A 144,179-nucleotide genomic window follows, 5' to 3' on the forward strand; every position below is an offset into this window, starting at 1 on the left:
AAAACAAGTGCAAGTGTCTCAAGGATCCAGAGTCTTGGTAAGTATTTTCATATGTATTCTTTAGAATATGTCTCGCTTCTATGTCTCCTTTTGAAAGGAATTGTGGGTGGTCACTCAACAGGAAAGTGTGGTTGTTGGAAAAGGGAAACAAAAAAGCAAGCAAACACCTAGTGTTGATCAAGAAAGGCTAAGTGGAGATCGATCCTTGTCACCAATTAACTTGGTTTCTCCAATCCCCAGAGGTTTGATATATTATAGTTGGTAGTCATCGCTTCTCATGTACTATAATGAAAATATGTTGCTAACCATAGCTTGTGACTATAATTCTGTAGGCCCTATGACTAAGATCATGGGAGAATAGACCATAATTCCACCAATGCAAGAGAGTAGTAGATGTATGCATGCTATTTTAAATTGAAAATTTACCATATTTTGGATATTCATCCTTATAGTGTAAAAGATTCTTGATGTTCCCTATTAAGACTTGTTTTGTCTTTTATTGGTACTGGAAATAACAAGTGATACCAATCGTATCCTTGGTATAGATAGAAGGATGGAGGAAGTTCTCCCAACTCTTGAATTGGAGATGATTACCTTCCATACTGTTGTATTAAGAGGTGAAATAGCGGTGGGGGAATGCATACGAGAGTGCTGAGAACACAAAGATTACACCCCACTCAAATGCAAAATCTAAAGTACCTAGTTAGTAAGGTTGAATTTGTCATAACTAGTTATGTGAGAGCTTTCAAGCCTTCTTTTTTTTTATAAATAAAATCATCAACAACAATGTTTTGACATATGTAGAAGAGGGAAGAATTCAAGAGTGTGAACCTACAATGCTAGAGGAGGTAGTACTTACACATACATGTAAAAAAACATGACTCGTGAATTTTATGTGTGGCAATATACATAAAGGGAACATATATAGCTAACTATCAACTTTATTTATAGAGGGCCTTAGTAGCATGTGGAAGCACCCTTGCAAGACATTGTCTCCCACAATTTCATGATGACAAAAGTAAAGTGGTTCACCGAAACAAAAAATACTATAAGAAGTTATCATCCAAGTGAGAGGTTCTCCCAATTGGTGGAGACATTGGAGATCACAAAATGGTTGAGGTTGATGAAGAAAACACAAATACTACATGTGACATAGTGGTGGTTTGCCTTCCTAGATAGTGTCATTCATGGATTGGGGGATTGAATTCCGTCTCGGAACTCCCACAGTAAGGTGAAGTCAATTGGCATCATGCATCTAGTCGATTGCTTGCTCAAAGACACGTGAATATTAATTTTCATTGCCACAACACCTCCACAGCACACTCCATGGTGGAGCTCATTGAGTAGGTCGTGCAGGATGGGCACCAACATGGAATTGAGTCAGGGTAGAGATGTTGGGCCTTATGCATGACACAAGTTGTTCATAGCAAGATGGTTACTTGTGATGTTGGAGGCAGAGAGGTAACTGGTATTAAGGTATAATATGGTCATACCACTTTCTTTAATAGTATCAAACTTGGTTGCTTCTTTTATGGACTGCAATAGCTAATATTAATATTTGTGTTTGAAATGCAGCTACACGTGATACATATTTTAGCATACATGCACAATAACGGAGCAATTATCCCTTTAGAATTCACAACAAATACTATAACTATGGATGAGTGGGTGTGAGATACAACATCATAGCCCCAATGAGAGGTTGGCATGAGATCCATTGTTGTTAAACTAATGGAGGGCTATTTTTTAAAATTTTAGTATATTCTTAATACCTTGGCATGAATATCGGATGTTGTAGGTGGCATGCAGCATTGTATGGCTCTTTGGAGGTCATGTTGCACACATAGATGGGAGAAGGGGACACTATCTTAGATTACAATGCAATGTATGGTGACCTCGCATCAATAGCATTGGATTCTCAAAGACAGCTAGTATGCTTGTATCACTTTACTGAAGATGGGAGATTTTTAAGAGCAAAGGTAACATATTTAGTTAAACCTCTATAGCATCAAATCCTAATAGAGCTCTCTTTTTCTTGTAGCAATACACATGCATGCTCACATCCCCTAATGTTCATCTATGGCTATCCCCAACAATTAAAAAGCTTATTATATTCAATATAAATGGGGTGCTTCTATATAGGCATTTGAGGCAAAAGGGGTCATTACCAATCAAGTTGTTGGAGGTAGGCACATATTGGGTAATTTTGTGGCCATGCATTGTCAACTTTTTATAGAGGGAATGCATGCGTCGTTTGACATTGCCATATGGAGCTCAATGAAGGAGGATAATTTGAATGAGACTATGGAAAATTGATCATAGATCTTTAGAAGCTTCACACATTCTCCTTATTTGAATTTGGAGTTATCATTTGCAAATAGCCGAGTACAAATTTGAGAGCCACTAAGAAGGGGAGACCATGGATATTACATTTTTTCAAGTTCCACTTAATCATCTTGAGAAATGGGCTATAACTATTGGAAACAATAAGGGAGCCAAATGAAAAACTTGCCTCACATGTCCATTAAGTTGGAAGGGGTAGGAGATGAAACCATTTAAACCCACATTAGTAGTTGCATTAGAGAAATGGGTCTTGATCATCATGTAGAATTGACTTCTAAAGCCTAGTTTGAAAATGACATCAATCAAAAGATCTCATCTAATTTTGTCAATTAGTCTTTTCTAAGACCATGTTCAATAGGACAAAACAGCCTTTCCTTTCAACAACATATTCTCCAAAATTCATCAAGCTTAAAATAGCATCATGTGTATAATGTAGAAACCCATATTGAGCGACATGCAATATTTTAGGCAATAAAATTTTTATTCTCAAGGCTAGAGTCTTGCAATGATTTTTCACAAAACATTCAACATAGTCAATGGTCTCCACAAACCTAGCTTGCTTATTTTAGTCATTTTAGGGAGTAATTTGATGATTCCTTCATCTGTAAAGGAAGGGAGAGTTGCCTATTTCATAGAAGCATTAGCAATTGCACACAAACCTTTGCCACAAATTGTTAAAAGCATGGATCTAGAGCATGGCAGGAGCTATGGTGGATGGAAGATTAAGGCTAGATTCATCTTGACATAGACAATGAGTAGACAACTGTTACACAAATGAATTAGGTTCCAAGGTGGAAGCTTGGACTCATAAACACAATCTTGTGTAATGGACTAACAATGACAATGACACTAACTGAAAGAGGAAAGAATCGTGATATATTGTATTACTGATTGTGAAAGTACAATGCTTTGTAGTAGTTGGGTTGTTCCACTCTCCTCACTGTGCATATGGGATTCAGGACATCTCTTCCTAGAGCATACCTCATTTGTCATTTCTCAACACAAATGTCCCACAAAGCTTCAGTAACTTTGTGCGGATGCCATCTATCAGCCAAGGAGACTTTCCCTTCTTCATTTCCTTGACCACCACAAAGCCTAAATTATCCATAGAGATGACCTTGCAAATAGAAGAGCAATATCTTTAGGTTGCCTATTCAACTAGGGCATGAAAATTATCAATTAGTTGTATTGATTTGGGTCACCGATAGGTGCTTCACCCACAATAACCAAAAGATATTTTGTAAAAATTACATGGTGTAGCCTACAAAATTAGAGCAAGGAATAGTGAGTATATAGAAAATAAGAGAAGAACAAAAACTTCTTTAATTCCAAATCAACTTATACAAAGATGGCTCTTTCCACTTGTACGCTTCCACTATGAAACTTAGAATTCAATCTAGACAGATGATAGGTGAAGAGCTTAAGGCTAGTTGGAAGAACTCTAAGTGGGTAAAAAATAGATGGTGATGGCTCTAGAGGGCTCTTCCTTTTAGAGCCCATGAAGGTGGTCAAGTTGGCCTAATCGACCTACCATAGTATGAATTTTTGCTACTTGATTAGCAATCTTTCTAGGAATATTCTTGTGCATCATACTCTAAAATCCATCTACCTTTTATTTTCACTCTCATGTAATTAATTCTACATCGTCCTTTGTTGTGATGTCCTCTTCAATTTCCCAAAGGAACCAAACAATAATATTTTCATTAGGACAAAAGGCAATAGCACAACCAAAGAACTTATTGAACACCTAAATGCCATTTGTGGTCTTCTTTTGCATGTAGCCTTATGTTTGTCATACTTATTTGTAGTTAAAGCAATACCCTCAATACATCCTTTGATTCAAATGATTTGGTCAGTTTGGGCCTAACTTGAGGAAATCTAATACCTCTTCCAATAAGTCATAAATTTCATGTCACTTAAAGAGGCAATATTGAATATAAATCACATCACACCATAATTCATCCACATGGGAAAAGTCATTTTTAAAAATGTACAAGCATCCTTGAAGCCATGGAGAGGCCCTAATCAATGCCATCTTTAGTGAAAAAAAGGCCTCAATGCCATACTTAGTGAAAAAGGTGCAAGCTACCCATGTTCCATTCCTCAATGCAAAAGCATGAAACATGTATGATGGGTGCCTCCACGATACTTAGAACCTAGGAAGATATTTATGGTGATTTAATCCAAAAATGAATTTAGATGAGATAAAGAATAAGAAGTTGAAATTATACTTCTCTATCCTTGTAAATATGATGTGGATCCCAAGAATGAGGTCCAAATGATCTCATGATATTACGAAAACTACAGGTAATTCAAACATTCCTTTGTGTTATAGATTGCTCTCTACATTTAGGAGATTTGTGCCTTGCGGCATCACCTCATGGCCATCCGTGTGTGTGTGTGTGTGTGTGTGTGTGTGTGTGTGTGTGTGTGTGTGTGTGTGTGTGTGTGTGTGTGTGTGTGTGTGTGTGTGTGTGTGTGTGTGTGTGTGTGTGTGTGTGTGTGTGTGTGTGTGTGTGTGTGTGTGTGTGTGTGTGTGTGTGTGTGTGTGTGTGTGTGTGTGTGTGTGTGACCTTAATTGGTCTTACTTCAAATAAGGCAAATGTGTTAATTACTTATCACAGAGGAAAAGGCTTCTAAAGCCGAGTTGGAAGACTAAAGTGTGTTAGAATATAAATTTTCAGATCATGATTGATTCTAAGAGAGCTCAATGTGTTAATTGAGGTACTACTCATCCCCAAGGTGCTATTGTCATGTTTTTAATTTATTACATATGGTTGGAAGATATCCTTTATATTGTAACTATTTAGTGAGATTTGGGTTCACTCATATGCAATTTAATACTTGCAACTAATGGAAAGGTAGTGGGAATGTCTATTCCTTTTTACATAAATTGTGTCCATTTCCATGTCCATGAAATCCAATGTACATGCTAAAGGTAAAAGGACTAGTCCACAAGCCCAGTGGAAGAAGGATAAATAGTGTCTAACTTAAGTGGAAAATCCTAACCTTAACCCTATGCATATATAGTGTAAAATTGAATAGAGAGCTTAATTTTTGCATGCCAACTTTGAGTCTCTACTCTTCTACCTTCTTGTCTATCTTCTTCTTGTTTCGCATTGCTTGAGAATGAGAGAAAGTGAGAGTGTGAGCTTGAGTGAGAAATTGGTGAGAGTGAAGCCATATTTACCACCTCTTGGTTCTCATCTATTTTTGCCCTCTTGCTTCCATAGCTCGAAGGATAATAATTGAGTGAGAAGTAGTGGGAGAGAGAATGTGTGTGTTTGAGGGACCATTAGGAGATCTTTTCCATTCTTTCCTCCTCCTTGTTGAAGTAAGGGGAGGGGGGGATTCTCGTTGGTGGGGCAGACCATCTTGGTTATGGTTGGGGTTCAAGCCTTCATATATGATTGATATGCAATCATATGGTTATGTGCTTTATGAGCTCAAATATATAGTGAGTTGTTGAAGCAAAAAGGAGGGGGGCATTTTTCCCTTTTTTATGCAAAAAGAACCCACAATCCAAGAGCTCCATGCTAGGCATGAGAGAGAGAGAGAGAGAGAGAGAGAGAGAGAGAGAGAGAGAGAGAGAGAGAGAGAGAGAGAGAGAGAGAGAGAGAGAGAGAGAGAGAGAGAGAGAGAGAGAGAGAGAGAGAGAGAGAGAGAGAGAGAGAGAGAGAGAGAGAGAGAGAGAGAGAGAATTCCCACAAAGGATGTGCTTTGTGGTTGCAAGATCTCCCATGGTAGATGTATCTTCTAGATTACATGTGATGAAACCCCTACTCATGTTTTCATCTCTTACCTAGTTGTTTGCTAGATAGATTTGGGCCGTCACGAGTATGGACCTCTCCGACATATCAAAGAATGTTGATCCAATCTTAGATTTTGTGCAAGATGCAATCCATGGTCACATTATAGTCCCATCATCATTGTATCTTTCATTTCATGAAGCAAACTAGTTTGGTAGACTTTAATATTTGATTTAGCCTCGAGCATCCATGGTCATGTAGGTCATGTGCAAGGATTTCTTTTATGGCAAATTCCTTCCATAGTTTCAATTGACTTGATACTATTTAGGTAAAGGCCAATGTCCTATGGCTAGATGGGCACCTTGGGTATAAGTACACACTACACAATCATATATAAGTGAACATAACAAAGAATAAGGGTACCATTCATTTCGCACCCATATAACTCTCGTGTTTTTCTCTCTCTCAACCTCTTGCACTTCATAGCTTCCACCTCATATCCCACTATTTTTCCCTCTTAGTTGTGTAGAAAAACTGCATTTATTATCCATGGGAGCTCATGCTTGGAGTGAGGAGTGTGAGGAGTGAAGCTTCATTGAAGGTGGAGGATTCGAGCTTCTTTTTTGACATTGATGGTTGCTACTCTGCACCTTGATAGAGGTATTATTCTCATCATGGGGATCTAAATCTAAGACAAGGAGATGCTTAAGCCATTGAAGCTTGATTTGGGGCTATAATAGCCCATTTTGGCATTGATTTGGATAGCCATGGTTTCTATACATCTAGACATTGCATATGTAATGGGAGTTGTTAGTAGGTATATGGAAAACCCTAGCAAGAATAATTGGGGGCAATTAAGAGTATCATAAGATACTTGAATGGTACCAAATCTATGTTCATATGCTTTAGAAGGAAGGATGCATTTATTCTTGGATTTGCAAATGTTGATTTTGTAGCGAGTATAGACTCTAGGAGGTCTACAAGTTTTGTCTTCACTTTCACAAGTGGTTTTGTCTCTTGGGTCTCTTGATTGTAGCCATTTGTGCTTTCATCCACCATTGAGGTAGAGTATGTTGCATCCATCAAGGTTTGCAAGGAAACTATATGGCTTACTTGTCTAGTGGGAGAGTTGGGTATTATGAGAGGTGACTACATTGCACTTTGATAGTCAAAGTGCTATTCAATTTGCATAGAACCCTGTATTTGATGCAAAGAAAAAATGCATTGATGTGAAATATCACATCATCAAAGAGGTGCTTGAGAACAAGCGCATTGAACTTGTTAAGATTCATATAGATGATAACCCTGTAGATCTTATCACAGAGAGTTTACCTTTTGAGCACTTTGCACACTATAGAGTGCTAATGGGCATTGGATAGTATCTTCACTTTCTTTCTATATTTCCATAATTAAAGGCACATTGGCCTTTTGAGTGGGAGGTTATTGGGGTAAAGACCAATGGCCTATAGTTAGGTGGGTATCAAAGCAAGAGTGAGTTTGGAGTGTGGAGCTTGAGAGTCAAGTTGAACAATGAGATCAATTTCAATTTGTCCAAAATTATGTATGAGGTACAAATCAAACATTGATCTATTTTATTAAGTCAAACATGTTACTAGATTGAGTGAGCTATTGAGGCTAAACTATGAAGCAATTTGGAGTGAAATCGGTCAAAACATCCTACCACACATTGGCTAAAAGAGCTTTTGTCAACTAATAGATTTATCATGAAATTAGAGGTGGAAATTGGAAATATAGGGGTAACTTGATAGTGAGAAGCACATGGGTAGTGTATGCAAACATGACTATATTTTTGAGGAAAATCTATATAGATAAGTATTAGAGCTTGGCTATTCTTTTTACATAAGCTTTGGATATCTACAATTGATTAGCAAGGGTAAAAGGATTTGTTGAAGTTGAACAACATTATTTGGGGACATAATGAGAGGAGTCAAAGATCAATGGTGATGCTAAAACTGCATTGCCTAAATAATGTAGTATCTATTTAAAGATTTGTAAGCTCCTTATATGGTTTCAAAAAAAAAAAAAAAACTTTATCAACTTTTCTACTTTCACACTTGACATGGTCCAGAGACTAGGGAAACTAGTTCACATACCTTTGCTCACAATGCATGGGTTTGAATTGGATATGCTCAAACTAGTTCATAGAGATCTTTTTTGTTTTCGTTGCAATACAACCACTTATTGTGCATAGCTGATTCTTGTACGGCTTGTGTGTTCACATTGGTAGTCATCTAATTGGTTATTTTGCAAGTAAGAAAATTTGCACATACATTTGCAGTGCTTGTAGATGGCTTTCACTCATGCAAACTGATCACCATTTTTGGACAAATTTAGTAAGTTTTGAGGAGTTTTTGGGCATCTTTTTTGTGGCAAAACTGCATGTTTTGGAGGTATTCTAGGCTTGTATTTTTTGGCAACGTTTGAGCATGCATTTTGGACCTTTGAGCATTGGTTTGGATTATGCATTCATTGATATTGATGGGTTTTGGACATACTATTTTGGCTATGTATCGGGCTCAATTTTTGGCATAAATTTGGATGCTTTGTGATGCATATGAACTAGATGTTTTGATGGATTTATGATTTTTTGATTAAACATAAATATGTGTATTTTGATACTCATTGCCTTTGCATTTGAGGCATCATCTATTTGTTTTTTATTACTAATTTGGGCAAAAATCATGTTTCAAACAATATAGGCTATATATTAATGGGAGAAAGCTGACTAATGATCATCATGTTGTATGGTCTTACACGATGGAGAACTTTTTGATGGGTAAAGGTGTATGAGACCTTATTATAGATGAAGAGGTATGTCCAAAGGTGGTAAAGGTTAATCTAATGAAGAATACACAAAAGCATACAAGTTTTAGATGTATCTCACATTTGATCCCTCACATTTAGAAAGCTAGCACATGCAAAGGATCTTGGGATAATAGAGAAGATGTATGATACATGCATTGAAACAAGGAAGATACAAAATTAGTAGTATTTGCATGGTGCTTGGGGAGGAAATAGAAGTATCAATGATTATGTGGTTGAGACTAAATAGCAAAGAACTTGACATCCATTAATGAACATGTTATTGTTGACAATGATGATAATCTTATATTAGTAGCCCTGAATGTTTTTGGATGGCGATAAAAGTCTTGGATACTTCTATTTCAATTTAAGAAAGTTCTATGATTGCCTTTGAAAATATAATATCCTTATCATTTATAAAGGAGATAAAGCTTGGTCTAAATACTTGCAGATGTAGACAATCTATTGGCACAACGTTCTATCACTAGTGTGGACCTCTCGTGTGGACCACTAGAGGTAGAGATTCACATACTTATGGTAGAAGAGATTCATATGATCATGATCATGGTGTTGCAAGCCATGGATATCGTATACTTAAAGGGGGGCTGATTTGGATGAGATATGTAAGTTCACTAGTATCTTGTTGTTGTCCGAGCATGTTTATTTCAATGTTATTGAGACAGAAGGTGGTGCTTATGATTTATGACAAAAGATATGTGAGCTTAACAAGCAAAGACTTGCATCTCAGTTGTATTGGTTAAAGAAGCTTGTGGATCTTCATAGAAGGAGGATACTCCTATGTCCACATTTGAATGAGATGCACTGTATTATCAATCAGCTTATCTCATAGGGTATTAAGTTTGAGGATAACACAAAGTCTCTATTTTTTCTTGTTACACTATCTAAGTATTGGGGTACATTCCACATTGCTATGAGTGCAAATCCCCCTGAAGATAGGTTTAAATGCTCCAATGTAGAGGTAGCTTTCCTTATAGAAGAAGTGAACAGAAAATACATCAATGTAGCCCGTACTTCTCATGCACTTACAGTTAGCTGCATACATGATTAGAAAGGTAATAATTGTGGTATTGAACAATAGGGCCAATCTATGTCAAAAGTCACTTGATGCTACCCAATTGCTTGATTTTCAGTCTCTTTACTCTAAGTGTTAGCTTCTTGACTTGGGGGTTTCATTCCATGTCACCCCATCGCAATGTTACATGTTCAGTTAGACTAGGCAATGTCATGTATGTGACGTTGTTGACATAAGTGATGTGAGACTACAGCTTGGTATTGGTGCTCCATTTGTGTTGCATGATGTACATTATATCCTAGCTTTGACTCAAAGCCTTATCTGAGTTGGATAGTTGGATGATGATATGCATTATGTATATTTTGGTGTTTTGCTTGGAAGATTACATGTGCAACCTCATTTTTGCTAGAGGTGCCAATGTTGTTGGCATGTATCCCTTGCTTGTCTTTCGATTTGTTGATCATGTTTTGGCCATAATTGATCTTCCACATGTATCGCTTAGGCATTGATATCTTGGGCATATGTCCCTTAAAGGAACAAAAATCCTCACTCATTTGCACTATTTGCCATCTCTTAAGTAATGTTTTGACTCATGTGATTATTGATTCTATAGTAGGTAGACTCATAACTTGCATAAAAATTCTAGTTCTATGCACATGGATGAGCTATTGGCCCTTGCATTCAAATGTTTGCGGTCCCATGCCTTGTGAGTCTTATCAGGTGGTCCAAAGTATTTTGTTATGTTTATTGATGATTCTTTGCATAAGATATGGGTCTGTCCTATTAAGCAAAAGTTAAAGGTGTTACACATTTTTCAATGCTTTCTTACTATGGTTGAGAACCAGTCTAGGCATAGGCTGAAATGCCTCAATTTGACAAGGGGGATAAATATGTTTCTAAGGCATTTGAGCAGTTTTGTGATAAGAGGGGTATCAAGCATCAGTTGACTGCCCCTTACACCCCACCCTAGAATGGTGTGCATAGTGCATGAATATAACTATCTAGGAAAGAGAGTGCAATATGCTTAGTCCGGCAAGCTTACCACAATGCTTTTGGGCTAAGGTAGTTACTACTACAATTCATCTAATTAATAGATCTCCACATGTACTGATCTTGGTGGTAGAGTTGTAGAGAAGGTATGGTTTGGTGAACCTCCATCATACGCACACTTGCAAGTCTTTGGATGTGAGGCTTTTTGCCATATTCCCAAAGATAAACACAACAAGTTGGATTCAAAGGCTATCAAACGCATCTTTCTTGGATGTGGTGATGTAGGCTAGATGGGCTATTGCCTTTAGGATCTACAAGCTTGGAAGATTATCCATAGCCATGTTGGTGAGTTCCATGAGAGATAAAGATGCATATGAGATCAAAGTAGGTAGTTGAGGTACACAATGTGGTCTTTCAAGAGAAGCCTCCTATTCTAGTATAGTCAGCCCCAGTTAGAGAGCCTATAACAATGTTGTTGATGATGTAGTGGCCCAAGATCCACCTACTATGCACGATCATGATGCCCAATAGAGAGGACATGCAACACATACCCCATGGCAAGCTTTGAGATGCTCTTCTAGAGCCTCACATGCTCTTGATCATTTTGAGCCCTCTTATGCATTATGTCATGGTGACAGATTCCAATGAGCCCTTCACTTATGAGGAAGTAATGCATATAAGTGATAGTCACTCTTGTGAGAGGGCCATGCAGTGTGACTTACTCTAGAATAATCATACATGGGATTTGGTTTCCTTGCCAAATGGTAAACATGCATTGACATGCAAGTGAGAGTATAATTTGAAGAGCACCCCTAGTCACCCTAAGCCAACATTCAATGCATGTTTGGTTGCTAAGGGTTTTAAATAGAAAAAGGGAGTGCTCTCTCTTGCTTGAACTTCCATGGCTATTACTTCTCTCTTGCTTTCCATTGTGCTTCCAATCTTGCTCCTCCTTTCAAAGAGTCCCATGTTACAGATGTTAAGCAATAATGGAAGAGCAATGAATATGAATGATTAGGAAAAATATGATAGTTATGTTGATGCATATAAAGGAAATGACAAATTGATGGATGTTGGTACATATTCAACTTAGAAATCTAATGTTACAAATGTTGAGGCCTTGTAAGGACCAAATGATTGAGTAGAAACTAATAGTAGCATCAATATATGGTTAAAAATTTTGAAGGATGAATAGAGAATAGGTCTTAAAATCGCTAGTAGTAAGAATCCTATGATACAAAGTTTAGTAAATGTAAGATCCGTAGTATAAGGCAAAAGACAATGGTTATGTTGATGCATAACAGAAAAGACATCAATGTAGCTCATACTTATCATGCACTTACAGTTAGATGCATACATAATTGGAAAGGTAATAATTGTGGTATTTACCAACAGGGTGAAGTCTAAGTCTTGTGGGTGATCACAAAGTCACTTCATGCTACCCACTTGCTTGATGTTCAGTTTCCTTGCTCTTAGTGTTAGCTTCTTGACTTGGGGGTTTCCTTCCATGTCACCCCATCACACTATTACATGTTCAGTTAGACTAGGTGATGATCATGTATGTGACATTGTTGACATAAGTGATGTGAGACTAGAGTTTGGTATTAGTGCTCCATTTGTGTTGCATGATGTACATTATGTCCTAGCTTTGACTCAAAGCCTTATCTCAGTTGGATAGTTGGATGATGATATGCATTATGTATATTTTGGTGTTTTTCCTAGAAGATTACATGTGCAACCTCATTTTTGCTAGAGGTGCCAAGGTTGTTAGCCTATATCCGTTGCTTGTCTTTCAATTTGTTGATCATGTTTTGGCCATATTTGATCTTCCACATGTATCTCTTAGCCATTGCTATCTTGGGCATATGTCCCTTAAAGGAGTGAAATTCCTTACTCATTTGCAATATTTACTATCTCTTAACTAATGTTTTGACTCACGTGATCATTGATTATATAGCAAGCAGACTCATAACTTGCATAAAAAGTCTAGTTCTATGCACATGGATGAGCTATTGGCCCTTGCATTTAAATATTTGCGGTCCCATGCCTTGTGAGTCTCATTAGGTGGTGCAAAGTATTTTGTTATGTTTATTGATGATTCTTTGCATAAGATATGGGTCTATCCTATTAAGCAAAAGTTAAAGGTGTTACACATTTTTCAATGCTTTCTTATTATGGTTGAGAACCAGTCTAGGCATAGATTGAAATGCCTCAATTTGACAAGGGGGATGAATATGTTTCTAAGGCATTTGAGCAGTTTTGTGATGAGAGGGGTATCAAGCATCGGTTGACTGCCTCTTACACCCCACCCTAGAATGGTGTGCATAGTGCATGAATATAACTATTCATGAAAGAGTGTGCAATATGCTTAGTCCGGCAAGCTTACCACAATGCTTTTGGGCTAAGGTAGTTACTACTACAATTCATCTAATTAATAGATCTCCACATGTACTGATCTTGGTGGTAGAGTTGTAGAGAAGGTATGGTTTGGTGAACCTCCATCATACGCACACTTGAGAGTCTTTGGATGTGAGGCTTTTTGCCATATTCCCAAAGATAAACACAAGAAGTTGGATTCAAAGTCTATCAAATGCATCTTTCTTGGATGCGGTGATGTAGGTCACATGGGCTATTAATAGCCTTTAGGATCTACAAGCTTGGAAGATTATCCATAGCCATGTCGGTGTGTTCCATGAGAGGTCAAGATGCATATGAGACCAAAGCAAGTAGTTGAGGTACACAATGTGGTCTTTTGGGAGAAACCTTGTTAACCCTCAGAAGAACAAAGCAGAAAATCCAAAAAATATAAAGCAGAAGACAAGGCCAAGGCAAAAGTAAAACAGAAGACAAAGGTGTATCAAGAAAAATATGGAAACACAACAACTGCAGAAGAGTCCTAAATCAAGGAGAGAGGTGGACAAGAAAAAGCACAAGTCAAAACTTTTGTAAAAGAGCGCAAGGCATACCATGATTTATTTTGTAAAAGAGTGTTGTAGGTTCTCACCCGTGTAAATTGTAAAGGTAGATGGGCAGTAGGAAGGAGGCTATGAAGATAGAATGACAATGGGAAAAAGGGCCAGTCATGTAAAAAAAAAGGGGATGACTGCCCAAAAGGGATTTAGGGTTTTGTATATAAAGTGAAAAAGTGAATGAGAAGCTCATTCTTGTGTGTGACCAAAACTTCTTCTTCTTCTTCTTCTTGCTTGCTTGAGCTTGTGCTTGAGAAAGGGAGTGTGAGAGTGTGAGGGAGAGAGTGTGAAGGGTGAGGGACCATGGTGAGATGGAGAAGCTCTCTATCTTCTCCTCTCTTATTCTCTTCTCTTCTATTCTCTTGTCTTGCTCACAACAATGGATCTTGGAGAATGGCGCTTGAGAATTGAGCTCGCTTTAAGCTCGCACTTGGATCGTGGAGCTATCCAAGTGCTCAAGAGAGGAGGCAACACAAAGCTCATAGGCCAAACCTTGACTTGGGATGAGCAACAATATGCTTGCTCCCTCTATGTAGCTATTGTTGCTGAGGAAGTCATAAAGGACATCCCAAAGGCCACAACTAGAGAATTGCGCTTGATACCCTCAGTCTATACTACTCAATGTGTGACAAATAAGGAAAAGCTCGAAGCGATCAAACAAAAAGGGAAAGGACAAGGTGACTTTGTGCAGAAATGATACTCCCAATCAATGTTTGGCAGCCAAAATTGGCCATCGACTAATGACATGGCAATCGCTGAGCAAAGGAAAGCCCTTTGGACATCAATACATGATCTCACGTATGTTGCCCCACCAACCACATTACGAGTGTTGGCAATGGTCCATGAGGTCTAGCTTTCTTCCCCATTGTCCAAAAACATCCCTTGTACGATAAACTACTTCTAGAAGAAGATCTACATGTGGCTAGCATGCTAGGAGTAGGGAGTATGGTACTTGATGTTAGTGCATATGCCTTTTGTCTCACTCAAGACAGTGCAATCCTAGATCTCTATGCTTCCCATCAATACAACCCTAACTTCTTTAGCTGGTTCCGTCCAAGCCTACATGACAAGAACCCTAAACCGTCTCTTGATTCTACACTAGAGTCACCCAAACCTCCATAGCAAGAGAAAAAAACCTCTAAACACAACACCCGCTTTGATAAGAAGCAATGGAGGCATGTTTCAATGGGTAAGGACAAGAGCCTAGAGCAAACACCCCCTGACCAGGAGCAACTGCTAATGCAATTAGATGAGGGGCTAAACGAGAGAGAATTGGCTAAACAGCTAGACTCTCCGCAAAGAGAGGTAGTTGTACCCTCACAAAGAGCTAGACTCTCCACAAAGAGAGGTAGTTTTACCCTCACAACGTAGCGAGGCTGTTCATCAACAGGCTGCAGTTATATCCCATTGAGACACATTAGAGAAAGAGAATGTTGAGGCCCAACCACGCACATCAACGCGACTGACCTAGTTCAGGGTCTTAAATCTTTAAAGGACACACCTTAATTGCCTAAGAAAAAGAGGAGAAAACAACGAAAACAATGAGAGTTGCAAGTGGTTATAGACACAAAGAAGATTGAGACTAAAAGCATTGAAGAGTTGAGGAATAAAGCATCAAGTCCATCCACCAATGAACCCATTGCCATCTCTCCTAATGGCGGTGAAACCTCAGACACATCCGTGTGTTCTGATAAGTTAAAGCAACCATTGCCATCAACGATTGCTTGCAACACTCAATCCATCAACAACAGAACTTACATTGACCAATCAAGAGTGGATACAACACTACCACAATAGGTTGACAAAACTATACTAGTCACATCTGAGGAAAACCATGACACAATAGCAACAAAGCCTCAGGAGAAACACGGATATCCTGAGGACACGAGCAATCCTAGTAGTGACCAATCTTGCTCATCTAGGCATGAGCCCCCAGCTATGCTAAAGCCTAGGTAAACTCTCAGAACCTTGCATTATGAGATAGCAACTGAGCAAGCCGTCATAGAACACAGAAGTGTCACAGAGTGCTTGACCGAGTTGGAGGCTAAACTCAAATTATTCGCACATGCTTATGTCCTTGCGGACATGGGCACATTCCCTAGGGAGAAGCTTGAGGAATATTTGTCATATCCGATATTCTGGGAAGAGCAAGAATATCTTAATGAACACTATGACAAGCTCCTATACGAACCCATGCAACTCATCTCTAACGAGGAAGTCGATGAACTACGCTTAATTGTGACATTCAACGAAGTACTTTGCCAACCAAACCTCATTGAGATAGAGCAATTAAAGCAATAATCAGAGGGTCGAAGTCAATTTGAAAAAAGTTGGTTTGAAAACCATACTACAATGGCCGAACTTGGAGCCTAGATTATGACAGTCTCAGAGGAGAGATTTGCCAAATGGTGGTCTCAAAGAGACCCAACCTATGTGGTGCCAAATTCCTTTCTAGTAGTGGATGTCGTTCAAGGTATGGGCTTAGCTGGGACTAGCCAAGACAACTATCCGATTGATAAAATTCTCACTGAGAGGAGGAGCTACATGTTGCCAGTAGACTCGGACAAGGTACCATGCTACTCGATGTTGCAAAATATATGTTGTTATTGAGTAGGTTGCTACGAGTACTAGATGCCTGTGCCACATTCCAGTACAATCTTGAGTTCTACAATTGGTTTTTATCCTCATGAAGTGACATGGATTTATAAACGTGTATATAAATAAACAATGTGTTTTGTGACTATGTATAGATAATACAAAAAAAAACAAAGCCAGCACACACACAAGCAATGATAATCAAGCACACGTGATATGCATCGAAGTCAACACCATGGGATTCGGATAAGTGATCTCTCTTTGAGCTACACCTATTCATTATGGTTGAAGCATAGGACTTGCATGTACTCTCACGAGTTTCCAAGTGAATGTAGGATGACACAGGTCTTTATACAAAATTGTTCAATGTCAGACCACCAACCCCACAAAGAACCATTATGGAGAAAGTGACAGAAATACCAAGAACAAAGAGCCATGACAGAATCCCCATGGGAAGAGAAAATCACCCATGTAGAAAGCACACATTGCAGTTGAGCATGGCCCACAACATAGTCATCGGCTACTCTCTCTTTCTTGGCCAAACTATACATTGGGGTAGAAGCCATGCGCTCAATAATGACAAACATTTCTTCATCAACCATGATTCAATTTGCCAAATGCTCTGTTCCTTGTCCATGCACAACTCACTCCGGTTGCTACCTCAACTGTACAGATGTCTCACATGTTACAAAGAGGTTTGCAAAACCTCAAGTGTATCTCTCCATCTCAACAATTGTTTCTCTAGCATCGAGGCTAGTGACACAATCATCTTTGTAATATCCATTTTTCACAACCTTTGGATCTCGACATTTCTGAATCCAAATGAAAGTTGGGAGAGGGCTATGCAGTCTAAACTTGACTCATTGCATAAGAATCGGACTTGGGATTCGGTTTCCTTGCCTCAGGGTAAGAAGGATTTGCCATGCAAGTGGATGTACAAGTTGAAAAGTACCCCTGGACATCCCAAGCCGGCATACACCACCCTACGCTTAGTCTTGGCCTTGGTTGCATAGCTTGACTTGGATTTGTACCAGATGGATGTCAAGACGACGTTTCTACATGGGGACTTGCATAATGAGATTTACATGGAGCAGCCTAAGGACTTTGCAAACCCTGGTAGGGAACACCTAGTGTGCAAGCTAAAGAAGAGTCTATATGTCTTGAAGCAAGCACCTAAGGAATGGTACCATAAGTTTGATGCATTCATGCAGTCACAGGGCTATAGCCGCAGTGCTATGGATCCCTGCTTGTACACAAAGAAAGCCCGTGACGGTTCTTTACTGATTTTGATACTCTATGTGGATGACATGCTTTTAGCAGGGACAGCTCATGAGGAGCTAGATGCTCTTAAGGCTCAGGTCAAGAAGAGCTCTGAGATGAAAGATTTGGGACATGCGTCTCATATACTTGGTATGGGCATTACACGGGATAGATATCAGGGACTACTCTTTCTATCACAGAGGGAGTACATTCATAAAGTCCTTGAGCACTTCCGCATGCAGGATGTTAAGCCTATTGGCTGTCCATTACCTTCTCATGTGAAGGTTTCATAGGCCGATTGTTCGTAGATAGATGAGTAGAGTGCCGAGATGGCCAAGATTCCCTATGCATCAGCCATGGGCAGTCTTATGTATGCCATGATAGCCACCCGTCCAGATATTGCGTTTGCAGTTGGGATTTGAAGGGTATCATGAGGTACGTGAAGGGCACAACATGTATGTGTCTTTGTTATGGTAGCCAGGATATAGGAGTCGTGGGGTACACTCTTGATTATGCAGGACATGCAGATAGTAGGAAGTCCACTTCTGGCTATGTGTTCACTTATGGTGGAGGGGCTATCTCTTGGATGTCATGGGCACAGAAGTGTACGGCCCTTTTGGGCCTGCCCGTGTGAGATAGTGCAATAAGGCTCTCATATATCATTCTTGATAGCACCTACATTGTGTGTGCTCTTCTCTCTCGCATCTTCCTCTTCTCCTTCTCCACTGCCATTGCCTCCCCTTCAACTAGTATGAGATCTTCCCGAACTTTCCCACATGAGGTATGAGATCTTCACTTCAGCCATTTTCATGAACAACAGTGTTTTGAAGAGGGCAGCCATTGTTGAGCTTGCTCGTGAAGCTTGAAGTGTCCCCTCCACCTTTGGCTTGATTAGTGGTCTTCCTTGGCCTCTTAGGAACCCCCCCTACCACATTCGTAGCAGCCCCCTAGCCCCATATCTATAGCTAGTGCAATCATACCATGTTGACAGTTTTTTTTCCAGCATGACAGATATCTATAGTAGCTCCTTACCCACGTGGCACTTGTTTATGGTCTATTGAGACCCCCTAGCAGTTGAAATTGAGCTTGGGCACTTACACATGATTTGGGGCTTTGATCTTGAGCTCCTCTTGGCTATATAAACAGTAATAGCCCTGATTTCATCCTGTCCCAGACATTTACAGCATAGCCCCTAGCTCATTTTCTTTATCTAGCACTTGGTTATGGCTTGTTGAAGCCTCATGACACTTGGCTTTGGGTTTGGGCACTGATATTTATGGTTGGCATTGAGCTTGGAGCTGATTTAGCTCAGCCATGGACTATTTGAACAGTCCCATGATTGTCATAAATAGGGCAACACACTGCCATTGATCTTTATAGGTACATGTGATGGTCATTTGATGCTCGATTATCCCCGGATGATGCCTATATGTGAGGGAATGTATGCCTATGATGTGAGATGCTTTTGGGGCTGAATTTTCTCAACCATTGACTATTGTACATAGTCCACAGGCAGCCCAAAACAGGGCAACCCCTTATCATTACATTTTATGCTTATGCTACATGGTCATTTGATGCCCAATTATGCCCGGTTGGTGCCTATACATATGGGAAAGTATGCCTATGGTTTTGAGCTTGGATTGAGCCACTATATTGCTCAGTTTTGGACATTTATTTATTACTGGAAACTTTAGGTTTAAAGCTATTTATGTTACAGTTGGGTTATGCCTATTGGTCTCATAGGGCGCTCTTGGCTATTTGGGGTTATGTACTAATGTATTTGGATGATGCCACATGGTTCTTTTTGCTCTTGGAATGCTTTTGAGCAAAAAGTAGAGCTTAATTTTATGCTTCACTATCATTTTTTATTTGCAACTGGCATTCCACTTGTGATTGCTTATGCCTAGGCTACCCATGTGGGTTTATGTCTAATGTGGATACTTTTGGGTTCGGTTGCAATATGGAAAATGTTTGGGCTTGACAAGACTTGAATTTGAGAACTTTTGTGGAGCATTTAGACATTGATTTGGCTTTTTCCATTACGACCTTGGATGCTACTTGGCCTTATGCTCCGATGTTATGGATCCCTGGATGTTTGGTTGATGCAGACATGTATTGAGTAGAGTTGCTTCATTGTCTTGGAAGAGTTTTATTGAGCTTTGTATGCTCATTAGTGCTTGGATTTATTGTGAGTTATTTGGTCGATTAGCAGAATTTACAGTGCTTGGTTGTAATTATGGTTTTCTTGCTCCTATGTTGTCTAGCTTCTATACTAGTTGGAGGCTATTGTTGCCCGTCCATGTTAGATAGTAGATGCTATGTATGCTTACCCGTCTATGCACATGGTCTACTGTTGTATACCTTATAGAGCCACTTATTTGGATGTTTTTGTATAGATGTTTGGGCTTCTCCTGGAGCTTGACTCTTGCAGGATGCTTTACCACTTGTCCGGTCTTTACTTGACTTGGATGTTCCTAGGTGGCATGATGTATTGCAGAGCCATGCGTATGTATATGCTTATGGGTTGATTTCATGGTTGAATACCGTATGCTCTTATGATAGATGTCTTATGCTTTACCGTACTATGGTTGATTATGTCTCGTAGTTGGCTACGACTCTTCTTCATGTGGGAGCTTTTGCATGCTTGGTTGATGCCTTTATGTCCTCCCGTTCGTTGAGGTTTCATGAGCCTTTGCAGCATGCTTCTACCACTGATGTACTTGTAGATGATTGTCTTTATGAGTAGGTTTCCTCGATTGGGACAACTCTCAACTCCTTGAGCTCTGTGGATGCCATGGATAGCCTTATTCATGATGACTTGGATTCCTCGTCGTCTTCTACAAGTTCTTTAGTTACAGATGTTGTATGCTTCCATTGTGCAAAGCTTGGGCATGTTAAAAGAAAATGCTTTAGATAGATTAGAGAGCAGTAGGGACAAAGACAGACTCGATATAATAGAGAGTCAGTGATGCAACACGTGTTCCCACTCTTTCTAGTGGTGAGGTACATGCAGTTACCCATGATGATGTAGTTGAGCATGTCCTCCTGCCATCTGGTTTCCCTAAAGCTTGCTTGCTCAATGATCATGCCTATGTCTTTGATTGGCTGTTGGATTCTTCAGCCTCTTGTCATGTTACCCCTTGTAGAGCATGGTTCTCTTCTTATAGGGAGGTTGACAAATGCATTGATTTGGGCCTTGAGTAGACTTATGCTATTGTTGGTACAGGAGGGGACATACATCTAGTTTTGCCTAATGGGACTTCTCTTGTCCTCCATGATGTATTACATGTTCCTATGCTTAGTAAGAGCTTGATGTCTATTTGTCAGTTGCATGATGCAGGTTACTTTATTTCTCTTTAGGATAGGTTATGGAAGATCTGCCAGGGTTGCTTGGTTTTGGTCAGAGGTTCTAGAGTTGGTTCTCATTACCCAGTGCATGTTTCTCAAGTGGGGGATTCTATGGTTGTAGTTATCCAGATACCACATGCACTGTTATGGCATTATTGCCTAGGCCATATGCACCATAGAGAGATGGAGATCTTGTCTCGTTCAGTCTCCTTGCTGCCTCCTTTGTCACATGCAGATCTTGATGCTTGCCCTGATTGTACTTATGGTCCTTACAGAGCCCCTTTGGCTCATGGTGGCGATTGTGAGAGGCATGATTCTCTAGATTTTGTCCATTGTGCAATGTATGGACCTATGCCTTCCCAGTCACTTGGTGGAGCGTCGTACTTTATGACCTTAGTGGATCATGCTACCCACTATGTTTGGGCTTTTCCCTTGGTACAGATTGAGGATGCTGCAGTTATGCTTGACAGGTTTATGGATTCTGCTGGTTGCACGCCTAGGTGCTTGCAGATGGATTATGAAAGTCATGCTATCTCTCCCAACTTTCAATCCTATTGTCAGCAGTCTGGCATTGATTTCCTATGCCCATGGTATTACGGGATTGCTCATGGCATGTGCCTAACTCTACAGGCAAATGCCACTTTATGCTTACCACAGCTGGGTTATCTTATAGCTTTTGGGCTGAGGCCCTTATGACAACAGTCTACTTGCTTAATAGGACATCATGTGTATTACACCGCACGAGGCATGGAGTGGCATGAGACCCTCCTATGATTACTTGAGGATGTTTGGCTGCCATGCATTTGTATGCATGCCAGATATGCCTATGTCACGTAGATGTATCCTCCTTGGTTATGGAGATAGTGACTTTTAGGCTTACAAGTTATGGGATTTGGATGCCCAATAGGTTATATGCAGCCATCATGCTGCCTTTTATGAGACAGACATCTCTCAAGCCTCTTGATGCGTGTTTAGTGCGCTTTATGGTTGATGCTACAACCGTATGCCAATCTTCCACTTTGCTGAGGCCACATACTATCTTCAGACCCCCGTGGCCCTTCTTCTATGATTGACTTTGAAGAGTCTATGTGCTCTCAACTGTCTCCTATGTGCCATGTTGATGTTGTTCGCTACTTTGATGCTTATGCATTATGGCCTTGCACTCATGAGTTGTGCTTGCTTCATGAGAAGCATTCTTGGACTGCTCCACTGTATGGAGCTATGGGATCGCTTGTCTCCTGGATGTCTTGGAATTGGGGATGCTTGACTCTTCGTTTGTAGAGGCTCCCGCTTATTGCACAACTCGCTTTCTGATTGGGCATTGGGTGAGATGTCATGATTCCTCACCTTGTCTATTTTCTATTTTCTTTCTTTTTTCACTCCCTGGCCCATTGGCCTTTTAGTGGGAGGTTGTTGGGGTATAAGGCCCTTGGGCCTGCCTGTGTATAGTAACCACCCATATTCTTTATTCATATATATAAGATAGTGCAATAAGACTATCATATATCATTCTTGATAGCACCTACATTGTGTGTGCTCTTATCTCCCACATCTTCCACTTCTCCTTCTCCACTGCCATTGCATCCCCTTCAAGAAGCTGATAGATTTGAGTAGCACTTCCATGTAGGTGTGGAGAGAGATAGAGAGATTCGACTGATTGCAGTAGCAAAGCTTCGTTGCATCAACAAGCAATAGACTTTTGCATGGGTTGTTGTTGTGTCTGACGTGACACTCTACCCCTATTTATATAGTATTGGGGAGGTTCAGGGTTAACTTTTACTTAAGCTTCAACATCGTGTTGAGTTCCCTCAATAGTAGCAGCCACTTTCTCATGTTGGGAAGCTCTCTGAGCGTGACCTTGCTCAGCATCTCGACATCTCTTGGGAGCCATGGAAGAAGCTGATGGATTCGAGCAGCACTTCCGTGTAGGCGTGGACAGAGATAGAGATATTTGGCTTATTGCAGCAGAGCTTCGTCACGTCAACAGGTAGAGAGACTTCTACACGGGTCATTGTTGTGTCTGATGTGATGCTCTACTAGTGTTTATATAGTAATGGGGAGGTTTGGGGGTTAACTTTTCACTTGTGCTTCAGCATCATGTAAAGTTTCCTCAACAGCGGCTACTTTCTTGTGTTGGGAAGCTCTCTGAGCGTGACCTTGCTCAACATATCGACGTCTCTTAGAAGCCATGGAAGAAGATGATGGATTCGAGTCTCTGAGCGTGTTCTCGCTCAGCGTCTTGACATCTCTTGGGAACCATGGAAGAAGCTGATGGATTCAAGCAGTGCTTCCATGTAGATGTGGAGAGAGATATCTCGCACTGGGAAGCTCTCTGAGCATGATCTCACTTAGCATCTCGACGTCTCTTGGGAGCCATGGAAGAAACTGATGGATTTGAGCAGATCTTCTGATTAGATGTGGAGAGAGATAGAGAGATTCAGTTGATTGCAGAAGAGCTTTGTCGCCTCAATAGACAGAGAGACTTTTGCACGGGTCGTTGTTGTGTCTAATGTGATGTTCTACCCTTGTTTATATAGTAATGGGGAGGCTCAGGGTTAACTTTCGGTTATGCTTCAGCATCATGTTGAGTTTCCTCAGTAGCGGCCACTTCCTTGCATTGGGAAGTTCTCTAAGTGGGACCTCGCTTAGCATCTTGACGTCTCTTGGGAGCCATGGAAGAAGTTGATGGATTCAAGCAGTGCTTCCATGTAGGTGTGGAGAGAGATAGAGAGATTCGACTAATTGTTGAAAGGGAAGTGGAACCCAGGAGGAAGAAGCTTGGCGGTGAGAGCTATGGCGGATGGAGAGCAAGATCAAAGAGAGTGAGAGACTCAAAAGTGGGAATTCCAACAACCACAATTTGTGGCAAGGCCTTCCTTTATTCAAACTGTCACTAAAAGAATAAAAAATAAGTGATTGTGACGGGTGTCCACCACCTACAGTGTGCAGTGGCGGGTACTATAAGTGTAGTAATATACGGGAGGCTAAACGGAGGCGCCTTTACCCCCAACAACCTCCCACTTAAAGGCGAATCTTTCCCAATGAGAGAGAAAAAAGAAAAGATAGTACAACATGTACACATATACAACAGGATGAGGAAAAACACATCATCTCATATAATGCCCATCAATCTCCTGAGGAAGGCAAAGTGCTCGGTAGTGAGGCTCTTCGTAAGCAAGTCTGCAGGATTCTGCTCAGTCGAAATCTTAACAAGGTCAATAGACCCGTCCTCAACGACCTCGCGAATGAAGTGATACCTCACCTCAATATATTTCATCTTCGCATGGAAGACTGGATTCTTGGCCAATTGAATGGCACTCATGGAATTCGAATGCAGTGTAGGCATAACATCTGTCATACCAAGGTCTACAATCAAATGGCCTAACTAGATAGCCTCCTCGCAAGCCTCTATGGTTGCAATATACTCGGCCTCTGTAGTTAAAAGGGCCGTATACTTCTGTGCCCTGGACATCCAAGAGATAGTCCCTCCAGCATAAGTGAACACATAGCTAGAAGTGGACTTCCCACTATTTGCATGTCCTGCATAATTAGAGTCAATGTACCCCATGACTCCTGTATCCTGGCTGCCATAACAAAGACACATACCTATTGTGCCCTTCAGGTACCTCATGATACCCTTCACGGCATCCCAATGTTTCTTGCCAGGTGTAGCCATATAACGTGCGAGAATCCCAACTGCAAAAGCAATATCTGGACGCGTGGCTATCATTGCATACATAAGACTGCCCACGGCTGATGCATAGGGAATCTTGGCCATCTCGACCCTCTGCTCATCTGTCTACGGACAATTGACCTGTGAAACCTTCACATGAGAAGGTAATGGACAACCAATAGGCTTAACATCCTGCATGCAGAAGTGCTCAATGACTTGATGAATGCACTCCCTTTGTGATAGATAGAGTAGTCCTTGAGATCTATCGCGTGTAATGTGCATACCAAGTATATGAGAGGCATGTCCTAGATCTTTCATCGCAAAGCTCTTCTTGAGCTGAGCCTTAAGAGCATCTAGCTCCTCATGAGCTGTCCCTGCTAAAAGCATGTCATCCACATAGAGTACCAAAATTAGTAAAGAACTGTGACACGCTTTCTTCCTGTACAAGCACGGATCCATAGCACTGCGGCTGTAGCCTTGTGACTGCATGAATGCATCAAACTTATGGTACCATTCCCTAGGTGCCTGCTTCAAGCCATATAGACTCTTCTTTGGCTTGCACACTAGGTATTCCCTGCCAGGGTCTGCAAAGCCCTTAGACTGCTCCATGTAAATCTCATCATGCAAGTCTCCATGTAAAAAAGCCATCTTGACATCCATCTAGTACAAGTCCAAGTCAAGCTGTGCAACCAAGGCCAAGACTAAGCGTAGGGTGGTCATCTTGACTACAGGAGAAAAGACTTCATCAAAGTCAATACCATGCTCCTGCTCAAAACCCTTAGCAACCAATCGAGCCTTGTATGCCGGCTTGGGGTGTCAAGGGGTACTTTTCAGCTTGTACATCCACTTGCATGGCAAAGCCTTCTTACCTTGAGGCAAGGAAACTAAATCCCAAGTCTGATTCTTATGCAATGAGTCAAGCTTAGACTGCATATTCCTCTCCTAAGAGTGACAATCACCCCTATGCATAGCCTCATCATAAGTGAGAGACTCTCTTGCATCTGTAACCAGTACATAATCCATAGAGGGCGCAAAACGGTCAGGAGGTCATCTATCTCTAGTAGAAAACCTCAACCCAGGCTCTGTTGCCTGACTGACATCCTGTCTAACATCAACATGTCTAATATATGGGCTATGAGCATCAGGTGATGCTGCACGCTGTCTAGCTGGTTCTGGAGCGAGCTGAACTGGAGCAGGTGGCTCCTCCTGAAAGATAACTCTGCATACCTCAACCACTTTCTCAGGCTGCATATGCATTTTGTCCTCATGAAAGATGACATCATGACTGCAAATCACTTTTCGCGCTCTGCGGATCCCATAGATGGTAGCCTATCTCTCCTGCATCTCCATAGCCAATGAAAATGCATTTGACACTTTTAGGATTCAGCTTATAGCATTTATCCTTAGGCACATGGCAGAATGCCTCACATCCAAAGACACGCAAATGATCATAAGAGGGGGGCTTGCCTGCCCATACCTCCTCTGCAACCTGAAAGTCAATGCCACTACTAGGCAACCTGTTAATGAGATGCACTGTAGTAGTAACTGCCTCAGCCCAAAAGTACTGCAGTAAGCCAGCCTGGCTAAGTATGCTACGGATCCTTTCTTGCATGGTCCGATTCATGCATTTAGCCATACCATTCTGCGAAGGGGTGTAAGGGGCGGTCAACTGACGCTTAATACCCTGCTCATCACAAAACTACTCAAAAGCACATGATACATACGCCATTATCTGACCTTAGGCATTTGAGCCTTTTCCCAGGCTGGTTCTTTGCCAATGCAAGCCAACGCTGAAATGTGTCTAAGACATAAATTTTTCTCTTTATGGAATAAGCCCAAACCTTACGTGAGTAATCATATATGAAAGTAACAAAGTACTTTTCCCCACCAAGTGACTGACAAGGCATGGGCCCACATACATCTAAGTGCACAAGAGCCAAGGGCTCACCCATGCGTTTCTTACCAAACTTTTTATGTGTATTTCTAGTCTACCTGCCATACAAACAATGATCACAAGAATCAAAATGCGAAGAGTCAAAAGGCGGAAGATACTGCAAAGCACGAAGCATTTTCATTCCTTTAAGAGACATATGTCCCAAATGAGAATGCCAAAGGGATACATGGGGAATAGAACCCACAGACAAGACATGATCTAATGTAGCTCCAGATACAAGTAAGGGATAGAGGCTGCCAGACTTGGCACCTCTTACAAGCACAAGCTTGCCACAAATAATCTTCCATGCAGAGTCTCCAAAAGACACAAAATACCTTGCATCATCAAGCTGTCCAGCTGACATAAGGCTGTGAGTCAACGCAGGTACATGGAGTACATCATGCAAAATAAAAGAATTGTCAAAAGGAAACTGTAGCCTAACATCTCCAATGCCCACAATGTCAAGAGACCTGTCATCACCAAGACGCACAGAACTAGACATGGTATGATAGGTATGAAACCAATCTCTACAGGGTGTCACATGAAAGAATGTACCCGAATCCAAAAGCCAGCACTGTGCATACATAGAATGTATCTCAGAAGCCTGTAAGACATCACACGAAGAAGCTGCAAGTATGTCATCATCATCTAAATCAGTGGCTTGCATGACATTAACCTCTTCTATCTTCACATTGGACTTTGCAGGTACAATACTGCACTCAAAAGACTTTTCATGCACTTTTTCTTTTTCCTTTTCCTTGCGCTTATCATCGTGCATTTTATGGTGATGTGGCCTAATATGTCCTGCTTTCCCACAATAATGACACGTAAGACCAGACTTCTATCCACGGGACTTACTGCGACCACGTGACTTGGACCTGGACTTCTGAGAGTCCCTACCCTTATGATCATTATCATGCCTGCTATGTTTGCTACATCTAATGGTCAATGCATGTGAAGAGCGGGAAGCATCATTGTTTCTCCTGTTGATTTCCTCAATCAATAAAGCACTCTCAACATCTTTGATTTTCAGCCCATCAAGCTTGTTCGTGTATATGGCAGTATAGAAGACATCCCATGATTCAGGCAAGGTGCCAAGCAGAAACAACGGGTGCAAGTTGTCTTTGAACTCAATACCCTGTGACAACAAACTCTTCATGATAGCATGAAACTTACCGAAATGAGATGAAAGGGAGGTCCCCTCCTTCGTACGAAGGTCCATTAACTGCTTCAGCTAATACATCTGTGACATAAGACTCACTGTGCATAGAGCTCCTGAATCTTCTTCCATAAATCCCATGCACTCTGATTTTCATCTTCAACAACATTATGATGGACCTATTCTAAGAGTGACAAAATAATGGTAGGTTTGCATAGCTCATCAACTTCCATCCAAACATCATCATCCATATCCTCAAGTTTGACACCCTTGAAACGCAAGGGTTTAATCTGCAACTTCTACACCAAAACTTGTCGTATTTGGGACTTTCAATACCCATAGTTGGTACCATCTAACTTGGCAATGTTAAAAGAGAGCTGTGTCTTTCAGATGACCAGCCATACTGTCCCAAATCAAAGCAAAAAAGTAAAATTGCAAGTTGTTGTAATTAGCAAAAAATGCACTAAAACTACTGCTAAAACTGGTTGAAAGGGTGGATATCACCAAGAGAAGTACCTGTCCAACAAATATGACTAAGATAACATCAAATAGTAAGCATTACTCTCATAGAAGTGCTCAAAATTTGTAGATTTCAGCTTGCTATAATAAATGACAGCAGTATGTAAAACTGTCCCAAAATGAAGCAATCACTGATACATATGTCACTGCAACTGCTAGATAGCAAGATACATCCAACAGTGGGTGTCCAGGGGCAAGAAGGTACCAAGAACTGCCAAACCAATCACTTGTCAAGCAAGAGACATCTCATAGGTCTAGAAGTCATGCATGTAATGGGTCTCTGGGTAAGAGAAGAGACCAAGCACAAGCACAACTAATAGAGCAAGAAGCTCAATACATAACCATCCAAGATGCATACAAAACTGATAAACTTGTAACAGAGATAGGTGCCGGCCCCAATAGGTGTATCAAATCAGTCCACTACAGACTAACTGTAGACATAAAGCTCTCAAGAGAGCAAATGCATGTAACTATCCCACAAGCTCAAGCTCAAGTGTAAATAAGACTCTGTGTACATCCAAATATACCAAGAGGCTCCCACTAGAAGTGAAGTCAAATGCAAAGAGAGCAAGCAACACTCTAATACATCGGATAAATAGCATCAGACATGCCAAATCCCAATAGGATACATCCGGAGCATAAATCCCAAGCTATCTCAAACCCATAAAGCATAAGCCTGAAAGCGTTCAAAGAGCATGTAATTGACAACCAAATGTAATGCCCAATAAATCCAAAATCCTCAAATACATCTGAAGACAAAGCTCTAAGTAATTGTCAAGCATGGGTAAACCAAGTGGCATCCATATCTGACCAAAGTATAAATGCAAGAAGCCTAAATGTAAAGCAGTGACAATAGGCATAGACCGGTCCAAAGTATGCCAATTGAAATTAAATGCCAATGAAGAACGACCAAGTCGGAGCCTAATCCAAGCTCAAAAGCATTCCAGAACCAAGAAGAAGCATTTGAAAACCTCCAAATACATCGGTATGATCATTCAAACCTCTAGTAAGCACCCTGTATCCATGAACCACTGCATACACCAAGTAAATGAGCTTCAGTCCACTGTATTAGAAGAAGCAATTTACTATTAAACAAAGCTCAAATGGTGCTCAAATATGCTCCAAATCAGTCCCAAAGCATAGACATAGCATCCCATAATATCTAGGTATCATCGGGCATCAATAGGCATCAAGCGGGCAATGCCAAGAAGCATCAAATAGTAAATGTCAAGTGCTGCCCTGTTTTGACAATCCTTGGACTGTGTATATAGCAAAGGGTTGAAGGGAGAAGCACTTGAATCGATCACCGGGAGTCAAGTACTAATGTCGGGGAGTCAAGCAATGCTTGAAAAGGTTGCCAAGAGTGCCGGGAAGTCAAGGAAAAGTAGGGCAATGCCGGGAGCAGTCAGCCTAGCCCCCTAAAAATGCATAAAAAATTGCAATGGCTGTTCATGGAGGCTAGGGGGTCTTCAACAGCCCTCGGGGGCACTTGGCAATGTCAAGGGGGCTCCAATGCAGCCTGAGAAGAAGCCGATGAAGGTCCGAAAGCTCGACGAGAAGGTGGGAGATCAAAACATACCTGCAAATGAAGGTGTCATGGCTGCCATTGAAGCTCGGGTTGAAGCTCTTCAAATCCGAGCTAAAGAGAATGTCGGGAAAGCTCCAATGCCTTTGCTCTGATACCAGTTGAAAGGGAAGTGGAACCCAGGAGGAAGAAGCTTGGCGATGAGAGCTATGGCGGATGGAGAGCAAGAGCCAAGAGAGTGAGAGACTCAAAAGTGGGAACTCCAACAACCACAATGTGTGGCTGGGCCTTCCTTTATTCAAACTGTCACTAAAAGAATAAAGAATAAGTGACTGTGATGGGCACCCGTCACCTGCAGTGTGCAGTGGCAGGTATTGTGAGTATAGTAATACACGGGCAGCTAGGCGGAGGCGCCTTTACCCCCAACAATTGCAATAGAGCTTCGTCGCGTCAATAGCAGGCAGAGAGACTTTGTGCACAGGTCATTGTTGTGTCTGTCGTCCAGCACGCACTACCCCAAGGCGTATGTCTAAGGTAGCAACCAAGGCATAGACTTTGGCATCTTGGCCTTGGTATACTTGGCAACCGGATATGAAGGCTTTGTTGGCGCTGTTGGCTGCGCCGCATGAGAAGCTCCCACTAGCTTGTAGGAAAATTTCATGGGAGGTCACCCATGCCGGCAAAGTGTCGTCACCCAAATGCACTTAATTGGCAAGTAACTATCCACTAGGCTAGTTCTTTTTGTTGTTCTATACTACAAACATAGTTTTAATAAACTTGTCTTGGGAGGGTTTCCCAAGTCTTTCTTCCATGAATCGGCATATAATACCTCATTAATAATAACAATTATCTTCATAATTAGAGCTAGTTGTACAATTTTGTTTTCCACATAAATAAATTTTTAGAATGTATATGCACATTGTCTATTAAAATAACTAAGTAATGGGGACATTACAGGAGGAACGTTTCTACTTCAAAGGGGCCATTGGAATGGGGCATTGGTACGTGCCACAAACATTGATTGTCGGGATAGAACATGTGCATAAGACAAGCATGAAAAGCATTATGAACACATATTCTTTCTAGCAAGTTGAGCTTGTAGGTGACTTCGTTCAACACTTGAGTGATGTGGTAGGGTCCATAATAGTGGCAATTGAACTTGGGTCTCATACTTTTTGGGAGTGACATATTCTTAGAGTTGAGTAGGACCATATCACATTTAGTGAAAAGTACGGCCTTTCTCTTTTTGTTGGCTTGCTCTGTCATGGTGATTTTGCTTTGTTCTAGGCTCTGCTTGGCCGTTGCATTCCGATCTCTCCATTTCTTCAAGAATTCCTCTGCATCTTGATCTTCAACTTTGGCCACTCCAGATGCTAAGGCAAGGGGGGTGATGACTTCTTTTCCTATGGCCAATTCAAAGGGTGTGTAACTTTGGCGGAGTGGATGGAGCTGTTATAGTAGAATTCCCTACATATTGAGATACAAGGCCCAATCCTTTTGGTCCACTCCGGCATAAATCCTGAGATAATCTTCAATGCCTTGGTTGACTCGTTCGGTTTGCTCATCTGTCTCAGGGTGGAAGGATGATGAGAATCGCAATTGTGTTTCCAGGGTTTTGAAGAGTTCCTTCCACATGTCACTCATGAATCTTCCATCTTTATCTGACACTATGGCTAAGGGTAGGCCATGTAGCTTAAACACATGTGTAAAGAAGAGGCGGGCTACCTCTTTGGCATTCAATGGTAGTTTGGCAGGGATGAAGTGGGCTTGCTCGGAGAAATAGTCCACCAGTACAAAGATGATGGTGTATCCATGGGATTCGAGGAGCTCCACAATGAAATCCATGCTGATTACATCCCATAGGCGGCTAGGTACATGCATAGGTTGAAGTAAGTCTATTGGCTTAGAGCGTGGTGCCTTCACAAGTTGGCAAGTAGGACATGTCTTGATGTAGTTAATGACTTCTTCTTTCATGTTGGGCCAAAAGAACTGCTTCCTAAGGGCCTCCATTATTTTGCTATGTCCTTTGTGTCCTCCTAGTTTTCCATCATGTATTTCATGTAAGATGAGTTTCTTCAACTCCACATTGTTGGGGATATATAATCTCTTTCCTACAAATAGGATTCCCTCCTTGAGGATATACATTCCATGCAGTGTTTTGTCTCCAAGTCAAATTTAGCTAGTAAGTCTAGCTAGCTAGCTTGTTTGGCCGATAGCTCGGGTTGGGATTGGAAGTATTTGAGGGAGATGTTGTCAGTAAAGACTATTGTGTGTTTGTCTTGAACATAATGCTTCCATTTTCTAAGGCAATAGATAACTATGAGCATTTCCTTCTCATGTATGCTATGCTCCACCTAGTTTCAGTAACTGTGAACTTCTTGGATTCATAAGCTATGGGGTGGCCTTCTTGCACCAGTATGCCCCCAACACCATAATTAAATGCTGGAATGAGTTAGATTTTGTGATCCACATCCCTTTCTTGGGGTCCACTTTCTCCGTGATTCATATGATAAGGGGCTTTGGCTAGTGGGGCAAATCCTTGAATGAGTTAGATTTTGTGATCCACATCCCTTTTGGGTGGAAGGCCCTTGGGTACCTTTGCTGGCATTACATCTTTGAACTCGTGAAGTATTTCTGCCACTTCTATGCTGTTGGTTTGGGGTTTGGGATTCTTGGTGACCTTCTGCTCGATGGGTCGAATCATACATAGGTAAACCATGTCTCCTTACTTAACTGATTTCTCCACTTTCTTGGCATTACATGTCATGATGCGTAGCCTAATAGGATTCACTTGACACAGTGTTGCTTGGGTTGGCACTCCTAGTTGGTTTGGGCTTGACTTCACTGTTTGGTAAGAAACTCCATGCTTATTCTCCTTCATTTGCACTTTGATTGGTGTCTTGCTTGCCAACTGCATTCTTTTATGGGGTACTCTCACGCCTTCTCCTTGCATATCCACTATCATCTCATTAAGTCCCTTTCCAAACATTGTAATGACATATTTATAATAGAATCCCAAGCCTAGGATAACTTCAAAATCATCCATGGGGACTACTAAGAAGTTGAGTTTTGGTTTCCATTTCCCGACTTCTACTTGCACTGCAAAGACCTATTTCACTTCCTTGGCCTCTCCTTCTGTGAATGCTACTGTTAATCCTTCTTGGGCCTTAGACAATTTCAATCCATGTTTGGCTGCGCACTCTAGTGTGATAAAGTTGTGGGTGGCCCCTCTGTCCACCATAATAGATTGATTCCCTTCGCTCACTCTGCCTTTGATGTATAGGTGGTGGACTGTTGCTATCCAGGGGCCGCCATGCATTGGAGTTATGCACTGACTGTCCCTTGGGTGGTCCATGCTTTCATCACTTCTGCTTGGGATTTCTTGGATGTGCGGGGGTTACAGTTCCTCTTCTCCATACACACTAGTGGTGGTCACCCTCCACCCACTCAATGAAGCTGTGTCTTCCATGGGGCATTTGTTTTGATAGTGTCCCCCGCATTTGAAACATTTGATCCTCCTGGTTGGTCTTGGGGGTCTCCACCATGGTGTGTTTGATCCCCTGGGACCATATGACGCACTTAGAGTTGGCCTGTAGTGGTTGTTCCCCCATCTACCAACTACTCCTCTTCATACTACTGTTAATCCTTCTTGGGCCTTAGACAATTTCAATCCATGTTTGGCTGCGCACTCTAGTGTGATAAAGTTGTGGGTGGCCCCTCTGTCCACCATAATAGATTGATTCCCTTCGCTCACTCTGCCTTTGATGTATAGGTGGTGGACTGTTGCTATCCAGGGGCCGCCATGCATTGGGGTTGTGCACTGACTGTCCCTTGGGTGGTCCATGCTTTCATCACTTCTGCTTGGGATTCTTGGATGTGCGGGGGTTATAGTTCCTCTTCTCCATACACACTAGTGGTGGTCACCCTCCACCCACTCAATGAAGCTGTGTCTTCCATGGGGCATTTGTTTTGATAGTGTCCCCCGCATTTGAAACATTTGATCCTCCTGGTTGGTCTTGGGGGTCTCCACCATGGTGTGTTTGATCCCCTGGGACCATATGACGCACTTAGAGTTGGCCTGTAGTGGTTGTTTCCCCATCTACCAACTACTCCTCTTCATACTAATGTAGATTGTGACGCAACTAGTGTTATGTTGGAGGTCTCGCTCCGCATCTCCGTGATGAAAGGGATGCAGAGAAGAGCATACACAATGTAGGTGTTGTCAACAATGTTATGATAGCCTTATTGCACTTTTATGTATATATGAATAAAGAATATGGACAGTCACTGTACACGGGCAGGCCCAAGGGCCTTTTACCCCAACAACCTCCCACTAAAAGGCCACTGGGCTAGGGAGTGAAAAAACAAAAGAAAAGAAAAGAGACAAGGTGAGGAATCATGACATCTCACCCTATGCCCAATTGGAAAGCAAGCTGTGCAATAAGTATTGAGAATCTCCGAGTCCAAGACATCCAGGAGGCAAGTGATCTCGTAGCTCCATACAATGGAGCAATCTAGCACAATTCATGAGTGCAAGGTTATACATCATCATCATCAGATTAGCACATAGCATCAACGTGGCGTATACAAGACAATGGAGAGCATCCAAACTCTCTAGTGTCAATCACTGAAAGAGGGCCAGCATCCCGGATACAAGTCAAACGGGTCTCAAGACAGTATACGGCCTTAGCGAATTGGAAGACTGACATACACCTGTAGAATTAGCCATAAACCGCACTGAATGTGCATCAAGAGGCCTGAGAGGTGTCTGCGTCTCATAAAAGATAGCATGACGGCTACGTATGACCTACTAGGCATCCAAATCCCATAATTTGTAGGCCTTAAAGTCACCATCTCCATAACCAAGGAGGATACATCTACATGACATAGGCTCATGTGGCATACATACAGATGCCTGGCAGCCAAACATCCTCAAGTAATCATAGGAGGGCTGCATGCCACTCCATGCCTCATGCGGAGTAATAACATCCAAAGAGAAACATGAAGTCCGATTAACCAAGTAGATTGCCGTCATAAGGGCCTCAGCCCAAAAGCCATAAGACAACCTAGCTATGGTAAGCATAGAAGCAACCTTTGCTTGTAAAGTCAGGCACATGCCATGAGCGATCCCATAATACCGTGGGCATAAGAAATCAATGCCATATTGCTGACAAGAGATTCGTAAGCTGGGAGAGATAGCATGACTCTCATAATCCATCTACAAGCATCTAGGTCTGCTACTAGCAGAATCCATAAACCTGTCAAGCTTAGTAACAACATCCTCAATTTGTACCAAAGGGTAAGCCCAAACACAGTGGGTAGCATGATCCATGAAGGTCACAAAATGCGATGCTCCACCAAGTGACTAGGAAGGCATAGGTCTATATACTGCAATATGGACTAGATATAGAGGAGCATGCCTCACACGATCGCCATAAGCCAAAGAGGCTTTGCACGGACCATGAGTAGAATGAGGGCAAGTAGCATGGGGAAGAGTAGGCAATAAGCCCATATCACATAAAGCATCCATCTCAGTGTGTCGTACATGGCCTAGGCGACAATGCTATAACAATGCATGTGGTATCTACGTAATTGCAACCATAGAATCTCCCACATGAGAGACATGCACTACATAGTCACTGCCATATCTAGTACCTCTGGCCAATACCAAGTAACCATGACGGTGTTTCCATGAAGTATCCCCAAAAGAGACATAATATCGTGCACCATGCAACTGACTAATAGAGATCAGGCTCTTATTGAGTGTAGGTATATGCAAGACATCACGGAGCATAAGAGAAGACCCATTTGGCAAAGCCAAGTGTATATCCCTTGTACCAATAACATGACAATCCTTCTCAAGGCCCAAAGAAATACATCCGTCAACCTCCCTATAAGAAGAGAACCAAGCTTTATGTGGAGTAACATGACAAGATGCCATACTGTGTAAAAGCCAATCAAAGGTATAGGCCGTATCACTGAGCAAGTAATTTGCAGGGTGACACGATGCCAGGAGTCTAGGCTCAGCTGCATCATCATGGGTAATTACATACACCATACCACTATCAACAGTGGTCTCATCTACTGTATCACTGACTTTGCTCTCATGTCTAGTGCGGCGCAATCTTTTCTTCCCTCTAATCCACTTGAAGCATTTACGCTTCACATGCCGTGTCTTTCCACAATGAAAGCAAACAGAACCTGCAAAACCTGTAGAAGAGGATAACTGCTCTGTAATAGCATAAGTAGGATTGTCCAATACATCCAAGGAGCTCAAAGAATCAGGGAAACTCTCATCAGAGAGAACAAGCTCATCAAGAGGACCGTCTGCATGACTAGAAGAGAGTTGGAAGTCGTCATAGCATACTGCAAAGGGGACTCATCCAAACCAGAAGGGGAGAACACAAAGACATCAACCATAGATGCAAAAGCTCCCACACGGACAAGCCTAGTAGACAAAAGCATGACATATCCAACCACTGTAGCTTGCAGCCATAAAAGCATAAGCATGCCTCAGAGCCATAAATGCATAAGCATCCCTAAAACATAAGAGTATACATAACTTGCAGTGTCTCATACCATGTACTGATATACATGTCCAGCCAAGAACGACAGGTGGCAAATAAACCTGCAAGAATCAAGCTCCAATAAAAGCCCAAATATCTGAGTAAAAGCATCAAGGTAAGAGGCTCTGTAAAATACATAACAGCAGGCCATTTGCATACACGGGTGGCCATAAAGATCAACTGCTCCCTAACATACACGGGCAATAGTAGCCCAAATAGCACAAATGCCATACAACAGAGAAGCAAGACAACCATAATTGTAAATCCCAAGCACTATCCAAGTCCACTGATCAGTAAATATCTCGCATATCAAATGCAAACGAGCAATCATAGCTCAATAGGAAACTGCCAAAATAAGGGAGCAGTTCACTGCTCAATACTTGTAAGTGCATCCAAGTAATAGCCAAGATTCATAATCAGAGCATCAAATCCCATATAGCATCCAAGGTCGTAATAGAAAAAGCTAAGTCGTAACGAAAAATGCCAAGTCAATATCCAACTACTCAAGGGAATACTCAAATGAATGTCGAGACGAGCTCAAACAACTGCCATCCACGGCCAAAGCATAAAGCATTCACCAAGACATTATAACCCGTACTGGGTAGCCTAGGCATAAACCATGTCATGACAGTGAAATGCCTCTTGCAAGGAAGTGACAGTGAACCATAAAATCGAGCTCTACTCTCAGCTCAAAACAACTTCGGAGCATAGAAGACACGTGGCATAGTTCAAACACATCATGACATCATACCGAGTAGCCGGGAGCACCCCGTGAGACCAATAGGCATAACCCAACTATAGCATAAATAGCTTCAGTCCTAAAGTTTTCAGCAGTAAATAATAGCCCAAAACTGAGTAAAATAATGCTCAAACCAAGTTCAAATCAAGTGCCAACCATAGGCATACATTCCCGTATGTATAGGCACCAACCGGGCATAATCAGGCATCAAATGCCAAGACTTGTAAGCATAAAATTGAAGTAATAGGTGGCTGTCCTGTTTTGGATAGATCTGGGACTGTCCAAAGCAGTCAATGGTTGAGCTAAATCAGCTCCAAATGCGTCTCACACAAGAGGCATAACATCCACCATAAGTGATCCGATATCAATAGACATCAGTAGAAGCATCACATAAGCCATAGGCATACAAATATATGATGTCTCAAACCTGAAATCTGTTGCAGAATATTCTGTCATTAGTATTTGGTAAATCCGACATCACCATTGCGTCCGGAGCGTGCCAAAACCCCAACTTAGACTCTTACCTTGCCTAAATTGGGTTCCGAATGCTCAAGATATGACAAAAAGAGTGATTTTTAAGCCATTTTTGCAAACAGACGCAAATAAAACGTGAGTATATTGCTGTACTTGAGGGGCCAAATCAAGGTGGGTAGGGGATAAGCAAGAGTCCAATGAAGGCCTACAATAGGCCTACACAAGCTTAGGACAAGTCCAAGCAAGAGGTGAAGAGAACAAGCTTCAATGATGAAAGCTATGACTGCCTCTTCATGAAATCCTGTTGTTTATATCAAAGAATGGCTAAGAACTGAGTGAGAAGCAAGCTCTCATATCTCATGTAGATGTCGGGAAGAGCTCGTGAAGGAGTGGCTCTGATACCAGTTGAAAGGAATGCAGGAGACACGGGATAGAAGAGCACACACAGTGTAGGTGCTGTCAACAATATCATGACAACCTTATTGCACTTTCATATATATATGAATAAAGAATATGGGCGGTCATTGTATACGGGCAGGCCCAAGGGCCTTTTACCCCAACATGTGAATGGGCCTCTAGGAGCATTGGGTCTCAGAGTCCATGAATTGTTGTCGAGGTTGGTGTTGAATTTGTTCTGGTTCCCTTAGGTTGTCCTCCTGCCTTCCAGATCCACTAGTCTTTCATCCATTCTCATGGCCTCGGCTAAGCTGGTTGGCTCTTGCCTCTCTACGTCTCTTCTGGCCCATTCTTGCATTCCAAATAAGAATCCATGCAGTTTGGTGTTAGTGTTCATGTTGGGTAGTTTGCAGCATGAGTTCCCTGTATTTACTGACGTACTCTTTCATCTTCCCTTGCGTTTGCTTGAGGTTTCTCCATTCATCTATGACTTTGAATTTTTCCATCTTTGGAATGAAGTAATCTCCGAGTTCCTCTTGGAGTTCTTCCCATGAAAAGATGGTGTATTCCTGTCCCTATTCCAGCAGGTACCAACTAGCAGCGTCCTCCAAGTAGATGGCTGCCACCTTTTCCTTCCTATCTTCGGTGATCTTGGCATATTTCAAGTATCTGTCCACTTCTACAATCCACTTCTTCATAACCAACCTACCCCTCTCTCCTTTGTACTTGGCGGGCTGGGGCATCTTGAATTTGTCGTAGTCATCTTTTGAGCTACCACTATCCTCCTCTTCTCTATGGTTGTGTTTCTTGTCCTTCTTCTTACTTCTGCCAACTTCTACTACCTTCTCCTTATCTTTTCTTGTATCTTGTGCCCTCCTAGAAGTCTTCTCTCTCCCTAATCTATCCATCTCCTCTTCTTCTTGTTGTAACACCCATTCTCTATAGCCTTGGTCCACTTCTAATTTTCTTCTCCTTTCCTCTTCCTCTTCTTTCATCTGCATGTTCCTCCAAATTGACTCTAGCATGCCTGACATGCCCTCCAAATTGACTCTAGCATGCCTGACATGCCCTCCAACTGCCTGTCCAATCTGACTACCTTTTCCTCTTGGCTAGTCTCCATTCTTGCCCTCTACTCTTCTTTCTCTCTTCCATTGTTGGGATAGGTACATTTTCTCTGTCGTTCTCCATGTGGTCGAGGGGGGGGGGGGGGGGGGGGGGGGGGGAGGGGGAGGGTGCGTGGTAACCACGTTTTGCCTTTGGGTAGTGGTTGTGCCGCGAGGAAGCTGCGTCATGTCTTTAGATGGTGGATGGTGTAGGGGTTATTGTGCCGAGGTGTCACATCAGGGTTGACACGACGTGGGTCCTTTCGGCTCGTTCTCTTTGGGGCATTGGATCTTCTCTCCTGCTCCCGTGAGCACTCCTTCACTTTGAGCAAGAGTTGCTCTGATACCAAGTGTGATGTACATGCACTTGTTACTAACTCAACACAGCACAAAAAGGTAACATGATATGTGAGAGCAAGGTATACTCTTGTATTATTTAATCAAAGAAACAGTACAACATAGGCACATCCCAAGACTACATTCTCGTGACGCTGCATATAAGAGAGTTCACCATTGGGTATAGGGAATCACACGTAGAGTGGAAACCAAGCAGGGCTCAGAGTCACTACTACTCCCTATATAGGTGTTTCCAGTGATAATGCGATGGTATAGCTACAAAGCCCCTTATTCCCCCCCCCCCCCGAAAAAAAAAAGTCATTTAGAGAAAGGTACATTACAATAAAGATTCAAGCTTTTATCCTTATCAAAAGGTGGACTAATTTAATATGCATAAAAGGTGTATCAAGAAAACGTGATATTAACCCACTCAATTAGTTTCGTGTTTGAGGCAAAAAACATATACCATGCAAATGAAAAATATACAAAACCTTGTTTAAATAAAAGAACAAAAAGCAAGTACCTTCAATGGCGAGAGTGATGAGGACACTTAGCTTAAACACAAAAAGAATGAATTAAGGACAACACAATTGATTGGCTAAAATGAAATAGAAGGTTATAGATCATTGTTCTTCCTCCATCATATGATAGGTTCTTGCTAAATATCAACCTCTTGACAATGACACGTTCTAGTTAAGCTTGCATGCAATAGCTAAGGCTCTTTTTCATACGCTCGCAATTGTCTCAAATGGGACATCTTACATTAGTGGAATAGATTGCTTTTTGTATATCAAGAAGCAAGATGAGATCTATCTCAATGCTTATAAACATAACGAATAGACTCCAAATGATAATGTTCGATATGAAGAGACAAAAAGAGGTCAACCTAGACTACAACATGATTATTTGTTTTAGAGGGTCAAGCTAGAAGAATGTTATGTGGTTTATCAAACCATGCATGCATAAAATTAGTTGGGCAACAATATCTACTACACTTGCGTATTGTTCATTGTAAAATTGGACCATAAAAAAGTCACACATCCTTTGGAGCCTCCCACAACATGCACATGGATAATCATCTCTACTCTCAAACACTCCCTTTGCAAAAAGTCAAGTTGCCTTGAGCAAAAGTAAGTCTACCCTCCCCTTATCACTATGACCATCTTAACTCCAAGCTCATTAACAATGTTACAATTTCCATAGTCAATACTTCAACCAACATCATGTCAATGCCATTATCTACACTTGGCTCAACAAACTACCATTTTCATTGCCGCATTAAACTCCTAGACAACTCCATGCCTCTATGATTACCCTTACAAATCAATCAAGCGTCCTCTATCATTGCCTCCACTTACAAGCACTTGCTGGTCAAAACGATGATAGAATAAGATAATTAGTGGTCTAATTGAGCAAGTCTTCTTGAAAGGTGAGAGAACTAGAGCATAGACGTCAAGTAATGAAGCTCTTTTGAAGCATAAGGTCTAAACTACTAGAAAAGCTCAAAACTAATGATGTGCCATTTACAACAATTTCTTGAAACCTCAATCAAAGAAGCCTTTTTATGGCCATGTTTGCACAACAAGAGTTTAATAACCAAGTAACTCACAGATGCATGGATTCCTCTTTCCTTCCATTTCTATCGTTGCCAATTTGGCAATTTAACAAGAAATATTCTATCTACTCCTCATCATCAGCCATCTATGGCATAGCCTCCAATGGGCCATAACTTGTGCCACTCAATTGAGCTGTTCAAGGTCAAGATCATTACAAACACATAGAACCAGTTGATCTTACAATCCTTGCATATCTCACCACATCAATGATTCCTAATGATGGCATAAGTGTGAGACACCATATCCTCCAATCCTTTTTCCACTTTTACACAACCTTTTAACCCTTTATGAGAATTGGTCTTGATGACATACCTTCTATATCTCCTCCCTGCTCTTGGCCCATCACAACACATTTATGGTTCAACTGTTTCCAAACATCTTGGGCCTCCTCCAGTTGCAAGCACTTCCCAATCTGACAAATTTTTGCTATTTGCGAAGATGCAAGTCTTTTAGAGTCCATGCTCTCCTTGGCTTAATTGACCATTTATAAATTGAATCCCTTCCCTTGCCTCAGAATCCCTCTCCTTCAAAACTGAATCATACAAATTCAAACAAGTCATGTATCATTCCTCCAAATGTTTACTTTTAATTGACCATTTATAACCTGCATTCAATTTAATCCAGGTTTTGATTTGCAGTCATCATTAACAAGAGCCTTCCAGCTGAACCGTTATTTAGAGACCCAGCTTTTGCACTCTCATTAGTTGTGTCTACACAAAAGGCAGACATAGCCTCATTGATCCATACTGCATCAGCAGACTTTCTTTCTTCCTCTTTTGTTGTTGCTTGTACATTCAGAGAATGTCTGTTCAATGCTTGAAGCATTTAATGAATATCTTTAACCAAGTGGCCAAGGACCAATGACAAATGAACCTTAAATACTTATTCATTCATTAAATCTGTTGGTTGGAAACTCTTACATCTATGAATGGATCATTGTGAAAAACTTTTTTTGATGTTTCTGTCCAGATGGGCCTTTACTAGAGCAACCTACTGCACATTTTATGGGACTTGTTATATTGTTGCTACGAGTATAGTGAATAACATGTGGGGATTACATAACCAGGACTCATAAACTTATTAGTTTACAATACTTTACAAGCCACCACAGCTTGATCCATGACCTTTTCTACTTTATAAACATTTCTATCCAAAGCCACCCATTCATAGACCTTGGGTGTCGCTTGGAGAAGTTCAAAGAATTTGTGAAAGTACAAATGCATCTGCAATCAAATATTTCAAAGTAGAAACTACACGATCAGAACACCATTGTAGTAAGAGGCATCCTTTAGAAGTCCAAAATCTTTACAGATATTACGTTCAAGTTCGGAAACTTTCAATGCCCTCACAAAGATTCCCATCAGACATCAATATGGATGATTTTTTATGACATAGTAAAAAACTAGCTGCTTCACAATGAGCTGCTCTGTTCTTACTGATTGAGTCCAAACACATGAAGCCTCTTTTCCTGAAATTGGGTGAATGCCTGACAACTCCAGGTTTTTATCCATTAACTTGCCATTCTCAAATCCACAATAGCTACTATTGCCAAAGAACATGTGATGGGAAGATGGCTGTCATCAGCATCTCTGTGCACCATATGTACGACCATCAAGGTCATCTTGAGTTTCAGTCAACTTAGAGATCAGCTTGTTTTGGCCCTGCAACTGCACTTTGAACTCTAATTGCTAAATAGGGACTTTCTTTCTCAAACTTCACCCTCCCCACTCAAATCATGGCTTGCCAATTTAAGAGTGAGACGAGTCATCTGAAAAAGAATTTCCATATTTCTCGAACATTGGAAGATCCATCCGCATATTCAGCTACAAGATGAGCCCCCAAATAACCTGCATTACATGAGCATAATCTCTCTGAAAATGAATAAAGATATTACAGACAGAAGTATAATCTCTCTTTTTTTTTTTTTTTTTTTTCGTAAAAGGTAATTGTATTAATTACGAAAAAAAGTACAAGATAACTTGATTACAAGATACATGACGCCAATCCAGGCCATCATGTAAAGATGGGCTAAGTGCTACATGTTACAAAGTTATGGCAAGGGGGCAGATGAAATAGCCATAAGCCAGGGACGGAAGTCCTCCCTAGAGAGCAAATCAGAATGCCGGAGAAGATCTAACTGCCAATACAAAAGGCCCTTAAGCCTCGCAATATGTCGCTGAACATTATAGGCGGAGTCAAAAAGAAAAGCATTCCTAATTGTCCAGTTATGCCAACAACCCCAATATCGAAGAAAATGATACATGAGCTTCATATGTGGCTGTGCAGGAGTGGTGTATTTGGGCTGCCCGAAAACCCAATCAAAGGGGCGCAGCGTGACTCCAACCGCTCCTTGCCAAACAGCCGACAAAAAGAACCAGATTTTTTTTGCGACAGGGCAAGAAATAAATCTGTGGCGGGCTGATTCCACCGCAGTGGTGCAAAAGAAACAGTTGCCATTGGAAATTCGTCGCTTGGAAAGAGCCGACGCAAGCGGAAGACCACCAATCATCACTCTCCAAAGAAATACTTTACATTTGAAGGGGGTCTTGTTCAACCAGCCCTCCATCACAGTTGCCCTCCACCAGGACCGGGATTTTCGTAGGCCCCATAAAGCATTGGCTTTGGTAAGTAACCATTGTTGATCTTTGATCAGAATATGATAAACTTGATTAGCAGAAGCTTTGCTTAAAGGCAGCCGGCCTTGTAGGTCCCAATCCTGCCAGGGATGATCTGAAGCAAGGGCAGGAAAGGGTTGTCTGCTCTGGAGCATACGCAAAAGCTGTTCCCATAAAGGCCTATATCCCCGCGGAATCCTGTAAAGCCTCCTGGCTGTACGAAATGAGATAAGCACATTGCGACTAGCAAGGGTGGCATCCGCGACCGAAGACAAGCCCAAACGAGCCATCCGGTTGAATTGTGGTCTAAGCTCATTTTTGCCTTCCCATGCAAGTAAACGCGAGACTGCCAATAATTCCAATTGAAAAGAATTCGTAGTAAAGCGATCCTCCGCTGGATGCCACTGAGCCTTTAGAAGGACCCGTTTCCAGGAAAATACCAAATGATTGAGCAGCGACGAAGAGGAACTGGAGAACCTCGAATCAGCATTAAGAACATGCCACCAAGAAGTCCGGATTTGGGTATTGCCATGTAGAAGCCCATGGCTCTCAAGGAGATAACGGGCTATATCGACCCATGGATGATGATCCGAACACATGGCGCGGAAGAGAGACCAACGGAGTGCCTGCATGTGAATTTGGGCATCTAAAATAGCTCCGCCACCCATGCGTTTAGGGGTGCAGGCATGCGACCACGAAATCCAGGAGATACCTGCATGCAATGAGTCCTTCTTCCATAGCATGAAGCGAATAGACTGAGTAAGAGCATTGAGAGTGGTAGTAGTCCATGGCAATAATGGCAAAAAATATGTCAGCATTGGCAGCATAATTGTCTGGGCCACTTTGAGACGAATATGGAAGGGCCAGGCTTGAGATTTCCAATACATAAACTTGGCCACCATTTTCTGAGAAATCCACTGCAGAAGCTGCTTTGGTGGAACGTCGACACCCAAAGGATACCCAAGGTGCCTGACAATGGAGCCACGAGGAACAACCAGACCCTGCCAGTCTAAGGACTGTAAATCCGACTCCGTGCAGCTGAGAATGGCTGATTTGAGCGCATTGATGCGAAGGCCGGAGGCTTGTCCAAAGATGCCCCAAACATCCAATGCGCGCTTGAGGTTGTCCTTGTCCGCCCGCAAAATCATAAAAGTATCATCCGCCAGGGATTGGCTAATGAAGTGGTGGCCTGAAGGAAGCGACAGACCGGCCAACCGAGAAGAGGCTACCATATGGGATAACATGGAAAGAACTGGATGTGTCGTGAGGGCAAAGAATAGCGGGCTCAAAGGGCATCCTTGTCTGACGGAGCGGGCAAGTACAAATGGCTCAGTAACACCTCCGTTCAGCATGACTCGCGAAGATGCCGCAGCGCTAACAGTATAGATTAGACAAGACATCCGGGGACCAAAGCCCATAGCCGACATAAGTTCAGCGACGAAAGACCAATCCAGATAGTCGAAAGCCTTTTCCAGGTCCAATTGAATCAGTACCACCTCCTGGTTAGAATGCCTTGCATAATCAATAGCTAGTTGAGCATTCAATACGTTGTGCAGAATATTTCGGCCCTTAATGAAACCATACTGTAGAGGATGCACAATGGCCGGGAGATGCTTATGAAGCCAATTCGCCATTATTTTGGAAAAGATTTTGTACATTGAACCCATCAAAGAAATGGGGCGCCACTGTGTCAACGTAGATGGCGAAGGAACTTTTGGAAGCAGTTTAATAAGGCCTTCTTTCCATGAGGAAGGCATGATCCCGGTTTGCCACACCTGCTGAAACAAGGCCTGCAATGGTTTCGCCAGTTGGGTAGCAAAAGCTTCGAAGAACTCATTGGTGAGACCATCCCAACCCGGGCTTTTATCCTTGGGCAAATGTAACAAGACGTCCATAACCTCTGCCTCACCAATATCCGACTCCATAATAGCTTGCATGTCCTGCGGTATCTGATTGCGGACCAGGTCATAAAAATCCGAACGGGCCCGAGTGATTTGATCTGAGGGTGGAGAAGTGGTGCCGAGAAGGTCACGGAAATAATTCGTGCACATCTGCACAATAGTCTGCGGATCCATGATAAGGTGACCTTCTGCATCCTCAAGTCTGGTCATATTTTCTCTAGCAGGAGAGGCGTGAAGAGCTCGAAAGAACTTATGGGTTTGACATGCATTATCTTGCAACGTCTCTGTCAGATGTTGCAGTTTGGCCTGCTGATATGATTTCAATTGGAATTCTTTAATAAGATCCGCCAGTCGCATGGCCAGTGTGAGCAGAAAGGCATCATCCGGAGTGTCCCCCAGCAAAGAACGAACCAAAGCCAGCATGTCCTCAGCTGCCTTGCGACGCTGCCGACAAAGAGAGGCATGGTGGATCCCATACTGCCGCGCAACCCGCTGCACATTAGCGAGCAATCGGTCAAAGGACGCAGTGCCTTGAGAAGCGAAGTCCAAGAGAAATCTGTCGATCAATTGCTGCATATAGCCCTGAAAGAGGGCATGCTTCAGGTAAGACGAATTGAAACGCAAAGGGAGTCTCTCTAGAAATTGCTTGAACGGGGCAATGGGTTGTGCAAGTAGCTCAAGCTGCAGAGGGAAATGGTCCGACAGGGCATATTGCTGCAATACTTTTATTTCGAGCAGCTCAGGAAGAAAATCATCATTCTGCATGATATATATACGATCCAATCTCGACCATGTTGTTGCATACTGGGCAGAGTGGAAAGTAAACCCTGTAGAGGACGGGTGTAACCAGGACCAGAGATCTTGCTTGAGGACGTCAAGAGCCAACGCCTGCCACATACGACTTTCCGGCGTATCCATCACCGAATGCTCCGATGTGGACTGGGAGGAATCCACACACATATTGAAATCCCCCATGAAGAAGCCCCGTCTACCAAGCGCCAAGGAGGCCTGCAAAGTTTGCCAAAGCGCCCGACGAGATATGGAATCATTCGGAGCATAGAGGCCAAGTAGCCATAAGATTTCGCCTTCGAATATAATTTCAATCACCAAAAAACGGCCATGAACATCATTTTTAATCAGAACAGGCTGATATTTGTCATGGACAATCATGAGCACACCCGAATAATGCATGGCCTGTGACCCAGCATAAAACAGTCTAAAGCCCTGGCAATCTACCACTTTTCCGGCTTCATCGTGACTCTTGTGCTCAACAGCGCACAGGACATCCCACTGATTTTCATGCAACACAGTCCACATAGCATGTTGCTTGTGGCGAGAACAAATTCCACGCACATTCCACGTGGCGATTTTCATGTATACTCCAAGCAAAATCAGGTGTGAGGCACTGCTTGCCTCGATTGGACTTTGTCAGCGAGCATGTCCAGGACTCCCTCGTCCAAGAAATCTGCCAACACTGCAAAAGAGTTCTGTGGACCAGATTTGGAAGTAGACGGCATATCTGCTGGCTTTGGGATGGACCGGGGATAACGACGGTCCCACGGGGTAATGACATTACCTCTGGTATCAAATGCGAGCTTCGCAGAGGGACCCTTAGAACGATCCGAAGACATTTTCCTGGCGGACTGATAACGGGGGCCAGAGGAAACCATAGCAGGAGCCGAGCGCTCAGCCGACTGCATTTCCTTCCTTCGCATGTATGTACGCATGGAATCTTGAGATGTAGTAGGCACATTGTTCTGCATGGCCGCAACAACCCTGTTGCCTTTTTTTGCACCTACTTCCACCCAATTATTGGCGCTAGAATCCAGACCCACAACCTGTTGTTTACCTTTGGCCAAAGCTTGGGGCTGATGAGTAGCATCCAGTGATGGAGCATCACACACCATCTCCTCCATGGGCGGCACAGCATGGCCATTATGGGAAGTGGGTTGCTGTTCCGGGCACTCGGCCATAAAGTGCCCCAATTGTCCACAGGAGAAGCAATGCCCTGCAAAATTGCCCCATTTCAATCGAAAGTGTAAAGGGTGCATGCCAGGGCAATTGAGGCGTAACCAGGCAGGCCTTTTTCTTGCAGTGTCCCAAAGCATACACAAGCGGTTGCGATTCACAGCTCGGAGACTGGGAGGGACCAGAACAGTGCCCACAGCGGCCATAGCATCCTTCAATAGCGGCCAATAAACAGCCGGACAGTTTTCCACCTCGACCCAGACCGGGCATTCACGTTGCAGCAGACGCTGAAAGTCTGCCATTGGACGCCATGGAACCACATGAACCAATCGGCGTTCAAAAAACAAAGGCAGTTTCGACAGGAGAGCAGCACGGTGCGTCTCTGATTTCAACAGGACCTCAAAAAAACCCCGGGAGCCAATAAAAATCTCTTCAACACAGTCCCCTTGCAGCAGATGTTGCAACCACTGGCGAATACGGGAAAGCAACGGGATTCGACCAGTGAAGAAAAGTATCACAGCGCGATCATAGAATACCGAAAAGGAGCGTAGGACCGTTTTTGGGTCCACGGTGGCATCCAGCACATCGTCAGGTGCAGAGTCGGAAAAGGCTTCCTGATTATGTTGAACATAATCGCCCAGCAAAGTGTTTGCAAATTCCAGCAAGTGTTCCCAGTCCACTTCCTGAGAGTCCACCGAATCCGAAGCAACCTGGGCATAGGACCGATCCTGAGAAACGCCTATCTCTTCCGAAGCATGCTTGGTACGTTTCCCCGCAGGCTGGATGTCAGGACCAGGGGGCATCTCTTCATTGCATGGAACCATATCCTCGGGTTCCTCCGCATCAGAATCCGGGCCCAGTGCTGCCACTGTTTGATCTATGAAGTCCAGATCCAAACCAGCCATCGTAGATGATGATTTGCTCTCGAATGAGGACTGACCCTCTGTTTTGCCGTCTCTCTCGCTTTCCCTTTTTCCTGTACCGAGGCGCTGTCCAAGGGTGCACTCAGCAAGAAGAGCTAATGAAAACCGAGGTTTACCTGTCTCCGTGCAGGGGCAGACAGGCGAAACACAGGCCGGGCGGTCTCCACAGCAGGACGGGACAGGCTGGGATGTCGGTTAGGGGTCCGTCGGCAGCGTCCGGGAACAGGGCGTCAGGAGGATGCTATCCTGAATAGGGCAACAGCGAGAGGGCAGCTGGGCGTTGACAGGGCGGCCAGAACAGAGGATGCGAGCTCAAGGGGCAGGGCGACTGCTCCTGCCGGCTCCAGGAGCAGGACTGCCTGACGACGGCACCAGGGATGACGCCCGCAGCACAGGGCGCAGGCGTGGCTGGTCGAACGAGGCAGAGACGCAGGCCGCGATGGTGGTGACGAACTCGAACGCCTGGCGAACAGGGGCGACGACGCGCGTGAGGCAAACGCGGGGTGGCGACAGGTAGGGTTTTGCAGGCGGCGGCGGCGCAGGAAAACGCGCCCGCAGGTCGCGCCAGACCTAGCGAGGGCAGGGCGGCACGGCGCGGGAGCAGCAGCCCGTCATCTCTCTCTCTCTCTCTCTCTCTACCCCTCCCTCTCTCTCCAAGTATAATCTCTCTCTCTCTCTCTCTCTCTCTCTCTCTCTCTCTCTCTCTCTCTCTCAACATGGATGCATTAGACAGTTTTTTCCACTTTCAGTTGTGTAGCTTGTGACTCTAAACTTTCAACATATAACAGTCAATGATCTATGACAATGAGAATGGAAACACATTGTTGCTTCAATTACACTTACAATGCACGATGATGATTGACTAGACCAAACTGTTTTACCAGTGAGATCTAAATATCATCGTCAATAATAATAATATATGCCAAATGTCATAACTAACCAATCTACAACATGGCAAGAAAAGAGATAAAGCCTAGAGCCTAGAGCATTCTCACACTGAGTTTAGAACTCCTAATGTCTTTTTTTCATTTTTTCTGGAGTGGGGTTTTCTTTTTTGGTTTGGGGTATGGTTAGGGTCACAAGAGGATTTCAAACCCTGATTGCTTAAAAATGCATTTTGTATTTCTAGAAACACCATGTCCTGGCCTAGAAAACAATGTTTGCTGCAACAATGCTGAGGATTGAAGAGCATAAGACATAGATACTCCGAGGATTGCGTGATGCCATGCTTGGAGGCCGTGAGCTCTTGTTGATGTTACTTTGATTAATAAAACCCACAACAGACTCCTGCATTACTGGCTGCAACTAATCTGATGGTATGCAAGCATACTAGGCCACTTTGTCTTTATTTCAGTTGACTCTCAGTTATGTTTATAGATTTTGCAGTGTTATAAACACGCAATGGCAGTAATCAAGCTGTGAAATCAGCAATAGATACACTTGGTCTTGTCATAGCAGTATCAAACCTGTGTTTCTCTTTTGCAAGGAGCAATCCAAGGCATTGGTGAATTCATAAGGCTTCTGACACATCCACTCGAAATCTAGCAGAGACTAATGAGAAGAAAATGGAAGATGCATACATCCATCCATCCATCCAACAACACATACATCTATATAACCCTTGCATGCACACATACAATACAAACGCACTTAAATGCATACTGTGTCTAGGCACATGCATGCATGTAATCAAGTTCATGAGAGACTAGAAATCAAACAACCATACCATCATCTTCAACAAGTGCTTTGAAAGGCCGTGTCCCACCACCAACACCAAAGTAATGCTTTTTACCAGCAAGATACACCACCCCATACGGTGGCCGGAGACACTACAAAGTCAGCCAGAAAAAACACAATTAGACACAGAGTTTTACTGGCGACAAACTAGCATAGTGATAAGCTGATGTCGTTTGGTCATACCTTCTTAATTAGAGCATACAGCTTGGGTAGGGATGCCATCGAATACACTGTTTCTGACATTAAAATGATGTCATAACCTCCTTCTGAAACATCAGCCTCAATGCCCCTTTCACAGGCACGACTACCCGACAATTTCCTGGAGTGCCTTATTGTTCCTGCATTGGATTTGAAGCTACCTTGTTTCTCTGAAAAATCTTGCATCAAGCTTTCTTCCAAGTTCTCACCATCATGAAAGCCAGCACCAACCTCCTTGCCATCATCTTCATCTGGCAATCCAAATGGTTCTGTCTCAACAACAGATAGCAAATGGTCCATATCATTCCAGTCTCCAGCGTAGTAGTGTACATCAGGAGAGAGTTGTTTTACTTTTGTTGGTTTCTGTCCAGAGTCACTAAGAGACTGCCGTGACCAGGCCATGTCAAGGTTGGCAGACACATTTGGAATTGTAAGACTCCTGAGCACTTCCACATTGAAATCTTGAAAATGCACAGTTGAAGCCCCCTGCCATTATCAGATGATATCTTGACAGAGATTCAAATGAAACACCCCTATGAAGGAATAAGAGCTGAGCTTATGAAGCAAATCAAGGTAAAGTAATCAAGAACCTTAAGGCAAGCATAGATGCCTGGCAGGCCGTGTCCACACCCCAACTGTATACACAGATTGAAGAGACATCAAGACCTTAACAAATAACACTGATGCTACTTTAGATGCCATCATAAACTATCAGCCAAGTAAAACATTTTGAAACTTTAAGGCTTTTATACTTGTATACTTTTAAAGAGAACAATACATTCAGACAAGTCTAATACAGGATCTATTTGTACAGCCTGTCCATAAAGGTGAGCAATGGTGTCAAGATTGACCATGTGGAGAACTTCTACTTAAGCTAACATACTCTTTTGTGCCATAGGAAAACACACCAGGAAGGACAGAGAAAAGACAGACCTCTAGCACACGTTTTCCTCTAAATGTTAACCGGCCATCCTTGACTTCTCCTTGTAGGATGTTCACAAGGTCAACCGTACATTCCCAGAGTTTGAAGCCTCCTGCTCAGAGATCGAAACTTAAAGTTATCTCTTATTACTAACCAGCATGTACAGATTGCGGAGCACCACCTGTCAGAGAATCCAGCACTCAAGCTACTTGTTCAACACCTTCACTTATGGTTAAAGAGCACAACAGATTGCAGACATGCTATTCAATACCTTCATACTTTCCAGCAACAAGGTCAGTATTTCCCATACCCAGGATATCTGTGGAGTTGACTCGCCCCTGCCAGAAAAAAGAAAAGAGAAAAGTGACTCTAAATGTTTGAAGTGATTAACTAACAGGAATAGGCATTGATAAAGGCAACAAATAAAAAACGCCCAGGCCAACCTGGCAACTAGGTGAGCAGTGGATTGGCATTGATTAAATTCTATAATCTTTAGCAGTTGTCAATCAACAGAATCATTAAAGCCCGAATAAAACTTGATCGTCTGTTTACCAACTGTAGCTCAGCCCATGTGCCATAGGCCACACAGGTGAAGTTTGCACAGAAAGCAGAAGAGGGACTCAAAGAGAATGAAAGAATTAAGTACCTGACTACAAGCCCAAACTTGCAAGGTCATAATTGAATTCACATGATGCACATAGGCAAAAAGGTGGCAGGTCCAATACCTAATTTGTAGTTGGTAGGCCTCTAGTGTCTATGATTGTCTTGTTGGCTTGATGTTAGTTACTCTTATATTGACTCAAACTTCAACATTGTAATTCGTGCATTAAGCACTTCAGTTCTCTGCACATATCATTTTGTTTGGAAATCGGCACATGTTATCTATTACGATTTATCTACAAGTTGTTTTGAAGATGCTTATAAGTTTAGTATTTTTCTCATAATTTGTTGAGCTACATTTAAAAAAACATATGCTTCAGGCTCAAGGTTCAAGTCATACTCAAACTATATTTTCAAACATGTTTGTGTTTGATGTCTTATTCCCCTTTGGAAAAAGTATGTGCATGGTAGGATGAATGCCCAATTTTTCCCTATAAAAGGGGTTGGTCATTGTCATCATTCGCCTTTCTCATTCAGTCTTCATCAAATCACTCACTCCTCAGCACTCTCCACTGCTGTTTGATACGGAGGACATCTCAGTTCATGGAGGCTCCCCATCTGCCAGTCTAGGTTGTCAACCATCATTGAGGGCCTTGCATTCAGTCCATCAGTGAGTACAAAACATGTAAATAAAAGGCTAGCAAGACCTTGGTAGCCACTTACTGCTATATACTAAGTCCTAAAGACTAAAGTACACAGTCTAACAAAGTCAACACAACAAAATAGCATATCATAAATGCCAAGGCCTAGATACTTGGAGCAAATACACTTCAAAATGGGCTATTATCCATACCAAAGATGCAAGCATCACTAGGAATCTTGAAATCGTGCATCACAAGGATCACTCTGATCCTCCTCATCTTGATGATGTTGTTGCTATTCCTCTTGCTACTCTTACCACTCCAGAAAGGGATCTATGTTGGCAATGACACATTTGCTAAGCTTGTGTAAGTTGACACTTACAAAGACCGAATCATCTGCATTTTGAGTACCGAGGCGATTTCTTTCTTTTTAATGCTATATGGCTACAAGAGTTCTAGAGCAACTCAAACAATATGAACTAAATGTATGACAAAATAATGAATGGCTAATTGGTGTAGCTCAAGTCCATCAGCATGAACATCCTCCCACCACAATGTTCCCCTAACCTTAGAATACTTGTAGGCCATCTCATGGGCTACACATTGATGCCCTTTGATCCATGATCCATGCTCTGTGGGCATTTAAACTGTCACTAAATGCAATTGTTACCCCTAGTGTATTAAGCACTAAGTGACACTAGGGTTACGATTTTTTAAGGGTTTCCTATGACAGTCAAACTGTTAGGATTTTCTTTTATTATAAAAAGACACTTTGTGCCTCATTAGACATAAGGGTGGCATCATTCATTTTGATCACCTATGGTATTGTATTCTCCCCCACTGATTAATGCATCGGCTTTCTTTTTGTGATTGAGTTATTGTGCATCCATTAATTCATTCTCTATCTTTCAATTAATTGCACAATTACTTCATGCTTCGGCCAACAGCAACGTCAAAGCAAGGTTAATTCATCACACTCGCTATCACTTACGATCATTTTCCACACAGCCATTGCCATTGAGCACCACACCTTGGCCGACTATTCCCCAAAGCCATTGCTTTTGGCATTTACTCAAATTTCCATCAACTCCAACAGGTGGTGATTGACAGTCGTACATCATGGTTTCGGCCATTGTCGATGCCATTTGGCCCCTTATATCACTCGCCCATGGAAGTAGCTCAGAGTAGTTGTGTCTCAGCCTAGCCAACGTGCAGCCAAGAGCATCATCACATCTACAGTTAGCCAAAATGGACCTATGACCACCTTCTGAATAATCACCACCCTGACTTGTAGTCATCTGCCCAACACCAATGTTCTACCAACCAAATTGCTGCTTGATTGCACTTGGTACGCCGTCATCGTTGCTTTTGTCAATTGGCCACGTACACTTAGTATTTAGCAATTAAGTAACTATTTGGTTTCACTAATTTTATAAAGATGTTTTTTACTTAATGATTGTGAATGATGACTTGTGACATGAGCATGACACATGTAATTAAGTAACTATTTGGTCTCACTAATTTTATAAAGATGTTTTTTACTTAATGATTGTGAATGATGACTTGTGACATGAGCATGACACATGTAATTAAGTAACTATTTGGTCTCACTAATTTTATAAAGATGTTTTTTACTTAATGATTGTGAATGATGACTTGTGACATGAGCATGACACATGTACTTCTTATTGTCTATAGCTTAGTTGAACTTTCTTATCAAAACTTAATTATTCAGCTTGTCCTTCGGCTATTTACATCATGTTATTAATAAGAATTAGTATCAAGGGACAGTTATATCATTTGCTTCACATTCAATGTTATATGATAGCTTTATGCATTATTATTTGTTATTAAGATACTTTGATGATGCAAATTCTGAATTTCAAAGCTCAATGTTAAAATTTTGTTAGATTTTTAATGTAACTTTTGTACTTTTACTGCCATCCTAGTCCCTTGCCTCTCATCTCCTTTTTTGGTTGCCCTTGTTATGCCCTCATCCCCACATCACTTGTGATTATGTCCATCTCAATTTATATCATTCATTGTTTGTTGCAACATGGTTAGCTTTTATCAATCTTGTTAGAATTTGCCAATTTTATGGGCAATACCCAATGTTTTAATCTTTAGTTCTTTTTCAGTTCTTAGTGTGAACATAACTAAAGTTATAAGTTGTGTCACCACTCTTAGAGTTGGAGTTAGAGTCAATTAACCTCTAGTTGAGTTAGAGCTAGGTCTATCTTAGACCTATCTTGTACCTTTCATTCTCATTCTTTCAATTCAGCAAGTACACTCTACTCTTTTGCTTCAGCACACTCTCATTGTCTCTCTTTTCTCTTCTCCATAGTTGGCTATCATTTCCCAACATTTGGTATCAAAGCAAGTTCTACGTGTGGATTCAGTTCAGCCACCGTCAGCCAGTGCCGCCCACCTAAGGTCCTCTTGTTGTCAACTAGCTCTCTGCCCAAGGAAGAGAAGGACGAGCTACTGCTATTTTCAGCCTGCGAACAGCCCTACATGCAGTCCCATATGCAGCCCGAGGAGCTATTGTTTACTGTTTTGGAGGAGCTGCTGCTATTTCCAGCTCTACCCCTTATTTTCTCACCTCTGCCAACCATATTCTTGGCCCTGCGTGTGATTTTCTGCAAACCCTAAAAAGTGCAAAAACCCTAATTTTCAAATTTAGAGGTTTTCTTAAATTTCTGCAATTTCCCATCCATTTTGACTATCTCTTTCCGAATCTCAGCTCATGCCACCCAAAATTTGGGCCTTTTGTCAAATTTCACTCCCGTAGTTCAAATTAACGATCAATTCGAAGAAGTTTCACAATTTCTTTGACATTCCCGGCACAAATTTTGGGGCTTTTGCCCGATTTCCAATCCTACGTGCGAATCTTCATTGAAAACGCTGACATTGCACAATTTCATCGACATTTGTGAAAGAAATTTAGGCCTTTTTGTCCTAGAGGCTCTAGCATGCATTATGAGGCAAATCCCAGCTATTGTTCGCTATTGGCATACACCCCGAGGTGACATTACTGCAGAAAACCAAGCTGTAAGGTATAAATATCTTCAATTTCTTTGAAATTTTAGGAAGAAATTTGGCGCTTTTGCCCAACACACATTTCAAGGCAGCAAACAAGTAATACAACAACATTTAATTGTTGTTACACTCAAATTGAGCAAAAAATCTTGGGAAAATTCAATAAATTTTGGTAAGAATCCACATTATGTTGCTGTAATTTGTGATTTTGAGGATACGCATTTCGAGCCAGGTGTGGTACAGCAGTGCATTCTTGTTATTTCTTGGTTGAGTGCTGATTTGGGTCAAATTGGGCACACTTTGGCATTTCTGTGACAATTTGGTACTTGTTACATAATCCCCAAGGGATTTTTGGTACTCTGAGTAATAACTATATTTCAGCAAAGAAGTATTTGACTGCAGATTTTTGTCCATTACTAACAGCATGGCACATCAAGGGACTAATGATCAAAGCCACATCCTTGGAGTTCTCACTTAGGAGGACAAACTTGATAGATCAAACTATCGATTGTGTAGTTTCATAGTCTGCAACCTTCTTGTAGCGAAGGACTTGTGGGACTATGTTATAGGTGATTTGTAGCGACCAAGAGGTCTTGCACCTCAAACACCTCAGTGTAACGCTAGAGGACAGGCTGCTAGTGTTGTTGCCCCTCCTACCGAGGATCAAAGGAGATGGGACTCAAAAGATGCACAAGCACTTTCTTTGACTGCCTTGTCACTGAAAAGATCAATCATTCCACACATCTGGTCTTGAAAGACCTCAAAATCAGCATGGGATGTACTTGAGCATATGTTTGCAGTACATAATGAGGCCAGAATATCTTATCTCCATAGAGAGTTGACCAATGTGAACATAGATAAGGGTGATAGCATGACAAATCACCTTACTCACATACAAGATTTGCACGAGCAACTGTTCAATGTGAATGAAATCATTCAAGGTGCTAAACTGGTAAACATCACATTGAACTCTCTTCTAGAGTCCTATATTAGTTTCCACACCTCTTTGAAATTGTCTCTGGGGGGGGAGGGGGAAGATAGCAGCCCCTTACATTTGTGGAGTTGAAAGGTCTCTTGTTGCAAGAGGAACAGACTTGAAGAATGTTGCATTGCATTCAAGAGATGTGGCTATGCTTTCCAAGTTCAAAGGCAAAGGAAAAGTCCAGCAAAATGCAAAAAAACAGCAAAAGGGTGATGCTGAACAACCATCAAATAAGGTTGTCCAAGATATAGAAAAGTCTAAAAAGAAGGGGAAATGTCATTATTGCAAGAAGCCACGTCACGATATTGATGAATGCTATGAGAGATTAGCCAAAGAGAAGAAAAAGCACTCCGATTCGGCTGTCCAAGAGACATCAACCAACAAATCTACTGATGGTGATGCTTCAGCCAACTTTGTGGAGGAGGACTATGCATTTCTGACTTATAGATATGATTCTTCAATGGTTGATTCAACATTTAATGCACAACAAACATGGTATTTTGACAATGGAGTTTCAAAGCACATAACTTCTAGGAAATATTTGTTTTTCTCTTTGCATTCAGCCCTTGCTGGGAAGCATGCTACACACACATGTGCGAACAGCAATGGTTATGATTTTGTGGCATTGGGATAGTCAGTATTACTGTTGGAGATGGTTCTGACTTCATGCTTCTAGATGTCTTGTTTGTGCCTAGCATTACAAAGAACTTGTTGTCTATCTCTGCTTTTAACAAGTATGGCTTTTAGGTCATCTTTAAAGATAACAGATACATTGTTAGAGACAAGGAGATGGAACATGTACTCAGGCTATCTAGGACCCTCTATAAGGGTTTGTTTTTATTGGATACCTATGGTGTGCAGTCTCATGATGCTTTGGCAGTCACTACTCTATCATTTGCAATGCAAAATGCAAAGCTATGGTCTACCCGCTATGGACATATGAGTGTTAGGAGTTTGATGACCCGTCAGAGGTGTCATATGGTAGATGCATTGCCTAGTGTGGAGACTCCTCCTCATGCATGCGAGGGATATATTTTGGGCAAGATGTACAAATTTTCCTTCAAAAAGAATGGTGTTGTGCGTGCTGTCCGGAAATTGCCTCTTTGAAATTGTCAAGGGGGGGGGCGGAGGATAGCAGCCCCTTACATTTGTGGAGTTGAAAGGTCTCTTGTTGCAAGAGGAACAGGCTTGAAAAATGTTGCATTGCATTCAAGAGATGTGGCTATGCTTTCCAAGTTCAAAGGCAAAGAAAAAGTCCAGCAAAATGCAAAAAAACAGCAAAAGGGTGATGCTGAACAACCATCAAATAAGGCTGTCCAAGACATAGAAAAGTCTAAAAAGAAGGGGAAATGTCATTATTGCAAGAAGCCACGTCACGATATTAATGAATGCTATGAGAGATTAGCCAAAGAGAAGAAAAAGCACTCCGGTTCGGCTGTCCAAGAGACATCAACCAACAAATCTATCGATGCTGATGCTTCAGCCAACTTTGTGGAGGAGGACTATGCATTTCTGACTTATAGATATGATTCTTCAATGGTTGATTCAACATTTAATGCACAACAAACATGGTATTTTGACAATGGAGTTTCAAAGACATAACTTCTAGGAAGTATTTGTTTTCCTCTTTGCATTCAGCCCTTGCTGGGAAGCATGCTACACACACATGTGCGAACAGCAGTGGTTATGATTTTGTGGCATTGGGATAGTCAGTATTACTGTTGGAGATGGTTCTAACTTCATGCTTCTAGATGTCTTGTTTGTGCCTAGCATTACAAAGAACTTGTTGTCTATCTCTGCTTTTAACAAGTATGGCTTTTAGGTCATCTTTAAAGATAACAAATACATTGTTAGAGACAAGGAGATGGAACATGCACTCAAGCTATCTAGGGCCCTGTATAAGGGTTTGTTTTTATTAGATACCTATGGTGTGCAGTCTCATGATGCTTTGGCAGTCACTACTCTATCATTTGCAATGCAAAATGCAAAGCTATGGCATGCCCGCTATGGACATATGAGTATTGGGAGTTTGATGACCCGTCAGAGGTGTCAAATAGTAGATGCATTGCCTCCAGTGGAGACTCCACCTCCTCATGCATGCGAGTGATATATTTTGGGCAAGATGCACAAATTTTCCTTAAAAAAGAATGGTGTTGTGCATGCTGTCCGGAAATTGCAGCTTATTCACTCTGACGTTTGTGGTCCCATGAGGACATGTGCACTTGGAGGTCATTTACTTTTTTACATTTATTGATGAATACTCGTATACATGGGTGTATGGGTTGAAAGCAAAATCTGATGTGTTTGTGCATTTTAAACATCTTGTTGCAAAGCTTGAGGCTAAATTTGGCTTGAAAGCGCAGACACTTCGCACAGATAGAGGGGCAGAGTACATGTCTCGTGCTTTTGAGACATATTTGCTTGATCATGGCATTACGCATTAAGCCACTATTAGAATGACTCTTCAACGGAATGGTGTTGCTGAAAGGAAAAATCCCACTCTTAAGACGATGACTCATTGTACGTCCAAAAGCAAGGGGTTGCCTCATAAATTTTGGTTAGAAGGCCTTCAACGTGCAAATCATGTGTTGAATCGTGCACCCACTAAAGCACTAAAGACAATCACCTCCTTTGAAGCTTGGCATGGCAAGAAACCCAAGGTTGACTACTTTTGAGTATTTGGTTGCGTAGCCTTTGCATATGTTCCAAAAGAGCTTCATGGAAAGCTTGATAACAAGGCTATAAAATGCATATTTATCGGCTACAATTCGGAAATCAAGGGCTATTCTTGTATGATGTATGCATAAAGAAAGTTTTGGCCAGTTTGGATGTCATATTTGCTGCAAATGTTGCATTTTCACATTATCAATTTCGAATGCCAACCATCCATGACATTGGCAATGTCTTTTGAAGGTCTCTTGCCACTTTCTTTGGAGTCCATGCCTGCTGTAAATGGCTGGACAGACATAATACAACAAATTGTTGTTGCAGCATATGTGCTTGAACAGCGGGGTATTGATGATGGTTTGCTACATGCAGTGGAAGATACAATACAGCATGAAAGGGTTGCTGTAAATGCAGCAAAAACAATCTCGAGATTGATGTTACAAACTCTCTAGGAGAGTACTAATTTTATGGAAGTAGATGATTGTGATAAGCATGTATTTATAAGCTCACTGTTGGATGATGATAAGCCTACTTCCTTGGACGAAGCTCAACAAGATGTACATTGGATGCAAGCCATGCAAGATGAGTTAGACTCTATTGCCACTAACTCTACATGGGATCTTGTGGATTTACCACTTGGCAAGAAGGCCATTGACACAAAATGGGTTTTTAAGCTCAAACGCAAGGCTAATGGTACCATTGACAGGTGCAAAGCACAATTGGTAGCAAAAGGCCATGCACAAAAGAAAAGCATAGATTATGAAGAAACTTTTGCTCCTACATCCCATATGAGTACAGTGAGATGTTCAATTGCTATGGCTGCAAATTATGGTTGGAAGGTACATCAATTGGACTGCATACTACTGGACACTATTTACAGTGATTCAGATTGGGTTGGTGATGCAAACATTAGGCAATCTACTATTGGACATTGTTTCTTTCTGGATTGTTCATGCATTTCATGGCTAAGCAAGAAACAGCCTACAACGAATACCTCATTCTATGAGGCTGAGTACGAGGTAGCCTTCATGGCAACATTAGAATGTGTATAGTTGCGCAAATTGTTGGCTAATCTACATTTACCATTAGCAGGTCCTACACCCATTCTTTCTGACGGTCAAAGTGCTCTTGAAGTGTAATGAAATCCTGTGTTTCATGCTCGCACAAAACAGACTGAGGTGCATTACCATTATGTCAAAAAGAGATGCTATGCAAGCGAGATCAGCTTGATGTATGTTTCTACATAGGAAAATATTGCAAACATTTTCACTAAGGCACTACCTCGTGAGAAATTTGATGCTTTTCACAAGTCATTAAACTTACTACCCTTTGGTGATTGATCATTCCTGTACTTTACACATTGGCACTATAAGGAGGTGTTAGAATTTACCAATTCTATGGGCAGTGCCCAATGTTTCAATCTTTAGTTCTTTTTCAGTTCTTAGTGTGAACACAACTAAAGTTATAAGTTGTGTCACCACTCTTAAAGTTAAGAGTTAGGGTCAGTTAACTCTAGTTGAGTTAAAGCTAGGTCTATCTTAGACCTATCTTGAACCTTTCATTCATCGAAGCTTGCACACGAGCTATGGCGGGAGAGCAAGAGCAAGAAAGAGAGAGACAAGAAATGGGAACTCCAACAGTCACAATGTGTGACCGGGCCTTCCTTTATTTACTAGTCACTAAAAAATGAATGTAAAGAATAAAGTGACGTGACGAGCGCCTGCCACCTGCAGTATGCAGTGGCGGGTACTGTCAGTGTAGTAATACACGGGGCGGCATGGCGGAGGCGCCTTTACCCCAACAACCTCCCACTTAAAGGCGAATCTGCCCCAGTGAGAGAGAAAAGAAAAGAAAACGACAGTACAACTGTACATAGGTACAAGGGATGAGGAAATGCATCATCTCATTCAACGCCCATCAATCTCCTGAGAAAGGCAAAGCACTCAGTAGTGAGGCTTTTCGTGAGCAGATCTGCAGGATTCTCGTCAGTGGAGATCTTGACAAGGTCAACAGACTTGTCCCCCACGACACCACGTATGAAGTGATACCTCACCTCAATGTGTTTCGTCTTCGCATGGAAGACCGGATTCTTGGCCAACTGAATGGCACTCATAAAATCTGAATGCAGTGTAGGTATAGCATCAATCCCAAGGTCAGCAACTAGACGGCCTAGCCATATGGCCTTCTTGCAAGCCTCAGTGGCTGCAACATACTCGGCCTCAGTGGTAGCCGTACACTTCTGAACCCTGGACATCCAAGAGACAGCACCTCCAGCATAGGTGAATACATAGCCAGAAGTGGACTTCCTACTATCTGCATGTCCTGCATAATCGGAGTCAGTGTACCCCACGACCCCTGTATCCTGGCTGCCATAGCAAATACATATATCTGTTGTGCCCTTCAGGTACCTCATGATACCCTTCACGGCATCCCAATGTTTCCTACCAGGTGTAGCCATATAGCATGCCACAACACCAACTACAAAGGCAATATTTGGATGAGTGGCTATCATGGCATACATCAAACTGCCCACGGCTGAAGCATAAGGGATCTGGGCCATCTCGGCCCTCTGCTCATCTGTCTGCGGACAATTGGCCTGTGATACCTTCACATAAGAAGGCAATGGACAGCCAATAGGCTTTACGTCTTGCATACGGAAGCGCTCAAGGACTTTATGAATATACTCCCTCTGTGACAAGTAGAGGAGTCCCTGATGCCTGTCGCGTCTAATGCGCATACCAAGTATGTGAGAGGCCTGTCCCAAATCCTTCATCTCAAAGCTCTTCTTTAGCTGAGATTTAAGAGCATCTAGCTCATCATGAGCTTTCCCTGCTATCAGCATATCATCCACATAGAGTACCAAAATAAGCAATGAACCATCACGAGCTTTCTTCGTGTAAAGACACGGATCCATAGTACTCCTGCTGTAGCCCTGTGACTGCATAAAGGCATCAAACTTATGATACCATTCCCTAGGTGCCTGTTTCAAGCCATAAAGACTTTTCTTCAACTTGCACACTAGGTGCTCCTTGCCAGGTTCTGCAAATCCCTTAGACTGCTCCATATAGATCTCATCATGCAAGTCCCTATGTAAGAAAGCCGTCTTGACATCCATCTGATATAGATCTAAGTCAAGTTGAGCAACCAAAGCCAAGACCAAGCGCAGGGTGGTCATCTTAACCACAGGAGAAAAGACCTCATCAAAGTCTACACCATGCTCCTGCTTAAAACCCTTTGCTATCAATCTAGCCTTGTATGCCGGCTTGGGGTGTCCAAGGGTGCTTTTCAGCTTGTACACCCACTTGCATGGCAAAGCCTTCTTGCCCTTAGGCAAGGCAGCCAAATCCCAAGTCTCATTCTTATACAAGGAGTCGATCTCAGACTACATAGTCCTCTCCCAGGAGTGACTGTCACCCCTGCGCATAGCCTCATCATAAGTGAAAGGCTCTCTTGCATCTGTAACCAAAATATAATGCATAGAGGGCTGAAATCTATCAGGTGGACGTCTGTCTCTAGCAGACCGTCTCACTATAGGCTCTGCTGCCTGCCCAGCTGCCTGTCCAACACCCTGACCATGAGCATCTGCTGCAGCTGTAGGTTGTCCAACTAGCTGTGCAGGAGCTCTAGGCTCCTCCTGAAAGATCACTCTGTGGATCTCAACCACTTTCTTAGGCTGCCTGTGCATCTTGTCTTCATGGAAGACTACATCATGGCTGCGTACTATTTTCCGCGCCTGCAGATCCCATAGGCGATAGCCTATCTCTCCTGAATCACCATAACCAAGAAAGATGCATTTAATGCTCTTTGGATCCAACTTGCTCCTCTTGTCCTTGGGCACATGGCAGAATGCCTCACATCCAAAGACACGGAGATGCGCATAAGAGGGTGGCTTACCAGCCCAAACTTCCTCTGCAACCTGGAAATCCAATCCACTAGAAGGTGATCGGTTTATGACATGCACTGCCGTACTAACTGCCTCAGCCCAAAAGCTCTATGGTAGGCCTGCATGGCTAAGCATAGAGCGGACACGCTCCTGAATAGTCCTGTTCATGCGCTCAGCCAAACCATTCTGGGCGGGGGTGTAAGGGGCGGTCAACTGACGCTTAATACCCCTGTCATCACAAAACTGCTCAAAAGCACGTGAGACATATTCTCCCCCATTGTCAGTCCTAAGGCATTTCAACCTATACCCAGTCTAGTTCTCAACAAGAGCAAGCCAACGCTGAAAGACTGCCAAGACATCGGACGTTTGCTTTATGGAATAAGCCCACACTTTCCTAGAAAAATCATCAATGAAGGTAACAAAGTACTTCGCGCTACCCATAGACATACACGGCATGGGCCCACAAACATCTGAATGCACCAAAGCCAAGGGCTCACTCATGCATGGCCTACCCGATTTCTTATGCATAGATCTATTCTGCTTACCATAAAGACAATGATCACACGAGTCAAAACGTGCATAGTCCAAAGGCGGAAGATACTGCAAACCAGATAACATTTTCATTCCCTTCAAAGACATATGCCCCAAACGGGCATGCCAAAGTGATACATGTGGGATAGAGCCCACTGCCAAAACATGGTCTACAGAAGACCCAGATACAACAAGAGGATAGAGACTGCCAGCCTTGGCGCCTCTAGCAAGCACAAGTCTGCCTTTGGTAATCTTCCAGGCAGAATCCCCAAAACAGACATGAAACCCTGCATCATCCAACTGTCCTGCAGACATGAGACTGCGCGTAACCGCAGGTACATGACGTACATCCCTGAGCAAAAAGAAACTGCCAGTGAAAAGCTGCAACTGAATATCTCCACAGCCCACAATATCAAGAGACCTGTCATCTCCAAGTCTGACTGATCCAGATACAATACGGTAAGAGTGAAACCACTCACAGTAAGGCGTCACATGGAAGGACGCACCTGAATCCAATAACCAGCACTGTGCATACATACTAGGTGTCTCAGTCAAGTGTGAAGCATCAGAAGAACTAGCTGCAAGTATGAACTCATCACTACCATCGGAATCCTCGGTCTGCATGACATTAATTTCTTCAATCTTGACGCTGGACTTCGCAGGTACTATGCTGCGATCAGAGGACTTCTCCTGCACTTTCTCTTTGCCCTTATCCTTGCACTTCTCATTGCGCAACTCATGACACTGTGGTCTGATATGGCTCTTTTTTCCACAATGATGACAAGTGACATTAGCGTTGCGCCCACGCAACTTACTACGCGACTTTCCACAAGATTTAGACCGACCCTTCTGCGAGTCACGGCCACGGTTATTACCACGATCATTCCTGTCATTCCTGCCTCTAACTGTCAAAGCATGTGAAACATAAGAGGCATCCAAGTTTTTGCGATTAATCTCTTCCTGCAGAAGAGCACTCTCAACATCATTCAGTTTCAGAGTAGCACTAGAGGCACATAGGGCAGTGCGGAATACATCCCATGACTCATTCAGAGTCCCAAGCAAGAAAAGAGGAGTTACTTCCTCTCCAAAGGTGATATCCTGCGAAGTCAGGTTCTTCAGTATAACATGGAACTGGCTCAAGTGAGCAAACATAGTCGCATTATCCTTCATGCGCAGATCCATAAGCTGCTTCAACCAATACATCTGACTCACCGGACTTTTCTTATCATAAAGATTCTTAATCTTATTCCATAGATCCCATGCACTCTGTGCTTCCTCAAATACATTATAATGTACCTGTTCAGTGAGAGACAATACAATCGTGGACTTGCATAGCTCATCAAGTTCAAGCTAGTCGTCATTGTCGATAGTTTCAGGCTGCTTCCCACTCAAACGAAGTGGCTTAATCTGAGATTTCTGCACCAAGACCTGCCAAATTTGACTCTTCCAATAAGAGTAGTTGGTACCATCCAACTTTGTGATGTTAAATATGGCATTATTAGTCGAAGAGGACGCCATAATGTAGGCTGGAAATGCACAGACAATGTAAAACTGCTGGCTGTTTTACTGCAGAAAATGCCCAAAATCCACTGAAATGAGCTCCAAATGGCGAGAAAAGTGTGCCAAAAGATGCTGCCCACTTAGTACTAGGTGTGGTACACCAAATCAGGATATTTCAGCATAAAAAATACTGCTCAGTCCACCAATAAATGCTTGCTGTAATAAATTTCAGAATTGCAATAATGAGAGCAAACTGTCCCAAAAATGGATCTAATGTCAACTAAACAATGCTAGGTCCAAAGCCGGCATAAAGAGAACAAAGCAAAGCCAAATGACAATAAAAATACATGAGCATAACACCGAGAGATGTCAAATAGCATCTGCCAATAAGAGGCACACCCCCAGACAATCTAGGCAAAATGTAGAACCAACTGCCAAAACCTGACACAAATAGGTGTCTGCTCAAAAGAAAGCGGATCCAAAATTGAGACTCAGCTCATAAGCATCCTGTGAATCAAGACATATACTCAATGCAATATCCAATTGTCGGAGTATAATCCCAAAGTCTCAATATATCCATAACTGCTCAATGACATAGACTGCTCCAATAGCATGTAATCCCTGCTCAAGGTCAAGTAAGCATGCAAGATGCTCCCACTGGCACAAAAGGCGTACAATCGAGTTAAGGGCTCAAGCAACCCAAGACAAAGTACCAGTGACAAGTGACTAAGTCAATGCGTCATACGCTTCTCAAGAGCATGACATACATCAAGCAACCCAAGACAAAGTACCGGTGACAAGTGACTAAGTCAATGCGTCATACGCTTCCCAAGAGCATGACATACATGAAGCAACTGATGTAGCAACCACTAAGCAAGACATAATCCCAATGGCAAGATCTCTGTCAAGTCAATACATCCAGCAGCAAGCCAAAGTCAATATCCCTGTGAGTCGGAAGTGCTCAAAACATCCAAATCGGAGCTCCAAAATATCTGTCAAGCATGGACGAACTAAGAGGCATCAACCACGGACCAAAGCATGTAATGCATAGAGCTTATCCGTCAAGTACAGACAATAGGCATAAGCGGCCCAAATGCCAATTACGTCGACCAAATTGCCAATGACAAACCAATAACAACGAAGCAAATGCGATGCTCAAAAGCATTCCGGAATCACGATCATGAGTTCGAAGTCGATCCCCAAAGTGTAATACATCATGACATAACCCATAGCATACATCTGGTATCGATAGAGAAGCAATACATGTGACAAATGAGCTTCAGCCTGCTCATGTACAGCAGCTCTAAACAGTCCAAGACTGTCAATTTCTAGCCCAAAAACAATGCCAAATCATGGGCAAATCGAATGCATACATTTCCAAGACATTAGGCATCATGTAGACCGCATACGGGCACCAAACAAGGTAACGGGAGTAGAGTATAAGCATCAAATGCCAATGCCAAGTGTGGCTACCCTGTTTCCAGCATTGTATAACAGTAAATAACAGTCCCAAATCAGCCAATATTTCAGGCCAAAATCATGGCATAATCATGTGCATACATTCCCAAGACATTAGGCATCATGTAGACCGCATACGGGCATCAAATAGCACAACCGGAATGGAGTATAAGCAACAAATGCTAATGCCAATGGTGCTGCCCTGTTTTCAGCCTGTTATGACAGTTTATGACAGTCCCAAATCTGAAGAAATCAGCCCCGAATGATCAAGACCAATGCCCAAAGCTTGAATGACATCAAACATGAAGTCTATAGCCCTCTTGATCAAGGTAGAGAGCAAGAAGCAATGGCCAACTGTGGAGCTGAAGTAGACGGGTGCTAACAGCCTGAACAAAAATGGTGCAATCTGCCCTGTTGGTGCTGAACTTGCTGCTGCTCCACATGGGCTGAAAAGGGGGTAATGGGGGGCTCAAGAAGGGCCTATCAAAGGCCTATGACAAGCCTCTTTGAGGCTTGATAGGTGTAAGGCACAATATGAGGAGAATAAGCTTCAAGGGTTTGAAGCCATGGCTGCCCTTGCTGTTTGCAACCTGTAGACTGAAATAAAACCCTGAAAGAATGATCAAATACCTCAGTATCAATGCCTTGAAGGTGCCTCAATAGACCGGGAAGGTGCTCGGGAAGGCGGAGAGTGACGGGAGCTCGGGGAGATCGGATATGGCTGCCGGGATGGAGATCCAATGCGTGAAGGGAGTCGATGCGAAGGTAGAGAAGCACCGAGTCAAGCTCAAGCAAGAGGAAGCCAAGCTCTGATACCAGTTGAAAGGTGAGAAGGATCGAAGCTTGCACACGAGCTATGGCGGGAGAGCAAGAGCAAGAAAGAGAGAGACAAGAAATGGGAACTCCAACCGTCACAATGTGTGACCGGGCCTTCCTTTATTTACTAATCACTAAAAAATGAATGTAAAGAATAAAGTGACGTGACGGGCGCCTGCCACCTGCAGTGTGCAGTGGCGGGTATTGTCAGTGTAGTAATACACGGGGTGGCACGGCGGAGGCGCCTTTACCCCAACACACTCTACTCTTTTGCTTCAGCACACTCATCATCTCTCTTTTCTCTCCTTCATAGCTGGCTGTCATTTTCCAAAAAATCTTAAGGCCAACAAGATCTTGCTAAGGAACAAGATATTTTCAAGTCTGAATTATCTCTTTTTGAATGTTAGAAAGGAATCTAGGAAAAACATTAACTTTAGGGAAACCAGATCGAAAAGAACCATGTTTGACTTGAAGACAAGTAAATGCAAAATATACCAAAAATGACTTCGAGGCTCAATGTAATGACTCAAAACATAATTCAATCCTTTCTGCTAATGCTCCACTCTATAAGATCATGTATATTCGGTATCAATTCTCTACCACGATTACATCCACCACCCATGCCCATCTCCTTGAAACTTCAACTGAGTGATCAATTAAGGCAATGACCAAGAAATAGTCCTTGGTATACCTTAGCCCTAGAAGATCCATTGGCGTCAAATGTTATGCACTTCTAGATACGTCAATCATCACAACATTGTCACTCTCAAGCATGCTTAACTTTCTTTATTTCAACCACTCACCGATGGCTTGAAAGAGACGTCAAGAAGGAAATGGGTCACAAAGCCACTACAAGAGTCAATCAACAATCAACAATCAACCAAGATTGTCACAAGAGCCAATGCACGAGTACCAATCCCATGACCAGCCCAAAGTTGAAACTAGAAATTAATTTATAGGACATTTCTTGTAATAATAGCAACTAAAATTAATAGTTATTTTTTTATTACATAAAAGGTCAATGAGGCTAGTCACTCCTGAATGAAACTCTCATTAATTGATTTGGAATGTATACAATGCATATTCAATTTTGATATAACCATGTGTGAAATAAGCCATTGCTTAACACTAAAATCGCCACATCCAAAGGATCCCTTCAGTATAAAGTATCATAGCCTTCATTTTCACTATCGACTTCTTTGTTTAAGACTCAAGAGGGTGACTATGGCTATACTATAATGGAGCATGATTCTGGAGAGACAAAAAAACGCTTAAGAATTCCTTAGTATAATTGGCCCTATCAAAAGATGATGTACCAGCGAGACAGTAGGGTTTGCGGGGAGGAACACAGAGTGAACTCGGCAAACACTGAGAAGAGAAAAAAAGAGAAGAGAGAAGAAACACTGATGAATGGAATGATGAAGATTTGAATCATGGAGTGAATATGATACAAGGGAACAAGGGTGCCGTAGCACAAGGAAGATGATGAAGACAGCCACGAACCACAAACAGCAATGTCATCCTGAAGAGCTATGAGGGTAGTGGAGAGGCTGGAGAGAAGAGGTGACGGACTGAATGAATCAGCTGTAAAGAATGAGTGACAAAGGTAGCCTATAAATAGGCAAGAAACTATCTAGGGTGGCACTCGAAGAGAGGGCGCCGGCTATCTAAGGTGGTGCCCCACTATGGGTACCCAGCCCCTTTTTGGGGCTGTCCACTATGAAACCCTAAACGCAAAATGCGAAACCCTAAATGCAAAGCGCAGAACACAAAACTGCGCATGAAGAGTTTTACAACACCCCCTATCAGGCCCCAAAAGGGAAACAAGAGAAGAGTGAGGCGGAGATGCAATGCTACATGCTAAAGAATGCTCATGCAGCAGGTGCCACTTGGACAGTGTCCCTCATGGGGAAATTGTTCACTTGCCCAAGCGCCCTGGTACAAAGATGATGAAAACATACAATGCATAAGAGGAATGCCGAACTTTGTGTGGTGAGAGAAAGAGACAATGAAACGCAGAAAATCTGCAGTGAAGAATGCTGTATAAAGATGCAGAATTATACACGGGTGCAGAGAGAATATCTGCGTATGTCTCCACCTTGAGGACCTTGATCTCCATCAACCCCGAGTGCTGTCTCCATCACCAGCAGGCTGAAATCTGTCAAACACAAGTGTAGAAGTTTGCCGGAAACTCAGCCTTAAAAAGGCTGAAAAGAATGCCTAAGAAAATGCCCAAAATAGGCAAGTCGGCTGCATTTAATGCAGCCGGCTGCAGTCGGACAGTCCGACTGCAGCCACATGGCAAAACTGCCATGTGGCAGTGCTAACATGGCAAGAGATGACTCTTAACACCCCCTCTCAAATCTTGGACAAGGCAGCAAATTGAGGGATCTGGAATGTTGATGAAGTAAAGCCTAGGGAAGTGCCTTTGTAAACAAATCTACAAGATTGTCATCAGTCTTACAGTACTCCACATCAATGGTCACATCCAAAAGCTTCTCCCTGATCAAGTGATATTGAATCTCTATGTGTTTCGTCCAGGCATAGAATACGGGATTCCGTGCCAAGGCAATGCAACTCTCATTGTCGCACCGCAAGATAGCAGGACAAGTCTAGGGGCAGCCAAGCTCCTTCAAGAACCGCTGAAGCCACATAGTCTCACATGTGGTAGAAGACGCAGCCTGATACTCTGCCTCAGTCAAAGATAGGGCTATTGTGGGCTGCTTCTTGCTACTCCAAGAGATAGCACCAGCACCCAAGGTAAAACAATAACCTATAGTAGACCGATGTTGATCCACATCACCAACCCAATCTGAATCACTCCAACCTACAAGAACAAGATCAATAGCACCTGTACCTACTGGATAGAAAATCCCGAGGTCGGAGGTCCCTCTCAGAAACCGAAGTATCCTCTGAGCAACCTGCCAATGCACCTGTTGAGGTGTACTCATGAACCCAGCCAAGAGACCTACAGCAAAACATAGATCAACCCATGTGTTGAGGAGCCAAATCAATGATCCAATCAGTTGACAATAGCGAGTAGCATCTGCCAAAGGAGAATCTGCGTGTGAAGTGGCCTTCCAGTTCAAATCCATAAGAGTAGAAATGGACTGACAATTCTCCATCTCAAAAGTCACCAAGAGCTCCTATACATATCTTTGCCGAGAGATGAAAATCCCCCTCTGAGATTGATAAATCTCATGGCCCAAAAAGAAGTGGAGAAGTCCTAAATCCGTCATCTCGAACTTCTAGTGTAAGGCTGCCTTCGTCTCTTCAACTTTCTGGGTATGAGCACCTGCAATAATCAAGTCATCAACATCCAAAACAAACAATACACGACCTCCCTCAGAAGTGTGCACATAAAGCTACGGATCGGCCCTAGAGCATTGATATCCCAACTTGGCCTAGAGGAACGAATCAATCTTCTCGTTCCAAGCACACGGAACCTACTTCAAGCTATACAAGGCCTTCTTTAACTTGTAAACCTGCCCATCTAAGGAACCAAAGCCAAGAGGCTTCTCTACATAGATCTCCTCCTTCAAATCACCATTCAAGAAGGCCGACTTCACATCCAACTGAAAAACATGCCATCTCTTATGACCAGCCAAGGCAAAGAATAGCACGAATAGTCGCCATGCGAGCTATAGGGGCAAAAGTGTCATGGAAGTCAATATCTGGGCGTTGTGCAAAACCTTTAGCAACAAGGCGAGCCTTGTGCTTGTCCAAAGAGCCATCACTATGGTACTTGGTCTTGAAGACCCATTTGACACCAATCACCTTTTTATAAGAGGGATAAGGCACAAGGAACCAACTGCCATTCCGCTCAATAGCCTCCAACTTGGCTTCCATCGCCTTCCACCATGGTCAGACTGTAAAGCCTCCTTCACTAATGTAGGCTCTCTATCCTACATAACACAGGACATCCAACAGTAGTTACAGCAAACAAGCTTCGTAGAATGTGCCCGGTGCCTCCGTGACCTCCGCGGTCCATCCTGCGGTTCCCACTCCTCAAGGACCCTCTTGATCCCTGAATCACGGAGTGTATCACAAGCCCAACGAGGAGGGGGCCGAATCTCTCCTTGACACTCCCCATCGACTGAAGACTCAAGTACATCCACCGGCATGATCTTGATTGGGGGAGCCAATGGAAGAGAAGACTAGGAATTTGAAGAAGAATCTCCATCGAGAGGCTCTAGCTCCAAAGGAACTATCTCGGGAGCCCAACTCTCCCCTGGATCTCCAAGTATAGGGTGCTCCTCACCCCTCTCTGTGGCCAGAACTTCCACGAACCGTACATCTCAGCTCGTGTAGACATCCCGCTTTGCAGGATCATACAAGCAATAACCTTGGGACTAGGAGCTATAGCCAACAAAGACTTGTCGTCGGGAAGCCGCCTCAAATTTGTCACGCTGCGTCTTCGGGATGTGCACATAAGCGTCACACCCAAAGATCCTAAAATAAGAGACATCAGGCTTAGTCCCAAAGTAAGCCTCAAAAGGTGTCAACCTGTCGATGGCCGAAGTGGGAGATCGATTTAGGATATGGACTACCGTAGCCACTGCCTCGGCCCACAAAAACTGAGGTGTCTGTCGATACTCCATCATGGTGCATACCATCTCAATCGCACTTCAGCCATTCTCTTGAGGAGTGTTGGTATTAGCAAACTCTTGGTGAATGCCTCTATCTGCACAAAAACGAGCAAACTCATTAGAAACAAATTCACCACCCTTTTCTGATCGCAAAGTCTTCAATCTCCGGCCCGATTGGTTCTCCTCGAAGAGAAGCCAAACCTTGAAGTGGAAGAAAGCCTCCGACTTCAGTGTCAAGAAATAGGCCCATGTCATCCTGTTGTAGTCATCTACAATCAACATGAAGTACAAGCTCCTCTTCAAGGACTCATTCCTCATTGGGCCACAAAGATCCGTAGATACAAGCTCCATAGGTGAAGTAGACCGCCTCGAAGCTTTATTGGGAATCGCATCCCTATGTTGTTCTGCCCACGCAAGGGTCGTAAATGGGCAACACCAATTGTCGAAGGAATCATGTGCCGTGAGGCACCACTATCCACAATCCACTCTTGAGCCCGAGGCGCTGGCATCGCAGCATCAAAAGTCTTCGGTGGAGTCCTCAATGACCGCTAAGTGTAGAAAAGCAACTAATGAGGGTGCAACCACTACTCCAAAATCCTTCATGTTCTTCTTTTTGGTGTCGTTCTTATCCTTGTCAGGGCAATCCTTCTTCCAATGGCCGATCTTACCACAAATATGGCATGTCGATTCTTTCTGTTTGTCCTTCTTAGATTTGTTGTCCTCCTTCTTCTCTTGGTCCTTCCCCTTCTTTTGAGAGGCTTGACCAATCAATGCCTCCGATTTGGAAGCATTATGTTCCCTCAATTGTTCCTCTTGGTCCAAGACCATAGGAACTAACTCTTCCCACTAAAGAGTCGACTCCCGCCCTGAAGCAATAACCGAATCATGGTGGCAACTAGGACAATAAAGTGATCACCATGTCTTCGGAGGAAATGGGCTTCCCCGCATTTTGAACCTACATCTAAAGCTCCCAAAGCTTATTGATGCGTTTCTGAAGTGAAGAAGACTTATTCACAAACAGGGTCCTGTTAGAGATCACAGCTTGACCAGGTGCAGTCGGACAGTTTCTGTCCATGTGCAGTCGGACTGCACAGTCGGACTGCCACGTGGCAGTCCGACCTGTCCTATCAGTCAGCTGCATTTAATGCAGCCGACAGGTCTTTTCTGGCGCCTTGCTTTTTTGGCTATAAATAGCCGAGGTTTTCAGCAGTCTCCTGCACTTCTCTGCTCGCAGATTACAGACTGGTGGCACACGCAGATTCCATCTCTGTTCGCAGATTTCAGACAGGAGATAGTGCAGACTGCAGCGGACTTTGAGGTGAACAGCAGGTTGCATCGTCGAGGTGGAGACACGCAGTCCAGCGCACTGCGCCCGTGTACATATCTGCATATCTTTGTATACAGCACACTTTATACAGCAGATCTTCATCTTCCACTGTCTCTTTCTCTCTCTTCTCTCTGCGTTCTCTCTCTCTCTCTCAGTCCTACGCTTCCGCACCGCTGCACTCTGACAGGTCCGCATCTACACCTCCAAAGAAACCCTCTTCATAAGGTTCATCCGATTGTACATCTAGTCAAGCTCTAGCCATATCTCCCGAGCCACCGTCAAGTACTCTATATGGGCTATCACGGCTGTTGAACAAGACAAAAAAAGAAAAGAATGAATCCTGGCATTCAACTTGTCCCAATGAGACTCGGCTTTGGTCAACTCCGTACGAGCACTTGAAGAGAGTTTAGACTCATCTCTCACCAAGGGCCGGTTGATCTCCGTCACAAGTTCCGCCAAATCATAGACTCCATTATGCCTAACATCATCGCACGCCAGATGCGATAATTGTCACCATCGAGCTTTTGATCTGATGAAAGAGCCAATAAGACAGGCACCTTCCGGTCCATGATCCCTTGAAACTCCGTGTCAGTCTTTGTATACATCTTCACTTGCAATGCCTACACAAACGCAAAAGAAACCCCCCTCTGACTGTGAAAACGCAACCTGCTAGGGCTCTTGTCTCCCTGTCCCGAACCTTCTTCAACCGCCGGAGGCGAAGAAAGGTAAAATCTGCACTTGAAGGCCAAAAATACAACCTTCTTCCTTCTCTAACAGCAGAAAAACAGCAGTAGCTTCAGCAAATCTTCTCTTTTCTCGCACACCCATGCTCGCCTCAGTCTTGTTCTGATGCGCAGCCTACCTACTCACACTTGAACGTTGAAAACGCAGCCTTGTGTTGCACTGAAAACTCCTCTTTAGATAGGTCCAATCCTTCAATGCTCTGATACCATGTTAGAGTTGTTGAGAAAACCTTCACCCACAGTTTGCATTTTTGCATTTCTGCGTTTTGCGTTTAGGGTTTGCAGCCCCAAAAAGGAGCGCCACCCTAGACTAGTTGTGCCTATTTATAGGCCACTCTCTCATTCATTCTTCACGGTTGATCCTTCACTCCGTCACTCCCACTCTCTCTTCGTTAGTCTTCTGACACTCTCTCTCTTCCATCATCTCTCTCTCTCCTCTCCTACCACCATCTCCACACTCTCCTGGCGCTAGCCTTTATCTCCAATTGGCTGCGTTTATGGTGGTTGTGTGCTCTTCAGCTGGCGTCCATCCTCCATTGTTGGCGTCAACATCCACCCTATCTGGCATCATCCTCCACCCTTCTAGCGGCTCCACCTTCTTGCGTTTGGCTGCCATGAAGGTTCCTCACCATCTAGCGTCTCTCTCCAGCAAGGGTCGCCTTTATCAAAGGCAATTGCACCTTGCGTTTGGTTCCTGGCTGCTTCCCACCCTTATGACATCACTCCACAACTAGCGTTTCACTCCCAAAGTCTATCTTCATCTATGTTTTCAGCATTTGGCTCATCCTCACCACCTGGCGCCACTCCCAACAACTAGCGTCACCTCATCAGGCTTGCGTTTGCAAACAGAGGCTTCATTGGTTGTCTCCTTGCTCATAGGTACCACTCTTCATCCCTACATTTGCAGATTCAAAGGCTCCTCATCCTTTGACCGTAGTCTCCCTGCTCCAGGTGACACCTCCTCATCCTACGTTTGCAAACTCAGCGCCTTCTTCAACAATCTTTCTGCCCTCCAAGGCTTCCTTTGTGCTACGCCACCCTTGTATCACATTCATTTCCTCAACATGATTCATCTTTCATCATCTTCTGTGTTACTTTTCTCTCTTAGTGTTTGCCATACACACTTTGTGTTTTCCCTCGCAAACCCTACTCTCTCTCCGGTCACTCAGTCACTTTGACATGGTACCAGAGCCGGAGGTGTTCAAAGAGCCACAAAGATTCTCCTCATCAAAGAAGACAAAGATCAATGGCAGAATCGGCATCAACATTTGATTTCTCTATCATTTCCGCTGCACATTGGGAGATATCCTTTTTCTCCCTCCCACCCTCCCTTCTCCAATTTGCCACACCGGTACCATGGCGTCTCCACCAACAAATTGCCAGTCTACTAGGTGTTCCTACTGTGGCAAGAACGGTCATTCCAGTGATGACTATCGACATCAACCTTTTCTCCCCACCTCTCAGAGTTTGTGTCTCCCACCTGGCACTGCTTGTGCCACCTCTCCTTTCTGGGCCATAGAGATCGTTCTGCATCCGCTACCGAAGTATTATGCTCAAGGCAATAAGCCGCAATTGATGCGCACTAAGTCCTTTCGAGCACACGAAGACCCTAAGAACTTATGAGGCGATAAGCCCTCTTAGAGACCACCCCACTGCGCGGAGGTTTCCCCCAACCCACTTTCGGGCATAGTGGCTTCCATGGCCCACATCTCCTCCACAGCCCACTCACTTGAGAGCCCACGACTGTTCCCCACCCTCGGTTCATCCTGTGCCTCCTTCTTCCCCACCCTCTTCCACTCAGGTTTGAGAGGCCACTTTTGGGTGCTTTCTGGCTTCTTCTTTCCAGCCCCAGATACCTTCTTCGGCATGACCGGCAACACTTCCTTCGTCTTAAGATGCTTCGCAGTCCGACCCATGAGTGGTTGGATTCCCTTTCTCTCTCAAACTGGGATTCAGAGGGGGATTTTCTTACTTCGCCCTCAAAGGGGGCTTCCAGTTCTTCTTTGGCTTCAGATGGGACTCCTACTTCTATTCCTTCCAATTCAGAGAGGGGCCCTATATGCCATGAAGTTCTTCACACACCCCCACCTTTCACTTTCAAGGAGTGGCTCTCCTTTGAGTAATCATTTCCTCTACTCATACCCAGGATCTAGAGGATCTACCTAGATTAGAGCCCTTGGATCTTTAGCAACGACTTGGTGGCTAGGCCTTCGTATTCCTTCCAGCATGGAGTCACGGAGCTAGTGGCTTCTCTCCCGAGGTTGAGTTTCGGGTTCTATAGCTCATCCAGTCTCTTGACTATCTTCAAAGATCTCCTTTCAAGTGGTATTCTCAGATTACAAGGTGAATCTTCTTCATCCCTTGGTCAGCATGGAGCCAACTCTCGAGATTGAGTACGGGTATGTCCTTAGGATTCTCGGCACCACACAAAATCCGACATTCCTCCTATGCATTGCATGTTTTCATCATCTTTGTACTAGGGTGCTTGGGCAAGTGAACAAAGCCATTGTACCCAGTATGAATGATTAAGTTATTAATAGCCTAGTGCTTTAATATAATAGCAAGGTAGATTATGGCATATTAAGCCAAGGTGGTTGATGGGAATGAAATCTTGTATAAAGTTTCTTTTAATTCATGATTGCCCTTAGGTTTATGTATGCGAAAATCCTGATGGAAAAAAAAAAGAGTCGCAAGGAAAGAAATCACTTGATTCTAACGTTGTGTTGACAACTTTATCATAAGGATGGGTGGATCCACTTAGTTAACTAACTTTCCACTTCTCAAATCTCCATATTGTTTAGGAAAGATTAATCGTTGAACTAAAACCTACGCAAATTCAAATTTAGAAAACCGTGTTGATGGATGTGTCTCACTCAAGAAGGAAGAAAGTGTCATGACTTTAAACTAAGTGTGAAATATGTCTAATTTTTTCACACATCTACCAACCCAAGAAGGTATAGCATGTCTCATGGGTTAGTTTACTATTAGAATGACCGTACATCCTGGAGTATCCAAGGTGGATACTCACAATATTAGTCACAATCTTGGGTAACTAAGAGAATAGTTACAAATGTCACAACACAAAAGAAAAAAAATTATATCCTGTTAATAAATTTGTTACAAACGAAATGATTTTCTTGATATGTTTTCTTATTGATGACAAAATGACTTGGCTTAGTGTAAAGAAGACTGTGGAAGCACCGCTAGGGTTTGCATTGAGGGAAACACAAAATGTATGACCATGACAAAAGCACAACGAGACAAATACAAACACAAAAAGTAACACTCAAACCATAAACGCAAAACTTAAAACTCAAACACAAACAGAAGAAGGAAGAGAGATAACACAACTCTAAAGTGAATGAATGTTGTAAATGAATGTAAGAGTATATAGTGTATCCAAGGGCAAAGCAGTGTGTCAAAGAGTGACGTCCACCAGAGACAGATCCCTAGTCTGTGACCACTAGTCAAAGTGTAAGATAAAGAGGATGCAACAAACACGTGTTAGGAGGGCCTAGAACACCAAATACAAGCAAAAGAAGTGTGGAAGAGAGCTGGCAGCTGTTGCCTAATGTCGGAAGTTGTCACCTAATGTGGAGGAGCACCAACACATGTTGCTTGGAGAGAGGACACCAAACGCAAGCTGAAGATGCAGTTGCCAAGGTGTAGCAGCTGTAAACGCAAGCAGAGGAGGGTCAAAACATTGTTGCCAATATTGATGGAGGAGAGCTAGATGCAAAGGAAGCCATGGCTGTTGAGAAAACCTTCACCTGCAGTTTGCGTTTTTGTGTTTCTGCGTTTTGCGTTTAGGGTTTGCAGCCCCAAGAAGGGGCGCTATCCTAGACTAACTGTGCCTATTTATAGGCCACTCTCTCATTCATTCCTTACGGCTAATTCATTCAGTCCGTCACCTCTTCTCCCCAGCCTCTCCACTACCCTCACACCCCTTTAGGAGGACATTGTGGTTCATGGTTCGTCGTTGTCTTCATCATCTTCCTTGTGCTACGGCACCCTTGTTCCCTTGTATCACATTCACTCCATGATTCAGATCTTCATCATTCCATTCATCAGAGTTTCTTCTCTCTTCTCTTCTCTTCTCTTCTCCATGTTTGCCGAGTTCACTCCGTGTTCCTCCCCCGCCAACCCTACTATCTCGCCGGTACATCATCTTTTGACATGGTATCAAAGCCAGATCTGCTCATCTAGTAGCGAAGATCCTTCACTCCAGTGAAGGCAAAGACTGGTGGCGAGTTCAGCATCCACTTCTTCTTCCGCTGCATCAAAATCCCGTTTTTGCAAATTTCAAGTGTTTCAGCTTGTTGCCCACACCCTGTTCACGGAGAACATCTCAGTCGAAGCTATCCATTGCTGTCTCCATCAGTTGGCGCCTGATTTCCAGCCCTCTTCACACAGTTTGGAGCTGATTCCAACCAAGCGATTGTTGTTCCTGTGCAGACCTGCTGCCTACAACCTGCCACATCATCACAGTCCTGCTGCCTGCGTTTTTAGTCTTTCTCTCTCCTGCAGGCTGTTTTTTCCTGCGTTTTTAGTCTTTCTTTCACCTGCTGCCGCATTTTTAGTCTTTCTCTCTTCTCACCTGCGTTTTTCTACTGGTTGCAACCTCTTACTACTGGTCACATCCTCCTCCCACTGGCAGCTCACTTCCAGCCCTTCCACTACCCTCCCATCCCTTGAGGCGAACATTGCGGTTCGTGCTTCACACTGCCCTTTGAGAGGGACATTGCGGTTTGTGGTTCATGGTGGCTGGCCTCTTCCTTCTTCAGCAAGGCACACTAGTATCCATGGCTTCTTTACCAACAAATGACCAGACTACTGGGTGCTCCTACTGTGGCATCAGCAAACACACCACCGATGCTTGCCGACTTCGACCCTTGCTCTCCACCCCTCCGGAGTATATGCGTCCTTGCGCTCCATCCCTCCAGAGTATATCCATCTTCCACCAGGCACTCCTTGTCCACCTCTCCTTTCTGGGCCACAAAGATTGTTCTACATCGGCTATCAGAGTACTATGCTCAAGGCAATAAGACGCATCCGATGCACATGGAGGATCGATTGGCGCTACGACCTCCTGGAGATCGTTGCAATGCCAGCAACAATCTTCTCCCACTTATTTTCAGGTACAGTGGTTTCCACGACCTACGGATCTGCAGTTCGCTCCATCGAGAGACAGTGATTATCTGATACCGTCTCCTCATCAGTCTACTTCTTCGAGATACAGTGGCTGCTCAACTCCTTCCTCTTCTTCGGCTACCCAGTCTGCTCCACTGAGAGACAGCAAAACTGTTGCCACCTCTTGCTCATTCTGAGCCCCACCCTTCCCCACCCTCGACTACTCAGGTTCGAGAGGCTACCTCTAGGAGCTCTTCGGTACCCCAAATACCTTCTTCTGCACGACCGGCGGCACTTCCTTCGTCACCAAACATTTCGGAGTCCGTGATCCATGAGTTTTTGGATTCCCTATCTACTTCAGAGGGAGATTCAGAGAGGGATGTTATTTCTTTGCCCTTAGAGGGAGCATCTACTTCTTCTACAACTTCAAAGGAGGCCCCTCCACCTCCCACCTCAGAGGGGGAACCTACTCCACATGAAGTTCTTCACCTATCCTCTACTTTCTTAGGGTGGCTGTCTTCGACCAGTCATCTCTTCTATTGATATCCAGGATCTTCAAGTACCACCTAGATCGGGACCTCGGAGGTTCAGTCGCAACTTGGTGACGAGACCTTCGTATTCCTTCCCGCATGGATGCACGGAGCTAGTGGCTTCTCTCTCGAGGTTGAGTTTCGGGTTCTCCAGTTCACTCTGTCTACTGGTCTTTACTGCAAATTCCCTTTTTGGTGGAAATCTTGGATCTTAGGGATCCTCTACATCTTCTCCTGCTCTTCTCTTCTTGCCTAGGTCACTTGGTCAGCATGGAGCCACCTCCCGAGATCGAGTACGGGCATATCCTTATGGTTCTCGACACCACACAAAGTCTGACATTCCTCCTATGCATTACATGTTTTCATCATCTTTGTACTAGGGCGCTTGGGCAAGTGAACAATTTTCCCACGAGGAACACTGTCCAAGTGGCACCTGTTGCATGAGCATTCTTCAGTATGTAGCATTGCATCTCCACCTCACTCTTCTCGTCCCCCTTTTTGGGCTTGAGAGGGGATGTTGAGAAACCCTTCATCTACAATTTGCATTTTTGCGTTTCTGCATTTTGCGTTTAGGGTTTGCAGCCCCAAAAAGGGGCACCATCCCTGTCACCTCTTCTCCCCAACCTCTCCACTACCCTCACACCCCTTCAAGAGGACATTGTGGTTTGTGGTTCGTGGCTGTCTTCATCATCTTCCTTGTGCTACGGCACCCTTGTTCCCTTGTATCACATTCACTCCATGATTCAAATCTTGATCATTCCATTCATCAGAGTTTCTTCTCTCTTCTCCTCTCTTCTCCATGTTTGCTGAGTTCACTCCATGTTCCTCCCCCCCAACCCTACTATCTCACTGGTACGTCATCTTTTGATAGTGGCAGCAATCGCTGCAACTAGACAGCCATGTGTGTGTAGACTGATGGCTGAAATCTGCACTCACAGGTGAGAAACCTGCACAGAAGGGGATTATGACTGAAGGGCCAGCCTATCAATTTATAGATGAGGATGGACCCTCCCAAATTACGGTTTCATTGAACTCTCTCAAACCACTCCCCGTTTTAGGGTTTCATAAAATTGAGCTTGTTTTGGGGCTGTTTAAGTGGCTAATCAGCATAGAATGCATTTCTTAGCTCAACACCCCCTCTCAAGCCCAAAGCAGGGTGAGAAGAGAAGGCCAACCCAGTTTGCCCAAGGTGTCCCACCCCAAAGCAGCCAAGGCATCGGATAAAGGGTGCACGGTGGCTGCCCCAATGACCTACCAAGACTACAAAAACAATGGTTATCTTACCAAGGGAGTTCAAATAGCCACCCTAGAGAGGATAGGGCATCAGACAAAGGACGCTCGTCGACTGCCCAGTGGCCTACCAAGCCCTACAAAGGCGGATGGAACTACAATGAACTTTGATTTTTTATTTTTTTTAAATGAGAGATGGTTTGCAATCAATTCAAGAGAAGACAGGAGAATGAGAAGGGATGGTTAGGTCCAACCCATCACAAAATGGACAAGCTACCCATCCACTCAAGGATGTCGATCATGAGGGAATGGTGATATAGTAATGGTGGTGTAGTGTACAAACCGTCGGTGGAAACACCTTAGGATCCATCTAGTGGTGCTCTAAACAATGAGTATGCTACATACTGTGAAATGCTCATGCAACACGTGCCAATTGGACAATGTCCCTTGGAGGAAGTTGTTTACTTGCCTAAGCGTCCTAGTACAAAGATGATGAAATCATGCAATGCAAAGGATGGAGGTACAAAAGGGGAGAAAGGCCAATGACGAAGACAAGGACCGAAACCTATAAAATACCAAGAAGAGTAGAAACCCCCTCTCAACCTTGAATGGCAACGCCAAAGGAGGAAAAGGAGCCAAATTTCGATCTTCATGTGGTGCCGAGAACCATGATAAAAAGAAGCATCCCGACTGGAAGAGCGAGGCAGAAGTCACCGCCATAATAGCATCAAGAGAGATGTATGATCCGCCATGGGAGGGGAAGCCTCCATATTGATAGAAGAGCAAAACTCCTAGGAAGGTAAAACCATGAAGGGAACGGTGCATATCCCATGTCTCCACGCCAGGTAGGATGAGACAAACATGTAGATTAGTCCAACACTGAAAACAAAGTCTGCAAAAGAGAGCAAGATCTACAATCACATAGGTAAGTAGTGAGATGCTCTAAAAATAAAACAAAACTAAAATAGAAAAATTAATTGAATGAACAAGTGCAATAATGCAAATGTATATGTGTGTGTAAATGCAATGGAAGACTTAAAAAGAAAAGGAAAAATACAAGACTCCTATGGGCCCGACTCTATAGCCTAAAGTCCTAAGAGGGTGACAATAAGAAAAAGCTAAGAGGATGGCTACCATTGGATACGCCCACTAGTAGGTAGCTGCCAATGAAACACCTGACGAGGTGGTGAGATAGTCCTAGAAGAAGGCAAATGTGATGTGGATACATAAAGTGCAATGGGATCAGTGCTAGCAAACCAATCAATCAACCCCTCAAGAGTAGAGAAGGATGGCCGTTGAGGCTATCCTTGTGCCACATGTCCAACTACTGCGGGGGCTGAAGGAGCAAATGGGACAATAGCAAGAGGCATAGCCCCACTAGACTGTGTAGTCGTAGTAGTCTGCTCTGGCTTTCTAGGTGGTAAACCTTAGGCCTTGGTTTAATACTCCTCATCCACATGGCCCAACTTCTAGCAATGTGGGTAAAACCTATTTTCTTAGGAATTTGTTGCCAAAGGAGTCGTGTTTCTTTGTTTCCATCAAAGGAAGTAATGTCACCCTTATTTTGGCTTGCCTTCGCATCTTGCGAGTTTTTGCCACTATTGGTTTTTGCTCCAGAAGAAGAGGCAACCAACCCTCACCCCTTGAAATAGATGTGAGTGGAGGACTTCTTGTGGAATTGATCATGCAACCTTGCGTAACGCAAGAACTAGCATTCAAAATCATAGAAGGTCGTCAATCTAGACAGTGAGATAATGTGCTGGATAAAATGGAAGTATTTGTCAGGCAACTTGTTCAAGAAAAACGTGACCTAAATTTAGAAAGAGCCAATAGTGGCCAACTTAGCTAGTAAACATTGATATTCGGCCAACTTGACTTTCAAATCGTCCCCTTCCTTAATGGAAAACTCCTAAAGCTCAAAGAATGAAACAGAAGATGTAGGTATACTTGATGATAAATGACTACTTCTTGAGTCCCCTCTATTAAGATTTACATATATTTGACCATCTGGATCTTGCACACTGAAAGGCCAAACAGGAGAGGGTTTCGATTCGAATGACTCAGAAAGGTTGTACTAACCTAAGACAGAGCCTAGCAAAGATGATAAAGATGGATCGCCAATCGTCCAAATGTCATATTGCCTCCATGATTAGAAAGGTGGCTAGCCTCACCGACTGGTCCAAAAGGAGTAGCAAAACTAGAAGAAGGGATACCTTCCGATCCATACTAGTTGCATAGGTACTCCTCAAACTCCTCTATGAGGTTAATGAAATCTAGAATATCTAACATAGGTGTAAACATAGAGGGTAATGATGAGGGTGAATATGAAGTGTCGTTCTTCTCACCGAGTCCATAATGCCTCCTTAGGGCCACCATGATGGAGAAGCCTGATAAGACATCATGGGGTCATGAGAAGAAGGTGTCTGTGACATTATGATTCACTTACGAGTCGTATTGTGTGCCTCGTACAAAGACTAGCACTCCACAATATTTGCATGATACTCTTTATAAGAGCACCAACTCTGATAGCATGTCAAGAAGACTTTGGAGGCATTGCTAGGGTTTGCACTGAGGGAAACGCAAAATGTATGACCATGACAGAAGCGCAATGAGACAAACACAAACACACAAAGCAAAACTCAAACATAGAAACTCGAACACAAACAGAAGAAGGGAGAGAAAGAACACAACTCTGAAGTGAATGAATGCTGTAAATGAATGTAAGAGTATATAGTGTGCCCAAGGGCAAAGCAATGTGTCAGAGAGTGACATCCATCGGAGACGGATCCCAAGCCTGTGACCACCAATCGAAGTGTAAGATGAAGATGATGCAGCAAACACAAGTGTTAGGAGGACCCGGAACACCAAACGCAAGCAGGAGAGGTGTAGAAGCGAGCTGGCAGCTGTCGCCTGATGTGGGAAATTGTCCTCTAATGTGGAGGAGTACCAACACGTGTTGCTTGGAGATAGGACACCAAACGCAAGCTGAAGATGCAGTTGCCAAGGTGTAGCAGCTGTAAACGCAAGCAGAGGAGGGTCAAAAAACCGTTGCCAATGCTGATGGAGGAGCACTAGATGCAGAGGAAGGTGTGGCAGCAGTAGCTAGGGCTGGATAGCCACGTGTGTGTGGACTGATGGCTGAAATCTGCACTCACAGGTGAGAAACCTGCGCAGAAGGGGATTAAGACCGAATGGGGGAAGCCTATCTATTTATAGATGAGGATGGACCCTCCCAAATTAGGGTTTCACTGAACTCTCTCGAACCACTCCCCGTTTTTTCATTAAATTAAGCTTGTTTTGGAGCTGTTTGAGTGGCTAATCAGCATTGAATGCATTTCTTAGCTCAACAATTAGTTCAGCACATGTTCCTTTTCCAACATTGACAAGCTCTCCACTTCTCCATGTTGTTTAGAAAACATCAATTAATTTAACTAAAATTTGGAAATTTTCATTCCAGAGTACTATGTTGATGGACATGTCTCACTTGAGGATAAAAGTGTGAACAACCTTGAATAGAGTGTAAAATCTGCCCACCATTCACCATGATGCACGTGCAATGTAAGGCAAAGGACAGGTGTGTCTAGTGTTGGCAGCACCGACACCTTTCGTACTCATTTCACTCCAGTTTCCATCTAAATTTCTGAATTTTAGTGCTATCCAGCCAGCCCCAGGCCCTGTTCGGAAAATATCTTGCCTGTGAATCAGCAAGAGTTATGATGCCTGCTGAAAATCATTATTCCCATCTGCATATTTCAATTCAAGGTAGAACTTGTGCCACGTGCCTTAAATACTCAAAATCCTTGTCAAAAATGTCTATGAGAGCTATATGAGCATTGCTACTCAATTTCAAACACAAAAGGTCTCAAATGAGGGATTGACTCATGTACATCAAGATGTACAAAATATATTCTCTACAATTGTGGCAGCCCAAAAAGAAGACATTTTTGCTAGTGGACCTTCAACCTTTCTAAAGAAATTATGCATTTCAGCCACTTTTAGATCTGCCCTCTTCGTACAGCATCTTTGATGCAATTGAGGACCACTCCACCACCTTCACAATGATGTATATGCAATCCAAGGCAAAGGAATGCTGTGTTTTGTGTTGGCAGCAGCAGGTGACATCTTTCCTAAGAGGCTGCAATTTGCAGCCAAGCAGCAGCTTTTTCAGCAGGCATCATAACTCTTGCTGTCATCATCATCTTGAGCAGCCAAATGTCAGCTTTTTGCCATTAATCATCAGTGTTCATCTGAGACATCATCATCAGAGGTGCATTTTGCAGCTGGCAACACTTGTTAGCAGGTGACAACATCATTCTTGGTACATGCGACAGTCCAAAACATCATGTCTTGTAGGTTCTAGTCTCGGTAACAGCCCACTAGTGTTTGCTCCAGTTGGCACATCTGTGCTTTGTGATTTTTAAATTTTCCGTCATTTCACTGCTGTGATTTTCATCGTTCATCATCATGGCATGCCCATTCGTACCTAACATCAAGTTGACCAGTGACAATTATGAGATTTAAAAGAGATCTATTAGCCCATCCTCTAGATGCATTCTCGTTGGAGGTATTATGGCATGCCCATTTGTATCTAGCATCAAGATGGCTGGTGATAATTGAGAATTGGAAGGGATCTATCAAGCCCATCCTCAAGGTGCTTTTCTCATTGGGAATACATCAAAGTTACACTCCAATCCTCGACAAAATAGATCCAGGGGCCATGCAGAAGTAACTTGCATCAGCACAAGCAGCTTTGGCTGTCCTTATTTCACTTCTTACTAAGAAGGTGTTTGCCACTGCAAGTAAACATAAAACTGCATCACCCTTTGGGATTATTCAAAGGTCAGGTATGCTGGAACAGACAACACCTGTTAATGTCAGCTTGAAGAGCAGCTAGTCAAGTCTGGGTCATGCACTCAAATCTGCCATAAATGGTCAATATAAATTGCCCACATGCTTAGTTTCAAATCATGTAAATTGCAGTTTAAAACTTTCTTGAGCTCTTGTTTTTTTGAGGGGCCACATTTGTGGATACAGCAAGAAGGGTGGCAGTCATGGCAACAACAATCATTCCGACGAGGATGAGGATTCCTGAGGCAAGAAGGGAACCCCCAGCCTAAAGCAGTCATTGTGGTTAGAGAGGCCATCATTACAAGGACTGCTATCGGTGCCAGGACAATAAGGCTGAAATCTGTATTGAGTCTTGGAGAGGGCCCTATCATGGAGCTCCGATTGGACAAGCTCATGGTCGTGGATGCTACCAGTCCTACAATGCTCTACCAGATATACTTCGAAAGCATGCGTTCCTTCTTGTTCCACCTATTGCCATCTCATACTACTAGGTCTTGGCAAAGTTGCCTCCTTCAGAGGATCCTTAGTAGATGCTCAGCACCAATTGGATACTTTTACCTCTTAAGCATTCTTCAAAGGAGGCATACCAAAGGCCCTCTATTTTCCCATCTTCACAAGACAAGATGCCCTTTCCTTTCCAATATAAGCCTCCCTCCTTGACTTGGACAGCCATTCCACCCGTCCCCTCTCTCCCTTGTCTTCTCAGAGACTGTCCTATTCCCCTCCTATTTCTTTGGTGGCCCTTGTAATGACCCAGTTTCTTTCGCATGGGAACAAGCTTCGAGAGCTACAGGTTTTAAACCTTATTGAAGACATCTAAAGGCATGCATCTGCTGTTAGAGCTGAATTGCAGCACTTCTGATCTTTGTTGGAGCATTCTTTGACCTTTCAATAAGGTAGGAATGATTCTGATCACCTGGCCACCTATTCTGAGTGGTTGAAATGTTGAGTTCATACCATCTGGGATGAGCATTGCGAAAATTATAAACTATTAGCCCACCTAGATGCTGTGCATGACAACAATTGCCAGACTTATGGTATTTTTGCTTGTCTCTGTCAAAAATATGCTCACTATTGATCCTTACTAGATACTTAGGGGGCTATGGTTATAGAGACTGAAACTAGCCAATAGATGTGAGGACAGCATTGCATCCTGAAATTTCACATGCTGTAATGTTTCATCTATAAGAGAAACATTTTGAGAGCCAGTTGTTAAAAGCACTAGGGTATATGATTACTCTTCAACCTGTAGGGTCATGAATAATGTATCAAACCGTTGTACACTAACAGAGTAGATTGTCAACAAGCATTACTCCTCCAGCATGCCAACTCATGCACTACCTATAACAGACCATAGAATATGAACCAGCAAACTTCAGATTTAACAGCCTTACACTATAACTCTGCATAGGACTTAATAATCATGCTATGTGATGAGCTGGTGATAAGCAATGCTCTTTTCCTTTCTAGTCTGCAAAACATTCAGATACCTTCCATCTTACAAGTTAAAGTAACCATTTCAAACATAAGATTGACCCCAAAAAGTTTTGCAAGGGAAAGGCCAAATAAAGCATAAGATGCTATGATATGACATTGTGACAATACCTTCAGTAAAACGAAACCATTTGGCAGGTTCACAGAATCCGTTGCAAAAGGCTTGGACTTAACAACCTACACCACCCAAAATAACATGCAATATACTATCAGGGCCACCTTGAAAAACAAGAGAGGAATAAACAATTAGAGGAAATATGATAAATGTTTTAAAAAAAAGCATAGAACTTCTGAAAAATAAAATTTGGATAGTGAATCCATTTACTTTCTCGGGTATATTGAAAGGACTGGATATTGAACTACTCAAACCTGCATACTCATCCCAGATGTCACAAATAATGTTGGGGAACTTGAAAAACCCATTAAATACCAGAAATACAGGTGAAATTTTCTTACAATTAGGGTGTTATTCTAACAACTTAAAATTTTACAAGTTTAAACTTCTGTAAGCTATTCATATTATACACTAGGTAAGTCCCACATTTAGCCCATAGAACTGAATTAGCAAGCAATACTTGTTAAATATCAGCTCCACTTATCAAAGTTTCTTTTTGTAAAGCGAACTGCTGTCCTCCAGCTCATAGTAAGCTGTTTTCAGCCTACTAAGCAAGCACTTGAGCTGTGTTTCATGCTGTGTTTGAAACACACATACTTCAGGTGTGGTGCTGCTTACAGGCTCCCTATATAAATTCAAAGAACCATCTCTAGAAAAATGGAAGCCGATGTAGAGCCAGCAACTATGTAGCACCTCGAGCACTAAAGTCTAAATCTAATATATAATGACGTTGGCTAGTATCAGTCATGTCTTGATCTCACCCTCTAAGATACTCTTTTGAGCATCAAAAAGTCTCTTAACTAAGGAAAGAAATAGAGGTATAAATGGGGCCTCAAAGCAGAGGTGAGCCGAAAGTGGTGTTGGAGACACTGGGAACACTCCAAGAGTGTGTCGCACTTGTAACAGATCCCAAATCACAACAGCAGCGATCCACTGGGGCTGACCATTTGATGATGACATAAGCAGTAGTGGAGGGAGCTGAAACACATGTCCTTTGACCAGCAGGATGTTGGTAATGAATCCAGCCAGCAAAACACAGTGTGCTGGCTGGAAAACAACAGCCAAGCAGGCAACAGAAGATGGCAATGTGATGGCATCGACTGGCTGTCCACAAGATGCTGAAAATGTAGGCATGCATAGGGTGAACTGTGGGCTGTAATAGGTGGTGTTGACAGCAAACAGCAAGTGGCATCCCCTAAATGATGGTGACAGGCTGGCACCCCAGTGCCTTCGCCTTTGGCGTTCCCTCCAATCTCTATGCACGGAAAAGGATCCCATAAAAACTTCTTTTGAGAAATGGGCTCAATATGCAGGTCTCCGAGTGCCAGTGATGTCCTCCGAGTTGGGTGGCAGCCTCCAAATGATGAACGGCAATGGGGCATCACCTCCTAAAGCTGAGCAATGCTCCTGGACAGGGTATGGGCAACAGAGGAGCAAGGCGATGGCTAATTGACTAGTATAAATGATGATGGATAATCAAGGGGATAGTGAGGATAAGACAGGATGCCCACAATGTGTCCTTCGATAGGGGGTTTTGAGCATTATACTACTGAAAAATAATAATGCATCTTTTCATAAATTAAGCTTTTTTGGACTGTTTTAAAGGGGTAAAACTAGGTATTAATGCACCATAATTTTGTGTTAATTCATGCATTAATTTTAGTGTTTCGATCAACTTAGGTCTTGAGAAGCAGCCCGAGTCTCCTATTGTTGTTACTACCTCTGAAGGCACAATGAAGAATGAGGTAAGTCCTAGTACTGAGTGCCAAATGTGCAACCTACTAAATAACAATATAGATGGGATGTAAAGAATGCATGAGCTCATGCATTAGTAGCTCTATTTGTCAAAATAATAACCATCCCTTGTATTCACTCAAATAAATTGCCAAGCAAGCTCGAGATGCATTTGCCAAGCTCTATCAAATGTGTAATGAGACACATGTTGCCTACCTATGTAAACAATCGAGTGCTAGGCATATGGATAAGGGTGACTCCATCAATGCATATCTCACAAAGTCAAGGATCTCAAATAGCAGCTTGTTGCAGTTAATGAAATCATGCCAGGTAACACCCTAGCAAACAATGTTTTGAATACCTTAACAGCCTCCTGCCAAAGTTTTGCATTTTAACTTCAGCTCATGATAAATGGAAACCTCAATGCCTTATGAGTTGGCTTGAATTACTATTGTTGAGAGAACAGTCTAGAAAGAATCATTCTCAGTTTCGTACAATTGATTGGGCATTTGTTGCAGGTCATCATAAAGGCAAGGTAAAGGTCTCTTTTGCTAGTAGCTCAAAGCCTAAATTTGATTGTGACAATGTTCTAGGAAAACTAATGACCACAATGATGATAAGAAGAAGCTTTTCTATCATTATGGCAAGCATGAAGATCACGATATTGAGGATGGTCAAAAGTTGCAAGCCAAGGAGAAAAAGAAGAGAAAGCAGAGTTTGAATGTTGCTAATGTATTAGATTTTGAACCTAAGAAAAAGGATCATAAACATTATGTTCAAGAGGATTATGCATTTACCACACATTGCAATTATGATCCTTTTAACGCATGAACATGTAAGCCAGTTTTTGATTCTGATGTTTGGTATTTTAATAGTGGTGCTAACAAGCTATTATATTACTCCTCCTAAGATGTTGTTTTGCTCTTTGAAAATGCCTCTGCAAAAAGGCTCTATTCAATGTGCCAAGTTAAAGGTGTTGGTGAAGTGTAGCTTACAACAACTAATGATAACATACTTACCCTCTTGTCAGTGTCATATACCTAGCACAAAAAAGAAAATGTTGTCAATATCTGCAATCGCAAGAGTTGGTTCAAAACATATACTTGCGGATGACAAATGTACAGTTTACAATCACAATGCTGGTGATATCCGTTGCATCGAGGACTTCATATCATGAACTTTATAGGATGGATGTCAATGGGACATTTGCATATGATGTGTATGTTGTCACTGTTAGTTTTGCAAACAATGCTAAGTTGTGGTATGCATGTTTTGCACACTTGAATTATGATTCCCTGTAGGGCCATGTTGGGCAAGACATTATGTCTAATTTACCACATCTACAAACTCCTACAAGACATATATGTGGGACTATGTAGGACATATATGTGGGAATTGTATTCTTGGCACAATGTAGAGTGTTGGATTTCTTGAGGATGGTTCTATTAAGCCAACTAAGAAGTTACAAGTGATACATAGTGATGTTTGTGGTCCTATGAGGACATCTTCAATTGGTGGCTATTTGTATTTTGTCGCATTCATTGATGACTACAGCAAATTTATATAGATCTACCCCTTGAAGCTGAAGTCAAAGGTATTTCTGTTCTTTAAAGAGTTCTTATCTATGGCTAAGAATGAGACACATTGTACAATTGGTACATCATGTACAAAACACAAGGGAGAGTATATGTCCAAAGGGTATCATGCAATTAGAAAAAGACACCAAGGCTCAAGCATCAATGTATAGAGCCTTACATTCCACTGTGAAATGGAGTGAGTCATGACTCATGGTAAAAGCACAAACTTAGGTTTAGTTTTTGGTTGGAATCTATTTTATGTGATAACTATATAGTGAACAAGTGTCCCCAACCAAGGGTTTGCAAACAATTACACCTTATCAAGCTTGGTATGGCAAGGACCCTTATGTCACGAATTTGTGTGTTTTTGGATGCTTGGCTTATGCTCTTGTGCTTGAAAAACAACACGCAAAGTTGGATGACAAGGCCTTGAAAATGCAATTTTTATGGGTATAGATATGAAAGGAAAGGGTACTAAACTATATAATCTTGCTACACATAAAATGATTATTAGCAAAGATGTGACCTAAAAATGTAGTCCATACCTCTCTTACGCAAACAACAAAAACATGTATCTATGAAAGAAAACTTTGGTACTCTCCAACCTCTTTGGTACACAACAACTTAATGGAGATCATGGCTCTTTGCCATCTACATAATCTCATGTGCAACTAAAGATATTGCCCACCAATTAATTTGTTGACAAAATGGATTTGAATGAGGCTTGAAGAGAGAGTAACCATTGATGAGTCAAAACACTTGCCCAAAAGGGCTTTACAAACTATCAAAGATAGTAAAATGGCTACTCCTTTGCCTACTAGGATACAAGTTGGGATTTCTTTTCATGCTTCATTTATTGATGGCCATGCTCTTGTTGCGTCTATTTGATTAATGGAGAGAGTGGTCGCTAGACATGTGGCATGAGGGCAGGCTCAACAGCCTATATCTTTCAATACTCCTGAACACTTGCTGATTGGTCTACTAGCTCCTCACCCATTGCACTCTTTGCATCCATTCTTAGGTCATCCTCTACACCTCCATCTAGGACCACTTCACCTTGTCAAGCATTAAATTTGGAGCGACCTACCAATGGACCTATGCAATGGTGACCACATTCTTAGTCTTTCCTTCTTCAATCTTCCGCTACATTCACTCGTACCTACACACTCGTCCTTCCTAGGCTGGAGACATGTTTGAGAGGGGGTTTCTACCCTTTATTGGTATTCAATAGGATCCAGCACTTGTCTTCGACATTGGCCTCCCTTCCTTGTTGTACCTCTCCTTTGCATTGCATGATTTCATCATCTTTGTGTCATAAGTGGTGCAGCAATGAAAGCATAAACAACATACTGAAATAAACTGCTGAAACACAAGATAAGAAAAAATAAACACATGCAAATGAGAACTCAGATGTATGCCCAGTAAACGGAATCCATATCAAACACGAGACAGCAGCATACAATAGTGAGTCACTGGCTGTGTGGACACCCTGGCACCGGCTCCTCTCTCCTCAAAAGAATCCACAAATGATGGCTAAAGCACTGAAAGAGAAGGAGGAGCCCCATCAATATACAAGCATAAAATGGGGGGAGCATCAAATGTAGTCGGCTAGCATTTAATGCTGGTTGGCCAGCATTAAATGCTCCCTAGCCCTAAAAGGACACCAAAAAATGCCAGAAAAAATACTGCCAAAACCCTTGCAGCACAGACTCACCCTGAGCTGACTAGAGATGATGACTCGTCGGGGGGATCCACATCCCGCTTCATCTTCTGCTCCTTTTTCTTCCTGGAAGCCGCTAACTCTTTTCAGTCCTTCCTTAAATGACCTTTCTTGCCACAGTGATAACACTGGGCCTTTGACTTCTTCATCTTTGAACCCCTCTCTGAAGCTGCAAGAGTCTTACCTGAACCTCCATAATGTGACGGAAGCCTCCCCTGTAGTCGCAAAGTAGCCTCATGCTCAAGTAGCATGGAGGACATGTGAAGAAAACTGATAGAAGTCGTAGATGTCTACACCCGTAAAGCATTCGCCACTCCATCAAACTCCGGAGGGAGCTTGTAGAGTACCGTACCAACAAGATGTGCCTTTGATAGGGCAAACTGCATGGTGCGAAGCTGGTCCTGGAGTTGGGTAACACGAAGTAGGAAGGATTGAATCGTATCTTTGGATTCAAACTTCAGTTGCTAGAGTTGTCCATAGAGAGTAACGGCCCGCATGGTGAAAGGAGCCTCGTACATCAACTGTAACTTCAACCATACATCTGAAGTCATCGTACAGGAGGTGACCGCTAGTAGGACTTCTTTGGAAATACATCGAAGTAATACTGAATAAGCACGGGCATCATCTGAATCCCATGTAAGCACTGCCTCCTCATGGTTGTCTTCATCAAAATCAAATGGAACTAGAGAAGGTTGTCAAGGACGTGCCACAGCTCCGTTAACCACATACCATAACCGCTTTTGAATAAGCCAAGCTTTCATCACTACACTCCACGTGTAATAATCAAGTCCATGGAGCTTGTCATTAGTGGATGTGCATGGAGGAGCCATCTAGAAAGGATTTAGAAAAGAAGTAGAGAAAAGAAAGGATTGGGAGAGGGAACACAGCCAAACCACGAGCACAAACTGCAAAAAACAAGAGTTCACATACAGTATAACCCAAAAGCTGATCAAAAGAAGCCAAAATCTCCTGCACAAAGTCAAAAATCAGTTCAAATCTGCCAGAAACAGCAAAAACGGCATGTTCTGCCAGTTGCCCAGCCCAAAATAGTACTGAAAACAAGAAAACGCAGGCTGCACACTACATAAACAGGTGTAGGGAACTATCGCCAGCAGCCTGATGATGAAAACACAAGCAGCAGGAGGTGTTGGACAGCAGGCGATGACAAATCTATAGAAAACGCAGGTCAAACAAGTCGCCTGTATGGAGCAGCAGCCGCCTGAACAGCAAGGGTGAAAACAATCCAAAAATCAGCAATAAAACACAGTAGAAACACAAAACCTAAAAAATTGATACCATGTCAAAAGTAGTGCAGCAATGGAAGCATAAACAACATGCTGAAATAAACTGCTGAAACACAAGACAAGAAAAAATAAACACAAATACAGATGAGAACTCAAATGTATGCCCGGAAAACGGAATCCATATCAAACAAGAGACAGCAGCATACAATAGCGAGTCACTGGCTATGTGGGCACCCTAGCACTGGCTCCTCTCTCCTCAAAAGAATCCACAAATGATGACTGAAGTACTGAAAGAGGAGGAGGAGCCCCAACAATATATAGGCATAAAATGGGGAGAGCATCAAATGCAGTCGGCCAGCATTAAATGCTCCCTAGCCTTAAAAAGGGAACAAGAAAATGCCAAAAAAAATACTGCCACAGCCCCTGCAACACAAACTCACCCTGACCTGACTACTCGCCCTGAGCTAACTAATATGCTAACACTTTGTGCTAGGGCGCTTGGACAAGTGAGCAATTTTCCCACGAGGAACACTATCCAAGTGGCACTTGTTGCATGCGCATTCTCATCATGTAGCGCACTACTTTATGCATCTCATTGTGCAAAACACACCTAGGCAAAGCCTGAGCTGTCTCCACCCGTAATTCTTTACCACCTCACCATCCTTCATCATCCTTGTCATCGACACACTGGAGTGGTCATATTAGTTTGTCATTTTGCAATGTATTGGATCTAACCATCCCTTTTCATTCTCCCCACAAGGACAGTTCGTTAAGAGGCTGCAAACTATATCCATTCTCCCAAAACAAAACCGAAAAAAAAAGGGATTCAATGTGGTTCCATCTGCCTTTGCAAGTCCTAATAGGCCATTGGGCAATCTACAAGCAACCTTTGTTCGTGCTTTGGCCGCTTTGGGGTGATCACTTGGACTCCCTTGGTAAGATAACTATCACATCAATAGTCTTGGTAGGCCACTGAGTAGCCAACGTGCACCCTTTTTTTTATGCCCTCAATACTTTGGGGTGGGACCCCTTGGGGTAACAATGGGCTTGAGCTTTTCTTACAGTCCCTTTTCTAGTTCCAGTTTTGTGGAGTGTTGAGCTAAAAATTCATTCCATACTAATTAGCTCTTTAAAATACTCCCAAAACATGTAAACTACCAAAAGTATCATCAAACTTGGAGTGGTTCTAGAGAGTTTCTATGTCCCACATGCAAAACCCTAATTTGGGAGGATCCTTCTATCTATAAATAGACAAGTTGCCCACCATTCAGCCCATCCTTGTCTTGCAAGTTTCGGCCATCAGCCCTCTTTCACTAGCTATCCAATCTTCAACGACTACTACTGAAACCATAGCTTTTTCATACGGCAATTATACATCATATGCAAAGGAGTATGAAAGTATAATTGGAGTATGGTTCAGACCTTGGGGTTGAATCATACGTTGCCCTGCAACAAGCTGAATAGTAGTCTAGGACAATCTAAAGCAGTCGCCAGCAGAGCTGAGAGCTATCGCTTACAACAATGGACAGGCTGAAGATAATGTGGCTACAGTCGATGATAGCTGGACAGCAGATGGAGGCGGGCTGCAGGCTGGAAACTGGGCGCCAACAGCAGCAAAGGGTGTGTGGGTTGGTGTAACCTGCAAACAAGGATGATGGCTGAATGGGGACAGCCTGTCTATTTATAGATGTGGAAGGGCGCCCCAAAAATTAAGGTTTCCACTAAACTCTCTCGATCCACTCCCTGTTTTAGGGTTTCAACTAAACTCTCTCGAACCACTCCCTGTTTTAGGATTTTACTCTAAAAGAGCATTTTTAGTGTGTTTTGGGGCTGTTTAAAAGGCTAATCACCAAGTAATGCATATTTTAGCTCAACACCATCTACCTTTGCAAGTCTTGGTAGGCCATTGAACAACCGATGAGCACCTTTTGTCTGATGCCTTGGCCTCTTTGGGGTGATGCTTGGGGCTTTGGGCTCCCTTGGTAAGATAACCATCACCCTTGATGCCTTGGATGCTTTCGTGTGGGATGCCTTAGGATGGTTACAGACTTGAGTTATCTTGATAATACCTTCCTAGTTCCAATTTTGTGTCTAAGAGGGGGTGTTGAGTTTTAAAAATGAATTATAAACTGATTAGCTCTTTCTTATAGCCCCAAAACTCAAATTTCCAAACTTTGATTAAAAAAGAAGTGTTTATAAAGAGTGTTTATGTCCCATAACCCAAACCCTAATTTGGGAAGATCCATAGACCAACTGCCCAACACTCAACCCCATCTTGTTTTGTAGATGGTCAGCACCTGTTCTCTAGTATCTACACCACTTTTATCAGATATCTCAATTTGAAGTTGTTATCCTTCAACTAGCATCTCCTTCCAAACCATCCTCCATTGCTGTCAATTCTATCCTACCTGTTATCCACATCAAATAGGCTACTTTTGCTGCTAATCAGATCAGCTGCATTTTGGTGCAGCAACTGTCACATGCTTCTTCCCGACTGATTTCAGCCTGCTGTTCACTGTCTAAGCTGTCCATCAGCTTCATCCCGCACTCATCCAAACTCTCCACATTAATGCCAAACACATTGGAGGCTGTTTGTTGCATTTCAAGATCCATCAAAGTACAACACACTCTCCAACTCATACTCTCTACTTGCTCCTAGAGACACTAGAGTTGGCCGCTTAGTATTGACCAAGTATAGTGTGTTCCCTGCGATATAGAATCTTCAATGTTCATTGTCTCAAAGTTACCCTAACCCTACTAAATTCTTTTATCAGCATGCGCTTTGTTATATATTTTTTATTTGTAAACAAGTATTTCTTTACAGAAGTTCCCTTGATGAATCCTCTAATTACCACAAGAACTCACTCAACCTTGAAATTTGCATCCAAAACATAAGTCTTTATTCTATGCAATACAGAGGTCATAAATCTTTATTCTATGCAATAGAGAGGTCTTCTTGCTAAATGTATCCACCACTGCATGGACTCTATGACACCATGGTAAGCAACAAAATATCACATCACACAAGTGCATGATGGTAGACTCTTTGGCATTTGCTATCCACATAATTCTGCACCAAGCATCTAAATCCTTCTCAAAGCTTGCCAATTTAAAAAAAAATTCCCATTGCCCCTTCATTGTGGCATCAATACATATATCCTCTAGAGTCTATATACAATGGTACATGGCTTTCTACCACAACTGTAGACCTCAATAGTTTTGTAATAGATAGCACACGACACTGTCAAGAGATATGCCCTTCCTCTTCAAAATAAAGCTTTTTGTTGCTTCTATTTCTTGTAGCCACTTGACTTGCCTCATCATGGCCAAGTAAAACAAAACGTGTGCTACTCTTAACAAATCAATAGTTGAGAAATCTGTAATGAAAGTCCAAGGCTTGAAGGCCAATCCTTCTCGCGTTCAAAAAGTGGCCAATTGCTCTTCAAAAGAATAAGAGAAAGGGGGCCAAAGGGTGCTTATCTTTGGAGGGAGAAATACTCTCTTGTAGCTTATTACTAATGGCATCTCCCTTGGTTATCATAAAATGAGCAATCACACCATGAATCGATGCTCTTTTAAAAACCCATCCTAACTAATCACACCCTCAAAGAAATCCAGCACTCTATCATACACCATCACAACACACTAGAGATGTTGTCAAGCAACTAGTCTTGCACTATGTACCATGGATCAAATATGGGGGTATTTGCTAGTACTAATGAGCTTAGGGATGACTATTTACATTGTCGCCATCATCAAGTACTAATCTATTCTTTTGCCCACACCCTCTTTGAGAGGTGAACAAGAAGCATCAACACTCACCACCTCCAATAGTTTTAAGGGGAAAAGCATTAAGAACTGATCCTAACATGAGCATATTTGAGGTTCTTGTTGATAAAAGGCTCCCAAGGGCCAAAACCATCTTGAGATTTATATAAGGACATCCAATAACAATCTATAACACATTGAAAAGTGTGCTATTACACCTACTCTATCTACCTCTCCATTGTCGGCAGGCAAGGCTCTGCTCAAAAAGGTCCCTATGCTACACTTGCCACTATGGCAAAGCTTCTGAATGTATGCAACACCAGTTATAGAGCAACTACATCCTAGCATCCTGTATTGTCAACTCCCTCTAGATTTTATGAGCTTTGAAAGACTACTTTCTTATTTGATTGCCAAAGATATGCTTCTCCATTGTTATCCCACAAAATTGCCAAGTGGTGACCATTCATCCAAACCAATAGCATTGATGCCAGAAGGAAAATGTGAACCCAACCTATGGCAATTGTGCTCTACCTCACCACCTACAAAGCCTACTCGAACATTATCAAATGCAAGACATTTACCAGAAGACCAGCTGATAAAGCCATATAGTTACGCCACAATGCAATGCATGTCCAGATGAAGAGCGTAGGAAAAACAGAGAACTATAGTTAGAGAGAGAGAGAGAGAGAGAGAGAGAGAGAGAGAGACTGACATCTGAAGGAAAGACTTCGAGAGCTGGAGGGGGGGGCGGAAGGGGCTCTTCCACCATAAAACCATGCATTGCCTGGCTCTTATCCCCAGTGTTAAGCAAGCAATGCGGTCCGGGCAGGCACGAGAAGAGAGAATGCGACTTCATTTCGTAAGAGAGCCTGTGTTTGCTGGTGCAGATCTTTTTTATGGTCCTGGCCTGTCGAGCGAACGCAAGGGGAGAGCGGGTCGGTGGGGGCGACACAGAGAGAGAGAGAGAGTCAATTGTATTGTTGGCAATTATGAAAATTGAAAAATTATCAATCGTCTGCGCTGCTCCTCCTTAATATATATCACTAAACAATATCATATGACATAATCTCGTATCATCATTGCGTGTCTTGCACGACGTCTAATGATTCACAAGCATATGCTTCTCGATGGTCTTTGAGGTGGAGATAGAGAGGGTGGAAAAGTTGGCATGCTTAATCCCACCGGAGGACTTTCTCCAGCACCCAGCACAAAAGTTCTTTGAGGTGAGAGAGAGAGAGATATAATAAAGGATTCGCGGGTTTTGGGAGGGGGGCAAGGAAGATAGAAAAGGTATATAGGGTGAAAATGTTGGCATGGATGCTCCAACCAATTGTTCCAAGTCATCTCAATGGTGGAGGACTTTCTTAAGCATCATGGTTCTAGGCAAAAGGAAGACAGAATAGTTAAAGGGTGGAAAAGTTAGCATTGTCCAACCAATTGTTCTAAGTCATCCCATGATGAAGGACTTTCTTGATCATCGTAGCTTTGGGTAAAAGTGTCGAGGTAGTTAATTTCAAGCGTTTCGCCACCATATCAAACTTCACACCTCACACTTGGCTCCAAGCTAAGGTATCCTTGTTGTTTTTGGTTGAAAGAATATCTAGTTTAGAAATTTCAAAATCCAATATGTGTCAAGATTGTGTTTGAGCCTTTAACAAATGGGTAACTATCCAATTTTGCTTGCTTGGCTCTTGCTTTGTTTGAGGTTGTAACCAGATTCTTACCACTATGGTCAGCCACACACTTAATTAACAAAATTGCACCTTATCATGGAAGTTTGGCATGCATGATATAAGATGTTCGTGGTATCTATATTTTGAGCTACTCTTAAGGTACATTGTTCCTCATAAAGTGTTCAAAGTTCAAGCTATTTTGTCGAGCATGAGGATAAAGGTTTATTGTCAAAATGTCAATGTGATCTCTAGACTTTTTGTTTGTGCTATTGGAATGGCTCATGGGCCATGACCTAGGTAGACCTAATAATAGAAGGTTTGCTTCTCAAGAATATGCTTGGACATTGAGCAATCTTATTACTTTTTCTTTGGTGATTGGTGCATACAAGTTGGCTAGCATTATTGTATTGAGGGGCAAAATGTGTATGATCTTCAAGGGTTGTTAGTCAACCATGACTTCAAGTTGATGTTAAGAAGAAAGGCTTCTCACAATTGAACACCAATTCAAACTTTTGGAAGACTTGAGACTCATAATCGTCAGAACTTATATGTTCCTAAAGAAACAAGGTGACATCATGTTAATTTCCTTAATTATATAACCTAAGCCTCTCATCTTCCTAACTACATGAGCATATCTACCAAAGCTTTTGTCACCACTCATATGCTTCTTCTTCTCCATCCTTTATCTTTATGTTGCTTCGTTTATAGGCATTTGGATGAATCTTGGATTGGTCTTTCAAACATTGAGGGTAGATTTCCTCTTGGTCTATGGACCAAATTGTTCTATAAAAAGACCAAACCTATGGTCAAATTTAGAATGTTGTTGGGAGATGATAACGCAATCCTACTTGTGTCAAGAATACGACACTTCATGGTGCTGATCTCATTGATACGAGTAAGCAAGTGAGAGAGAAAGAGAGAGGGGAGGTGAGGGAGATTCGGCAAGACCTAAATAATGGAAACTGTGCATTTGTGTTCAATCGTGGCAAAAAGCCTCCATTCTCTTGGCACAATAGCTATACATGAGATACATGGAGAGTATCAAGGCTCAATTGAATCTACTTAGATTGTGGGGTTTGGTGCATAATCTCAAATTGGTGCATATTATGTACTTTAAGGCTATGCTTAGAGAATGATGCTAATGAAGGTGCTTTGTCATTCTACTTCAACACCTACTTCGGGGATTCTTACAGCACTTAAAGAAGTTTGGGTTAAGGCTCATAATGGTTGTAATGGTAGTGGAAACTTGAATTAGATCTATGAGTTCTATATTAGAGGCTACAAAAAATCATGGCAAGTGTAAGGCTAGAGAACAAATGGGGATGGAGCATCGTAGTCAAAGATGTTACGATGCTTTGCTATTGTATCTCAATGTTAGTCCCAGTGACTTGGTTTTGCATCAACTCCTCAAATGAATTTACCTTTTCATCGAGGATCAATAGAGCTATCAATTTGAAGCTACAAAAGTGTAGCTGAAATGCAAATGGTGCTTGGTAGGAGATGCTCCCATTAGCTATTTCTTCAACTCATTGAATACCAATAAGAGAGGGGTTGCATCTCTATGATTAAAGATAATGAAAGAAATATACTTAGGAATGACACACTAGCAATGTTGAAAGTGGCATTTTAAGGTTGTAGTTATAGTAATCTCCTTTTCCACAAGATAAGATACTTGATTAGAAGGATAGTTCACCCTCAACAACACATGTTTGTTCAAGGAAGGAAAATCCATGATGCCATTATTATCATGATATTCTCAATGGATCATGCTCTTAGCCATAATAAGCTAGCATTTTATGACAAAATGATGAGATCTAAAACAAGGAAGGCAAGAGCTCACAATGGTGATGAGAAATGATAGTATGACACACACTAACACATACACACACAAAATGACATGATGTACAATAATGATCTTCTTGCTTATTTAGTTTCTCATAGGTACAATCGAGTGTCCTTGCTCAAGTAGGAATATTATATCATCCCTCTTCATATGCCAACTATCTAAACACCTGCCCCCTGAATGCCATGGGTATGGTATTGGATTTACATGGTTGAAGTTCCCTCCTTGATACAAGGTGGAACGCATTTTTAACATAGGCTTACAAGGATGATTTTGGAGGTGTGGATTTGTATGCCTCTTTAATAAAGTTAGATGCTTGAACAAAGTTGACTACTTTGTTTTTTGTAGAATTTGGACACTTACAAATAATCTATCCGAACTCTTTGCAGTCATCTTATTAGGGTATGCTTTCCAATATTTATTCATCATTTATCCTCTTTTATGATAGAAGGAACATCTTGATGATTGGACCAGCCGGCTTGCTCCATGAGTGTTGATGTAGATGTTTCTTTAGGGTTGCTTATGTCTCCTCTTCATCTAAGTAGGCTAAGTAACACCTTCAATTATAAGTCTAGATAACATTGTTTAGGGTGGTTACAGCTTACAAGGGTGGAATAAACCTTATTGATAGACTTTAATTGAATGTACATCACTTATTGGAGCTTTTGTTGATGTTAACTCTACCATTAACCCCTTCATGTGGGAGATGACTTTCTGCAATGTCTCTCCTTGCTTATATTCCAAGCTAAAAAACTCTATTCTAACTAAGATATTGGAAAATTTTCGCTTTACTCCATATAACTTTTCCATCTCGTTCAGCTTAGCTCTAGTAGCGGGGAGTTGATCCACAAGATGAACAACAAACTCATTCAAATGCAACATTATAATGTATTGAGTCCTCTTATCATCCTAAACATCTTCATTATTAGAAGTATTAACGGCCTTGGTGTCTTTGACAAAGGGCTAGTAACCTTTCTCCATTATTTCATTTTAGTTATAATCCCCCAAGTATAAAAGATTTCTTTGTTAAACTTTCTAATTTGGGATCCAAACTCATTCTTTGCAATAGATGAGGAAGGTCTTCCTATTTGCACTTAGGCAAAGGTAGTGTCTATTTCTTAATGGAAGTAACGCGCAATGAGTGTTGAAAAGTGGGATACAAAACAAGGATTGAAGAAACATTGATTTAAGATACTTGCAATCTTAGTCTACAAGGTTCAAAAGGCTGAGTTGCATGCTTATAATCATATGTATGCTTTTACGATGAAGTTGAAGAATGAAAGAATAGAAGTAGTATGTGTTGGCTTTTACATTAATGCTTGTAGATATGCCTTGCCTTATCATGCCAATGAAAATCACCTCTCAAGTGTTTAAAAACACTAATAAGGTCTAAAATTTGATGAATACAATTTTAAAAATACACACTTGATGCTTAAAAAACACCATTCTTCAAGCTTATTGATTGCTTGATTGGAATGCCTATGAAGTCGCCCAATAAAGAAGCTTGCAATGTGGTTGCAAAATGTGCTCTAATCACTCTTAAATGAGACTATAAGAGCTCCAAACTTGACCTTAAGTGTAAAGAGAATGAGTTATGCAGTGTAAAGTGAGCTTAAATGCTCATGGCTCTTTGGTTGCTACAAAACATTGGTTTGAGAAGATGGTTTGATAAGCAAACATGACATTTCTAGAAGCCCTTTGAGTTGGAGATATCTTATTAGGACACTTCCCTAAGCTAGCTATTAGAATAAAGCCTTGAACTGAGAGGATTGCTGCTCTAAACAAGTTTTTATGCCTAAAAGGAAATACTCAATGATGTCACCATCTAGTAGTATAGTTTTCTAGGTCTGATGTGTGAAAGACCTATAGTTGATGTTGAGGAAGAAGTCTTTAATTAGGTATTTGAGCTAGTTCTACCTCTTATATACTCCTCAAGCCCTCCAATATCAACCATTCTTAAGCTGTAGTGCATAAGATTGGCTATTGTAAAAGAACTCTTCCCTCAAAATTAAAATGTACCTTTGGACTAGAGCTTGGAACTAATACATTGATACAATATGAAGTGAGTAAGGCAAGATCTCACAATGATGATGAAGATTAAGATTATGAGAAGGAGAGATAATGACACAATGTACAAGAATGATCTTCTTACTCAATCAGTTGCTTATAGGTCCAATTGGGTGACCTTGCTCGAGTACGAGTTCCCCTTGACATAATGATAATGCACTTCAATGTGCTTGGTATGAGCATGGAACATTGGATTCCATGCAATTGCTTATGCGCTTTGCCTATTGGTGAAGATGGTGGCAAATGATTGGCCAAATACCCAAATTAGCCAAAAGACATCCAAGCCAAACACACTCAACCACAATTGTGAAAGTTGCCTTGTACTCAACTTCACAACTACAAGTGGCCATAGTGGGATACTTCTTGCTCAACCATGATATACATGAGTTGTAAGCATGAAGTTGAAATCACTAATGGACACATGAGTGTTGTAACAACCAATCCAAGAAAGCATGTAAATCCAATGGTAATGATCCCCCTTATGATAAAATAACCCAAGGTGTGAAGTACCACTCAAGCAGCAAAAGATACACTTCATTGCTTGGTATGCTTAGTGCTTGGTATATGCATAAACTTTCTCATCTACGAGACTACAAACTTAATGTTAGGCCTCATAATGCATATATAAATTAAGCATCCAACAAACCACATAGATAAAGACTTCAAATATGTTTGCATAGGAGTAACATTAGGCTTGTTGTCCTCAAGGCCAAATCTGAGTAATAATATCTAAATCTACTTCCTTTGACACAAAGCAATACCTCCATCACATTGCATGGAATAAACTCACAAGTAATGATAAAATAGGCCCAAATTTGACATGACAAAAGTTGAATTCAACTTAGCCTTAAAATTAGCAATATGTATCTTGTTAGGGCCAATGAGCAACATGTCATTGACATAAACCACAATGACCTTGTGTATGTAACTTTTGAACTTCTACTTCTCTATCATCTCTTCCATACAACTTCCAATCTCCATAGCCTGAGAGTAAGGAAGAGAGCCTTTCTCCACCACCACCACCACCACCACCTCCTCCTCCTCCTCCTCCTCCTCCTCCATTTTCTCTACTTCTCTTGGCTTGGAGTAGTGGTGGCTTACAAAATTGAAGAGGGAGCAACATCAACTTGAAGAATATGATAGGATTAGGAGCCGAGAGAGAGAGAGAGAGAGAGAGAGAGAGAGAGAGAGAGAGAGAGAGAGAGAGAGAGAGAGAGAGAGAGAGAGAGAGAGAGAGAGAGAGAGAGAGAGAGAGAGAGAGAGAGAGAGAGAGAGAGAGAGAGAGAGAGAGGACTAATAGTTTTTATGGGTATAAGTTAGCCTTATTCTCTATTATACAAATGTACAATGTGTACATTTATAATGGGTGACCACCTAGCCTTTGTCCATTGGTCTTTACCCAAATAACATCCCACTTAAAGAAAATATGCTTTTAAGGGAGGATAAACAATGAAGATACTATACAATGGCAATCCATACTTTGTAGTATGAAAAGTATTTGGAGAATAAGCTCTTCATAAGTAGATCTACACGATTGTCATCTTTGTGAATCTTGGCAAACTAAATCCACTTTTCCTTGAGCACTTCCTGATTAAAGCAATACTTCACCTCAATGTGCTTAATTTTTGAACAAAAGACACAATTCCATGCCAATTAGATGATACTCTAACTATCACTATGCAAAATTGTAGTGCCTCATGTGTGCAATATGTGGGACTTAAGAACAAACTCTTATTCCTTCAAGAGCTTCAAACCATGTGCATTAGCAGCTACCTCTCACATAACTTCTACTCAATCTCTACTCTAAATCAATCAGAGATACCTACCCTTCCTATCTAGAAAAATATAAATGTAAATTGATATCGAGTTGTAGCAAGCAACATCTTACCTCTTCATTTTAGTATTGCTCCAAGGGTCATTGTATACTCCACAATCCACATGTAGCTCTTAGAGTTGTCCACAAACTTGCCACTAATTTTATGTGCGATCTAGAGAGGAGAATATGGAGAACAAGGGGATAAGATGAATAAGAAGAGATTCCCTCGTATCCCTTACTCTCTCTCACTCAATATGTCACACCCTCCAACAAGGTGTGGAGAAGAAAAAAGAAGAATAGATGGAGCTTCATCTCTCAAGTCCCTCACTCCCTCTCCCTCTCACCCTCATTCTTTCCCTCTCCTTCACCCTCTCACAAACATGCAAAAGAGAAGCAAGAATGGGATACTCAAGTTTGCAGGCACATGAATATCTTGTGCTATTCATTTTCATCACTTATGTACAAAGTCTTTACGGTTTTCGCCCCTCTTGGGCATCTTGCTCACTTTATGACCTCATAAGTGATCCTCCTCTACTTACATGCTTTCCCTAAGGGCTAGAGCTAACCTAAGATGAAAATTTATATAGAGTACTTTGCTTTAACCTTGAGATTCCATGAAGATATATACAATTTGCATAGGAATGAGCTACTCAACTCTCATTTTAATACAATTTCAAATAGAATGTCCTTTAGAAAAATACAAGTGTTCCCAAAAAAACCAAATGAAGCTAAACGATGCTGTTCTTCAAAAAATGTGGTTAATGTTATCCCCTCCTAGACAAGTATGTGTTCCTTTTAACCCATATTAAGGGTAGATCCTTCATGTTGGGGATCACCATAGTGTAGTGGTCATGTTAGAGGAGTGGTGATTATTCTTTATAAAGAGGTGGGGGTTGTTTTCATTACTCCAGTAGGTGATGGCTCGAAGATGCATATGATTTCATAGTTGTGTGGTCATTGTAGAAGAGGTGAAGGATCAGAAGATTGGAGGATGCATGGTCACCAATGTTGTTGGATGATCTTTATTGTCTTCAATGTACTTGCAATTTCTATGCACTCCTTGGGGTGTAACTACCTTATTATGCAATGTGAGGTGCTCATGCAATTGCAACTAGGAGATAGGTCGAACTCCCAACAAGCCTACAATGTTGTCCCACACCTAAGGACCCAATTGATTTGTGATGCTTAATTGCAAGGTGCATTTCCCAAGGTGAAAGGTCATCTAAACAAGTGCCTAATATCTTACCCTTGATGTACCTTGAGATTGTGTTGGGGAAAAAGTGGACTAGGGGATTAGAAACATAGCCAATCAACCAAAGCCATTGAGTGGATCCAGCTTGAGGATCCTTAGCAGTAGTGGTTGTGTGGTGCACCTACCTAGGGTGAAGCTTTTTCCCTCTTTCAATTTCTCAATTTCTTTTTTTTCTTTATTGGATTATCTTCAATCTTTAGGGAACAATTGCAATGTGTGGGTTAGATACCCCTTAATGAGAAAGTATTATTTCTTTGATTCTCATAGTTAAATGGAGAACTCCGAGTAGAATGGTTGTATATAGTTAAATGGAGGACTTTGAGTAGAACAGATGTATGTAGTGAGCAAAGTGGTTATCCATAGTGTCTTTAGCAATGCTGTAAAATACGATGGGAGAAGTATTGTGTGCAGGTGGAATCAAATCATGGCAACCCTATCTATTCCAATATTTATATTTTTAAAAAAAGGCAAAAAGCCATCCTCATATGGTATGGGTGCATATTACAATAGTTTCACTAGAAGGTGAAGTAATTGCACATTATGATAAATGCAAGGTCCATCCAATTAGTAAAATTCTTGACAAAATCATTCAAAGATAGTCTAAGATCCCTTGGTTAGAATAGGTCAAGCTTATCATTTGATGATGCATTTCCATTAGTTACCTTTGCAAAGTTGCACCAACCATGGCATTGTTGATTACAGTCCCTATGCCTTTTGGGATATGAACAATAGAGTGCATTGACTTGTTTATGTGGTTGTAAGTAGTAGAAGGTAGAGCAAGCAAGCTAATTTGCATTTAAGATAGTATATCACCACTATAGCTAGTACTTTCAAGTGTCTTAGGGCCTCATTGTTAGGTATTCTCTCTTGGTCATATCCTCTGTAGTCGGCAAGCTTCCTTCAATGCATCTTTATTATATTGGTCTTTCCATGTTCCAGCTATGCTTACCCCTAACTTGATAAGCATTTTTACTAAATTGAAGGGTAAAGCTTTCCAAAATCTATCTTCTTAATAAATGTTGAAATCAAGGCAATAACTAAATCAAACCCTCATTTCTTGTATTACCATCCAAGTTCTTCTAGGTCTTTTTGTTGTTCTTGATCGTGACATTGAAAGTCAAGAGGATGATTAGATAACTTCTATGTAGGGCCTACAATGCATGTAGAATGATCATATAGCATTCTTGGATCTTTATTGCCATCTTTACTACCTATTGAGAGATTTGAGACATTTCCCTTGCACCTTTGTTGGTCTCATCAAACTATATAGAATGTACATAGTATGTAAATGTTGACATGATCTCTAGTGGCTCCATAGCCATTGATATAGACTATTTGGGACTTGCTACATCCTCATCAGAAAGTAGGAACTGTCCCAAATAGATACTCTACTCTAATACAACTAGAGGTAGAGTCATTGTGCTAGAGGGTTCCATAGTGGCCATTATGGACAAAATCAAGGGCAATCTAATGACTCATAAGAGCTATCACATATAGGTGGTAGAGTCAAGTCTTGAGGTAGGAGAGCCATAGAGGATGTGTTAGACAAAACATAGCTTATCATAATAGAGAATGCTATAATTGTGGTTAGGAAGGTTATATTGCATATAAATATCTAGAAAAAAAAAGAGGTAGAAATAACAGAAATGGAAGAAGAAAACATGACAATTATGCATCTACCAACAATCAAGTTAATATTGAGAAGTTGTTTGTTATGCATCACACGATGAATGTAGATGTATCAACAGTGAGTGTAATGTTGTATGCTATGTGGATTTAGGTGCCTACATCTCATAAAGAATGGTTTAGAGAAATGAAAAACCTTAAACTACCTAGTTTTGCGGAAACAAGTGACAATATAGGGCATCCTATTGCTTATGTTGGGAGCATCCCATTGTCTATGCATGATAACAAAATTAAGTGTTTGGTTGACATTGATTCATGAGTGGTGATCGAGGATAACTCTCTCGCATAACCTGAAAAATGAGATGGCAAGGAGTGCCGATAAAGTGTATGACTTTGTCTGGGTGCTTGACTTTACTAAAAACTACGACTATTCATGACCACACACTAGCAAACCCGATCCAGACTTAATAACTGTAATGCCTCTTATAGCCTCAATTTCAAAAAACACATTCAATGTAAAGCATCTTCAACCACCAACAACAAAGCAAAAAAACTTGAGTTCGAAGATAATAACCTTATTCAACCTTCGTACCTCAAATTTCAATTGAAGTGATACATCGAACAATTCTCATCATGCTCGAAGAAGTTTGAAACTAATAGATCTTGTTCTGGAAATTTTGGGTGTGACCCTCCTTGCCTCACCAAGGTAAGAAAAACAATTGCATGAGAAGGGCCCTTTCCTCTAATGCTTAAGGGGTTTATATACACACAAATTTAAAAGGTTTAAGGCTTTTCGTAAGTGTTAAGGCTTTTCAAAAAGCCTTATTACATTTTTTTCCCTTGCTTTTGCATTAGCTTTTTCCTTAAAGCATTAATGCTTTTCCTCATTGTAAGCTGCCACCCTTTAAGATCACGATCATCATGGCCATTCCCTCACATGAAATATTACTTTCTTTAAACTCTCTTTAGTTCACTATCTCCATGAATCAAAGCTCCACAACCATCGCCTAAGTGAAAATCAATCTTGAAGTTACCATCTATAAAATAGTTATCGGCCTCCTCCATATCTTCCAATTGTTGTATCCTTTGTCTCAACTAGATTATGGAGAGAAAGGAGAGGGACCTAATCATTCAATATGTCTCCTTACGTAAATTCCTCAAGTTGATAGTTTGATCCCTCCTATCAATACATTGTAGCACCATCTTCTTCAGCATGAAGCACACAACCCAACTTCTCCACTCCTCCTCAAACCATGTTCGCAATCTCATTAACCATCCAATATACCCCTCTTGACTCTTGCTCCAGTTGACTAGTCTCAAAATCATAGGCCGCATGAAACTAGTCTTCAAAATTACGCTAACAAGTTAACTGCCCTCCTTACCAATCTTCCATATCATATGCTAGCAAAATCCATAAACAACGGTCCTAGAATTCACTACTAGCAACCCCTCCTTTAGAACGATGATAGGAGCCCCCACCATTAAGACTCCTATTCTCTCAGCTTTATTCTCAACCAACATGCTCAAATACTATATGATTTATGTCGGTAATCCCTCATTGATTGGAACATAAGCTTGGAAAATATATGCATCTCTTTCAAACCAATCCATATGACAATTGTCTTTGTGTTGTTTGCCATTTTAATCCTATCTACAATTCTAGCACCAATTGCAACCGTGTTTTTCAATGTTCCATAGAGCTCCTCACATTCAACATCCTTTTTGCAAGTTAATTTTATCATCGTACTACAAAACAACAAAAAAACAATCATACAAATAGCTAAGCTAACAAAAATCCTACATATCTAATGTTTTTCTAGGGGTTTTCAGTTTATGTGAAAGCACTTGACAACATATCGCATGTGGCGAACATCACAAATAACTTGGTTTTTGTTGGGAAAATGGCTGAGCATGGATTGTGAGTAAAATTTAATTGAGAATGGTTACTTTGTCGAAGCTTTTAGAGATGAATATAAACTAGTTGCAAAAGGCAAGCATGCGGCAAGAATGTTTACCTTGGATGCAAATATACCCGAGCAACTGAAGGTTTCTATGAGGTTTAGGAGTTGTAGTTGATATTGATATTTTGCACAAATGTATTGGCCATGGAAATGTGAAGTGGTTGAAGAATATATAATCGTGTGAAATTGGGACAAGCTTGCATCTGTTCAAAGTGGTTGATATGCAACAGAAAGTTTGTGAAGCATGCCAATTTGGAAAACAAACAAGGCAAAAATTTTCTAATGATAGACGTGCAAGTAGGCATTTTCTTGATGTTGTACATTTGGATGTGTGGGATCCTACAAATATTGTATCAATGGATGTATGTACTTATTTTGTAAACTTTATTGATGATTGTATGAGGAAGCTATGGATGTATTTTATTCAGGAGAAAAGTAAGATGTCTTCTCACTTTTAGGATTTTCAAAATCTAGTTGAGAAACAAACAAGTATGCGGATGAAATGCTTGAGGTCAAATGAATGGGGAAAGCCTCTATTCAATGAATTCAATGATTTTTTATAATAGTATGGAATTTAGGGACAATTCACATGTATATATACTCTGGAACAAAATGGTGTTGCTGAAAGGAAGAAGAGGCAAATTGCAGAGATTGCATAAGCCTTGATGGGCTAAAGAGAAGATACCTTGTCATTATTGGGCTAAACGTGTCTCTATAATTGTGTATATTGTGAACAAGACTCGTAATACTGAAGTGCATGATGTAACACTAGAGGAGAATTTTACTGGCAAATAACTAGATTTATCACATATCAAAGTATTTGGATGCATTGCATATGTACATGTGTTTGATGAACTAAGAAAGTAGTTGAATCCAAAAGCTAAAAAGAGTGTACCCTTAAGCAAAAGGGTTATAGATGTTAGAATCTGGTTATATGCAATATACGATTTAGCATAGATGTGGTATTTGATGAGAGGAGTAGTTGGTATACAACTAAAAAACAAATTGTTACATATGATGTGAGAGAAAAGTTGTTTGTAGAAAATGTGGTTCCATAGTTTCAAACATTGAGTGGGCTAGAAGATTCCTCTTCTAGTAGGTCTATTGAGAGACCATGGAGTTGCAAATGCAAAGAAAGAATTCCAAACCATCACCCAAATTCTTCCTTGATATATAATCTAGCCCAAAGAAACCCTTCAATCCTTATTGCCCAAATTCATTTTCCCCAAACTGACTTTTGAACTTCCAACCTAGAGGCGGGATTAATAAAAAATTTGGAGACAATAAGGTAAAATCTCAAACCACAAATCTTAATGCTCAACAGAAAAGGTTCATGTCTACTTTACTGATGTGGAAAACTTGGTCATCTTCAAGTGAATTGTTGAGCAAAGCTTCCATTCAACGACAACAATAATATCATAACTTGGTTGCACAAACTTGAGGAGGTACTTGATGACATGCTTGATAAGACTATGAATTCCTTATTTTAAGAGGTAGTAAGAAATGGAAAATTGAGGACATATATCTCTTTATGTGTTTGAAGGGGATGCAATGGCAGTGGAAAAGGAGAAGAGGAAGATGCGGGAGAGAAGAGCACACACAATGTAGGTGTTGTCCAACTGAACTGACAGCCTTATTGCACTATCATATTATATATGAATAAAGAATGGGTAGTCATAGTGTACAACCTCCCACTAAAAGGCCAATGTGACTGGGAAGTGAAAATAAAGAAAAGGAAAAAAAAGACAAGGTGAGGAATCGTGACATCTCACCCAACGCCCAAATCGGAAAACGAACTGTGTAAGAAGTGTCGGGAACCTCTGCAAAAGGAATGTTAAGTATCCCCGAGTCCATGACATCCAGGAGATAAGCGATCTCGCAGCTCCATACAATGTAGCAATCCAAGAATGCTTCTCATGAAGTAAGCACAACTCATTAGTGCATGGCTGTAACGCATCAAAGTCACATATAGCATCATCGTGGTGCATACAAGATAGCGGAGAGCAGTCAAACTCTCTAGAGTCAATCACTGAAAGAGAGCCAACATCCTGGACACTCATCCAATAGGGTCTCAAGACTACATGTGGTCTCAGCGAAGTGGAAGATTGACATATGGCTAGCTGTCTAGCCTGCAAAACTACAATAAAATGGCTCTCACGAGCATGCAAGGGGTCTAGCAACTGACCACCAACATCCTGACCCTGACTGCTATGCATAGCTATGTCATCTGGGCCAATAAGTGCCTCATTTTTAGCATAAATAGCTTGTTGTAATGGCAATGTACTGATGTAAAATCAGCCATAAAGCATATTGAACGCTCATCAAGAGGCCTGAGAGGTGTCTACATCTCATACAAGACAACATGACGGCTGCGTATGACTTGATGGGCATCCAAATCCCATAGTATGTAGGCCTTAAAGTCACCATCTCCATAACCAAGGAGGATACATCTATGTGACATAGACTCATGTGGCATACGTACAAACGCCTGGCAGCCAAACATCCTCAAGTAATCATAGGAGGGCTGCATGCCACTCCATGCCTCATGGGATGTAATACCATCCAAGGTCAAGCACGACGTCCTGTTAACCAAATAGACTGCCGTCATAAGGGCCTCAGCCCAAGAGCCATAAGATAACCTAGTTGTGGTAAGCATAGAAGCAACCTTTGCCTATAAGGTCAGGCACATGCCATGAGCAATCCCACAATACCACGGGCACAAGAAATCAATGCCATACTGCTAACAAGAGGTCCAAAAGATGGGAGAGAGAGCATGACTCTCATAATCCATCTGCAAGCATCTAGGCCTACTACTAGCAGAATCCATAAACCTGTTAAGCATAATTGTAGCATCCTCAATCTGCACTAAGGAAAAATCTCAAACACGGTGGGTAACATGATCAACAAAGGCCACAAAGTATGACGCTCCACCAAGTGACTGGGAAGGCATAGGTCCATATACTGCACAATGGACAAGATCTAGAGGAGCATGCCTTGTACGATTGCCATAAGCCAAGGGGTCTTTGCAAGGACCAAGAGTACAATCAAGGTAAGCATCAAGATTTGTAAGTGACATAGGAGGCAACAATGAGTCTAAATGAGACAAGATCTCCATTTCTCTATGGTGCATATGGCCTAGGAGATAATGCCATAACAATGCATGTGATATTTGGATAACTGCAACCATAGAATCTCCCACATGAGAGACATGCACTGGGTAATGAGAACCAACTCTAGAACCTCTAGCCAAAACCAAGCAACCACGATAGATCTTCCATGACCTATCCTGAAGAGAAGTCCCATTAGGCAAAGCTAGGTGTATATCATGAAGATATTTTGCAAAGTTTCATCATCACTAAAAAGCTAATGTTTTTTATGAACCCTTAAGAGCTAGTTGTGATCAATTTTGTGATAAAAATAGTGTTTTGTATTTATTATATAAGGATTTGCTAAATTCTTTTCTTAAAAAAATAAATTTACAGTAAGGGATTTATAAATTATGGTAAGAAGTTACAGAAGGGTTTTTAAAAGATCACAAAAAAGATTACATAGGGAGACATAAAACATGCCATGAACATACGTCATATATAGGATTTATACATAGTCCCCCTGCCACCCCCCACCCCCTGACGGTTTTTCACTATGATTTTTTTCAAGTCTCTGTAGTAGTCGATGCACATGCATAAAGAGCCATCTTTCTTTTTGACCAATAGGATAGGGGATGCATAAGGGTAAGAACTTGGTTCAATGAAACCCATAGCCAACAACTCCTTGACTTGCTTTGCAGCCTCTTCATGTTCACACTTGGAGAGTCTGTAAGGCACCTTGTTCACTGGCTTGGAATGGGACTCTAAATCAAGTGGGTTGTCCACTTGCCTCTTAGGGGAAAGGGTTTAGATATCTCAAATAAATCACTGTACTCCTCAAGTAGGGCTTGGAAGGATGAATCCTTGGATACTTCAGAGGGCTGACCTGAGATTTCCTTATTCAATTGCAAGTCAAAGATTTGTAAGCATTTCTTAAACTCTCGTTTGAGTTGCTTTGTTGTAATGAGCTGAAAATCAACATTATTCTAAATTCCCTCTAAGTGGATGAGCTCTCCATGCATCATAAACTCGATACAAAGTACAAAACAGTTGCAAAGAAGGTTAAGCCTATGGAGTGTGAGGGAGTGAGCTTGTGAGAGTGAGGGATCTTGGAGGTGAAGCTCTCCACCATCTCCTCTCTTCTTCTTCTCTTCTCTTCTCTTCTCTTGTCTCAGACGTGGCTATGGAGGATGGATCTTGGAGGAAGAGGCTTTAGGATTCTTGAGCTTGCATCACGAATCATGGAGCTATTGGAGTGCTTGAGAGTGAAAGCAACCACGCGTAAAAGCATTGATCGTCCTCTCACATGGAATGACTTTCGTAAGAAGGTTCTTCCATATTTTCTCCCTGCACAATTCGAGCTTCGCATGCAACATCAACGGGATCTATTCAAATAAAATATTAATGAATCTAGAGAGTTGTGGGATGCACAACTGCTAGCATCCATTAATTTAGATTACTCTATCTCTTTTTTCAGTTTACTGAAACTCTTTATGCAAATAGTGATTGTAAAGGGCCTAAATCTTGGGCAAAGAAGATTTCAAATACGGCATGAAGGGAGCTGCCCACTTCATGTCGGGGGGAGATTGAATCCAATCTTGGGTTGTTAATCTTACTTTACATTTTCTTTTAGTCTATTTTCAATTTCTCATGAGTCGTATGCAATTTTATTAGTAAAAGAGAGAAAGAGGGAGCTTCTTCAATTCGCTACGCGCTAACCACGCATCCGTTGTTCGCAACAGTGGTATCACAGCCCAGCCTACCTCTTGGGCTTCCAATCGCCTACCCTCTGGTGTGAAGGCGAGGCCTTTGCTGCAAACGGGCTCTACAGTCCATCTCATCGTGAACTGACTACACGGCTTGATTCCTAGGCCTTCAAAACCCCAAACCCCTCTATCACAGTCAGGAAATTCTATGATTTTCCCAGACATTGAAGAATACCCACTCCCACATCATGGCACCATATTTCGTGTAGAGTTGGAGCTTATAGGTGATGAGTAAGCTTAATTAAAAGACTAGCTAAAGCTTAAGCAATAGCTTAAGCTCTTTTTTTATTTCGTGGGGGGCGGGGGGCGTTCTTTCGCACCACGACAGTGTCACGACACATTCTTGTCCAAAAACGTCAAGTTTTTTTTAAACTTGATCAACCAATCACGCAAGTTACGTTACTAACTTACTTCATCATTTTCGACCTCTCTTACTCCGAGTCATACACATACCCTGCAAATCTTCACAAGTCACAGTCGACTATCTCTCCCATAGAGGCAGTTCTCGCGCAGTTATTTCCACCTTCACAAATTTCACAAAATTTCCATTAAAAAAATTCACCTTTCTTGCGTACTTCCATCCATAATGTATTGTCCAAAGACCATTTAAAATTTTGGTCTTACATGCCAAAATTCTTCCGGATTTCTCCATCAAGCAATCATGGCCAAGTTCGACTCTGCATCACCGCTTCCTGAGCCAATCTTGGAGCAACGTATGGATTTAATATCCATGCAACTTGAAGAAGAGTGTCAACACCGCATACAACTCGACCAAGAACTGAAGTCCCTCAAGCGTCCTGCCAATCAAATTTCTACCAATGACGACAACCTAGTCTGCACCATCAACGCTGCTTTGGATGTCCACACTAGTCGAAAGGAGTCCAAGATAACCAAGTGTATATTCAAATTTAATTTCACAAAATTTCCATAAAATAATTTCCGCCTTTCTTGCCTACTTCCATCCATAATTTCGTGTCAAAAGACCGTTTAAAATTTTGGTCTTACATGCCAAAATTCTTCAACGACAAAGCAAGGCGTTTTTCAGTTGCAAGGCATCCTAAATCTCCAGATTTCTCCATCAAGAAATCAATGCCAATTTTGACTCTGCATCACCACTTCCTGAGCCAACCTTGGAGCAACGTATGGATTTAATATCCATGCAACTTGAAGAAGAGCGTCAACACCGCATACAACTGGAGCAAGAATTGAAGTCCCTGAAGTGTCCTGCCAGTCAAATTTCTACCAACGACGACATTCTAGTCCGCACCATCAACGCTACTTTGGATGTCCATGCTAGTCGAAAGGAGTCCAAGATAAGCAAGCGTACATTAAAATTTAATTCTTTTGATGGTCTTAAAGATGGTTGCAAAATTCTATGATGGTTAAGTTAGTTCGAAGCTTATTTTGACAATGAGAAATACTCAGAAAGTGATAAAATTAAATGTGCATCTCATTATTTTATTTAAAAGGTTGCATTATGGTGGGATGTCACGCGTAAAAGCATTGATCGTCCTCTCACATGGAATGACTTTCGCAAGAAGGTTCTTCCAAATTTTCTCCTTGCACAATTCGAGCTCCGCATGCAGCAACAATGGGATGTATTCAAATAAAATATTAATGGTTCTAGAGAGTTGTGGGATGCACAACTGCTAGCATCCATTAAATCAGATTACTTTATTTCTTTTTCAGTTTACTGAAACTCTTTATGCAAAGAGTGATTGTAAAGGGCCTAAATCTTGGGCAAAGAAGATTTCATAATATTATTATAAATACGGCATGAAGGGAGCTGCCCACTTCATGTCGGGGGGAGATTGAACCCAATATTGAGTCATTCATCTTATTTTACCTTTTCTTTTAGTCTATTTTCAATTTCTCATGAGTCGTATGCAATTTTATGATAAGAGAGAAAGAGGGAGCTTCTTCCATTCGCTACGCGCAAACCACGCATCCGTTGTTCGCAACATCAAGTGTCACACATAAATGTGATAGGACCTATTTAAAAAACTAAAGCTATTAAGGGAAGCGGGTGGGCGAAACCCCCGACGAGTCCATCCTATGGCAGGGTGGTCCCAGAGAACTTGGAGGCTTCTCACAAGGTTTTTACTGACGTTCGATGAGCCTTAGGAATTGTTAGATTAGAACCCTGGTTCATGTCATTTTAGGGGACTGGAATGGGACTATGCCCTACGGGTAGAGAAGTTGAGCAGTGCATCGCTCTCGTTTCCCATTCTCTTTGAACCAAGTGCGACATGGGTCTACTTCGGCTTGGGTATCTCTGCGTAAAGTAGGATGTCCAAGATTCGACGGTAGAATGTTGTTAGGAGACCTTGGCCACTAAGAGCCCAAATTTCAGGTCCATCCTAGTGGGTTCGGCCGTGAATGTTCCGTTGCGAGGTGGATTCGAGAAACCCTAGGCGACAAAACTCGAAATATTCCATGGGAGTGTCGAGCAATGACGCTTAGATTTCTTTCTCGATAGACCGCTAAAAGTGTGCCTAGACAACCGATGGGTGGGCACCTTACACTTTCTTGAAGCATATGCACATATCTCTTGTACGAAAGTACCTCAAGATTCCTTTAATTGGTTTGTAATGCTTCTTATTAGGATTTGACATGTACCTACTAACTACTTCCGCTACAAATGCAATCTTCAAGTGAGTGGCAATCATAGTATAGATGAGATGTGCCCACACATGATGAATATGGAACCTTGATCATTTTAATCTTCTTTGGGGCAATCATTAGCACTAAGTTTCATAATGGAGGCAATGGAGTACTAATTGACTTCCCCACCCTCCAAATTGAAACGTTGTAACACTTTGTTGACATAATCCTTTTAGGATAGATCAAGCAATCTCTTTGTCCTATCCCTTATTATACACATGCTAAGAATGAAATTTTCATGTTCCAAATCCTTCATTTTAAAGGTTTCCATTAACCTTTTCTTTAGAACATCCATCTCATACTTACTTTTCCTAGCTATCAGCATATCATCCACATAAAGGATCAGCATTATTAAGCTATTATCTTTAGCCTTTCTAGTGTATAAGCAATGGCTTATCTCACTTCTCTTGTAGCCATGAGATTTCATAAAGGATCAACACTATCAAGCTATTATCTTTAGCCTTTCTAGTGTATAAGCAATGGCTTATCTCATTTCTCTTGTAGCCATGAGATTTCATAAAGGCATCAAAATTATTGTATCATTACCATGGCACCTGCTTTCATCCATAGAGGCTATTTTTTAAGTAAGATTTTCTTTGCCATGTTCCACAAGACCCCTCTAGCTACTACATGTAGATCTCACCATAAAGATCACCATGTAAACATGGTATCTTGATATCCAATTGTACAAGGTGAAAAGATTTCATCAAAGTCTCGCACTTGTATCTTACTTAAAACCTTTGGCAACTAACCTTGCCTTGTACTTTGGTCTAGTATTACTTCTAACATTTAATCTGTAGATCCACTTGGTTGGCATAGCATTTTTGCCCTTTGGTAAAGGAACCAACTCCTAAGTCTAATTCTTCATAATGAAGTCCATTTCAAATTATATAGGTAGCTTCCCCTCAAGTTTATCATCACAAACCATGGCCTCTTTATTACAATATGGCTCCCCACAATGTTTTAATGCAAAATGATCACCTATGGTCTATAAAAGCCAAACACTCAAACCCTTACAAGAAAATTACAATACTTATGACAATTAACTATTTTTTGTAATGCATGGCCTAAACATTTGGAAACATTATCTTATGGGATTTAAAGTTTGTTTCAAAATAGACCAAGAAACCATCAAATACTTACTGAATCAATTTATAGTTTTAGATGCATTGAGTTGTAGGTCTAACAAAAATGTTTCTTCACATCGTTTGCTTGGTTTTGATATAACTCAACATGTATACTTGAATCATATTGCTATTGTTGAAGTTTAAACTTTTGATGCCATGATTCCTACATATATATTAGATTCTACTTTTTCTACTATATGGAAAAAAAATTAAATACTAATACCACTATTTTTTATATATCAATGGATTCTTATATTACCAAAGAAAGTCGTGTCTTACGATATCTTTTAAGAACATTTCAATGAATAAAACACATGTACCAGCTTACATAGGACATAGAGGCATTCGATCTACTATAGATGTATATAATGAATATTTTCACCAACTTGAAATTAAAGATGATGTTGCTCAAGTTGTGTTTAAATGCATTAAATATCACTATGGTAAATCCTATGGATTACTTATTAATTTATATGTATATAATGGACCATAGGAGCGAATCTCTATGAATTTTAATATTGCTCTTTCTAGTCTTTCCATGACATCTACATAGTATGATATGATATAGATTATAATGGATAGATTCACTAAATAAACTTAGTTTGGCCCTTGTAAAAAGACACTAATCACACCACAAGCTGCTAAGCTATTCATCAACACTATCTTTTCTCATCTTATAGATTTCAAAAGGTAATATTTTTAGATCATGACCATAGATTTTACCATCATAATAAGGTAGTAGCATTGCTTAAAAATCTAAGATGGATTTTACTTAGAATTTCCACCTTCATGCATGACGTGCATTTGCCTACAAATATCAAAGTATTGACCTACTTTAATATTTTTATAATAAAAACAACATTTTAGCCTTTTTAAGCTTGCTCACAAGAAGTCACTACCAAGTAAATAACTTGTATATATGTGCATACAATAAGCTTGTGTTGAGAAGCACCTATAAAAATAATAATCTTGTGCTCAATAAAGCACCCAAAATTAAATAAAACTCATATGCTATGATGTGCTCTACTAAAATAGTAAATTGTCTAACTTTTCCTAATAATTTTCTCACCACAATACAAAACACATTAGTTGTGGTAAATCTGTATGCCTATTGGACATTAATGTGAGTGTAGATACTAGTCAATTATTAGGTACTCATAAGTAAATGTTAGCACTAACTTTAGAATCCACTAGGATTCCTTAATAGAATGGTTTTTGCATTTAATTAAATGCCTATGGTACTAATTACCAATTCTAATGGCGGTCTCATTATTCTCTAACAATGGAGGGTCATCAATACTTGGAGTTACTAGTGGGGATCCCTTAAAATGTTTCAATACACTAATGTGAAATGAATTATGAATATGCCAATGAGGAGGAATATCCAATTTGAATGCATTATCATTGACATTATATATAATACATAATGATCTATAGTATCTTTGAGCTAGTTTAATTTCAGGATACTTGTTAATGGGTTTCATTCTCCTTTTCAATATATAAATAAACCAAATCATTTCCTTAGAATGTAATGGCCTTGGGTTTCTAGTTTGCTTGAGCTACATATCTCAATTGTGATTGCTTCATCTTTTTAGTCACTCCTTTTAGAATTTTCCTATAGTCACCGTAGCTACACTATCAACACCTAGAACACTGGTAGCTATAATGGTTATAGTGATAGGTTATTTCTTTACATAGACAACCTTGAAAGGTGCTCTTATAATAGTAGAGTGTGGGGTATTGTTGTAATCAAACTAGAGGATAGGTAAGTGTTAGTTCCAATTGCTTGAATAGTGAATTGTGTAGGACTTAAGGTCAAGGATAGTTCTATTTATTGCTTTGGATTGTCTGATATCAATGTTGCATCCCTCACAATATGTTGATTAAAATTTAAAAAAACACAAAGTAGATAAGAAAGAAAACAAAAACAAAGAGCGTATAGCACAATTATCGGTATAAGTTCTCTCCATGTACACACACACACACACACACACACACACACACACACACACACACACACACACACACACACACACACACACACACACACACACACACACACACACACACACACACACACACACACACACACACACACACACACACACACACACACACACACACACACACACACACACACACACACACACACACACACACACACACACACACACACACACACACACACACACACACACACACACACACACACACACACACACACACACACACACACACACACACACACACACACACACACATGCACACACACACACACACACACACGCACGCGCACGCGCACGCGCACGCACACGCACACGCACACACACACACACGAATTTGTATTAAGCTTTGTGCACTCAAAAATCTTTGAAAAGCATATTCTCTTGGACTCTTGCTTTCTTGGCCTGAATGCCATACTTTTGTTTAAGAATGTCTAATTCTTATCAAATAAATCTATCCTAACCTTTACAAAAATAATAATCTAGCCTTTTAGGCCTTATATAAAGGTTATATTCAACATGTGCACATAGAATATCTCCATGCTAAAGAGCACCTCAAATTAAAATAATTTCATGATATAAAGTACCTAAAAATTAATAATTTATACACATAACATATGCTCCTCAAAACATTTATTTTGCACAATTTCATCTAATAATCTACTTGCCATAATATAAATCACATTTAGTTCCTTGCCATCTATCTACTTGGCATAATGTAACCAATGCTACATGTAGCACCTATGCATAACAAGACACTATTATGCGTTTTGTGTTGCAACGAGTAAACTATTAGACATGTTTAAGTAAATTAATATATTTAAAGAGTTATTGAGTATAAATAATCTTTAGGTAAATCTATACAGTAAAAGTAATGTATAATAGTATAAATTTATATGACATTGTATATTGTTATATTAGTTATAAAGTATAAGTTTAATATTATTTAATAATAATTTTAACTAAGTTATTGGTATTTATCAATATTAATAAAATAAATTTACTATATTTAATATAGATAATATTAGAGTATTAGATTTTAGATATAATTTTATCAAAATAAGTTTATTTTATGGAATGCTTTGCTATTTTCTTTGGTGGTCTATTTTTAGAAAACTTTCCTAGCTTTTTTAAATAAAAGCAATAGGATTGCAATGAAATAGGAGAACAAAGTAAAAACTTAGTTTGTCATTTCTCCCTTACCCAAAGTCATAATTTAGAGCTTTTAAAGTCAATATGGGGTTTTTGCATGTTTAGACACGATGGTGATGTCAAAATGTCATGATTCGACACACAAAACTCTTTCCAACAAATTTAATAAGCTACATGAAATCTCTTAACTTTGTATTCTGATTGGTTTTTATATTTTCTTTGCGATTAAATATGCGATATGAATGTAAATAGCTATGCCAATCAATATTCTATAATAAAAAATGGCAAACCATGGCTTTTGTCATGGGAGAGGTTGGGCCTTGTCATATATATTTTATTATTCTTTTTTATAAATCTATTTATTTATTTAATTTTTTTAATAGTGTTATTTGTATCTCACGTTTGAGATGCTAGATTTATCACACATGGTTTGCTTCACAAGAGTATGAGGGTGTGTACTATCAACTAGAATACCCAAGTTGGTATGGTTACCATATGTATCATCAATGTTATTTTTTTATTAGTTTGCTTGTAGCACTCCATTATTGAGGGATTCTTTTTATGCACCTATTTTAGCTTTAAGTGAGCTAGAGAGGTTGGATAAGAAGAGGATTTTTTAGCAAGGACTAAAACAATGGTGCTCTTGATGTTTGTGCTTACATCTCATCTTGTTGAGGTGCTATTGGTCTATTCCTAGGTGGAATAGGCTATTTCAGTTTGCAATTAGGGGGTCCAATTTATGGACCTCCACTCTAGACTTGGAAGTAGTAGTTGTGGGCTCTATGGATCTAGTGGCATTGGCAATTGAAGGAAACTCACGAGGTGCCTTCTCCATAAGGCCCCGTGGAGTCCTCTAATAGTCAACCAAAATATGTGTCCATGTACAACATTGCCCAATCTCCTTGTAGGAAACATCGAGCTTAGTTGAAATTGTGAATCCTAGTTTTATTACAAAATGGAAGTATGGACATATCACCCTCTAACAGCAATCTAGTGCCCACCTAAGAAAGATCACTTTGTAATCACTCAGAGGTGAGAGTAAGGCTAACATTGTACTTGGTTCAAAGAGAGTGAGAGACAGGGGAGAGTGTAATTCGATCTCCCTATCCATAAGGTAAAATCTTAGCTATGACTACTAAAACAATGTTAGATTCGGAACTAATTCTACCAATATTTGGGGGAGTCACGATCTTATCGAGTCCACCCAACCATAGGTGTTCACTCATCAGGGTCAAAGTCTCTTCTTCATGGAAGACTACATCATGGCTGTGGATGACTTTCCACGAATGCAGATCCCAGAGGCGGTAACCCATCTCGCCTGCATCTCCGTAGCCAAGGAAAATGCATTTAACACTCTTAGGATCCAACTTAATTCGCTTGTCCTTGGGAACATGACAGAATGCCTCACATCCAAAGACACGTAGATGTGCATAAGATGGAGGTTTCCTAGTCCATACCTCCTCTGCAACCTAGAAATCCAAACCACTGGAGGGTGATCTATTGATAACATACATAACTATATTGACTGCCTCAGTCCAAAAGCTCTGTGTGGTAGGCCTACATGGCTAAGCATACTGCACACACGCTCCTGGATGGTTTTATTCATCTACTCAGCCAAACCATTCTGGGGTGGGGTATAGGGGGCGGTCAACTGACGCTCAATACCCCTCTCATCACATAGCTGCTCAAAGGCACATGACACATATTCTCCCCCATTGTTAGTCCTAAGGCATTTCAGCCTATGCCCAGTCTGGTTCTCAACCAATGCAAGCCATCTCTGAAACACATCCAAGACATTGAATTTGAGCTTAATGGGGTAAGCCCAAACTTTAAGAAAAAAATCGTCAATGAACGTCACAAAATACTTTGCACCACCCATAGACTGACAGGGTGTGGGCCCACAGACATCCGAATGTACCAATGCTAGGGGCTCACTCATGCGTGTCCTACTAGACTTCTTATGTGTATTCCCAATCTGTCTGCCATAAAGACAATGCTCACAGGAATCAAAATATGCATAGTGAAGGGATGGTAAGTACTGCAAACCAGAAAGCATTTTTATTCCCTTCAAGGACTATGGCCCAAATGGGCATGCCAAAGAGATACATGTTGAATGGAATTGGCTAACAAAACATGATCAACAGAGGACCCATCAACTACAAGAGGATACAGGCTACCAGCCTTGGCACCTCTAGTAAGCACAATTCTACCACTTGTGATCTTCCAAGTAGAATCCCAAAATGAAACATGAAACCCAACATCATCAAGCTGCTCTACAGACATAAGACTGCATATAAGCGTAGGTACATTACATACATTCTGTAACAAAAAAGTATTGCGAGTAGAGAACTGCAGCTATACATCCCCAATGCCAACAATAGCAAGTGACATGTCATCACCCAAGTGAACTAAACCAGAGACAGTGCGGTAGGAATGGAACCACTCATGGCATGGTGTAATATGAAATGAAGCACCAGAATCCAAAAGCCAACTCTGCACATACATAGTGTGAACCTCATCAATGGCATAACATCACAAGAACTAGCTGTAAGTTTGTACTCCCCATTGGAGTCATCAATCTACATGACATTTATCTCCTCAATTTTTATATTGGATTTCACATGTACCATACTGCGAGATCAGAGGACTTTTCTTGTACTTTTTATTTCCCCTTCTCATTGCGCAACTCATGACATTGTGGGCGTATATGACCCTTCTTGCCACAATGATAACATGTCACATTAGCATTTCTCCCATGAGACTTGCTGCACAACTTACCACGCGACTTAGACCTAGACTTTTGCAAGTCTCTGCCATGGTCATTCTTTTCAGTACCATATTTACATCTAACAATCAAAGCATGTGACACACGAGAGACATCCAAGCTCTTATGGCTAATCTCTTCCTGCAGAAGAGCACTCTCTACATTAGGCAAGTTTAAAATAATAGCAAGAGCATATAAGGCAGTGCGGAATATATCCCATGACTCACTCAGAGTCCCAAGCAAAAACAAGAAACCTCATCATTGAAGGTAATGCCCTGCGAAGTCAAGTTCTTGAGAATAGCATGGAATTGGCTCAAATGAGCAGACATTGTCATATTCTCCTTCATGTGCAGATCCATAAGTTACTTCAGCCAATACATTTGACTTGCTGGAATTTTCTTGTCATAGAGGTTCTTGATCTTATCCCAAAGCTGCCAAGCACTTTGTGCTTCCTCAACCACATTGTAATGCACCTCTTCAATGAGAGATAAGATGAGGGTGGACTTGCATAACTCATCAAGCTCATCCAATTTGTCACGATCATAGTTTTATTCTGCTTGCCATGCATCCTTAGTGGCTTTATCTCCTATTTTTGCACCAATACCTGCCAAACTTGGCTCTTCCAGTAGGCATAATTTGTACCATCAAGCTTAGTGATATTGAAGATAGCACTATCAGTACAAGAAGATGCCATACTAATGTAGTCCAAAATGGTGTAGACAGTTTAAAATTGCTTGTTGTTTTCTGCTGTAAACAACCAAAATACCACCAAAACCAAGGCAAAATGACCACGAACTGATAGCTAATGATGCTGCCCACCAAGTACCATCAAAACTACATAAAATCAAGATGATTCAGCATGAAAATTCCATGTCAGTCCATGCATAATTGCTTGTTGTAATAAATTACAGCGAGGTACAAGGAGAAATTGTAGGTAAAATGAATGCACCAAGTCAACCACTGATTGTCAAAGCATAACCAACATTAAGCGGGTATAAAACAACATGTGACAGTCATATGGACATCAAGCAAACACCCAAGCATGTCAAATAAATCTGTTACTAAGTTGACACACCCCCTGTGTGATAGGGCAAAGTGTACACAACACTGGCAAGACCTGACACAAAGAGGTGTATGCTCAGGGAGTGCAAAGCCCAAATCAGCCCAAGTACATCTGTGAGGACCACCACATATCAACCATGCAACATCCAAGTGAAGATCCCATTCTCAAGTATCTGAATGCTCAAGTAGCATAAACCGCCTGCTCAATGTCTGACAAGCATATCAAGACTCTCCCACTGGCACAAAAGCCATAAATATCAAGCAAAGAAGCTCAAAAAGGGCATATAATAGTAGCAGTGCTAGAAGATCCAAGATCAAGCATCAATAAGACTTCATCAGCATACAGGCTATGTAGCATCTGTACATAGCATCCATAGACATCAAGTACATCCAAATTGTAACTCTGAAAAGCGGAGAAATAGCCAAAGTAAGCTCGAGGCAATCAAATGTCAAGCCAAAGCAAGGCTCAGTAGCATCCAACTCCAAACAATGTAACGGGCATGTAGTAGTGGCATAGGCTAAGCATGTCACGACTAGTCAGACATAAGTAAAGTACATGCCATGAGTACACTAGAGATGAAGATCTAAATGCTATGCAAAGTAAGCTCAAGCTCAACTAATGATTGGAGAGAAAATTCAAGCTCTATGTCGATCCCTGAGAGTCACTACATCAATGTATACATCCAAAACATAGTCTGAATGCAATAGGCATATCCAAACATAAGAAAAAGAGCTTTAGCCTTGAATATTCCAGTAGAAAATAAACGTCCAAAATTGAGCAAACAATGGCTCAATCCAAGCTCAAAACCATAGACATACTTTCCCATATGTATAGGCACCAACCGGGCATGTGCATAAAGTGTAATGATAGAGGGCTGCCCTATTTTGGGCTGCCTGTGGACTGTGTAAGATAGTCAATGACTGAGAAAATTCATCCCCAAAAGCATCTCACATCATAGGCATACATTCCCCTAGCATTCAGGGTGCATTCGGGGACCAATCGAGCAACCAATGTCAATGCCAACCAAGCATAAACATAAATTGCTAATGCAATACTATTTGTGGCTACCTGTGGACTGTGGAAAATAGTCCTGGACTGAGGTAAATCAGTCCACAAATCAATGCCAATGATAACCGCCAATGTTGAGCATCAAGGGGGTGTTCCCAAGTGGTAAATGAAGTGTTTTCAAGCTGCCAATGAGTGCCAAGGGAGGGCTGAAGTAAAAAGCAAAATTTTTTACAAGTCTTCAAGCTGTTTCAAACTGAACTTGGGCCTATGGAAGGGTTGGGCAAGGTCAATGCAAGGTTAGGGGAGTAGTTAAGGACCCCTGGGAGCTCCCTCTTGAAGGGAAAAGTCATCGCTAGAGAGTAGGAATCACAAGAAGCAAGAGCACATGGCTGCCCTGCTTCACAAAACTTGTGGACTGAAGTAAAATAACTAAAGAGAGATCCAATACCTTTGAAGGAATGCCTTGAGGGTGCCCAAATGGGCCATGTAGGTACTCAGGAAGCTGAGGAGTGATCGGAGCTCGAAGGAGTTGGATATGGTTGCCGAGAATGAGAACCAATGTTGTAGGGATTTGATAAGAAGCTAAAGGAGTCATGAACCAAGTCAAAATGCTTGAGTAACCATGCTCTAATACCGGTTGAAAGGTGAGGAGGATCGAAGCTTGCTTGAAAGAAGAGCTATGGGGGGATAGCAAGAGCAAGAACGAGAGAGAGACCAAATGGGAACTCCAACAGTCACAATGTGTGATCGAGCTTTCCTTTATTCAAACTCTCACTAAAAGAATAAAGAATAAAGTGATGGTGATGGGCGCCCATCACTTGTAGTGTGCAGTGCGGGTACTGTTAGTGAAGTAATACACTGGCAGCTAGGCAGCAGCGCATTTACCCCCAACAACTTTGTAACGTGTCTCTATTGACCAAGCACGTTTTTAGTGGTCCTAAGTGATGCTGCCCGGCACTCCCTGGAATGTTACGGGGTTTGTCGCCTAGGGTTTCTCAAGTTTGCCTCGCAATGGAATGCTCACGATTGAACCCACTAGGTTTGACCTGAAATCTGGGTTCGTAGTGGTCAAGGTGTCTTGACAGTATTCTAGTGTCCGATCCTAGAATTTCGGTCCTGGACATCCTACTTTACGTAGAGATACCCAAGCCGAAGCAGACCCATGCTGCACTTGGTGCAAAGAGGATGGGAAACGAGAGAGATGCACCGCTCAACCTCTCTACCCGTAGGGCATATTCCCATTCCGATCCCCTAAAATGGCATGAATTGGGTTCTAACTTAACAATACCTAAAGGTTGAACGAGGGTAAAACCTTGTGAGAAGCCTCCCAGTTCTCTAGGACCACCCTATCGTAGGAGGGCTTTGTCGAGGGTTCTGCCCACCCGCTTCCCTCAATAGGCATTCTTTAGTTATCTAATTAGGTCCTATCACATTTATATGTGACATTTAAAACCAGCTTCCTTAATTAGGCCTTTTAGGGAATAGGGTTCGTTTGCGTAACTTAAAGTACTAACACGAGAACAGAGTAAGCAGTCCTTTTTGACAAACGAGTTCCTTAACTTATCTTCAAGTTAATCTTTGTCTCCCACCCATACAAGAGAAATCATATTTCCCTTCTGCCTTGTAGAAGTACCCAGTCCAAATCAGATGGAACCATAATTTCCATCATTTATCTAGAATAGGATCTTCCAATGCCGTAGACATTGGTCTTCAACTCCGTTCTGGACTAGGCAAGGGGTGTCCAGAGCTCCACTTGACCCCGAGCGACCTAGGAGTGAGACACAACTTCCGTGGTTGGCCTTTTCACCACTCGACCTTTAGCCCGTGAATCGAGCAGTGCCCTCTCGGATTGAAGCATGGTGTGACCTTGGAGATGATCCACCCACACAAAATATCCTTCCTTAATTAATCCAATTAAGAATCAAGTACAATCAAGATAATCAGCCTAATATCATCCTCCAAGAAAACATTCCTTTATTTTCCCATGGCAACTTGTCATCATTGACCCCTACCATGAATTTTCCAACAATCACAAGCACTTGGAATAATCAACCAAACCACAATCCAACAATCAGTTGATTGTAAAAGCATTTAGATTGCTGTTTGATCAACCAACGAAAACAATGGTGTTCTTTTCCAAACATTGCAAGAATAGTCGCGATAACATTCCCATCGCACATTTGCTCTCCCCCTTGGGATCTAAGCGATTCTATGCAAAATTTACTTAACACTTCGGCTATGACACATGCCAAGGCCTCATACAACTATGCAAGAATATAAACTCTATTGAGCACTTACATTGATCGACAACCCGAACTTTTTTCAAAACAAGTATAAAAGCATTGATCTTTCCTTTTACTTAGGGTTTCCTAATTCCTTGAGCCCTTCATTTGCCCTGGAGTTGTTTGTATCTAGCCCAATTCCCAAATTCAGATTGATAAATGTAGTCGGTATTGGGCGGATCTCAAGGCATCTTAGCTTTAATCCTTATGGTCGTTGTTTGTGTCAACTACACACAACATCAAGATCCCAATGAACTAACAGTTTGATATATTAGCAAGAGATTGCACAAAGATCTTAGAGTTTTTGGGAATGGATTTCCTTTAGGCTAGCTGCCTACCATACAATCCATCAAGTGTGCAAGCTACAACATACCTTCAGTAGGGTACTAATTTGCAAGAAGGGAAAATCAACAATACCTTAGAACTTTATATGCTGTTTATGCCATGCATGAATTTTATCGCATAACATTTAGTCATGGTATTACTTCTCTTGACACGAGTACTTTGCAAATTGCATCTTTCGAATATTTGGGCTGAACTTTATCCTTTCAGTTAAACCATCCTTGTCTGGCATAGTATGGCTCTAATGCATCTCATGTGGAAATCAAAGCAAGCATCCGTAAATTTGAAAATGCATTTCTTACAACCGGTACCGCAATTGGATTGGCAGTGACATCTTCGCCCAAGGTTTCATTGTGGATTATGGGATTTTTGCCTGCATTCAACATTCTTTGCTTGGGGGACATTTCTCAGTCTTCTTCGCTTTAAACACGATCCCACAAGACTTCAGCTGCCTCTTTCTCGAATAGCAGGGCCAATTAGGGGGGGGGGGGAAATTAGGTTGCAGATAACCAAGCAGAACGAGGGGGAGAAGAACACCACGTGTGATCACCCTCTAAGGAGGGGGAGAGAAGGAGATCCTTCAGACTCTCTCTCTCTCTCCCTCTCTCTCTCTCCCTCTTCTTCTTCTTCTTCCCTTGTGTCTCTCTCTCTCCCTCTCTCTTTCTCTCCCTCCCTCCCTCCATCCCTCCCTCCCTCTCTCTCCCTGTCTCTTTCTCTCCCTCCCTCCCTCTCTCTCTCTCTCTATCCAGTGCTCAGGCAGTTAAGCCTCTTCCTAAGGCCTTCCATGCTCCTTGCGATGAGGGGGGGGGGGGGGGTTTATAGGGGTTGGGGGGTATTATTCGGGGGTGAAGGTTGTGATATGGATCCCTCAACTCATTTGGGTGGCCAAATTTGCTCACAGCTATGCGGCCTGCTTTTTGGGGGGGAAGAGGTCGCACAGGTGTGCCCCTCTCCCCCATCAATTCCATCGTTGACTTCGTCTTGATCTTCCTCGTCATCGTCTTCGTCAGCTCTACCATCATCACCTTCTTCCTCGTTGTCGTCAACTTCCCTCGACATCATCCCTCTTCTTTCCCCCTGCCACCTGTCAGCGATGACAGGGGGGAGGGTGATTTTTTTTTTTGAATTATCATTAATAAGGAGGGGGGGGGGGAATTCCTACACATTAGGGATGTTACATACTTCCACTGGTAGGACTCGATCTAGGGCCCGTGGGTAGAGGAATGATAGTTTGAAGGGTCGGGTTTGGAGTTCTCCTTGCTCCCAAATACTCAATTCCTTGGGCCAGTTGACATGATAGCAATCCTCACATTGTGACACGAGCTCTCCAGGAAGCTTTTGGGGTTGTGCTCTAGCTCTCTAATGTGCTTGCTCCACCAACTTGTATCTTCTTCTCTTAGTTGCAATGATGCACTTGGGTACTTGGCTGTCTTCTGGATCTTCTTGGGATGCATCTAGCAGTGGTGGGCTAAGCTCTTGGGCCTGTTGCTCTTCTCCTAATTCTTGCTCGAAGTTTGTCCCTTCTTTTGGTGGTTGCTCTTGTGAGGTCAGAATTGGGGGCGGATGTGGCTGCTCTTGCTCTTCAAAACCTAGCTCCTTTAGCTCATCAGTGGGGAGGCTGACTTGCCTCAAATACTGGCATTGTTGTTTTCTCGTCAGGTTGGTGCCAATTGAGAGAGCTCGCTCATGCAGGCCGTATTTCAGGGCTCTAGTGGTCAATTCTAGCTTCCTTCTCATCCTCTCCATGGAATCCTTGTTGTTCGCTTGTGTTACATGGTGCACTGTGCTCAAGAAGGCTTGTTGTTGTGCCTTTGAACTTGCTTTTGCAGCTTCGGCTTTGGCCTCTGCCAACACCCGCGAGCATTCCACTATGGCCAAGCGCTCGACGAGTTCTCGCACCCGTTTGAAGTTGTGCTCTTCCCGCTATTTGGCTCTCTCTTCTCCTTGCCCTTCTCCATGCTTTGAGACAATATCATTACCACCTGCTATTGTTCATTCCAGACATCTCACATGTGCACTTTTTCCTTGTTCTTCCGGTGGTTCAACTACTCCATGGCTATATTCTGGACTTGTTGTGCTACGTAGAGTTGCATGGAAGTCTTCGATAGCCTTTTAGATAGATCTTTGTTCCTACGTGCATGGGCGTCTTGGTTTCCCTCTTGCCGTTGTCTTCCAGATTTAGCCACGGTTTTTATCTCCTCCAACTCCCATTCTAGGTTCTTTAGCTCCTTTTGCAACTCTGGGGTTGCTTCCTTGATGGCTTCTTCTCTCTCCTACTCCAAGAATTTGGTTTCCCTTTCCAGTTTCCCTTGTTCCTCCAACTCTAGGGCAGTCCTCTTTTTCAAGTCTTTTATTTCTTTTTGATATCTTTGTGCCCTCTCTTCTGTTGCGGACTCTACCCCCTCCGTAGTAGCCTCTAGAATGTTTTTCATATTCCCTTGTAGCTCTTCACCCAATTTGCTAGTTCCTCATCAAGCTGCTGCATGCTCACGAGATTCCGTTTCTCCTCAGTCCACTTTGCTTCCCACTTTCCTTCTTCTCCTTTCTTTGCTTCGAGCTGCTCTTTTAGCTCTCAGATTTCTCATTGATGCTTTGCTGCTTGGTGGGTTGCTTCTAACCTGAGTGCATTTGAGGCTTCTCTCTCAATCTCTAGCTTGACTGCTGCCTCTCTCTTCTCCTCCTTAGCCTTTTCTAGCTGTGCTAGGAGCTCTTTGACATACTCATCATATGTTGTGGCCGTGGGCATTGTGGGGGATGTTGTAGTCGTGGAGGCCTCTAGCTTTTGCCTTGACTCAGTGTCGACTATAGCTAGCCTTTTAGCTCTTATAGGGGGGGTCCCTGCTCCCAAGTCAGGGGCTATCTCCTACATCTTCGTCACCAAAAATTGGATCATGGACATTAACTTGTTAGTGTCCATGACAGCAAGAATGTCTTGGGCGGTTGAGGTGGTCATGGATTGGGACATGAAGATTGAGGGGGAACGGGTGCACTGGGGCCTTGCCCTTGCCTAATACTATTGGGACCAGTTCGATTTCTTAGGCCTTGGCGCTACTGCTTGGCTCTCCTTCCCCCTGGAGGCTCATGGTGTCTAGCTCTTCCATACCCAAGGCATCCTCCAATGACCTATACATGGCCTTGGCTATCTCTTCATCTTCCTTTCTTCTCAACTCTTTCGCCTCTTGCTCTGCTTTTCTTTTTCTCTCATCTTCGACCCTCTTGAACTGTCTTTGGGCCCTCTTTAGCTCGGCCCTTTCCTCCTTTGTCATTGTTTCTTTCATTTCCTCTTGTGGCTTTGATGGGGTTCCCTTCTTTGGCATCTTGGGCTCTCTATGCGTTTTTCCACACTCCGCAAGGGAGCATTAGGTTGGGGATCCCAATGTCCGGAACCACCACAATCCACAACCCATCTGATTGTGCAAGCTCGGAATCATAAGAGCCATAACTCGTCATTCACAAATCCAAAAGGAGTCATAACTATAAAACATTTTTAACATAGTTGTCAATGTATGTGATGCATAGAATCTATCCCCTTCATCAATTATCGTGTTCCTTCCTAAAAAGCATTTAATAATACTAACATGCTTTTGTAAGTTTAAATAAGTTCTAATTAATCGTGATCCTTTTCTTATGTACTAACTTGATTATCTTCGTTCGGCCATCCATCGTGATTACGGTTTAGGTCGTAACCTCGGTTTGTTGTCGAATAACCCATCCTTCAGGTTGAATGGATTCAGGGTTCACTTCTGCTTGCGTTTCAGCAGTGACTACTTCTTCACGTTGGGGAGTTCTCTAAGTGTGACTTTGCTTCTCGACGCCTCTTGGGAGCCATGGAAGAAACTTAATGGATTTGAGTAGTGCTTCCACATAGGGGCAGATAGAGAGAGAGAGAGAGAGAGAGAGAGAGAGAGAGAGAGAGAGAGAGAGAGAGAGAGAGAGAGAGAGAGAGAGAGAGAGAGAGAGAGAGAGAGAGAGAGAGAGAGAGAGAGAGAGAGAGAGAGAGAGGCTTGGTTGATTGTAGCAAAGCTTCATCACGCCAATAGCAGAGAGACTTCTACACGGATCGTTGTGTGTCTAACGTGACGCTCTACCCCTATTTATATAGTAACTCGAGGGGAGGGGGAGTAAAGAGATGACACTTTCTTTTTAGTATTCTGATGATGTCATCAATGATAAAGAGAGAATGCTTTCTTTTAGTGTTTTTGACAACGTCAGGGAGGGGCTCTGTCTTTGTAGCACGAGGATAAAAATTGACGAATATATGGATGAGGACACATCGCACCATGCATTGTGTTGTCGGGCGTCACTCCAAGGTGTATGACCAAGGCGGCGACCAAGGCATAGACCTTGGCATCTTAGCCTTGGCATACTTGGCAATGGGCTATGAAGGCTTCGTTGGCACCATTGGCTGTGCATGAGAAGCTCCCACTAGCTTGTAGGAAATTCTTCAGGGGAAGTCACCCATCTCGGCAGTGTCGTCACCCAAGTGCACTTAACTGCCAAGTGACTATCCACACTAGGCTAGTTCTTTTGTTGTTCTATACTACAAACATAGTTTTAGTAAGCTAGTCTTGGGAGGGTTTCCCAAGTCTTTCTTTCATGAACTGGCATACAATACCTCATTAATAATAACAATTATCTTCATAATTAGAGCCAGTTTCATAATTAGAGCTAGTTTTTAAAATGTGCAATATAAATCAATTTTCTTTGGAATGTATACACACATTGTTTAATAAACTATGTAATGGGGACATTACATTCTTCCCTCCTTAAAGAAATCAAGATGTCCTCATCTCTAGAGAAACTGGGGGTATTCTTTCATAAGGGTTGCCTCATTGATCCAAGTGGTATCCTCTTCAGGATAATCCTTCCATTATACTAGGTGTTCTCTTAGGATTCAGCTTCTTAGAGGTTTCTCCCTTATATCTAGAATCTTCTCGAGTTGCATTTCCAGAATTCCTTGGGTAGGCATGACTATTTGTTCTTCATTAAGCACATGATTGGGGTTTGGTACATAACGTTTCAATAGGCCTACATGAAATACATTATGAATCTTGAGATAGGGTGGAAATTTAAGCTTGTAGGCTTGCCTTCCCATTACTTTGATTACTTCGTATAGTCAACAATATCTTGGACTAAACCTTTTGTATTTCCCCAAGGATAATGAGCTCTTTTCGAGTCTTACCCTTAGAAACATCATGTCACCTTCCTTGAATATTCTTATGGATCTTTCAAGATCTGCAGAGGACTTTTGTCGACAATCTTGAGCAACTTGGGTGTCATGTCGGATCAATTGGATTTATTGGTCCATCTCTTCAAGCATAGCCTTAGAAGCCTCTACCTTGAGAGTGGGATCTAAGAAGTTTAGAGGTGTACGACATTCTTGCCCATACAAGGCTTGAAATGGTGACATCTTGATTATTTGTTGAAAGGTAATGTTATAAGCAAGCTCCACCAAAGGTAAATGTTCAATCCATCGTTTCGGTTCTTTGCCACAATAAGACCTTAGATTATCATCAATGGTCTAGTTCACCCTCTCAGTTTGAGAATGATAAGCAATATTGAAGCATAGATGCGTTCCAATTACTTGAAATAGGCAAGTTCAAAATTTAGAGGTGAACCTGGAGACCCGTCACTGATTATGCTCTTTGGCAATCCATGTAACCTAAATACTTCTTTGATAAAGACTCAAGCAATGTCAAATGATTTATAGGTTGTTTTGACTGGAATCAAGTGTGCAAATTTTGTTAATCTATCAACCACTACCATGACGGAATCATATCCACTAGCAATAATAGGTAATCCAACAACAAAGTCCACACTTATTGACTCCCATTTCATTTGTGGAATGTCTAAGGGTTGTAACTCTCAAGTCATATTGATCCTTTCTGCCTTGACTCTTTGACTTACATACTTTAATACATTCCTTTTCAATCCTAGCCAACGATAGCTCTTACAAACTGCGTTGAGTGTCTTGGCATATCCCAATTGTCCTACAATGGGGCTGTCATGTGTTTCCCATAAGATCTTGGCCTTCACTTTCAGTCCTTTTGGGGCACAAAGGCGATCAAAATCAAAGTAGTATCTCTATCCATCTTCTTTGCCTCATGTTTAGGTCAGTTTGGGTGAAGATTCACTTAAGACTTTTATGATCTATCACTAAAGTGAAATCCCTTCCCAATAGATAGTATCTCCACAGTTTCAAGGCATGGATTACTGCAAGTAACTCAAGGTCATGAGTGGCATAGTTGGACTCGTAGGGTTTCAATTTTTTGGAAGTATAGGCCATTGATCTTCCTTCTTATACTAGCACCCCACCAATTGTAAGTCCACTTGCATCAATGATCACCTCAAATGGTTAATTGAAGTCAGGGAGTTTTAATACAGGTGCGGTGGTTACAACTTCATTAAGCTGATCAAAGCTTTCTTGACGCTCAATGGTCCAAAGATTTGTCAAGGATGTAACAATGAGGGAATAATCCTTGATGAAGATTTGGTACCATCCTATCAGTCACAAAAATCCTCAGATTTCTTTTATTGTCTTAAGTATTGGCCATTCTAGGATGTCTTTTACTTTGGTAGGGTCTACAGAGATTCCATTAGCGAAAAGAATGTATCCAAGATATTCAATCATGTTAGTGAGAAATACACATTTACTCATCTTGGCATAGAGCTGATTTTCATAGAGTATTACTAGGGCGACTTAAGTGACCTTCATGTTCCTCTATTGATTTGGAGTATACTAGTATATCGTCAAAGAATACTAGATATGGTTGAAAGATGTCTTGCATTAGACAATTGAATGTTGCAAGAGCATTAGTCAATCCGAATGGCATGGACAAAATTTCATAATGATTATCTAGTGCTGAAGGCAGTCTTTGGGGTATATTGTTCCTTGATTCGAATTTGATAGTATTCGGACCTTAGATCAATCTTGGAAAAAACCTTGGCTCCGTGTAGGTGATCTAAAAGTTCATCTATTCTAGGTATGGGGTACTTGGTCTTTTAGCATAGCTTGGTTTATTCCTTTGAAGTCAATGTAGAGTCTAAGTGTTCCGTCCTTCCTTTTTTGGAAGAGGGCAGGCACTCCCTAAGGTGAATTACTTGGGCAGATAAATCCTTGCTCTATTACTTGCCTCAGTTGTTCCTTAAACTCACTAGCTTCAAGAATAGACATTTTGTACGGTCGTTTTGACATTGGCTCGGCTCTAGGAATCAATTTTATTTCATGATCAACCTCACGCTTTGGAGGCAGTTGAGTCACTTCTTCTGGAAAGACATCCTTGAAGTCGTTGATCTAGGAAGATAGAGCACCTTCATTAGTCTTTTCAATCTTATTCAACCAGATCATGTAGATTGGTTGACCTTTTTTCAATCCCTTCCTAAGTTGACTTGCCTTGGCTAGTTGGACTCTAGTTCTTCCAGCTTTCCTCGGAGGCATGTTCCACGGTGGATTCCATGAGGTTTTGCGGTGGATTCCATAAAATTATATTTATGTATTGGGGTTCATACACAAGGTGGATTCCTTGTGTGAAAAGTTGATGGGAATGCCTGTCCTTTTCGAGTGTCATGTTAATCTAATGTGCACGTAGGTGACTTCACAGCGGGTGATTCTGCAAAATACATATTTAAATTAATGGACGTTTATGAGTTTAGTGTGCACTCGTATTAAATTAAGGTTAAGACAGAGTTTCGGCCTCTTTATTTATTTTGTAGCTGAAGACTGCTAGGTATTCACTTTTTTTCGGCTTAATTTTATTATTTTCTAACAATTGTGAACGCTTCAGTTGATATATAGAGCATGCGGTGGTAGCGTTAGGAAGCACTAGCCGATAGCATGTATTCAAATTACTTAGAAGAAATTATCATTTTAGATGGGTGCGCATCTTATTATTAAAGGCATGGTACTAATATTTATTTAGGCACGCTTATTTATTGAAGTGCTTGATAAATATTTATTATTTTGTATGTGCATGGGCGCATGGTTTAAATATTTTATTATTCGACATTGTTTTTGGACACAGCCCAACCCGCCAACTCTTGGGCCGCCCAACCGCTTTATTCTTTATTTGGACAAAAGCAAACACAAAAACTAAAGCATGCTTATTGTAAAATTGGGCTATTTTTTAGCTTTGAGATGAATAAATTTATAAATACATGCCTTGTGAAGCGCTCACATAAGGCATAGGGGAAGATTGTACCCAATTTGTCTCTTTTCTTCATGTCGTTCAAAACATTCTTCTTGTTTTTTGAGCTAAAGTAGAGTTCTTTTGTTCTTGGGGACCTTTTGGCTCTTGCTACATATGCATCCAGCATCCGATTTGCGCACCAATGGTATTAGAGAGAAGCTAAGATCAAGGGCTTCCAATCGCTTATCATCTCGTGCGAAGGCAAACCTCCTAAAACGAACGGGCTCCACAATCAATCTTGCGACAATCCATCAATACCAGCGTGTTCCTGGCTGTGAAGAACCCCCTAATCTGCTATTGGATTGCGAAGCACCTCTCTCAGGAAGTGGAGGACCACCTCTGAAGATCCTCTGTAAGTCTCTTTGGTTAACAAAGAACAAAGAAGGAAGATTATTTAATTGGAGTTTAATAAGCTTAATAAAGCTTAACAAAGGCTTAAGCTCCCAAAAAGCTTGACGTCGATAGCGGCAGCACGAACTGACTGACATCAAATCCAGCGTCAACATACCATCGTCCTGTCGCAAATCCAACGATTAGATAAGCTTTTTATTCTAAAGCTTCAAAGTTTCAAGCCTTACTAAGGCTTAAAAATTTAATCCTAAGTCTTTTCCATAGCAACAGTTCACACACAACCAACCCCAAACCGGTCTTTAACCTTCAGCAAGCCCCTGTTCGTATGTGCATTCTAATAGAGACAATTTCCAGCAAGTAAATTGATACACACTGTATATTTTCTACTTGGAAGAAGGATTTCATCAACTTTCGTACTCAAAAAAAGAAGAAAGATCGCAAAAAGCCATTAAAAAACAGAGAAGCTAGCCTTGTAAACCCAACTTTGAGCTACGCTCATCCCGCTAACATGATTTCGAGTGTGTGAGGTTGTTTGAAATTTTGCACGATAACCGATCAAAATATGGAAGATTTTATGGCCGAAGGTGATTTACCAAAACCAATGGTGGAGCAAAAATTGGACCTAATTATGATGCAGCTTCAAGAGGAACGAAGTGCATGTCAAACTTTGCAAGCTCAACTGGCCACTCTTCAATGATCTACTGTCGAACAAGATGGATCGCAACCTGAAGATGTTATATGACGTATGATCGATGTGACACTCGAAGTATAATCTATCAGGAAAGAAGCCAATATAAGTAAAAAGAAATTTCAAATTCTGTACTTTTAATGGGTTACGTGACGGAAATAATGTTCTCGCTTTTATCAGTCAGTTTGATGATTATTTCCATGAAGAACAGTATGCCGAAAAAGACAAACTCAAGTGTGTCACTAACCATTTAGTGGAGAGAGTATCACTATGGTGGACTATTGTCCGCAAAAGTAATGATTGTCCTACTACTTGGGAGGCTTTTCAAAAGAAACTTTTGCAGAATTTTCTTCCACCTCAATTCCATGAAAAAGCAATCAAACAGTGGTATCTTCTGCAACAAAGAGATCGCGAGCCTATTTCACAATATACTGAGCATTTTTGGAATGCTTTATTGTAACTTCGAATGCTCAAAGATATACCTGAGGTGATCCACAAACGCAAGTTTATGTTTGGTCTGGTTGGTCACTTTTATGTGGAGGTGAACATGTTCAAGCCAACAACTCTCGAGGATGCGATTTCTTTGGCCCATGATGCTAAAGACAAAATTCAAGGATGAAAGAAGTGACCACAATAATTCCCAACTAACAGTAACTTCGGTACAAAGCAATTTAATTCTACCTTTTTATGATTCAATCAAAATGGCTTTGTTTCATCTTCTCTTCGTAAATCTTGGACATGACCCCCTGCTTTACCATCAAACACAAATCCAAATCCTAAGCTATCTTTCCAGCCAAATCCCAATATACCTAAACTCCCAGCCATTACCAATAATGTTTCCAAAGCCAAACCCATAGTCTACTACAAGTGTCATCAACCTAGACATCTAGTGGTGAATTGTCAATCCAAAAAGCCAACTGTTTACAGCAACTACTTTGGAGCGACTAAAGATGAAGACCATTAAAAAATGCCCGATTTCACGGAAGACGATGATGATATCAGTACTACTTTAGATACTTTACCAGATTAGCCAAATCCTCATTCTTTATTCACAATGAAATGTCTTATGTATGGTAGAGAAAAGATTGTTTTACATGATGATGGGAGCACACATGATTTTATTTCTGCAAAATTGCTCAAAGAATTGAATTTACACACTGTTTCAACTCATTATCACATCAAGGCTACATTCTTAAATACTAGATACAATGGAATACAAGAAGTTCATGACTTAAAAATTAAAATTGGCAATTATGTTGAGAGCAAAAATGTCTTAGTTGTGCCTTTGCAATCTAGTGACATTATTTTAGGAATGCATTGGCGTCATAAATATAATCCCGATATAGATTATTCCACACATTCAATGACGATTCATTCTAATGGAAAACAAATCACATTACATGGTACGCATACCTTAGACATTTTTCCATTACTTAGTCACACACAAGATAAAGGTGCATTAAGAAAAGGCAGCAAATCATACTTAGTATGCATGAATGAAATTGAAGCTAAGGAAAATCAAATGCATCCTAGGCACACACAATTTCTTTCACAATTTAAAGATTGTTTTGCTTCTAACTTACCACCTAGCTTACCACCTACATGTCCTGAAGATCATAAAGTAGACTTAATTCTAGATTCTCAACCACCATGTAAAGCACCTTATCCACATAATCAAATTAAACAGAAAGAAATTCAAATCCAAGTTGAAGAATTGTTAACCCGAGGACTCATTAGGCCCAATAGTTCTCATTTTGGTGCACCTGTCTTATAAGTTAAAAAGAAAAATAACACCTATAGGATGTGCATTGATTATCGTGCCCTAAACAATATCACTGTCAAGAATAGATATCTGATTCCTAGGGTAGACGACCTCATGGATAAGCTACAAGGGGCCATAATATTTAGCAAGATAGATCTTAAATCTGGATATCATCAAGTACGATTGGATAAACCTAATCTTTTCAAAACTACATTTAGAACTCAATTTGGTCATTATGAATTCCTTGTTATGGCTTTTGGTTTAACTAATGCACAAGCCACATTCAGTCGTATGACGAATCGCATATTTTTGAAGCATCAGCATTGTGTAATTGTTTTCTTTGATGACATATTGGTTTTCAGTAAGAATGAGAATGAGCATTATGAACATTTATCTTTGGTTTTTAAATTATTGAAAGAGAATAAATTATATGCTAATCCTAAAAAGAGCGAATTTTTCCAAACCCACATTGAATACTTAGGGCATATTGTTTCATATGACGGTATTAAAGTTGATCCTAAAAACATAGAAACAATTTTGAATTGACCGATACCTAAAAATGTGCATGAACTACGTTCTTTCTTAGGTCTTGTCAGCTTTTACAGAAAATGTGTGAGAAAATTTTCATTGCTTGCATTGCCTTTGACAAAATCATTAAAGAAAGGTATTGTGTATCATTGGTCTAATAATCAACAAAATTCTTTTGATTTACTGAAACATGCCTTAACCCATGCTCCTGTTTTGCAATTACATGACTTTAATAGATCATTCTTCCTAATAGTCGCTAATGCTAGTGGATCTGGAATAGAAGCTGTCCTTATCCAAGATTCACATCCCATAGATTTTCTAACTGCAAACTTAAACCATCTGAACTCAAGTATTCTACCTATGATAAGGAATTGCTAGCTATAGTACAAGCTTTACATCAATGGAAACACTATTTAATGGGATTTGAATTCATGATCAAAACTAACCAACAAAGTATCAAACATCTCCTCAGTCAGCCACCACAAATCTCTGACCGTCATATTAAATGGGCTGCTTTTATTCAAAGTTTTCATCCACTTATCCAATACCAACCCGGAAAAGAGAATGTTGTTGCCGATGCCTTGAGTAGAAGATCAACTATCCATAATATCTTTGTTATATATTTTGATTCCCTTATCCCTATGAAAGATACCTATGACCAAGACCCTAGTTTTCACGTTGATTGAAATAAATTAGTTGCAAATAATTGGATTTCAATAGATTCATTGTCTTATACTTATGGATTTATGTTTTATGAGAAAAGGTTGTGTGTAACTGTTCCATTTCGATCATTTGTTTTGCACGAAATTCATTGTCCCCCATATCAAGGCCATAGATGTATTATTTTTACTTTACGTACGTTGGTTGAAGATTTTTACTAGCCATAGATGGAATCTGATGTTTCTAACTTTGTATCTGAGTGTTTAATTTGTCAAAGAGTTAAGCGACACCATGGTAAGCAATATGGTTTATTAATGCCTTTACCAATTAATGAGCGACCATGGGAACATATTTCAATGGATTTTATTATTGGTTTGCCTAACACCCAAGTTAATCATGATATGATTTAGACTATTGTAGATCGATTTAGCAAGCAAGCATATTTCATTCCATGCAAGAAAACATTATTGCATCTCAAGCTGCTCAATTGTTTTTGACAACTGTTTTCACTAACCATGATTTGCCAAAAGTTATTATTTCTGATCGTGATATTGGATGGTTCCTTTGGCCATTTTGAGTGATTTCCTTGGCCACAGGTTTTTCTCACATAAGAGAATCTTCGAGAGTCATTGGTCTCATTTGTTGGGGGTAAAGGCGCCTCTGCCGTGCCGCCCCGTGTATTACTACACTGACAGTACCCGCCACTGCACACTGCAGGTGGCGGGCGCCCGTCACGTCACTTTATTCTTTATTCTTTTAGTGACAGTTTGAATCAAGGAAGGCCCGGTCACACATTGTGACTGTTGGAGTTCCCATTTCTTGTCTCTCTCTTTCTTGCTCTTGCTCTCCCGCCATAGCTCGCGTGCAAGCTTCGATCCTTCTCACCTTTCAACTGGTATCAGAGCTTGGCATTCTCTTGCTTGAGCTCGACTCGGTGCTTCCCGACCTTCGCATCGACTCGCTTCACGCATTGGGTCTCCATCCCGGCAGCCATAGCCGACCTCTTGAGCTCCCGACTCTCCCCGGCTTCCCGAGCTCCATCCTGGCCTTCTTGAGCTTCATCAGGGCCTTGCCCTTGAGGTATTGCTTCAGCATTTGTAGGCATTTGAGTGTATTCTCAGATTGAAACAGGGCAGGAACAAAGGGCAGCCACTCTTCTTGAGCTCCATAGCTCATATCTTCCCTCCCCTTTGCATTGGGCCTTCATGGCTTGGTATGTGCCTACCTTGGGCCATCATTGAGCCCCCCATTACCCCCTTTTCAGCCCATGTGGAGCAGCAGCAAGTTCAGCACCAACAGGGCAGATTGCATCATTTTTTCCAGGCTGTGAGCACTCATCTACTTCAGCTCCACACTTGGCCATTGCTTCTTGCTCTCTACCTTGATCAAGAGGGCTATAGACTTCATGTTTGATGTCATTAAAGCTTTGGGGCATTGGTCTTGATCTTTCGGGGCTGATTTCTTCAGATTTGGGACTGTCATAAACTGTCATAACAGGCTGAAAACAGGGCAGCACCATTGGCATTAGCATTTGTTGCTTATACTCCATTCCGGTTGTGCTATTTGATGCCCGTATGCGGTCTACATGATGCCTAGTGCCTTGGGAATGTATGCACATGATTATGCCATGATTTTGGCTTGAAATATTGGCTGATTTGGGACTGTTATTTACTGTTATACAGTGCTGGAAACAGGGCAGCCACACTTGGCATTGGCATTTGATGCTTATACTCTACTCCGGTTACCTTGTTTGATGCCCATATGCGGTCTACTTCCTACCCGGATGTATTGGGGATGTATGCATTTGGTTTGACCATGATTTTGGCTTGAATTTGGGGCTGAAATCTACTGTTTAGAATAGTAAATACATGCTGGAATAACAGTGGGCTGAAGGTACTTTACATGCTTTGGCACTTACCTACCGATACCGGATGTATGCTTTGAGCTTTGGCATGATGTCTCTGACATTTGGGGACGACTTGGAGCATATGTATGAGATTATGGGATGCTTTTGAGCTTCGCATTAGCTCCATCTTCACTGGCATTTGGACCGACTTGGCATGCTCATGGACCACCTATGCCTCATGTCTCTGCTTGACAGTTAGGCTTTTGCATTACATGCTTTGGTTCGTGTATGCCATACCGACATTTGGAGCTTGGATTTGGATGTATTTGAGCATTCTCGGCTTACTTGATCACTGATCTTGGTTGCTATTTGGATGTCATTGAGTTGACCGAGAGCTTATTTGGGCTTATGTATTGCTTCATGGTTAATACGACCGGTGCTTCATGTATGTCATGCTCTCTCGGATGCGCTTGATGCATTGACAGGGTCACTTATCACTGGTGCTTTCTCTTGGGTTGTTTGAGCTTCTGAGCTCGCTTTGTACGCCTTTTGTGCCAGTGGGAGCATTTTTACATGCTTTCTTGACCTTTGACAGTTGCATGCTATTGGAGCACTTACATGTATTTGGAGCAGTTTATGTCTTGAGTAGCTACATACACATTGAGACTTTGGGATCATACTCCGATCTTTATGGATATGCATTGATGTACTCTTGGTTCACAGGATGCTTATGAGCTGAGTCTCATATTTGGATCTTTCTCTTTGAGCAGATACCTATTTGTGTCAGGTTTTGGCAGTTACAGGAACACTTTGCCTAGAGTGTCTGGGGGTGTGCCTTTCACTGGCAGATGTTATTTTGACATGCTTGGTGTTGAGCTCATGTTCTTTTCACTGTCATTGGCCTTGCTTATGTCCGTTTCATGCCGGCTTTGGACCTAGCATTGTTTGCTTGACATTGGATCCTATTTTGGGACAGTTTGCTCTCTAGACTGCATACCTGCAATTTATTACAGCAAGCAGTTATTGGTGGACTGAGGTGTACTTTTCATGCTGAAATATCCTGATTTGGTGTACCGCACCTAGT

The 144,179-nt window shown here is 41.7% G+C and overlaps 1 protein-coding gene across 2 annotated transcripts; it reads right to left on the reverse strand.

The window, feature by feature from the left end:
• Positions 1-42,257: 42,257 nt before the first annotated feature.
• LOC148040403 (uncharacterized) lies at positions 42,258-98,759 on the reverse strand. 2 transcript variants are annotated; one of them, XM_087699339.1, is made up of 8 exons: positions 98,292-98,759; positions 87,533-87,598; positions 51,685-51,751; positions 51,425-51,525; positions 51,082-51,126; positions 50,477-50,977; positions 50,283-50,385; positions 42,258-43,020 (listed from the first exon to the last, which is right to left on the reverse strand). In XM_087699339.1, exons 1-8 carry the CDS (start codon positions 98,433-98,435, stop codon positions 42,914-42,916), a joined length of 1,134 nt encoding a protein of 377 aa, XP_087555465.1. In that variant the 5' UTR covers positions 98,436-98,759; the 3' UTR covers positions 42,258-42,913. The 2 variants fall into 2 exon arrangements, with proteins under 2 accessions (XP_087555465.1, XP_087555473.1); XM_087699347.1 differs by having other exon boundaries at positions 42,266-42,996; positions 98,292-98,756.
• Positions 98,760-144,179: the final 45,420 nt, after the last annotated feature.

The sequence above is a fragment of the Lygodium microphyllum genome, chromosome 2, assembly GCF_053477565.2.
Source record: "Lygodium microphyllum isolate KBCC chromosome 2, Lygodium_microphyllum_v1.1.10, whole genome shotgun sequence".
Classification (NCBI taxonomy): domain Eukaryota; kingdom Viridiplantae; phylum Streptophyta; class Polypodiopsida; order Schizaeales; family Lygodiaceae; genus Lygodium; species Lygodium microphyllum.

Coding starts and splice junctions, on each gene's coding strand:
- LOC148040403 (XM_087699339.1), bottom strand. CDS start 98,435: ATGAAGTCGCATTCTCTCTTCTCGTGCCTGCCCGGACCGCATTGCTTG. Junction 87,599..98,291: donor TCGAAGTCTTTCCTTCAGAT/GTCAGTCTCTCT, acceptor TGGGTGGTGTAG/GTTGTTAAGTCCAAGCCTTT. Junction 50,978..51,081: donor GCATCTATGCTTGCCTTAAG/GTTCTTGATTAC, acceptor TGATAATGGCAG/GGGGCTTCAACTGTGCATTT.